Raw genomic sequence first — 140,623 nt, forward strand, 5'->3', positions numbered from 1 at the left:
TATGAAATGTCCTCAGCCAAACCCAAGATTTAGCCCACTTAATTATATAGCCAGGAAGGAAGGAACAAAACCACTAACTGCAAGTCTCCTAAAAGGAGCGAGTCTGGACAAGCAAGGAAGTGGCTTCTGTTCTCCATCCGGAAGCAAACTACCCGGAATTATAGGGAGCATTAGCTCTGATAACAGTGGATATGGGTGGGTGGGGAGAACGCAGAGACACAAAAGGAGAAAAGCGAGTTAAAACGGAGGGGGCAGCTCACCTAGATGGAATCACAGAAACCGTGCCCCCACTTCCTCCCCTCAGCTTAACCAGCAGCGTACACACACACACACACACACACACACACCCCACCCCTTGTTTTTCTAGGCCCCCCGTTTCCCCAAAAGTTGCCAGCAAAGACGACAAAGGAGCCCACGGCATGTGGCTGCAGACCAAAGACTTTATTGCACAAGGAGGGCCACGGCTAGTCTGTACATTCAGTTCAAATCCAGGCAGGAGGCTGGGGTGGGGCAGACAGACGGACAACAAGATTCCCCACCTCCCCTTGCCTCTCTTAACCTTGGTCCAAGGAGGAAGGAAGGAAAAATATGTACAGGACACACAGACACAAAACGGCACAGGGGGAGAAGGGTGCCCCACCTCCTCTTGCTTCTCGAGGTGGGGGGGGCCAAGATCAGGATAGCCAACAAGCTGCCCTCTGGATCTTGCTGGGGCTCTCAGCTCCAACCAGCCTGAGTCAGCATGGCCAATAGTCCGGGAAGGTGTGAGTCCGCCACAACCGGAGGGCGTCATGTTGGCTACCCCTGGCAGAATTGGAGGAGGGGGGAGCAATGGGTAGCACCACTGGAGGCGGTGAGATAAAACAGCAAGCTGGATTGTCTTGCCCCCACCTAGGAAGAATCTGTGATGGGTTACAAGAAGAGGTGGACATGAGGACCACACAGGGCAAGGAGGGAGCAGGGCTTGTGTCACAGCTTTCAAAAACTTCACAGTTAACGGGCATGCGGGCCAAGGCCTCCATCAGGCAGGAAGCCCCCTGTGCAGTCCCAAATCAGTGCTGGGATGGGTTGGGGGGAGGAGGAGGGAGGGAGGGAGGGAATGGAGGCAGTGAGGGAAGGTTTGCTCAATCCTTCTCCCTCCAGCACCACCACTGTACACACCTCTGCCCAGGGCAAATCGTCAACCTGGGCATGTCACACTCTCCCCTTCCTCAAAGGCGATCTGCAGTTATTGCCTGGTGAATTTATTTAATTTTATTTTGTCCGATGGAACCACAAGGGTGGCATTTCCACGGGGGCTGGTGGCAAGAAAAGTCCAGGGTCCAAAATCGTAATTCGGTTTTTTAAAAAATTAAAAAAGATGCTCAACAAGACAACCATTCCCACCCCTAACCCCACCCTGGAGAGGAGGCTTGTATGGCTCCAAACTAAGATTTCAGGCTGGTGCACAAATTAATTGGGGAAGGGGGTGGGGCAGTAGCCCCTGAAAGGAACTGGGTGGCAAGCCTTGGTCGATAGGTGCAACCTGTTTGCTAACAGGCGCCCAAAGAGTTCCACCTCACCCAAGGCGGCCAGTTGAGCCCTGTGTCCTTTGGGCCCCCAAACCTCAGCTTCCACCCAACCACCCCCCATTCTGGGAATATACAACACCCCCCGACCAGTGGTGAGAGCTGTAGCACTAGCCACATCAAAGGCTAGCAGAGGGAGGGCTTAAGTGGGGGGGGGGGGCAAGGAGCACATTGTACTGGAACAGCCTGTCAAAAGTCTCTGTTGTGCTCCAAGTAACGAGTGAGTGAGAGAGAGCACCAGCTACCCCCTCCTAGGCCCCCAAAGGTGTGAGGGAGGTCAGAGGGCCTCAAGGGCAGTGGGGAGGCGTTGGGGGGCCGCCCAGCATCTGTGTGACCTGGCTGAGCTGAGCTGCCGCCGTCTCTGACGCTTCCTTCAAGCGCTGGGTGTTCTCTTGAAGGGTCTGCACTTCCGCCTGCAACGCCGCCTTTTCAGCCTTCTCCTGGAGGACAAACAAGGAAGAAAGGAAACTCAAAAACACATCAGGGGCTCCATCCCATTACGCTGGCTTGGTTCTAATCCATCTAGAGGCCGAGGGGACAAGGCTGCTGTTGCTGCATCAATTAAAGCCTGCATCTGACCATATGAAGCCACACCCTCGCCGAGGTCCTCAAGAGAGACCCTGTCGCATGCCTAGACAGCAGATCCTGCTGCTGTTGGTACTGTGTGTCTTCCGGATGATGCTGACTCACAGCAGGACCTTCTCAGTGGTGGGTCCCAATGTGTGGAACACCCTCCCCAGTGAGGTGCATCTTGTCTTCTGCATCAGTGTAACATTCCGGAGGAATTTTAAACCGTTCCTGCTCACCCAGGCTTTTGATGGCCAAAAGATACTGCTCCCAGCAACCCTGAAATTATTAACTGATTTTTTAAAAAGATGCTCTTAAATGCTTTTTAAATAAATATATATAATTGTATTGCTTCACCATTCTGTTGTTTGCTGCCCAGGGCTCCTTTGGGTGAGGATTCAACAAATAAATAAATAGCACTTGAGGGGGTGGGAAGACAGTGCCCTTTCCTGTTTGCTATGTCTTGTTGGAGGAACACTCAGCCCCCAGGAGTTCTATCAGGCCCCCTTCTCCTTCAGCATTCTGTTCCAGGCTGGAAACATTCCCAACCACAAGGACCCTTTCGAAAAGGGCTTTCAAACAGCCCCACACAAGTGCAAACAATTGGGGCCTCAAAATGCAGTGTCACCTGATGTCACTACGGCGTTAGGTGATAGACAACAAGGTGGCACTACCCCCCTGTCAAATTAGGCCCACCAGAGTGGCGGGGGTGGGGGATAAGGATGGAACCTTTTGGCTAGAAAATGCTTCCTGAATGACAACTGGACTGATCTGTTCCAGCAAGACTGCTCAGGAGTTTCTTCAGCACCTCAGAGATTAATAAATGCATTGTGGCTGGAGGTTTTGTAGGCAATACCCCACAAACTGTTCTAGTGAGGCCTCATTAATTCAGACATTGCTGAGGAGAAAGTTCCACATGGCATGACTAAAAAATAAACAAGGAAACCCACATCTCTACGAAGGGAGGAAAACCAGACAGTCTGCAATGTCTGAGTTAGGGCAGCGAGTCCTGATAATGACACATACCCGGGGGTGAGGGTGTTATAGGTGGATGCCAAGCTATTTTAAGAGGAAGCCGCCTCCTTTCAGAATGATTTTTAAAGGAAAATGGGAAGGGAAGAATTCATGGTTCACATTCATGAACAAATCTGATGGCTTTCTATAGGGCTTGAAGGGGGGGAGATGACGATTATGAGCAGTTCCCTCACTGCAAAGGTTTCATTCTATCTGCATTTATTTATACACAGATAACCCAGGGGCTGAGCAGCCTTTGGGCTTGTGGGACCTACTTGCTTGTTCTACCAGAATCTTGAGGTCTACCAACCAGAATCAGGTGCACAACTGCAGCTCAGGTGGATGGAAGTACACTAAGACTTAAGGGGGAAGGTGCCTTTTGAGCACAAACACAGGCCAGGAATTTGTGCTCAGCATCAGAACAGATGCCAAGTCCACAAGCCCTTTTCCACAAAAACCCAGTTCTGCTTTTCCCCCAAGTTTTCTTTCTCAGCAACCTATTTTTATTTATGGTGGTGGGGTAGTTGTTTTAGTTGTTGCTGTTTTTGGGAATGAAAAACGCTGGCTGATCCCCCATATATCCACCAAGAGATCCTGAACTACCTTGTGCTCGCTTGCCCCTGTGATAACAGATAGAGCTATGGCCAGGTGGGCTTTTTCACAGAACAAGCTGCTGCGGCAGATGTACCCATTCCTCAAGACTGCAGAAGCAGCCAGTGACATGTACCTCAGGTACAATACCTTGTATGATTTAAAACTGGTTCAGGGGAGGAATAAGTCCCATGAGAAAATATTGAACGAACTGGGCATCTTTAGTTTGGAGAAGAAAAGACCGAGGAGAATTCTTCAAATACCCAAAGGGCTGTTGCCTACAGGAGGGCAAAGACTCTGGGGGGGTGGGGTCCAGACTTGGAATTTTGTGGGAGCGATTCAAGTGCACACCAGAACTTGAGATTTGCACAATTAAAGGGGATTAAAGTGCTCTGTTGCCCTAGCACAACAAATCTGCTTTTAAAAAAAAACCAATAATATTTGCAGTTAGGAAAGTGATGGGGAAACGCACCCAAAAATGTGGGATGAACAAATGGTTAACAGTAGGGGTGGGGAACTTTCAGCTCGTATATCCACCCAGTTTGACCCACAAGTCCATTCTGGGCAAACTATGCCCACCTGCCCTACACCTGATGTCAAGTGTGGAGCAGGTAAAAGTGTGGCTTGTCTGAAAGGGATTTTCTTTGTGCAGTACCTCCAAAGTGCCAACAGCCAGCTGAGATCTTGATAACTTGCATCCTTCCCTCCCTCTCAAAAGGGTGGCAGCTGCTCTTTTTTTAAGAGTGCAAAGGAAAATTTAATGTCATTTTTAGTTTGGCTCTAACTTTGGGAGAATGGGGAATACCTTTCAAAAGTAATTTTTGCAAAAACCTTGCTGGTCTGATCCTCTGTGCCTCTTACATTCCTGCTCACAACCTCACCTTCTGAAGATCTTCCTGTAGTTTCTTGAGTGTCGATTCCAAATGCAGGACCTTATCAGCAAGGCTGAGAGGAAACTGGGACCTGAATGAGTTGGAAAAGAAGGGAGAACCAGGGTGGGGAGACACTGATGTTAACTATCCTGGCAAATGATTGTTCTCACATTTTTATGTAACTAGGAAGATGTATATATTTTTGCTGCGCCTTGCAGAATGGAGAGAAGGAATTCAAGGAGCTGACGTATGGATGAGATCTCCCCACCCTACAGTTGAACCTCTCCAGCATGCTCAAATCTCTCTTCCCTGTCCCCTTGTATACACACAGAGAGAACTATTTCTTACTCTTCATTGGGTTGCTGCTGGCTCGTGCCCCTCTGGACGGTGGTGCACAGGGATTCCCTGCTCTCCAGCACATGCTGCCCTATGGATGGAGAAAGAAGCACAGGTAAGAGATTCAGCCAGAGCAAGAGGAAAGCCCTAGTTAGGGGAATGGCCCATAGCTCAGTGGCAGCACTCTGGCTTTGCACACAGAAGGTCCCAGGTTAAGGTCGGACCTGTTCTAAGGCACCTTCCTGTGTTCCTAGGATGCTACCCTACACTAAGTTCCAAGACTTTTGCCGCAGCTAGTGCCAGCCTGTTGGTTTGGCCCCCCACAATCACTCACCTTCCCTGGAAAGGGCCTCCAAGATGCTGTTGCAAGCAGAAGCCAAGTTGGCAATGGACTCCCACTCATCCTCCAGGGACTCTCCAGCTTCAGAGAGGACTGGGGGATAAAGGAGAGGGCAAGGCCTTCAGTCCTCAAGCAAACCCTTGGCCCACCCAGGCGTGGCCACATCAGTGCCTCTGCACCCGGGGAAATGGGGGCAGCGAAGGAGCGCAGGGTAGAGGATCTCTTACTTTTGGTGATGGAGTTCCGCAGGGAAAGTGTCCGTGGCAGGAACTTATCTGTTTCTCTGGACTCCAAGTGTGGAGAGGTCTTTTCCTCGGGAGGCAGAGATTCAGGGCCTTTGGCTACCTGGCCCACAACAGATTCTTTCTTGTTTACAATTGGATCTCCAGGATGGTCCTAGGAAGCAGAGCAGAAAAAAACAGCCCTCTGTGCATTCTGTCATGTGGCACAAGCGACTAAATGTGGCAGACAGTGCAAAATCCAGCTTCCTGAGAAAACTTTGGATTTCTTTTTTCTTTAAGAAACTTTCCAGCCCTCTTAAGACAGCAGCAACAGGATATTCTTACCCAATCCTCATAAACTAGCAAAATTCTACTATTGCTACAAGGGGTAGGAGATGGAGAAGGGGACGTGTATGCTGCATAGACTTAGACAAATGGGGTGCGATTCAGGGCCTAGTGTTGCCTCCACAGTCAGAGGCAGTAATGCTTCTGAATACCAGTTGCTGGAAGACATAGGAAGGGAGAGGGCTCTTGTGCTCAAATCCAGTTTGCAGGTTTCCTACAGGCAAATTGCATCTGCACAGAGGATCATAGCCAGAAATGGCCACCCCTTCATCAGGCAAGGGGCTGGTAGGTGTGGCTTTGCCAAAATGGCCTCATGAGCCATGGGGAGGCCTCATTAGGCCCGTGGGTTGGAGATTCCCTACCAATGAGCTACAGTTTGACGCAGAATGTCCCATGCACAATCACAGCACCCCCAGTTAAAAGGATCAGGAAGGGGAAGAAGGGGAAGACCTTCCTCTGCCTGAGACACATCCCTCCCCCGTTGCCTCCCCTGTGTCTGTTTTGGGACAGTAAGCCCCTTGAGGCAGGAACTCGCCAAACATGCTCCTTGTAAATCACCACGAACATAGATGCCACTATATTATTTAAAGTGGTTGTTGTGACTATTATTAATGTTAAAATCAAAAGGCACATAAACAGAGGTACAAAGAGGGAAGACAAACACTTACTGTGTCCTGATCTGAAGAGGGCTTGGGCGTGGCAGCCAGGATGAGATCTGGAGGGGGATTTGGCAGGACAGGGATGTCCTGAGGTGGCAACCTGCAGAGAACGAGACCCCAGACACTGAGACATGGAGGCAGGAATGGAGAACGTATGCTAAAAGGATGATGTGTTGCTGATACCACATCTGAGGTCCCAGAACCAAGTCACAGCATTTCCTACAAACGCTTTCCAACACATAACAGTCTGATTTAGATCTAAACACATCTTGTAAGAAACCCTGCCTTTTTTTGCAGCCTTGGTTCCTGAATATCACGCATTTTTAAAAAATGGCCAGAGGAAGGGATATGGTTATTCTGTTCTTTGATGCCTAACCTTCTCCCCCTCTTGCTGGAGCTACAAAAACTGATGAAAAGAAAGGAGTTGGCAGCTAGTAGCCCCAGAGCAGAATCTGGTCCACTGACAAATGTTAGCAGCCCTCTTCACCCCTCCAATTACCTGCAACCTTGTTATCATGGGCCTTGAGGAAAAGACATGTTTACAGGTGTACATGCACCCCCCCCACACACTCCCTTTATCCCATGCCTCTCTCTCTACAGGTGCTTCTAGTAGCAGAAAAGAGAGGAAGCTTGGAGCAGCAATGAAAGGCCTTTTGCAGTTTCCTACATCCCTGCAAAAAAAACAGACAAGGGTTGCATGTCTAACCCAAGATAAAACTGGTGGAAGGGCTGTAGCAGAGTGACTGTTTTGCAAGCAAAGATCCCAGGTTCAATCCCCTGCTTCTCCAGTTATAAAGATCAGGTGAAGCTCCGTGTGCCGAAGATCCTTTGCCACTTGAAGCACAGTGGACAATGCCAAGCTAGAAAAACAGATAGCCTGGACTGAATAAAGCAGTCTCTTGTGTTCCTAAGATCCATGGAATGAGGCAGAGGGAAGTTGGCTGGATGTGACAGGGAAGGGGTGAGTGGGTATGAGCCCTGAAAGCAGCTGGAGGTACTAGTGCTACTCACGGGTCTGGAGGCTTGGGCGTTCGGTCACTATGACTCCGCAGAAACTCAGTCCTCTCCTCGGCTAGGCTGTGAGGGGGCCCATCCGGCAGGGACAGCGAGTGGAGCAGCTGGAGCGTGGCAGGTTTGAACCCTGCTTCACTCCCCGGCCTGGTCAACTCCACATCGCTGGCGGGTGGCTCACTCCTCCTCTTCTCTTGTAAAGACTTTAGGTACAGCTCCGAGAAACTTCTGCCAATGCACAGAAAAGGGAACAGGACAAAGGCATCAGAGCACCATCCTGTGGGTTGAGTGGAGGAATAATCTTAAGTGTCGTCCGGCAACAGCTATTCCATTAGGACTAGAGGGCTAGTTTGATACACCTAACGGCAGCCACTCCATCAGGCTGCAGAGCAGGAGGAAAGGGAAGCAAGGCTATTCTATCGGCTCTGCAGAGAGAGCAGCTGCCTTTGGCTCACCCACAACTGTCGTGCAGCAGCATCCATTTCATCACGCTACTTTCCAATCAAGCTAGTCATTTTAAGAAGGATAAAGAGACCTTCTTATTTCTAGAGCAGGGAAGAGACAAAAGGGCACCTGTTTTGCACACAGAATAATTTTATGTATGATTTCATTACAGAGACTTAAATCCTGCTCTTCAAAGTCCTGGGGCAGAATGTAAAATTGGACAACACAATGAAATAAATTAAAAGCATATACAGTTACACCAAAAGAAGGAAAACCTAAAGGATCACGCACAGAGAGAGACACACACAAATACACCAAAAGCTAAGGAAGGGAAACGTAGGGGAACCCAGTTCAAATTAAATTAAAAGGCCGGGGGGGGGGGGGGAATACAGGTCATTAAAATGACACATCAAAGCAGGAGCCAGGCAAGCATCCCTGGGGAGAGCATCTCAAAATCGAGCTGCCACCAATGAGAAAGTTTATTATGGCCAAGACAGCCAGGTCCCAGCGGACTGCTGCTATTATCTCCAGTTCAAGACTCCAGGCACCTTACGCAAAGGGGTTTAATGCCAGGACTAGGCACTGGACAAACCCAAAAGAAATTGGAACTAAAAGCAACACACCACGGAGAGCAAATATGAGAAACTGGGCCTGGGAGTGTTCCACCCCCAAAGTGTACTCACCTCCGGGCCTTTCCGTTCTCGTCTGGGGGTACGACAGTAATGGTGACCTTCTTGGCAGTGCGCAGAAGCTCAGAGGTCTGGGCATGGCTGAGGCTGGGCAAGGGTCTCTCGCAGACACGGACCAGGCGCGCCCCAGGCTGGAGACCAGCCGTCTCAGCAAAGGTGAAGCGCTCCACCTCCGTCACGAAGCCCTCGGGGTCCATCTGGAAGCCCAGCTGGCCAACCCCGTTCCGCAAGAGGGTCAGCTCCCGCGTCTCGCAACCCCGAGTCACCAGCTGGGGAGAGGGGAGATAGTTCAGGTGGCGACTAGATTAAGCCAAGGAGCCTATTTTTATAGCCAGTGTATAGCCTTGGGACACACAGAGTAATAATAAGCACAAGAACCCCTCTAAGCATATGGAGAGTGTATTTTCCCACAGCCAATTAACAGCAGTCACCCCCCCCCACATCTGTAATTCAGGAAGTGGAGCACAAGGGACCCAAATTTAGCACCACAGCACTTTGAATTCAAATAATGCTATGCATCCCACCACCACCCCTGAGTGGGTGAAAACAAATTATTACCTGCAGCCGGTGGACAATGTCACGGATATCAGAGGCCTGACCCTCATCCACACGCATGCAAATGTAATCCCCTGTCTCATAGTAGAGGTCCAAAGTGCAGCTTTCCGAGAAGGTCCAAGCCAGGATGTCCCGGCAGGAACAGTTAAAAACCACCCTCTTCTCACGGGCATCAATGAGGACTAGAAATTCAGCCGAGATGCCCAGCAGGCACCGCAGCTCAGGAGTCTTGCTCTCGGGTCCTCTACTGCCATCCCGTGCCCACACGCCCCACACCAAAGCCCCTGCACTGTGTGCCTCTGCCCCCTTTGGCGCCTTGGACTTCTCGCGCTTCTTTGCAGCCAAAGCGATGAGGGCCAAGCGTGACGAGGAGGCCTCCAATGTGCTGGTGGTGGCGTGGTTGAGGGCCAGATCTCGCAAGTACTCCTGGCGGGTGCGCGTTGCCATGGCGTGGAACTTCCCTGAGCGCTCGGCCGCATTTTCTGCGTTGATCGCCTTGGCGAGCAGGAGGTCTCGGAAAGCTGGGCCCTTGGCAAAGGAGTTCTCGGCCGGGATGAAGGGACCAAAGCGTGGGATGTCCTTGGTGCAGCTGACAGCCACGCTGAATGGAGCAGCCATTCGCAGAGAGAGAGAAGAAGAAGACGGGACACAGGACACTTTTTAAATAAAAAAAATGCAATGGAATCGCTTATTCCTCTGCATCACTGAAATAATTTTGCATTGCTCCCAGGATCCAGCATTCTGGGCACCTGAATTTCCATTTGAATATATTTCTATATATTTTAAAAGCAGCTTTCTAGCCCTTATGACTCCTCTTCTTCCTAGGCCCTAACCCTCAATGGCCCTGCCTCATGCTCTCATTAAATGCTTTTATCTGGCTAGAAATATCCTTGAACATTGATAATGGCCTCTTCCTTGTGAGGATGGAGAGAAGTGTTTGTAGGAACCTCTGACTCTGGGGGTACTTGCCCTACCATATAAAGGTAACAGTCACTTCAATTTCGCAGCCCATTTTCCGGCCCTGCCAAACAATGGCATGTGACCTCTGGGAGGTTGTTGCGGCATGATGGAAACAATTGTGGTGGGGTGGGGGGAGCAGTCTAAACTAAGAGAGTGACCCTGTGCAATCCTAGTTTCCCAAACCTGCTCCTTAAAAACAGCATGCAACTATATTTGGGGGCAGGGATCTATGGACCTCGCTGCAAGCCCACCAAAGCAGAGGGCTGGTACAATTAAGGCAGTCAACCTGCTAACAAACAAATTACTGGGCAATAATAGTAACTGAGTCCAAAAGCAGCTAGGCCTTCCGTACTGAACTGATCAAGGAACTAGGCCCAAAGCCTGAGGCTTTTGAACTTTGCGTTACCCTGACAACCACTCAAGAACAGGCCTCGCAGCTCCCTCTGCTGGTGTGCTGTTTCTTGAAGGGGTACAGTTAGGGTTACCCCAGAAAGCCCTAAAAACTGTTTGTGAATTCCCCCCCCCCCCCCAGTCAGGCCTCGGCGTACGCATTTTAAAAACTGCAATTTCCTCTAAGACAAAAAGCACAAGCTAAGCAGTCCTCTTTGTAACAAAAACGCTGTAACAAACCTAGAGCTGAGAACAGGAAACCTTTCGGTTCCCAGATCTAAGCAACCTTGTCCTGGTACATTGATTTGCAACATACTTCCGGGAACAGAACCAGGGAACGAAAAAAGCAACATTCTATGTAAGAATGTGTGAAGGGGGACAGGGAAAAAGGGGTTTGAAAAAAGGATAAAACCTGCTTGTAAAATGTTTTCGGCGCGGCCTGTCTTTTGTGAACTGAATCACACAGGTGCCTCTGCCCTTCCGGATGGCAGAATAAAACACTCTTTCTCTGGATTAACCCCTTGGTGTCGTTTGGCTCCTTTTGTCTCTGCTCGGGTGCAACAATTATTCCTACCCGTGGATTAAAAAGGCTACATATTTCTGGTGCGTTGGCCGGGAATAACCACGTTCCCCGAGATCGAGGGACAAAGAGGTCCAGGGCGTCACTGCAAGGCGAGCAGCTCAGGATCCTGGGTCAACAGTTCCAGCGCGCATCCTGCCAACTTCGTGGGAGGGACTGGCCACCCGTTCCTGAGTGGACACGCGACAAGTGACGGAGAGAAAGAGCAACGGCCGTGCAGAAAGAAGGTACCTCGAGGAACAAGGTAAGCTCCACAGGGATAGGTGGGAGCAATAAGAGAGTCTGATCAACTCCGCCAGCAGGGTAGAAGAAGTGCCACTGGTTTTGGTATTGCCCAGAAAAGCAGCAAAAAGGGTGCTGCAGGGCGCCGGTCGAAGTCTAAGCGCTGCCGGTTATGGTTGGTTTTGTGCCCAGAAGAAGCAGTAGAGTGCTCTTGGGCCCCGGTCGAAGTCTAAGCGCTGCCGGTTATGGTTCTTTTTGTGTCCAAAAGAAGCAGTAGAGTGCTCTTGGGCCCCGGTCGAAGTCTAAGCGCTGCCGGTTATGGTTCTTTTTGTGTCCAAAAGAAGCAGTAGAGTGCTCTTGGGCCCCGGTCGAAGTCTAAGCGCTGCCGGTTATGGTTCTTTTTGTGTCCAAAAGAAGCAGTAGAGTGCTCTTGGGCCCCGGTCGAAGTCTAAGCGCTGCCGGTTATGGTTCTTTTTGTGTCCAAAAGAAGCAGTAGAGTGCTCTTGGGCCCCGGTCGAAGTCTAAACGCTGCCGGTTGTGGTTATTTTTTGGGGGGGAAAGGGGATTGGGGGAGGTGCATGGGTTCTTTTTTTTTTTTTTCTGAATGTGCGTGTGGGGACACTCCAGTGAATGTTTTGAGTGTGTGAGACGTTGAAAGCAACGTCCGGCCTGTGACTGAGTGAGAGAAAATAACGTTAGGAGGGCTGAGTGTCCCAGTGTCCCAGTGTCCCCAGGATCCCAGAGTCATGGGAAATAAAAGCAGTAAAACAATTCTTGAGACACCACTACAGAGCTTTCTGGAAAACTGGAAAAGTGCCATGAAAGCAGAAGAGTGGGGATGTAAACTCAAAAAAAGCAGACTCCAACATTTATGTGAAGTTGACTGGCCTTCGTATTTACCAGAATGGCCTCCTGGAGGATCCTTTGATCCAAACTTGGTCAACATTTTATGGAGTAACATTTTCAAGGCCCACACAGATCAGATTCCCTATATTTCTATCTGGAAAGCCAATGTGGATCAAAATCCCTCATGGCTTCGGAAAAATAGAATTGTGACTGCCCAAGTCAAACTGTGTTCAGTACAATTATAAGTTTGAAAAAACAGCAGTCTGGCCAGTCCCAGAAGAACAGTCCCAGAAGAAGAGGAGGAAGGAATAATAATTTGCACCCTCCACCCTATGCAGCAACTGCACCAGGGCTAAATGAGGTTCCCCTTACCCAACCCCCTTTTGATGCAAGCAAGGAAGGTGAAGAGGAAGGTTGTGATAATGATGACTTCAGAAGAACTCTAGATAAAGAGATAAGGTGGACTAGTAAGCAGTCTGACAGAGTGTTCCAGTATGTAGAACCGTTTAAAAGAGTGAGCTGGATGTGGCTTCTTGGTTCTAGAAGCAGCACAATGCAAGGATGTGAATTGGCAGACAGAAAGAAACAGAGCAGAAGGCTTTGAGAGTCGCATAGGACAGAACTGTTAAAAAAATAGACAATTAAACCCAAGGGATTGAAAACCCTAGGATTACAATACTGACCATTGAGGAAATCTGCAAGATACATGCCCTCAGGGCAGCGGACAATACTGATGTTGCAATTGAGGCAGCTAAAACTCCACTTTGATGGCCCCACCCCACCGAATGTACGACCCCCTGGAGTCATCCGATGTCCAGGACCACAGACCTCCAAGCACTTTAAATCAGAATCCTTCTTTCGAAGAGGACCCAGCCAAAATAATTAGGGGTTTGTCTTCAAGCAGCCAGAAAGCCAAAAATGCAAGAGGGTGTCCACGGGAGGGAAAGAAGACGCCTAGGGAAGAAACCAGTGCACCATCTGCAGGCAAGAGGGTCATTGGGAAATGGAATGCCCATAGGCCCCACGCCCGACACACCCCACCCCCACAGGCTGGGAACAATAAGATTTCTCAAAAATGATTTCTTCTCATCTCTGTTCTTGCTAAAAGACTGTTGCAGCTAGAAACGAGTGAACTAACTGTTTCTAACATTCATTCATGCAAGTAACAGGACATCAGCTTTTTTTTTTTTTTCCTTGCGCCAGGCGCTTGGAGGTAGCTTCAGAGCGTTATCTCTTGGCTGCTATCCCAAGAGAAAAATGCTGCATTCTCACCAACCAGCTACCCTGAACCTCACACTGTCTGGATTTACGGTTCAGCCACAAAAAACCCAGAAGGCCAAGGGTTACCCACCCCCCTTGCCCCAAGCACTAACCTGGAAAGTGACTTTCTTAAAAGCAAGTGAATGCTTTCTGTGAACTTTGTCAAGTTTTACTTTTTAAGGTGCAATTTTATTCTGAAAAACAAGCTGCAGCATAACATAGGAATTTTGAAACTTTGATATTTTGCCAGAAGCAAGGGAACACATTGGACACTAGCAAACTTGGCAGATGAAAACTGAAATTTGCAACATGGCTTACAGGCCACAAGAGCTCTGAAATTTAGAGCACACGAATGAGACTTTTAAAAAAATCTCAGCTGGCAAAACTAAACCCAAGGAACAGAACTGTTAACCCCTTGCGAAGTTTCCTGCCAAGCATACCCTTTTGAATTAATGTTTGCTAGGCCTATACCTTAGGTGCAAATGCTATCTGTCAATGTACAGTCGTTCTGCCGTGTGTTTCTTTTTCTCTTCTCTTGACAGGTAAACCGGCCAGAGGCTGTCCTGTTTCTCTACAGCTGTTAAAGTCACCAGCATCTGTGACACCTGATCTGCACTGGCCCCTTCGACTCACCCCAGACGCCCAGACATCGCTCCAGCCTTGTTGGAAGAGACCCAAGACGTCCAACGCCTACCAGACGCCCCGATGCCCACCAGCCCTGCTCACGTCACTCCGGAAGCTGACGTTTTTGCACGGCTCAAGAATCCAGCATGGCTTGAAAGAGGACATTTTCACATTTTCTTTTCTTTCCTTTTGCATAACTGAACTTTATTGAAGGTACCTGCACCTGGTTTGCTTTACGCCACCCCTGCAGAGGAGGGTATCTAGTGGGTCTTTTCTTTCAGCGTAATTACACCCCAGCCCACTCTCTAGCACTTACCTAAGCCCCTCCACGTGCATACAATGGCTCAAATACGACTGTGGGTCCCCATGCTGGTATTTCTGCTGCCTTTGATCTTTGATATGCCAATACCACTCACAGTGACCAGACAACTGCTGCAATCATGGGGGGCCCCCCCACACATATAATAAATGGATTCAGGTTGCTGAGATGGTTGCGTTCTCTGCAAATCGGACCAATTGTGCCGTTTGCACTCTGGCCCCTGTAGATGCTCTGGGAGGAATGCCACTCCTCCCTGTGCCTTGGAATGAATCCTTGGTTACAACTCCACTTGTTGCCTTCCAGCCTCTGGGCAACCATTCTTCTTTATGGAATCATTCCGTCCCTTTCCAGGTTCACAGGATCACTGGCTGCCTTTGTGTCAACAAATCAAATGACGCCAGTGACACTCAGACCTATGTGGGCACTTCCCACTGTGATCGTACCTTCCCAGCCCCAACTAACATGCCTGAGTCCAAGACAGGAACTTTTTCTGGTTCCAAATTGACTGCATGCCTGGCCCGCTTGCTGACAGGCACCATATCTGCCCATGGTCAGGATGTTTACTGGGTGTGTGGCAGAAAGGCCTATCATGCCCTCCCAAGAGGATGGTATGGGGTCTGTTTTCCAGCCTACTTAATACCCCCCATGTGGATTCCTGACCAGATACCCTCTGCACCCCCTAGAAGGAGGCGTTCGGCTGACCTGGCAACACTTGCAGGTGGCAGCTCCCAGGATTGGGGCCAAAATCAGTGGCCTCCGGAAAGGATACTGGCCCATTATGCGCCAGCCTCCTGGAATCGGGGAGAGAAAATCTCTCAATCTATAACTTGAACCGCATAATCAGACTCCAGGCAGTGGTAGAGATTGTTGCTAACACGACAGCCACGTCCCTTAGGCTAATTGCCACGCAATTGGATGAGACACGCAATGCGTTTCTCTCAGTCCGATTAGCGTTGGACTTTCTCCTGGCGCAACATGGCGGCTTTTGTGCAGCGTTAAATCTCACAGGTGGGGCCTGTTGCTTTAACATCTCTGATCATGGTGAGGCCATTCGCAATTTGGCAGCAGGACTTGAAACAGTGGCCCATATTCCTACCCAAACCTGGGAGGGATGGGACATGTCATGGCTTGACTGGTTGCCAAAACTAGGATGCGTAAAAGGCCTGTTTTTGCTGCTGCTTGGCCCACTTTTCATTTTGCTAATTTTTTGCTTTTCTGTACCTTGCTTGCTGCAATGCTTGCATACAATGACACGCAATATGATTTCTCGCATGCTTCGCCCCCAGATTATAGCTCTGACCCGAGAATATCAGCCTGTGTCTTCCTGGGACGAGCCTTTTTGAGAAAAAGGCTGTCCAAAATTGAGAGGTATGGAATGAAGGGGTACAGTTAGGGTTACCCCAGAAAGCCCTAAAAACTGTTTGTGAATTCCCCCCCCCCCCAGTCAGGCCTCGGCGTACGCATTTTAAAAACTGCAATTTCCTCTAAGACAAAAAGCACAAGCTAAGCAGTCCTCTTTGTAACAAAAACGCTGTAACAAACCTAGAGCTGAGAACAGGAAACCTTTCGGTTCCCAGATCTAAGCAACCTTGTCCTGGTACATTGATTTGCAACATACTTCCGGGAACAGAACCAGGGAACGAAAAAAGCAACATTCTATGTAAGAATGTGTGAAGGGGGACAGGGAAAAAGGGGTTTGAAAAAAGGATAAAACCTGCTTGTAAAATGTTTTCGGCGCGGCCTGTCTTTTGTGAACTGAATCACACAGGTGCCTCTGCCCTTCCGGATGGCAGAATAAAACACTCTTTCTCTGGATTAACCCCTTGGTGTCGTTTGGCTCCTTTTGTCTCTGCTCGGGTGCAACAATTATTCCTACCCGTGGATTAAAAAGGCTACATTCTGACAGTGGTACAGAAAGAAAAGTTCGGGGTTTGAGAGCTTGAAAAAAAATGGGGATCCCATACCTCCCAATCGCTTGAGGGGGAAAACAGGATGGTCAAATCTTGGCAGCCATTTTTGGTGCCACAATCGCATGCGCTCTCACCCAGGAAAAAAAAGCACTGTTTTGGGGCACCACACGAGATCTTGCCACAGTATAAGGCAGTGGCAATATGCCTGTGAATAACAGTTTCTGAGACTCACAACTGGGGAAAGTTGCTGTTGTGCAGGGTTGCCATATTTCAAAAAAGTAAAATTCCTGACACCTGCAAAGTTGTTTTTAGGAAGACCCCAAAATTGTTGACATTTTAGGGAACAAACCTAAATTGTTGAGCTTTTTAAGGGAAACCTCCCTACCAAAAAATAGTGATTTTAAGCTTTTGGAGCTGTTTCCACTGCCTTTTCCATCACACTGCCATACATCCGGGTTTTCCCTAACATATGGCTGATTCTGCAAACCTCCACACCCCCCGACACCCTTTTTACATCCAAAAACCAGGACGTGTCAGGAATTTTCCTGACATATGGCAAGCCTGCTGTTGTGCACAGGTCCTGCTTTTGGGCTTCCCCCTGGGGTTGGCTTCTGTTTGTAAGTTATCTAGGAATTATTTTTGTATTGGGCAATTGATAAATCAAATAAATTAACAGTCAAATAAATATTAGCTTTCCACAGTTCCAGCACAGCACCTGATGAGGTAGGCTGTTGCCTCTAAAAGCTTATGCCAGTTTAGAATATTTTTTTAACAGGTTGTGGGGGGGAGGTCTTGTTAGGGTCAAAAGGCAGTATAAAAACGATTTAATTAATAAATAAAGTTAAAGGTTACTGAAAAGTTAGTGTCATTTAACACATATCTTATTCTTTAACATGCTAGTCTTAGCATGCCTGGAGAGCTATGTCAACAAATGTGTGTACTATCTGGGGATAGCCACCAGAAATAAGTGACTTTATTACTGATTTTATTTTTGACTAATATTACATTTATTTCAGTTGCCAGATTTAGTCAAATTTGACTTGTACTGTAATGATTCATTATTTTACTCATTAATTTCATGAATCAACGCATTTCTAAAACGGGTATTTTTCCTTCTTGGAAAAAAAAATTCCCCACATCACTTATGGAAAGCTGACATTGTGGCAATGAAAAAAAGGTATTCAGGAAACTGATAATTAAAGATACAGGAGCCTCTCCCAACATCCTTTACTGCTTTGCTCGTCTAACCTGGGCACGCTGGTACTATAATTATACCTTACTGTAAAAAGGGCAAAAATAGTGCAAATCAAGTTTGAAAAAGAAGTTGTACTAGACTGCAATAGTTGGATGCTGCTGTCATCTGGTTTCTCTGGAGAAAGAAAAAATGCACCAAGAATGGCAAATAAAAACAGAAGGGCTACTGTGAACTAACCTCAGCACCAAACTACATGTGACATTAATCTCATGGTTTTCCCTTGAGTGCAGAGGTTTCTCCCGACACAAATAACCAGCCAAGGGCCCCATTCCAGATCTGGATAGCCGGGAGGAGGGATGGCAGGGGCAAAGCCACCTGTACCCTACCATACACACACCATTTAGGGGATTTGTTTTTATAATAATGGAAAACTGGGTGAGGGGACACCCTTGTAGCTGTACTTCTTTTTCAGAGGAAACTGGGGGTCAAATTACTGTACAATGGTTCTTAAAAAAGAAAAAATCCCTTAAAATGTGGCTGTACCTCTGTTTCACCACAAGGGGACACATTTCTAAGATAAAAGAGTACAGTACAAGAATTACAAGTCTCAGCCAGCTGAGTTTCCTGCAGAAAATATTAAAAAAATCTAATTTGTAAAAACCAGTATCAAAACCTGGTCCTGCATTCCATATGCTGTTGGATCTGTGAGGACTGTTAGCATATTATGGCAGAAAATATTGCAAGAGATAAGTAACAAGTTATAAACAGATCAATATTGTTTGCTTGTGCTTGTGAACATTTTTGCAGGCTACCTCTGCTGTGTTCAAGACGAGGTCCTGATTACTCCTCTGATCTTTGTGTCCTAAAACCTTAACCAGTACCTACTTTTTCACTCAGATAAGGGTACAGGAATAAAGGACTGAGAAGCAACTTCATATCTTGGGATTTAATCCAACGTCAGTCCTCCTCAGAGTAGACCCACTGAAATTCATAAATATACATTCATTCTAATGAATCTACTCTGGCTATAACACAGTTGGATACAACCTTTGCTAAAAATCTGGGACAAACGGAGAAATTGGTACATCAGATTAATCTTATTCAGAAGTCTAGTTAGACTTGATGCTTTCTTCCTTGAATGGGGCACGTTCATTGCCTATGTGGAAGTGTGGTTTGAGGCAGTGGCTACAGAGTTGGATTAGCACAAGCTTCCTCAACCTGCGGCCCTCCAGATGTTTTGGCCTACAACTCCCATGATCCCTAGCTAACAGGACCAGTGGCCAGGGGTGATGGGAATTGTAGTCCAAAACATCTGGAGGGCTGAAGGTTGGGGATGCCTGGATTAGTACCAGGGGGCCCTGGTTCAAAAACCCACTCATGCATGAAGCTCAGTGGGTGACCTTGGGTCCAACGCACTCTCTCCCCGATGAGCCTACCACAAAGGACTGCTATGAGGACCATGGGCCACTTTGAGCAACTTGGACGAAGGGTTGGAATAAAATAAGGAAAGAATGGATTTAAAAGTTAACAACGGACAATGATGGCTGCATTCGCACATCATGTTATGCCACAGATTGCTTTAACCATGGTTTGTTCAATGCGGCTCAGAACCTCATATGTCAAGGACAACCCCTCCCCACATGCACTCACCCTGGCCCTGTGATCAGAGGGTGGCAACACGAGAACAAGCCTTTCCTGTGGTTGTGGAAAGCTCTCCCCAGGGAGGCTTGCCCAGTACCATCTTTGTCTAGTCTTAGTTGTCAGGCAAACATGTGTGCTTTTTACCTGGACTTTTGGCCCTTAATTTGAAGGGTTTTAAGTATTTTTGGCCTCTATTAGTGGGGTAAAAATAATTTAATAATAATTTATTATTTCTACCCCAACCATCTGGCTGGGTTTCTCCAGCCCCAGGTAGGAAAAGACCTGCCTTGTATTTATATAGATATGTTTTTAAGGGTTTTTTATTGGTTCTGTGTACAGTAATTGGTCTTCGGGTTTGTATTGTGTTTATACCTCACTTTGGGTTATTTTTACAAGGTAAGCAACTTGTAAATGTAAATAATAATATTGGCACAAGGACTAAAGCATTTGCAACCAAAAAATAAAAATTTTCTTCAAAATCTCTCGCTGTCAAGTCCATCGAGAGGAACAAGTCCAAAGGAGATGTTACAATTGGAAGGTCAGGGAGAGTTTTGCCAGGTTTCCCCGCACTGCCACCTCCCTCTCACCTGTAAGTAGTGTGCTCTGTGCAAGATTCGTGTGCCCTCACCACAATGAACACATGCTGAAAGTGTGAGCGGAACACCTTTGGCGTGAAGGGGAGCGCTCCAGGCTCCTGGAAGACGATGGTCACAATGTCATTCCCAATGTGCCGCTTCCTCAGCAGCTGCAGAAGATTGGGGGTGGGGGAGGAAAGGAAGGTTACCAGAGAAATGGGGAGCTGGAGACTTGGTACAGGCACTCTGTTCAGCCTCTGAATGGAGCGTTAAGAGGATGTGAATAAGTTCTGCTTGATTCTTCTCCAGTATGTGTGTGGTGGCTTCCCCCTCACTTACTTTTTATGGGGAATCTCTTGTTCCCCTGACCTAAGCAAAAATGCCCCCACATACCTGCTGGCGGTTGTTAGGGGTGTAGGGTAGCATGGTAGAGACATGGAACATGATCTCATAGTCCTGATACGTGGTATAGAGCGAGTGGGTCCCCGTGGAATCATCTGCAAAGAAGAGTGGCAGAGAGATTAGAAGCCGTACTTCTCCATTGTCTTCTGAGACAGACAGACACCAACCAACCAATTTTACTTAAAAAATAAATGCATAGCTTTAACAGGAGAAGACAAAAAGAGCTAGGAACTTGACTACTAAGCCCTGCTCAGGCCTGGCATCAACATGCGGCATACAACTACCAGACTTTTATAAGACATCTGAAGGCAGCCCTGTTTAGGGAAGCTTTTAATGTTTAATAGTTTATTGTATTTTAATATTCTGTTGGAAGCCGCCCAGAGTGGCTGGGGAAATCCAGCCAGATGGGTGGGGTATAAGTAATAAATTATTATTATTATGCTGCGGCAAATGCTGTGGGAGAAACAAGGCCCTTTGGGGGGGGGTGGAGGTTGATGCTGTGAACCCTTCCATCGTAGGCTCAGGTTCTATGTATGTGTAAATAAACTATGTCTCATAAAGACACCATGGTCTCTGCTGCGCCTCATTTCCAAAAGGAACCACAAACCCTGGGTAACTGCCTGAAATTTTTCACCGCTCAGAGACTGGGGTGGCATGCCGCTGGGAAATTCAGGTGGTAGATGGGCACTGCATCCAGCTGCCCTCTAAGCAGTTTATATTTTATTAATGTTTACATTGCCTTTTTTTTTAAGTTTTAAGAAGTGGGGGAGAAGGACCAGGAGATCCAGGGTCTACTGCGGAAGACCCCATAGGCCACCCCCTAACCATGACCCTGTAAAACACACATACATTAATCACACTCCCGTTATACTTACTCTTGTTGTCTAGCTGGGCACGGTACTTGCCAAAGCCGAGCAGCCGGATGCGCTCACCCAAGAGGTCCAGGAATTCCTGGAAAGTTGGCCCTGCTTCCTCGTTGTTGTACATGTCTTCCTCGGAGCCCTGCCCTGCCCGGCAGTACAGCACCCCGACTTTCCGCTGGAAGCTGAGCTGCAGGGAGGGGGAAGTCCGGGATGGGTAGATTGAAGGGCAAGACCCAAACGAGAACCAATCAGAGGCTCTTTCAAAGCCTTCACTTTACTGGGTAGGTCTAATCCAGCATCCTGTTGCACACAGAATCACCAATCAGATTCCTCTTGCGATGCCCACAAGCAGGCCACAAAAGTGCTAGCCCTCTCCTGCTGCTGTCGCCCAGAAACTAGTATTCAGAGTATTCAATGAGAGGCGCAACTGCAACAAAAAGCCCATCACGTAGTTGTCCCTGCCGGGTAGCTGGAGTAAAAGATCTTAACATATGTGTCTCGGTAGAAAATCTTAAAAGCCGCGTAGATTGATGTGGGACTTTAAAAGTACCCGAGGTCCCAAGCTGCGTTGGGCTTTAAAAGTCAAAGTCAACACCGTAAATGGAAATGAACCGATAGCCATGCTCATTTGAGACAGCAGAGGAAGATGGGGCTTCCAGATATTGTTGGACTACAACAACTCGCATAATTCTTGGCTGTTAGCTATGCTGGCTGGGGAACATGGGAGCTGGAGTCTAATAACATTGGGTTCCCCAGCCCTGCCTTACAGCTCTGCGGGATGTTCTTTGATGGTTGCCTTCTGATTTTTAAATTATTATTTTTAAATACAAATGATACAAATCTAGCCGCTCAAGGAAGGAACTGATTGTCTAGATCCATTTCAATTGGGGTTTAGGCCCAGAACCTGCCTTGGTCATCCTGTACAATGACCTCAGTGGGGAGAGAAACATGGGTCATGTGTCTCTGTTTATTCTCTTCAACCTCTCAGCGGCTTTCAATACCATCAACCATTGTTTCCTTCTGGAGTTAGGACCGTGTGGCACTGCTCTGAGGTAGTTCCAGTACTACTTGGATTGATGTTTCCAGTGAGCACACCTTCCCATTTTTTCTCGCAAGATCTCGGCAGCCATTTTGGGTGCTGCGACTTCACACGCTCTCGCGTTTTTGGGCACTACACGAGATTTGCCCCCCTCCAAAAAACTGCTTTGGGGGGCAAGAGCGAGAGTCACATGACTTGCCCAGAAGCCATCCCAGAAGATGCATGTCCCAGTTTTGCATCAGAAAAAGTTGGAAGGTCTGAGAGTGTTACTTAGGGAGTGTTCTTCAGCCCATGGAGCCTTCAATGTGAGGTTCCTCAGGATTCGATTTTATTCCTTGGTTGACATCTGATGCCCTTTTAAATGTGTTGTAGGATTATTGGTTTGTTTTTGTTCTTATGTTTACTGTGTATTTTGTGTTTTTTATACACTCGTACCTCGGCCCCTGAACACCTCAGGAGTTGAATGTTCCGACTCCCGAACGATCAAAAACCAGAAGTGAGTGTTCCAGTTTTTGAACGTTCTTTTGGAACCCAAACGTCGGATGGGGCTTCTGTGGCTTCCAGTTGGCTGCAGAAACCGTTCTTTGGAAGTTGAACAGACTTCCGGAACGGATTCTGTTTGACTTCCGAGGTACAACTGTATTGCAATTTTATGTTGTGAACCGTTCTGAGATCTACGGATGAAGGGCAGTATAAAAACAAAAAAACAATTTTTCATGGCAGTAAACGGCCTTGAAGGTAGTTCTAAGACATAACAGGGTGGGGAATATGTGTTTTGAATGAAACAGCCTTACCCCTTGTTCATCCAACTTGAGCAAGGTCTCTGGGACCTTTGGGGAACTAGAGGCCAGGCGGAGACACTGCAGGTTGAGCTCTGGCATGATGTGTTCCAGCAACTTCTTGGGAGGGATGCCCCGTGGGGCAGTGTGGCGGGCCGAAAGGGGTAGAGCATCCTCCAGAATAGATCCCCGCAGAGTCCGGAGCTGGGAGGAAAACAACAGCTGTCAAGGGGACAGGAGGAGGATCACACCAGGGGGACTCCCCTCCACGTAAGGCCATGACACCGCTCAGTGTGGCCTAGTGGCTAGGATGCTGGGGTGGGACCTGAGAAAAGCTAGGGTTAAGTCCCACCTTTGCCACAGACTGTCTTTCAGGCCACATTTATAATGCCACTTCAAACAGTCATGGTTTCCACCAAAGAATTCTGGGAGCTGTAGTTTGTCAAGAGTGCTGAGAGTTGTTAGGAGACTCCTTATTCCCCTCACAGCTCTACAGTTCCCAGAGTGCTTTAAAAATTAACCCGTTCCCAGAGGATTCTGGGAACTGTAGGTCTGTGAGGAGAATAGGGGGTCTCCAAACAACTCTCAACACCTGTAACAAACTACAGTTCCCAGGTTTCCCAGCCATGGCTGTTTAAAGTGGAATCCTAGTGCTTTAAACATCTGGTGCGAATGTGGTGGCTGTCATCTGCTCTGGGCTGGTGTCAGTTCTCCTGGGGCGGTGTCTTTCTCCAAGAAAGAAGAATCTGCATAGACAGAACTACATTATACAAACCATAAATTTAAGAATGGGCAACTGGGCTTCCACTAAACCCTTCCTCCCTCCCCATCTTGTTTTCCTTGTGTGCTGTGTATTTTAGAGCATAAACCTGATAGCAGAGACAGTTGTCATGGCTGATTTTTGGTAAGCTGGCAGTTTGGGATAAAAAAACACATGAACAGCTATTGCGGCATGTCTTGAGAACCCACCTGACTTGTGCGGATTATAAGGCGGTAATTGTACTGGGGTCCAGCGCTGCCCTCTTTCTCCTCACGCCGTAGTGACACAGCCACAGAGCCCAGCTTATCATCCACCCCGAAGTAATTCTGGTGCTCTGTGTGGAGAGATGCGAGGAACCTGCCTTGAGGACAGCTTGCAAACAAAGCCAACCAGAGACTCTGAAAACAAGGAACCTCGCAGCAAAGGCGGCCAGCAGGAGGCCTACACTTGCCCCACACCCAGCGGTCCATTTTTGCCCTCAGCCACCCTGAACACAAAGGGTGAGCAGAAGGTCCATTGGGGTCTAGTGGAAGACCTCTGTATGATTCAGGAGATCAGCAAAGATTTCCGACTCCCAATTATAACAGGGGAAACCATTTTCTCCTTTTGAACAAGGCTGCTGGAATGAGGTACACTAGCCCGGAGTGGGTGATGGTGGGAAACAAGATTGAGCTCTGTTTTCAAGTATTGGACACAAAGTCCTTGGCTTGGAATGTGCTCAGAGGCACCCTCTTCTCAACTACATAATTCTAACTTTCTAATCTTTTGTTCCTGGGTCTGGGCTGGTAGATTGTGGAGTTGATCTGAGAAGGCTGAGGCCAGACCAGGCTTCATCAACCTAGGGAGGCCTCCAATTTTTTTCGGACTAAAACTCCCATCAGCCCCACAGCAGCCGGTTGGTAGAGGCTGCTGTGCACTAGGAAAGGACAAAAAGGTAGCCCATCACTCCCAAACTGGGATTTTGTTTTCTCTCAATCTCTAACTTGCGTCCAGTCACACCTATTCAGGGCAGGTGAAACCACGTTTTAGGAACATGCCTTTGAAGCGGCTCTGCCCTGCCCCTTGCAAGGCACACTAGCTTCCAAAATTTCCCTTTTTTCCAGATGCCTTCACCAGCACTGCAATCCTCTTAAGCTTCAGAGTGAACACACCACTTGCTGTCCATTGTTTTGGTCTCCTTTTTAAGCCATATAAATGCATTTCAACACACCTAAGAGCCACTCAATTTAATGTGCAGGACTGTTGTTGGAATGGATCTAAAGGGGGCTGAATGTTTTCAATAAAGCTATCTCTGTTGGAAAAAGAACGAATGATCTATTGCTGTTTCAGAAACATTAACAAAGAGATTGTATGCATTGAATAATACAAATGCTGCAGACAATTTTGTTGAAATATGGCATCCTTTTATAAAATACTTTACTGATAACCCTGAAGAATGGCAAGTACCAAAATCAGAGATTGGACTTCGGCAAATTTTAACTAGATTGATCTCTCCTGAAGGGGGGAAGAGTTGGGGTTTTGTTTTTGTATTTTGTAACGGTTATATATTGGGAATTAATACAGCTAAAATAATAATAAAAAATAAAGGCAACTCCGACAATGGACCGACGTTTGCATAAACTAATAGAATTTGCGGAATGAACAAGTTTTACGGCCAACTGGAATGAGGAAAAAGTAAGGAGTGGGATTGTTTTGGAGAATATTTAAAAAGAGATGGTATCATGGTTTAACATCCAGGTGGGATGAACTTAGGACCAGCAGTGGACAAGATAAATGAACAGAGATGAAGAAAAAGGATGGAAGTTACTGGGGATGCAGCCATCCAAAGAATATGAACTAGAATGTCAGTGAAGGAAAGAATGGGAAGCCAATACAGACTGGGAACGTAAATCCATGTATATAAATGAGTGCAACTTTAAATTTGAAAATGCATAAATAAAGTTATTTTTAAAAATTAAAATTAAAGCTATGCATCATGCAAAAAGGAAGCAAGAGGAGTCAAAATAATGGTCCAGGAATTGGAATTCTAGTTTTAAGAGAAAGAAAAATGTCTCCCTAGCCAGGTTTTCCATACTGCGCATTCTCCGTATACCCCTCTATTGTGTCCCACACAACCCCCCACTAGCCTTTTTGCTTTTTCCTCACTTCAACCCCTGCTCCATCTCACCCTGCCAGCAGCCGCTCACCCTTGCCGTAGAAATGCTTCCGATAATAGCAGGCTCCGAGGTCGGCGTACTCAATGGCATGGCTCGTCCGGCTGGTCCTCTGCCCGTAGCTCTCCCGGGGCTCCTCCAGCACAGAGACCGCCATGTTGGGGCAGTGAAACCCCGCAAGGGAGCCCCGATGCTGGCCGATCCCCCACTCGGCCTCGCCCCCAGCCTCCATGCGGAAGTTGGGGCAGCTGAGCACCAGGGGCCCGTCCTTGTCCTCGCTCCCCTCTCCCTCAAAGGCGGGCGCCGGGTCCACTTGGCAGCGTTCCCGTTCTGATGCAGCCGATGCCCCGGTGGTGACATTGCCAGGCTTCTCCGCCTCTCGGGTGGCCTCGCCCGGCTCAAAGAGGATGCTCTGGACGTCGTAGTGGGCCAAGTGGCGACCCCACACTGGCACGGGCGCCTCAGAAGGCACAGGGTCCCCGGCCGGCGCACCGTCCGCCTCGGTCTCCCACACTTCGTTGGCCGCCAGTCCTAGCAGAAGCAGGGGGTCACGGAAGCGCCGTGCTGTGGGGCTGCCGGCCCGTGGCTCTTCGTGGCTGTGTGCCCGGGCCCGAGGGGGTGCGGGGCACTTTGTGGATGTGTTGGGGCTGCTGCTGATGCAGCGAAGGCCAACTCCAGCGGCGGGTGGCGCAGTGGGCAAGGGAGAGCCGGGGGCGGCAGGGGCAGGGGCCAGCTCCCCTTCGCTGAGCGTCACGTCGCTGTTGCTGCGATGCATGAGGTAGCTACGCCTCGGGGACCTCAGTGGAGGGCCGCACTGCCCCGCAAGGGGGCCCTCAGCCGCCTGGGGCTTGGGGGCCCGGAAGGTGTCGAAAGAGAGGGATGTGAGAGGCGGTCGGTTCCAGTGGCTTCGGGTCTTGCGGATGAAGAGGTCGTCTGACTGCATTGCCTCCAGGCACTCACAGACCTCTCCCCTCGCGCTGGCCCAGGCACCCAAAGGACCACGGGGGAATCTGGATCCTACCCAACTGGAGAAAGAAAACACAACACCAATCCCGCTTCCCCAGGTGCGTCAGCAAATCAGGTTGTCAGCATGTAACAGGCCGCAGTCTCTTTGGCGGAAGAGGTCAGTGCCCCGCCCATGGGGAGGGGCTTCCAAACACACTTAAAAGGGATCTAGTCCTGCTGGGGAGATCCAAGTTGCTCCTCAGCAAACAGGCTCCATGCAGAGGCGAGGGTCAGCACACAGCAGCCAGGCGGGCAGGGGTGCCAGGAATCACCCGGCTACGGCAAAGCTGTCTAGCCATTTTGAGGGCTGTTTACTGCAATGGAAAAAAAGAGACACAGGAGAGAGGGAAGAAGGCAGGTGAAAAAGATCTGCTTTGAGCCAAACACACCGGGTTTATGGAGCTGGAATTCAAGCCTGATGTGATATCCACATCTCCTGCTTTGGAGACCTTGCCTAACTTTCCCAGGTGGGGTACAAGCATTGGGCCCAGGAGGCCTGAAAGGTTGTACTTCCCTACACAAACCTACCCAGGTGTCAAGATCCTCAGGTGAGCACCTTCTCTCGTTCCTGAAGTTGGTTGGTGGTGACATCAAAGAGAGAGTCTATTCTCTGGCTGCTCCCACATTGTGGGATTTCCTTCCAAGAGAGGCTAGACTGGCTCCCTCTTTGTTATCCTTCTGCAGGCAAGCCCAAACCTTCCTGTTCAGACAGGCCTTTGGAAATTAAGGTGCAGACGATGCTGACAAAATCATAGAAACGCAGGGTTGGAAGGGACCCTAAGGGTCATCAAGTCCAACCCCCTGCATGCTGAAATCTCAGCTGAAGCATCCATGAAACATACCCATCCAGCCTTAAAAACCTCCAAGGAAAGAGAGTCCACAACTTCCCGAGAGAGACCGTTATACAGCTCTTACTGTCAGAAAGTTTTTCCATATGTTTAGTTGGAATCTCCTTTCTGATCTAGGGCTTTCAAGTACCTAGTAACACCTCTGAACCTGACTATAACCACGGCATCTGGGATTCCTGGGGAGGAGAAGCAGCTCCCTGCTTCAAACTTTGCACAGCACCTGGAATAAAGCGGTTCCTCTACCCAAGAGTTCAGCTTCCCAACCCAGCATCAAACGATGCTCTTCGCTCTGCATATACCCAGAAGCACTCTCACCTGTGCACCAGCCCTGCGCTTTTGCCAAGCCCCAGTATTAAAGCAAAAACAGGGCTCCATTTGCTCCACACCCCATGTAGGATAAAATCCCTTCTGTCAAGAGCTGATTAGCCTAGTTGTTTGACAGAGCATCCTCCCCACCCCACCCCCGAGGGCTGTCACTCCCAATCACCATCGGAGGAAGTGGTGCCCAGCTGTCCCTTACCCTGTACAGATGGCGCAGCCCAACAAGCCCTGCACCCAGCCGGGGGCCTGTTTCTTGGAGGAACCGGCCAGCTTGGGGCAGGGATGGAAGATTTGGTGGGAGAAGCTGGAAGGCCGTGGCATCTGAACCCGGGTGCAAAGCAGGTCCCCCTGCCCACTGCCTTGCAGCAGGCCCTGTCCCAGACTCCGAGGAAAGCAAAAATAACAGCATACCCGGCCTTGGTCTTGCATGCGCTTTGCACAATCACTAACCCCGTTTAACTCACTTCCACCTTCACCCCAAAATAAACTACACACTGATTGGAAGCCGGGCCGGGGAAGGGAACAACCTGCCTCTGACCCCGGTGAGGAGGACCGAGTCACGCTGCGGTGACACGTAATGGCAACTCTTAAGCGAGCAGCCAAGAGGCCGGAGGCACACGCTCCGCTTCAGCACCACAAGCAGGAGGAAGTGGAAGAACACCAAACTTCTGCAAACGATCAAAGCACAGGCATGGCTTCTTGTCATCAAGGCGTGAGGAGAAAGATTAGGGGGAAGAGGATGAACTGTGTCTGGTGGACAGAGACAGAAGCAAGCAGCATTCGCCCAGGGAGGGAAATGGGGGGGGGGGAGCTTTTTCAAGCCACATCACCAACACATCTGTGCTCCTGAGTAGGCCTGGGCTATATATCGCCCAGGACCGGTATGAGGAGCAGACTGCAATGTCAGTTTCCCTCAGCAGTATATCGCTGGTGAAACAGCAACCGTTCCTGAGTCCCTCTGCTAGCCATGTCTGCTGGGGGGGGGGGGCGAGGGTCAAGAGTTCCTTCCTCCAGCGGCACAGCTAGCAGACGGACTCAGGAGCAGTGGCAGCTTCACCAGTGATATATCACTGAGTGAAACCGCTATTGCATTCTTTCATTGTATGATGCAGAGGGAGAAACAAGCTGCCCGGACCTGGAGTTGCAGTTTTGCGAAACAATTCGACTGTAACCTATTGCTTAGCAATAAACAACAATGGACTCCTAACTCCTCTTGTCTCTGAGTTCTATTGGCATAAACTCAGAAGATAAGCCATTTTTGGCTCACAACGAAACTGCCATTGCACTCTTCCATCATACGATGCAGAGGGAGAAGCAAGCTGTATCAGTGAGGCGCTGATAGAGTTTGTCCCTCCCTCTGCATCTTTAAACTGCTCAACTGAGGCGTGTGCAGCTGCCCTTACCTCAGCCAAGCAGTTGAAGAAGCCCCCAGCCTAGCACTGGCCCCTGTGAACTGGTGGTGGTGGTAGGGGGGCTCTGTAAAACTGCTCAGCTGAGAGGAACATGGTTGGCACTCTCCACAGCAAGCCGTTAAAGGAGCCCCGATACTCTGCCCATTTGCCGGTGAGCGCTGGGGCTGTCTCAGCTGGGGAGGGGGAATCTTCTGGACCCCCAGCTTTGCTGCGCAAACAAGCTGCGTTGCCCCAGCCCGTGAGTGCCAGGGTGAAACCGCCTCAGTTCCTGAGGTGAGAGCTGGGGCAATTTCACCAGGTGCCTCACAGAGGCCAATGCAGCTTGTTTTTTCAACATTGCGGTATATCGCCAAACCGCAATGTGCGGCTGGCGATACACTGCAATGTTGAAAAGCTGATATCGCCCAGCCCTACTCCTGAGTAGCTCCAAACTCCGCTCTGCTGTCCTTCTCTAGGCAGCACATCTTTTACATGGTTTCCCCCCTTTATCACACACATACAGAGTTATAGGTACATTTGTCCATGCCACACCGTGCCGAAGCGCCACTCACTTCAAAGTGTGATGTAGTGTTTAGAGAGTGCCAGACATGGGCCACGTTCACACCATAAACTTAAAGCACTACGATGCCACTACTAAACAGTCCATAGGAAACCTGGGATCTGTAGTTATCTAAAGGGTGCTGAGAGTTGTTAGGAAAGGCCTGTTCCCCTCACAGAGCCACAATTGTCAAAAGCGGTTTAACAATCGATCCCTCATCACAGGGAACTCTATGGGAACTATGAAGGTAATAGGGGTCTCCTAGCAACTCTCAGCACCCTTAACAAACAACATCTCCCAGAATTCTTTGGGGGAACCCATGAAGTGGTATCACAGGGCTTTAAATGTATGGCAGGAATGTAGCCAAAGACTGGGCAGGCCCAGATTCAAATCCCTAATCGAGTGCAAGGGCTGCTGGGGGTGAGCTGGGACAGTCACTCCCAACCTAATCTACCTCACAGGGTTGTTGCAGTGAGAAGGATGGGATTGGGACTGGTGGGTGGGTGGGGAAGACAACCACCACCATGTACCATCCTGAGCTGCAAAGGTGGGAAAAGAAGATGTTGGGGGACGGGACAGGACGAATTAATAAAATATTTTGAGAACAACACAGCATAACGGATGTGTCTAGGACTGAGGAGTCTTGGGTTCAAATCCTCCCTCAGCCATGAATCTCTCACCGGCCCAGCCTCTTGCTCTCAGACTAGCCTACTTCACAAGGTTGTTGTGAGGATTAAAACAAGGGAAGGAGAACGAAGCTGTCTTGAACTCCTTATTTATAAACAAACAAATACATACATACATTTAAAAAGTGAGAGATATTTCTACTAAGGAGGGTAAGCTGGGGGGCTGAAATGCTGGTCAGGGCCCTGTTATTATTGTTGTTGTTGCTGTTGTTGTTTCCCTACTGGACATTTTTAGAAAGCACAAGAGTTTCTGATAAGACCCAGTCAAGATGAGAAATGTTCTAAAATGGAAATTCTTATGCATGGGGAAATTTCACAGCGGGAGAATACATGCAAAGAGAAAGCGAGAAAACCTGTATCACACCTCAGTGTGGGTGCAAAGGAGAGAACCGATGAAGCGTCAGCAAGCGATTCTAACAAGTCATGCTGATTTTTGCACCCCCCACACCTGTAAACCACATGAAAAAACTACTCTGGGCTCAAACACACATTGATCCCCCCCCCCAAATGTGCTCTTTTTATTCCACATAAACAGAATTCAGCACAGTCACGTCCACATCATACATTTAAATCACATTTATGGCACATCTAACAGTCATGGCTTGCCCAAAGAAACCTGGAAACTGTAGTGTCCCCCCCAAGCTACAATTCCCTGCACCCTTAGAAAATTGAAATTCCCAGGATTCAGAGGAACTCAAAAAATGCAGGACCTGTGAGTTTCCAAGATGTGTGGATTGTTGAGGTGTCAGTTGAGAAATTCAGCATGGAACTGAAGGATGTGTTTATGAAGAGGGAATTAGCCTTGTTCAAGCCGTGAAGAACTTGCAAATTATAGTATCTTGGAAAGGCAAGTAGGATGGGGGGAAATGAGTACCACAATCTTAAAAAATGAAAACACTCCCCTGTTAGTACTACACAGGGATACTTCCAGAGAAAAGAAAAGGAAAGGGGGAAAGATAAGCTTTTCCTTCCCCAGTCTCCAGAAACCTCTTCTCCTCCTCCTCTTCCTCTAGGGCCACCTCTTCCCATATGAACCTACTTGGACCCTGAGATCATCTTCCAAGGCCCATCTTTGTGTGCCTTCTCCACGAGAGGTCTGGAGGGTGGCAACATGAGAATGGGCCTTTTCTGCAGTAGTTCCCCATCTGTGGAACACTCTCCCCAGGGTGGCTTGCCTGGTGCCTTTATTATACATCTTTAGGTGTCAGGTGAAAACTTTCTTCTTTAACCAGGCCTTTGGCTAATTGACATCTGATGCTATTTAAATACACTGTGGAAGTGGGGATTACTGGGGATTTTTTTTTGTTCTTATTCTTATTCTTATTATGTATTTTGTCTTTGTCATATTGGAATTTAACATTGTGAACCGCCCGAGATCTATGAGTATAGGGCAGTATACAAACAATAACAACAACAACAATCTATTAAATGTTCAGGTTCAGGATTTGCAGCACAAAACCTGAGTCCTCTAGCACAATGTAGACATAGGAAGTTGCCTTATGCTAGGCCAGACTATCTAGTCAAGTAATTAACTACTCTTGACTGGCAGCAGTTCTCTAAGGCAGGGATCCCAATTTCATCAACTGCTACCTGCTCTGTGGCCATCTAGATGTTGCAGGGTGACCATTCCCACCATCCCAAACCACCATCCCTACTGACTGCAGCTAATGGGAGCTGGGAGTTCAACATCATCTGGAGGGCCGCGGTTTCCCCATTCCCACCTTAGCAGCTGGAGATGCATGGCAGCATTTTGTTACAGGTTCTGACTGCAGAACAAGGCCCACAAACTTGGGAGGAATGTCTAATACAGGTGCCTGCCCAAAGGCAGGACCCTCCACCCACCCGACATCCAGGTAATGAATTACTGTTTTCCTCTCCCCTTTAGCGCACTTTTCCTGCTTCTGTCTTATTTCCCAGACCTTGGAATCTCTGTAGTTTGTGCTCCCTTTTATCCTAGCAACCAGGATGCCTCTTTCCTGTGGTGGGCTCACCAGAGATCAGGTACTCCCTAGAAGTTACTTTCTGAAAATACTACTAAGTGTGGGAGAATGTTAAACCCACCAACCCCCTCAATGGTAAACACAAAATGTGAGAACTCTGTATGTCTCCTGCCATGCAGGAGCTAAAGACAAGGTAATCACTGGAGAGTTAACTTGCTGTACAACGGTATACATACCTACTCAGAACCGGTGTATGTCTCTTTGTTTTTAGCAGGGCTTTCTGCCAGATAAACGGCCACAGAATTGCAGCCTAGGCTTTTATTTAAGGTTGGTACTGGGGGAAAGCAGGTTTCTTGTGCCTCTGTGTGCTGTATGGCAGTCAAAAATTAAGCAGGTTAAGCTTTTTCTACTATGGAAATACAATTATGGGGGAAGCTTTACCTGTCCACATTCTGTCTGTCAAGCATTTCATTAGGTGTGTGGCCACTGGTTTATTTTTGGGCCCTCCACCCCACCTGCAAAAGAGGGCATCCATTTGTGTATGACACAAAGAATGTACAAATTTTGTGCAAATCCACCCACTTTTGCGAGTGGGTGGGGGTGCGTGTGTGCAACCCACATAGTGTGTACTGGACCCATAAAATCCTGCTGGCCCCACTGCTCACATCCCAGAGACCCCAAACAGAGCATTGCAAGAGGCTTTGGGGGAAAGAATCTGACAAGCAAACTGCCCCAGACGCATTGTGCAAGCAAACCGCAAGACCCGCTGCCAATCAGGATCAGACCCAACCGCAGGAAATTATTCCAGGGCAAACTTAACTGGGTACAAATAAAAAGGTCCGTCCCCTCCCCTGCCGTAATGTTCCCAGCACTTCTCAGGCTCCAGGCAGTTGCCCCACAAACAGAGGTGATGGGAGTTGCCATCTTGGGGCTGCCGAGAGAAGGAAAAGTTTGCTTTCCGCGGAAGGAAGCAGACATGAGGCAGAAGGCTAAAGTCATTCAGCGGCGGCTGACCCGAAGGCAGGCATGGGGTGGGGGGAGAGGCAGGAAAAAGAAGGCTGGAGAGCCATGGAAGGAAAGAGGAAGATGTCGATGACAACAGGAAATAGGCACCCCCACCCCCAACAACATGCCAAGGGACACGATAAAGCATTTGGGAGGAAGGCAAAAGGAAGGGTCCTTGGGCAAAGAGCCCAGTCATTTCGGCGAGGCCTCGTCCATTTCAAATGCACGGAAGCGCCCCCTTTTTACCTCCCCGTTTCCCTCCCCCCATTGCAAAACAACCCCGTCGTGTGCCCTACCCCCCGATCCCTTCCCGAATAATGGTCGCCCCTCACCCTGCCAGAGAACCGGTATCTTTTTTGGAGGGGGGGAGGTAGCGGTCCGCAGTGGCCTGACAGCGCTGGCGCGGTGACTCACTTCCTGTAGCGCAGGAAGTGTGGCGCAAGCAGGAGACCAGACTCTTCCCCCCAAACACACGGCAGCTCGGCTACAGCTGCTTTTGTGTTTCTTCCTCTTCTCTACCCCCCCCCCCCGCCCCCAATCCCTCAAACACACACAGCAACTCTCTCACGTAACTTCCTCAGGAAAGAGCTGGGCCTTAGCTGCAGATCACCCCCCCCCATCACCAAACACACACAAAGTGGTGAGTGCGGGTTCCTCACTAGAAAGTTCCGCACTGGGCCTTAGCACACATCGCAGGCCTGAGTCCCAGTATAAATATAACAAGATTCTGGAGGGTTTCCCTATCCTACCTAAAAGGAAAAACTCGCTATCTTCCTTTCTTGCATCCCATAAAAATGGGATCCATTGTGGATGGGGGAGGGGAGGGGAAATTATGTCCGGGTCCCAACTGTGTGGCCTGGGTTTCTATCAGACCCACGTCCTGCAACTCAGTCTCCTACTCCTCTCTCTCTCTCTCTGGGTCTGCTCCGATAAGGCCAAAGCGTCCCTTTGCAGCTGGATTTCCAGGAGCAATGAATAGGGGGCTTTCTCCTTCTGCCAGGCTGGAGGTGGAGGGGGCAGGGGCAGGGAAAGGCCACAGAGTGCCATTTGGGCTGCGTCAGCCACCAGCCGGCCTGGCAATGTGGACAGGGAGGCATTGAGAAAGCGCTGGCAACGCAAGGGGAGTGGCCTGCCACTTAGGAGGCCCCCTTTTGCGGTGGGAGGGGAAGGCCTCAAGTCCCCACCTCCCTCTCCCCTTTGTCCATCTAGCACTGTTTAGAGGGGAACCTTTTCAGTTGTGCAGGCCAGATCCTTACCAGAGCTCAGCCCCACAGGCCAAATCCCACAAGTGGGTGGGATGTCCACCAGCCAACTGCCTGGCGTCACTATCCCCTCAGGTGATTGGGTACTTTGAAGTCCCAAAGCTGGGACTTCAAAGCTTGATGCCAGGCTTGCGAGAAGCCCTACACAGTGCTTTAAAGCACTGAATGCTTCAGTTTTACTGCCCAACAGCTTTCTGCAAACAAACTTTGAACGGGGAGTTTGCTAGCAAAGCTCTCACTTTGGGTTTTCATTGCCAATACACAATGGGGAGGGCACCTTCCTGGCCGTACTGGCAACCACGTCTCAAACAGCCCCACACCTGAAATTGCATATGATGCAGAGCAGGTGAGCATGGTTTGGGGAAAACAACTTTGCAGGCCAGCCTCAAATCCCTGACCAAATCTGACCCATGGGCTGGTGCCTCCTCACCCCTGATTCCAGCCCAGCCCAGTGTCCTCTGACAGGAAAGTTGGTCTTGGGCACAGAATGGTCTTCCCCATCATTTGCTACCACAACCTTTCATCAGGGGTTGGTCTTAATCCAGGCGTGGAATGGGGATTGAGATTGAGGAATCGGGATGGTTAATTCAGAGGGAGACTCTTTCCGCTGGGCTGCCCATTCCCAAACGGATCAATGCTGCCTGCCTCTATCGCCAGCTGTGATCACCGGGGTTCAACCCACACAGGATGGCAACCCACCAGTCAACACCATAGTGAGGAGACTCTCAGTCCCAGAGCCAGCCCTGGGTCAGGTTATTGCAATCCGTCAGGGATGAGAGGCTGCATGCTGAAAAAGATCACTTGCTTATCTCCACAGGCCTCTGAGCGAGGCTGATCTCACGCTTGGTCTCCCAGCCCTCTCGTGCTTCTCTGTCTGCTGTGCCTTTGCAGAACCTCATTAATCTATACACGCCAGAGGCTGTACAGAGATTTAAAGCCAAAGAAAATAATAAAGCCTTGTAGGGACGGGGAACTTGTGGCCCTCCAGATGTTGCTGAATTACAGCTCTCTTTGTTCCTGGCCATTGGCTGCAGACGTTTGGGGTTGATGCAAGAGAAGATGTTCAGCAATGTCTGGAAACCCTTGTATTAACAACAACAAAGAACAAGAACCCCCCAGTTGTCCTGTGGAACTGAATGCCACAGGATGCCTGGGGTTTAGGACAAATAGGCAAAAGTGCTGGTTGTTAAAACAAGAGCCAGAGGCCTGTCATTAACCCCTAGCAGGTCAGGGGGCCACCGTAGCTCAGTGGCACAGTGCTTGCTTTACATACAGATGGTCCTAGATACAATCCCCACAATATCTGGATTTTTTTACTTGCCTCCGTCTGAGATCCTGGAGAGTGCATGACCAGTCAGAGCAAGCTAGAACTCCCCAATCCGGAGCCCTCCAGATCCTTTGGACCACAAGCCCCATAACCTCTGACCACTGGGCTATACTGCCCAGTGCTGAAGGGAGTTGTAGCCCAAACCATATGGAGGGCATCAGGTGAAGGAAGGCTGGCATAGACAATAGTAGGGCAAAGGGTTGGACCAGTTTCCCATGTACCTAACCCAGCTTGGAATGATCACTTGGAATGATGCAGCTTAAATCCCCGATTCAACTCATTAATTAACTTAAGCAATTTGCTCTGCCTGAGCCTTAGTCCCCATATTTGCAATATGGGAACAGCGCCAACCTACCTTACAAAATTGCTGAAAAGTTATTGTAAGTGAAGCATTTGGATGCTAAATGCCATTGCAGAAGCTGCCACCATCCGGCCCCTCCTTCCCCAAAATGCAGCCAAGGGGGGAATCTGAAGAATCATTTGCCCTGAAGAGAGGGGAGAAGCAGAAACAGAACTTACAAAATGAGATTGTTCCCCCATCCTGCTTTTTTGGGGTGGCTGTTGTAGAATTGTGACTGATGCTTTAAAAAATAATCATCATTTCATGTACGGCGTCCCCTTGAAAAGTATACAAATCCTCTGAATAAATATTTCATTGCTGAGAATAACCCGCAGAAAAGTTAAGCTAAGCCCCCACCTCAAAACTTGCTTTGACCACCAGGAAGTCAGCCCTGAGATTGGTGGCCAGTTAACAGCCAAGATGGGAGACTCTGACCTTTGACCCCCAGCAATCTGAGACGACAGGGCAGAGGCTTTGACCAGAAGAAAGTCTTGCACCTCGGCACTGAGCAGATCCACTCCGTAAATTCTCAGTAGCTTCCTACATGTGGGGGGGGGGGGCGCGGATGAGGAACTAGTTAAAACCACATCCTCCTATGCTAGACTAATTAATTTAGAATTTAAAGCAGGCGCACAGATGCCGGGGCCAGCTGTTGGATTCAGTCATGTCTGCTCCTTGCTTTCGAGGTGTCTCCTCTAAAGCCATGAAGGAACCATTGCACTCGCCAGCCTCTCCCAACTTTAAAGATGCTTTGATCGGGAGGGTGGCTCACATCTGCACTTGCCAGACCTCACCTGGGTCCAGTTTTGGGAGCTGCACTTTAGGAAGGACAGAGACAAACAGGAAAAGGGGATAGGGAGGACCGGTGGGGTGGAAAGACAAAGTCCTAGGTGGGAACACCGGTCTTGAAATACCTACACTGGCTCCCAGTACGTTTCCACGCACAATTCTAAGTGTTAGTGCTGACCTTTAAAGCCCTAAATGGCCTCGGTCCAGTATACCTGAAGGAGCGTCTCCACCCCCATCGTTCTGCCCGGAGACTGAGGTCCAGTGCCGAGGGCCTTCTGGCGGTTCCCTCCCTGTGAGAAGCCAAGTTACAGGGAACCAGGCAGAGGGCCTTCTCGGTAGTGGCACCCGCCCTGTGGAACGCCCTCCCACCAGATGTCCAAGAGAAATACAACTACCAGACTTTTAGAAGACTTCTGAAGGCAGCCCTGTTTAGGGAAGCTTTTAATGCTTAATATATTATTGTATTTTAATATTCTGTTGGAAACCACCAACAGATGGGCAGGGTATAAATAATAAATTATTATTATTACTATTATATAGCGCTAAAGTCTTATTTTTGAAATAATGGACTGAATGGTGATTGATTCTTAGTTAAACATCTGGCTAGTTCAGATGACCACCTTGGGCTAAGTTAAGAACTTCTGAGAACTGAAAGAAAAGTCACTTGATCCAGGGACAGTCCACATATCTATCGGCCTACTCAGAGCTCTTTTTCCTTTATGGTAACTGCTCCTGCTCAGGCTGCACAAAAAAAGCATTTTGGTTCCAGAGAGAGAATTCTACAGGATGGGGTAATTGTGTGCGAAAACAGTCAAGATCCAATTATCGCCAGGCATGCCCCTCCAGATGGTGAAGATGTCAGGAGCCATCATGGCTCTTAGGCATGTTCCCTTAGCCACTTGCCAGTGGTGGGCAGGGCCAGAAGCAAAGTGGGAGGAGCCATGGATGTGACTCTCACATGCCTGTTTTGTCTCTCAACTAGCTGAGAAGTGCAGAACCTTTTTCTGCCCAAGGGCCAAACCCCAGAGGTAAAAGTGGGTGGGGTCCTGGATGAGACTCTTACCTTTGTACAGGAGGCTGCTTTCCAAAATTCATTCATGTGGATGTCAGAAGTTTCTACAGTCGTGCACACACCCCTCCATTGTGGCAAGCAAGAAGCATCACCACAACTGAAGGACACACTCCAGCTGGGTAATGGTACTCAAGGAGGGTGTGGCAATGTCGGGGGGGGGGGATATTTGGCCCCCTGGCCTAAGTCTCCCTGCCCCTGATCTAGCGATTCAAGCCTGATGAAGAGTTAATTCAAAACTTGCACACTATTTTTCAGTATTTCAGTTGGCCTAATCACTTTACGTTTTTCTTATGGGCCGACAAGACCACCTTTGCTTTTCATACGACTTGGAAAACACCAAATTTAGCTGTTCTACAAAAGGATCCTAAACTGCACAAAGAGGTGCTGAGACCACCCTGAAGATGGGACTTCCTTCTCCAAGTGGCCATTCTCTGCAGCTACGAGAGAAAGCAAACCAGTCTGATTTCTGATTTCTTTTTTTAACCGAGACACGATCTAAAATTAATCTCCAAAAGGTCCCTAGTTTCCCCATTTCCCCCACTTGCTAAGGAACGTGCCTGTGCCGTCGAAGGATGGAAATATATCTAGGTAACAACTAGAATTTATTGTTATTTTTTATTTTTATTTTAAAAAGGGAGATCAACCTATTTTATGTGTCTGCTTCCCAGCTCACCTAGGTACAACATGAAACCTGCAAAGCACCTGACAGCACTTGAACATCTCTTTCAGACTTCCAGGTTCCAGACTGTGATTCCATCCATGGTTCCAACATTAGCCAATGCCCCCCCCCCCATTTAATCACCTATTCCAGCCTTTACCAACCTGGTGCCCTCCAGCTGTGTTTGACTACATCTCCTATTTGTCCTAGCCATGCTGTGCTGGCTGGGACAGATGAGAATTGTAGGCCAAAAATAGACCGCTGGTGGACCTCCAAGGAAGGAAAGGATGCTTCAAAGAGAAGCCGCTACAGGTGTAAATGCATCTATAGCTTTGTTTGGGCAATTATTAGCTCCCGTCTCCATCTCTCCTCTGACATCTGCAAGCATCTGTAGGGTGGAGGCCTCTGCACACGTAGTCGTACATGTGCAAGTTCCCCCGAGATCTGAAATTCTGTTGCTGGGGAGACTTTGTGCATTCAACTATATGTGTGAAGGTGCAGAGAGACTTTCACACCTCAGAGGCATAAAACGGGCCCAATTCCTTTGTACAGGATTATTGGCTATTTGTTAATTCAATGTTGGGTGTGTTTTATTGAAGTGAGAACCGAGTGCATGGAATGGTGTGGGCAAGAACTAAGTGATTGTGGATTGTGTGCTTCAATTAGTTGTGAGAGGCGTGAATATGCAAGTGAATACATCCGGCAACTCTTTTACGTTTTTTGGGTAATTATGACTTTTTATGATATAGTGCGATTGTGTTGCATTTTGACATATTTGGAGGTATTTAATTACGTTACTTGAAATGTGGAGTTCTTATTAGTAGCACCATTAGTCTTATTCAGTTTTGAATGTGGAATTTGTATTTCTCATGAAGATTTTTTCCCCCTTGGGATTTGCAAAACCACTTAGCTGCCGAAATATGAAGCGGTATATCTATATCTATATATGGTCTCCTTGCTCCTGCACTGCTGAACTGTGCTGTGTGCTCTTGACACTTAAATTCCCAAGATCGCTTGACATAAGATGATGGCCAAGCGCAAGATCTCCATAAGATGTTCTCAGACAACTGCAAGTAAGGACCATTAATAACTGAAGGGTATCAGGAAGGGACCAGACTCAGAGGCAAAACACCTGTCCGGCATGCAGATGCTCCAAGTTTTCATTCCCTAAAGGTCAGAGGAAACAGGTGAACCTGCAGTGCTTGAGACCCTGGGCAGTCGCCATCTGTCAGGGCAGAGACAATGCTAGGCTCAATGGCCAAATGATCTGACCAGCAATAAGGCAGCTGCCTATATTCTTAAGCATTGCCAAAGGCTGAAGGGTGCGAAGGAGTAGCTGATTTGTACTGGGGGGGCCTCCAAATCTAAACACAGCAGCCAGCAGTGTCCTAGAGACGGCTACGGAGTTCAGGCCACTCGGTCTCCTTCCTAAACAACAGAGGCCTCTAGATATCAGCCTCTTCCAGTGTCCCTGCTGCAGTTCCCATCATTAAGCTGTGCTTCCTAGATTCACTTCCATGGGAACATTTCAGCCCCCAGTTTATATCCCCAGCATGGTGGACAGACTATGACTGCCTTGACTACAACTGGGGAAGATGCAGCTTCACAAAGCTCTCTGGGTGACCTTGGGCCCTTCACTTCCTTTTCAGATCTAACCGACCTCGCAAGGTTGTTGTAGGAATAAAAGGAGCGGGGAGCTCCTTGGGGGAATCAAACGCACAAAGGGAATCCTGCCTGCGAGTGGCTGCCCAACCATGGCCGCCGGCTGGAGCGAGAAGAGCACTCTGCACATGCTCTTGCACCCCTTGCCTCCTGTCTCGACGTATAGCGGCAGGAAGCCCCCTTGCCCCGCCCGAAGCCGAGCTTAGGCACGGGAGAGTTGGGTCTTTTGTCACACAATAGCGGCGGCGGGGAGCCGGGAGCCTGTTCTGCGGGTGAGCGCCTGCGCTGCGCGTGTGCGCGCCGCGTCTGCCTTGCTCTATGTAACAGCCCGGCTCCTGGCGCAGGTTGCGTCCGTGTGCGCGCGTGCCTCGCAAATGCCCTCTTCTCGGTGCTGGGATTTGAGGGCGCAACGAGGCGCAACGTGCAGGGTATTGTGTGAAAACGCCCGCTGCGCGCTTTACGACCGGGGAGTTTGCCTCGCTTGCGTTTCCCGGGGCGGGGAGAGAGAAGGATGTCCTTAAAACGCTTCAATGGAGGCGATCTCTTTCCCAGGCAGCCAATGCATTCAGACCAGCACCCATCCATCTTTCCCCCGCCCCGTTAGAATCGGCAAGCCCTGATTTGGAAAAGCGGCGGAGCCTCTCTCTCTCTGCCCCTTCCAACCCACCTCTACCCACCACGGCTTCTCCCCCCGGGCTCAGTCAGGGCGGAGGTGCCGCCAGCTCCGCTTGCCTCTCCTTCCCCGCCCGCCGCCGCCTGGAGCCCGATCCACGTGCCGGAGCGCATGACGCGCGGCCAGGGCGCACAGGACGGAACTGGCCCGGCCGCCGCCGCCGCCTGCCTACCTCTCCACGCCCGTCCGCGCTCCAGCTCTACAACCCAACCGGACGCTGCTGCTGCCGCCGCCGCTCGCCCCGCGTGTCCCCTCCCGGCCGGGCGCCCGCCCCCGCTCCGCTCCCTGCGGCCCTGGCACCGCCCTCTCCTCCTTCCTCCTCTCAATCGGGGGCGGAGAGACCCAGATTGGGGAGGAAGGAGGGGGCGCTTTGCGGCGTCACACAACGCCAGGGAGGACTCACAAAGCGCGGGGGGGGGGGGGGGAGAAGAGTGGCGGCTAGCAGGAAAGCACGGCTTCTCTCGTTTCCAGGACAAGAGGAGCGAGATTCTGAACATGTGCAGAGTACTTTTGAGTACCGCTCCCTCTCTCGCGGAGACAAGGCCAAGACTTGAGTTAGCGCCCTGATTTTGAGGGTGATAGAGAGCGCCCACCACGACGGGGGAGAGGGCAGCCCTCATTCTCCCCCCTCCCCCAAACAGTTTATAATTAACACCCCCTGTTTTATCCATCTGGAATGTTTTATGTGGCCAACACAGCTACGTTTCCTCCAGGAGGCGAGGGCTTTGAAGTCACCCACCCTGAATACCCCGCCCCCCTGAAAGGGAGCAAATCAGCACCATCATGACACACTAAGGGGGGCTGTTTCGGGAAGATGCTCAAGAGCAGGGGTAGGCAAACTAAGGCGGGGGGGGGGCCGGATGTGGCCCAGTCGCCTTCTCAATCCAGCCTGCGGATGGTCCAGGAATCAGCATGTTTTTACATGAGTAGAATGTGTGCTTTAAAATGCATCTCTGGGTTATTTGTGGGGCCTGCCTGGTGTTTTTACATGAGCAGAATGTGTGCTTTTATTTAAAATGCATCTCTGGGTTATTTGTGGGGCCTGCCTGGTGTTTTTACATGAGCAGAATGTGTGCTTTTATTTAAAATGCATCTCTGGGTTATTTGTGGGGCCTGCCTGGTGTTTTTACATGAGTAGAATGTGTGCTTTTATATAAAATGTATCTTTGGGTTATTTGTGGGGCATAGGAATTCGTTCATTATTTTTTTCCAAAATGTAGTCCGGCCCCCAAAAAGGTCTGAGGGACGGTGGACCGGCCCACGGCTGAAAAAGCTTGCTGACCCCTGCTCAAGAGTGAAGAACAAGTGTAAGGCAAGTTCCCAAAACATACACGAAACTGGGGTTGGTAAGGACTTTAGCACAGAAAACCACCTCCTTCTCTTCTTCACATTGCCAAGGCATAGGTAGGTTCAGGTGCAGTCCTTCTGCCCCCAGCAGGAAGACACTCTCTCCATTCCTAGGCAAACAAGGCCCCCATCTTTGCAACTGGGATTAAATTTAGGGAGGTGTGTGTGGAATCAGTTCTAAAGTTTCCTCTTCCCCCCACTCCTGCCTTGCATTTTCCATTGTAAATGGCGGAGTTCTAAAAAGGTCTCAAGTGTGAGCACCTATGATTTGCCTGTAAGAAGGGCCGACAAATCCAGAACCAGTTTGAAAGAGGCGCAGGGGGGCAGAACCCCACCCGGAAAGAGGAGGAAAGCAGCTGCTCTCTTACTCAAGGAGAGAGGGACCAGTGAAGGAGACGCAGAACCCACAACCCCTCTTCTCTCGCAAATATCTGGTTCCCCGTCACCCACCGCAAGTTACAAAACATGATGCAGAGGTGGATGGCTGTTGTCGGTTTTTTTTCCTGCATTTTTAATTTTTATACCAACCAAAAATCCAGGATCCAGGGATGGGGGTGGGGTGGGCGGTAAAGAGGAAAATAAAAACAAACAAACAAACAAAAATATCCCCAAGGAACAACGGCAGAAAAGAAAAGAAAAAATGTCCTTGAGTGTCACTAGTACAAAGTTAGTGTCCAAGGTGGGTCTCTGTGCAGCGGTTGTGGGAGAGAAAAAGGGGGCAGTGCATGGGGTCCTCCCCCCTCCTCTAACCTTTCGGGTAGACTGAGCCTGTCCCTGCAGGCAAGGAGGGAGGCGAGGCGAGAAATGGGGGCACAGAAGGCTGTAGCAGGGCATGAAAGGAGCAGCCCCCACTCCCCTTATTGCTGTCCATGGTCCTGAATGAGGGAAAGCGGAATCAAGAGTGCATCCCTCCCCCAAAAAAAGGGGGGCGGCAGAATAAGAGTCAAACGGGACCAGCCCGTAATTCTGTAGGAGATGAAGCAGCCCCACCCCACTCAGTACTGGTGTTCTAGGAGGGGCTGCACGGCCGCTGGGCTCTCCTCTTCCTCTCGCTGCCTCTCCCACTCGGCCACAACTGGGGCAGGTTCTGGGGGGCTGCAGTTCCCTCCGGGTGTCGTTGATGGTTCCAGAGGCAAGGGGGGCGTGGAGTCGCTGGTGGCTTCAGGGACTGGTCCTGGGGTAGAGGGCTGAGAGAGAGAGAGAAGAAAGGCATCCACATAAATATCAAATATTTAGAGAAACAGTACTCGATTCGTATTACAAGCCTGCCCAGGACAGATTAAGCCCCTCTGAACTCAGTGGGGACGACCTCTGAGTAGACCTGCATAGGATTTCACTTTTCATCTTAAACATCCTTTGGCATAAAAATTATCCAGTAGGAAAGGAGAACGGCAGGCTTTGGTATTATTCCATTTTTTGGTTAAACTGGGGTGTGTGTTTCTTACCCTTTAATACCTTGCACTGTAAACCAGTACCAAAATTATTATACTTTCTGATTCTTTACGCCGCTGGGGGGATTTGAATGGAAAGAATACCAGAATTCCAACTGGCCTCAGAAAGGGGCCTGAGCTACAAAGAGTTGGGGAGGGGAGAGGATGCGGCTGTGGTTGGAGCTGGGGGGAGGGAGACAAGGGTTAGGACCCAAGGGATTCATCCAGACACCACAATGCACACTGTCTGCTAATGGCTGGCAAATCCTCCTCCTGACCTTCAAAATACACCCCCTCCTTGTTGTTTATGGGGGAGGGGGAGTTGGCCTAATAGCTTTCCATTAGCACTAAGAGGATTGCAGAGCTAAGGATGGCACCACGCTGAGTCCAGCCACCTGGCTGGGGCAGGGAAGGAAGAATATCATTGTTTTCTCTCTCTCTCTCCTCTCATTAGCCATAACCATCATATCTGAAATTAGGTCCTCCCGAACATTCCCCTAAAGCACGAGTGGGGAACCTGCACTGTCCTCCAAGGGTTATTTATTTGTCTTTATGTATGGGCCGCTTCCCAGCATAAATTCATCAATGCAGATGTAACTAAATAAAGCTCTAATCGTTTTAATGTTTTGTCACTTTTATGTGCACAACCCTGAGCTCCTTCAGGAGGAAGGATGGGATATAAATCAATTCGATAAACAATGAGAGCACAAAAGCACGAGCAATAAAATCGTTTTGACAAACTCTAAAGCCAATAAAGCCAGCTTCACAAGTTCTAAAGCAATGAAACAACTTCAGCAAGTATGCCCATAAAGGATTGGACCACACAACAGGGAAAGCTTAAGACAACAATGTCTTCAGCTGGACATCCAAACCGTTGGATTCCAACTCCCAGGAGTCAGTGGTCAGCAACTATGGGGCAGGGAGGGAGCAGATTCCCCACTCTTGAGCCCCACCCACCAGTTAAGATTGGTACTGGCTGGCAGCTCAGAAGAGCACCTTTTCCTAGGCTGGCGATCCGACTTCAGAATGCTGAATTTGACATTTATTAATTGTACTATTTTATTGAAATATTTTTAAACCATCCTTCCTCTTTTAGATATCAGAGCGGTCTACAAATAAAGGCCAGAAACTAAAATACTACACAACTAAAATACTCTTCTTAGCAGAACATTCCACAGGACTAAGCCAATGAGAATAAAGGATTTCTTGCTGTTGTCAAATGAGCCTCACCAATTTGGGAAGCAACCAATGATGCTCCTATAGATGATCTCAGTGATTGAGCTGGGATATCCCTGAATACACAGGTATATAAGCTAGGTGCCAAACAGCTTCTTAAACCAGGGTTACAATTGCCAAAACGGAATGCCTAGTTGCCATTTTTGGGCCAGGCAGCTCGAAAGTCGTATTTTTCTGTACAACTCTTTGGTTCCTGAAATTCATTCAGGATAAAATATAAACGGATAAAATTCGACAGGATGTGTTGCTGGTGTGTGAAAACGGCCAAGACCCAAAGACCAGACCCCATGCACCTCCAGATGGTGGAGATGTCTTCACTTGGTCGCAAGTGGCTGATAGCCAGGTGCAAAATGCGCCTGGCGAATTTTGAATGCTGGACCTAAGTGGTTGGGGGCTTTGTAAATTAATAAAAGGACCTTAAGCCTGGCTCAGCAGCAGATGGGCAACCCGTGCAGATGTTTTAACAATGGTGTGACATGCTGTTGGCCAGCTGTCCCTTTATTGTAACCAAGCGTTTGCCTAATGGTTCCCGAGATCAAGCAGCAGATTCTTATCCATGCTTGGATGAATTGGGTGCCATTTTGGATCAAGATGGCAGACTGACCTTTTGAAATGGCACTGATCTTTCAGTTTCTTAGAATTCCCAAAGAACACTGGATATAAGGCTGCTGGGTAGATGTTTATAGAACAGACAGAAGGGACAATGGCTGAAGACCAATTCCATGTTATTTCAGAAACTCAGAAGAACCGGCTTTCCTGTAGAGGGATCAGACTGGCTATTTCCCACCACTTTATCAATTTGTTTATTACTTAATTTTATATCCTGGCTTTCCGTGCAGCGGGATCCGGGATGGCTCATAGCAATGAAAGAAAACACAAAGTGCCTTAGCAGAGATTCCTGCATTGCAGGGAGTTGGGACTAGATGACCCTTGGGTCCCTTCCAACGCTACGAATCCACGAGGCTATTAAAACATCTGCCCTCTTGTGATATGTCAGGGTACAAAGAGGAAGGGGAATACAGTGGTACCTTGGGTTACATACGCTTCAGGTTACAGACTCCACTAACCCAGAAATATGACCTCGGGTTAAGAACTTTGCTTCAGGATGAGAACAGCGGCAGCAGGAAGCCCCATTAGCTAAAGTGGTGCTTCAGGTTAAGAACAGTTTCAGGTTAAGAACAGACCTCCAGAACGAATTAAGTACTTAACCCGAGGTACTACTATAATTGGGAGGGAGGGAGGCAGCCCACTGAAATTCAGCTGAAGGGCAAAGCTTTCCTGCTGGCTCTCTGCAAGGCTGTAAAAGCAAGGCAAGTCTATTAAAAATGGATGGAGGTGAGCAGATACACACCTGAGGTTTAGGGCTCCCACCAACACCCGGAGTCCCCAGCGCAGCCACAGCGGGAGATGATAGAGCAGCGTTGTCCTTCGTGCGGGGCGAGGGTGTTCCGGGGGGGACGTCGCTCTCGCTCCCGCCCAGCCCGTTCAGTCCCTTGCGGCTGGGCAGGCTCCATTTGCCACAGAGGCCCTCATAGGCAAAGGCGGAGTGGGCCCCGAGCCCCGGGCGGAGAGGCAGAGGGGCACGTCCCGGCCCCTCAGCCACAGAAGCCAAGGAGCTGGCGCAGGAAAGCTGGCTTCCCAAGAAGTGCGGACCAGGGGGCCACGATGCAGCCGGCGTAGGTGGGGGCCGTCCTTCGCCCTGGCTCAGCAAGGGGCCTGCCGGCTGGGGCTGGACCAGCCAGCTTTGGCTCGGAGGAAGAGGAAGGCCGGACTCTGGTTCTGCAGAGATAAGAACAGCAATGTGGCCACCACAGCAATGTGACAGGACAAGCCCCAAGGGATGAGCAGCCCTGAGCACGCACCAAGCCTTCTTATTGAAAGGGCATTGGACAAAATTCAGGGAGGATAAGGCTGTCAATGGCTATACGTTAAGAAATATGCCTGAACATTGAGCGTGTAAGTTTACGTCTGAAATCAATGGATAGAACAAACATCATTACATGTACGTATGGATAAGTGTTTAATGGTTATATGTTTGAAAACCAGTAAAATTTTGTTTTTGTTTTAAAAGGCTGTCAGTGGCTTTTAGCCATGTTGACTATGTTCTTCTTCGATGGTCTAGTGTCTGCAGTGAGAACAAAGAGAGTGCCCTCTCCAGAGTAACTCCCAGCCAACAGACTCCGTAAGGCACAAAGGAGATCAGGAATAACTAATATGGACATAATATTTGATAAAGAAATAAAGGAACAATTGATGGAAATTAAAACCTCACACAGGAAGAAGAAAGGAGAACTTCATTTACGAATTTACAAATTACTATATGTGTGAATGCGAACTGAAGTTAATCATTGTAGCTGTGGTTTAAGGGATTTTACCAAGAAACAAAATTTATATTTGGCTATGTAATTGATTTGTATTGGAATTGGTATTGCTATTTCGTATTAATATAATATGGCACATGTTGGATTTTTGTAATTGAAAATTAATAAAAAATATTTAACAAAGAAGAAGAAGAAGAAGAAGACAATGACGATAGTATCTGCAGGTGCGGGGTGTGTGTGTGTGTGTGAGTGCTGTTACAGGTTTTCCACCCAGCAGGCTCTCCTTCTGCTGGAATTCCAGCCCTCCTCCTGTTTCCAAAACCTTGTCCTCTCTGACTCCCACCCCCACCCGCTGTGTTCACCCCTATTATGACCCATTCTTTCACCAAAAGCCGTCCCATTTGCGGGGGGGGGGGGGGGAGTCCTCCTTACCTGCCTGAGGCTGGGCAGTGGTGATGACCGGTTCGGCGGGGTTTGCAGCCCCTGTGCCCACACTGTGAGCGGTGCTCCCAGGAGCCTGAGACCCGTGCACAGTGGGATTATTGCTGAGGGAGGAAGAGCCACCACCGCAGTCCGAATCCTCAATGTTCCCTCCGCTGTTGCAACCAGCCCCACAGCCTTTCTGCAACCTGTGAAACAGAGGATGAAATTGGGACTGGTCTTGAGCAGGTGGGGGTGCAAGCAAAGGGAATAACTGTGCTGGTTACTGCCCACCCTGTCCTTCTAGTTGCCAAGAACCGCCCCCCAACCTTGAATTTTATTGATTGATTGTATGTATTCCTGCCTTAGCCCTGCTATCTTCGGAAATAGGCTCCACCCTGCACCACAAAGAACTAGTAGGCTTCTTCCTGAGTGCCACATGGTCAGCTCAACAATGGAAGAGCCAGACTGAAATACCCCTAAACATATGGAAAAATAATATGTGGGATACAGCGATGTTTGAGGGTCTCGCCAGACACAGGAGGGCAATTACAGTAAAGGCATAACGAGAAGAGGTACCTTCCAAGAAACGTGGACCCCTTTTTAAACTATGTTAATGGCCAAAATCAAGACTTTATTATACCAACTGCTCCATCTGCGCAGTGGAGAGGTTAAGTAAAGTAATATGTTTGAGCACTGAATGTATAAGCTTATGTCCAAAGTCAATGGATGGAACAAACACCATCAGATGTACTGCTGAATGTTTAAAGGTATTTGCTTAAAAACCAGAAACAAATTTTTAAATTAAAAAAAATATATGCATTTATATTCCACCTTCTCCAAGGAGCTCAAGGTGGCGAACAGGGTTCTCCCGCTCCTCACTTAACCCCAACAACAACCCTGTGAGGTAGGTTAGGCTGAGAAACAGTGACTGGCCCAAGGTCACCCCGTGAGCTTCATGGCTGAGTGGAACCTGCAAACCCCCAGAAGTTGCTGACCTCCAACTCCCATTAGCCCTAGTCACTAGCCATGTTAGCTGGAGACCCGCAGGATTTGAGACGGGCACAGTATCCCCCATCCCAGCTGCAGGAAAACATGGAGCCTCCTGCGACACAAGGGAGAGCCTCACCTCTCCCAGCTTCGTATGAACCAAGCGGAGATATTGTGCAAGCTGATGGGGCCTCCCCACAGCGAGCGCAGCTGCGGGTGGCTGCCGGCGTACGAAGTGGTCAGGGGAGAGACGTAGATGGGGTATCCGATGGGCTGGTCGCAGGAGGAGTTGATCATGTTGCGCAGGGCCTGCTTGGCGTTCTGGATGCTGCCGCGCTCGGGGTTCCGGTTCCGGAGAAACACCAGCTCCTGCTGCTGCCCAGCCCACAGACCCCGCACACATTCCCGGTTCACCTGGAACAGAAGGAGGGAGGAAAGCGTTGCTCCGCAAGAAGCACACAGCGCAGGTTTCCAGCTTTGGGAGCGGGAGCTGGGTGCAGGACGGAGTCAAAGGGGCATCCACCAAAAGCCCAAATTAGTTCCTCAACATTCTCTTCTTTGCACAGTTTCACTTTCTGAACCCGGAATCTCTGCACAAGTCCCAGGAGAACCCATGCCAATAGTAGAAGTTCTGGCCACTGCCTGAGCAATGGTTGTGGGTGTGCTGCAATTGCTTGGCCTTGCTGCCCCTGCTGGTTCAGCCAGTGACACACCCAGCTGCTCTTCTGGTCGGGATCCAGGCAGGTCTGTCTCCCCAGAGATGCCTCTTCCTGCAAAAGGCACCTCTGGGCATGCCAGGCATGCAAGCTCAGGCTGGCACATGCTTGCAGGTAATCCAGACAGAGGCACAAAGATGAGTGGGGATGAGCAACACCAGCTCACTTCCAGGCTCTCTCGCTTGCAAGCCTCCTCACACCGCCCAAAGCAATGTAGGAAAACCCTTTTGAGGTCATTTTAACAGCTATTCTAGGGTGGGTGCGTGGGTACACACACAAGGCTGCACCCCGGCTTGTTCTACTTGCCAACCCCACCCCTAAATATCCCACGGTACGAAGGTACTTTGCTCAAACCTCTGCCATTGTTTAAAACCACAATTTTCTTCTCCCCAACTCAGCTTTACTCTAACTTCTGCTGTTGTTTTTCCCATCAGTGTTCCTCCCTTTTCACTCCCATGCCATGCCCACTAGTGTTGTGCAACTGCCGGCCTTCTTTGTTGCTCGCCTACCAAACCCTGACTTCATGAAAATGCAGTATTGTGATGTGGCGAGGCGCTATAAATCCTCCAATGAGGACTGCGTTGTTAGGATATTTCTGTTCCACCTTAAAAGGGAGCAGGATGTTTGTGTCACAGCCTGCGTATTTCCTGTTCACAGGATGTTTCTGTTGTGTCTATGCTTTCGTTCTCTCTCTGTGCCTGAGACACTGAAGCAGGCAGTCATGTTTTCTCTTTGTTCTGACCAACGCTGAATAAAGTTGTAAATATGCTCTCCTGCGTGCATCTTTCGCTGTGTGAATTCTGCTGATAGAGCGCGCATCAGCTCTGGAATGTGGCAAGCTATTTCTGGAGCTCGTGTCGCTAATTGCTGATACTGTATCTACGGGAGATCGATGGATCGTCCGGAGGCGGCTTGGGGGCCATGATGGACTTTGTCTCCCTGGCAGTATCCCAACATGCGTGACAACAACCTTATATTTTTATGTATACAGATAGACATAGGCAGTTTTGGGTGAGATGTTAACCGAGGCTAGGAAGTTCTTCTGTAAAAAGGTGCAAGGTGGACAGGACAACTATTGCCAGCCAAACTAAAATGCTGGAAGGGGGCTCAACAGAAAGTTTCCACAAGTCAGCAAAACCCTGATGGTGAAAATGATGCAAACTATAAGGACCGACTTCCCCAGCCTGCTGCCCTTAAGATGTTTCGGACCACAACTCCCATCAGCCTCAGCCAGCGTGGTCAGTGGTCAGGGAAGGTGGGAGCTGGAGTCCACCAAGTTGAGGAAGGCTGCTATGAAGTTTATTTTTAGGAGCTGGGGAAACCAGGTGAGTCGGCTGCATGAAGCCAAACGCACTGGTCTGTCTTTGTTTCCCAGTGTGGATGCTTCAGGCTCTGCTTGAACAATGCTGACGTGGGCAATCTTTTCTCGCTACCTGAGTCCCCACACTTCCCTGCCCACAGAGCTCAGCTTCTCACCCACTCCCATGAAAGCGGAAAATCCATCCATCTCCCACAATCTCAGCCTTTTGCCCACCTTGATGACCCGGAATCCGAGGTAGCGCTTGTTGAGCATGATAATCTTGTACTCGTCGCTGGCGTCGTCCATCACATGGCGCAGGGCCAGCAGGGCGGGTGTGTTGGTGAGGATGGCACTGCGCCAAGCGGGGTCGCCCTCGTGCGAGATCACCATCTTCTCCTCGTTCGACCGTATGGCGTCGTACAACACGGCTGGGTCGTCGTACTCGTCCGGGGAGGTGAAATGGTCCTTGAAGAGGAGGAGAGGCAAGGCTGTATTGCAAGGGGCGAGACAGGGAAGGAGCACCCCTGGCTCTGAGCCTTCTTCCCCTGGGGGTTCCCCAGCTGGTTTCTCCCACCACTCCCCTGCCTCCAGCCAGTCCACGACACAACCTGGCTCTGTATGGCAGCTCCCAATGCTCCTACTTAATTATGTGGGTGGGGCAAAGGCACACCTGGTGTAGCTTGAGTGACATGCGCACTCCGGGGGCCACCACGTGATGCAGCAGGTCCATGTCAGCAAAGACCCACTCATCGCGCGGTGATGTGATTCGGAAGTCCCCCTTGAACAGTGCATGCAGGCCGTACAGGAAGGGCTCCAGGCTGCAGAGAAAGAAGGAGGGAGGGAGGAAGGGAGGAATCACGGAATTGCAGAGTTGGAAGGGACTGGGGAAACTCAGTCAGATGGGTGGGGTACAAATAATAAAAAATATTATTATCCAGTCCAACCCCCTGCAATGTACGAATTGTTTTGCCCAATGTGGGGCTCGAACCTACGACCCTAAAATTAAGAGGCTCATGCCATGATTAAGATTAAAAGCCTTAGATTAAGAGACTGAGCTATGTTGTTCAGGCAGGCCACACAAGCAGGAGTCTTTAGCAGTTGTTCCCTATACAGTCTCACCTTGGAAGTCAACCGGAATCCGTTCCGTAAGTCCGTTCGACTTCCAAAACATTTGGAAACCAAAGTGTGGGTTCTGATTGGCTGCAGGAAGCTCCTGCAGCCAATCGGAAGCTGCGGAAGCCTCGTCAGACATTCGGGTTCCAAAGAACGTTCACAAACTGAAACAGTCACTTCCGGGTTTGTGGTGTTCGGGAGCCAAAACGTTCGAGTACCAAGGCGTTTGGGATCTGAGGTACAACTGTATCCTCATCATCACCACCATCACCATCGTCATCATTATACAAACTGATATGCTGCCTCGCTAGGCAAACAATAATATAAACCTGTGTGCCAAAGCATTCCAATCAAACCTACACTTAAGGAGGCATGTCTGGGGCTGGTCTCACCTGGCTGACATGCTGTGGGAGGCAGTGCCCAAGGCCCGGCGCCCCAGGATGCAGAGCCCAAAGCACAGGGTGACCAGAGGGGAGTTCCACTCCCGGTCCACCGGCTGCAAAGAAAGAAAGAAAGAAAAGACACACAGTGGCATGGGAGGCAGGATGGGCCCCACGCACAGAATCTGCATTTGTCAGGGCTGGAGTCAGATGCAGGTCAGCACGAAGAAGCAGAGTCGGGGTTGTCAGTGAAGGTAACTCTTTATTCAAGGAAATGGCATGCAGCTCAGTAACACTTCTTGCCCTTATAGAGCAGCTGCCAAGACTGAAGGTCCCAACCTTCCACCCCTTCGAAGGCTCCTCCTCTCCCAGATGTTTCCCAAGCACACATCTGGCCTCTGTTCTGACCTCCTCATTATGCTGCTCATTCTTGGAAACCAGGGTGGAGAACAGCTTGTTGCAGCAGGAGAGGGAGACTCAGATGGGCGGCATTTAATTATTCCATCTCAGGAAGACTCTGAGCAGCCCACATATATTGGGGGTTTGGGAAGACTTCCAGGAGAACCAGGTGGAACCCCAGGCACCTCCTTTTTCCAGAGAGTGAGCAACCATTTCTCTCCTACAACGGCCCATGACTCACCTTCTCCCTGCGGCTAGCACAGTACTGGATCCAGTCGAGGTAGATGTTGCAGAAGGAAGCCAGGGTGATGCCTGCCATGCGGTGATCGTAATCCTCGTCTATGTTGAGGTTGAAGGTGGGGTCGCTGTCTGCGTAGTTCAGAGAGGTGCAGGGGCGGAGGGCCTCCTGGATCCCCTCGTTGCCCAGCCACTCCTCGAGCTTTGGAGAGCCAGTCACATAGTAGATGATGCTCTGCCAAAGGGAAGGTGGAGGTGATCACAAAGTATGGAAGGGGAGGGATGTCAACATGCCGCAAGACTTCCTGTGACTGTTTCTCTAAACCAGGGTTTCCCACACTTGGGTCTCTCTCCAGCTGTTTTGGGACTACAACTCCCATCATCCGTAGCTAGCAGGACCAGTGGTCAAGGATGATGAGAATTGTAGTCCCAAAACAGATGGAGACCCAAGTCTGGGAAACCCTGCTCCAAACTTCTGTTTTATTTATGAATCAATTCCAATGAAACACCCCAAAGCAGCCAACAATAAAAACATAAACAAAAAACAAGTCCAATATTAGACTGGTAGGAAAACCTCAATTTAAAAGGCTTGCTGGAAAAGGAAGGTCTTCAAGAGGCACCAGAAAGTTAACAGAGGCGGCATCTGCCTAATACAGGGATGGGGGGAAAGTTCCACATTAAAGGCCCCATTCCTAAGACCAAAGTGACTGTATGAAGCTCATGCCTGTTGGCTTGTTAGGCATAGATTTCACTGTTCAAATGCAACCGGAAAAGGGGACCCCAAAATACCAACCAATTCCTTTGGGAATTCTGTCTGGTAAATATTAGATAGGCATTGCTTCCAGGGCTCCCCCCGGAACTCAGTTCCAGCACTTCTCAGGTGGGCGCCATTGCCATTCTAAAAGAATGAGGGAGATGTTCCCGGTGAGTTCCGGCACCTCTTTTTCTAGAAAAACAGCACCGACCATCTCTGTTGTTTTTCTGGTGCCTGCTGAAGGCACCAACCTCTTTCAACCAACCTTTTCATTTTTATAAAAATAAAACTATTGTGACATAACAACCATTACTAACAACCCAGAAGTGCAGTAGTACAGATCTTCCCTCCTGGGCAACGAGGTTCACCTTGACGTAGTAAGTGATGAGGATCTTCCGAAGATCGAAGACCTGGAGCATGGAGGCGGCGTTGTTGTCGCTGATGCTGTAGCCCTCCAGGACGTACTTGGTGGCAGCCACCTCCCAGGCCAGCCAGCGCTGCCCAAAGGCCGCGTTGAAGCTCAGCATGCGCGGCAGGTGGCCCGGCTCGCAGCAGCAGCAGCCCTCATCCTCCTCCACCCCCTCCGTGATGGCTTCCACCTCTCGCTGCTGGCAGTAGGTACCTGGAGAAGAAAGGGCAGCCTGCATGTTGGTCTGTGGCAGCGGGCGCTGACCTCTCTGTGCCCCATGGGCCATAGTCACCCTTGGCCCATCCTGACAGCAGGGGATCTGAGCCCACACTTAAACAAGAACACAATGATCCTTGCAGAGGAGAGGGGCTATTGCCCCCTCTTTGCTCATGAAATAGCCAATCTAATGACTATGGGGGGGAGTCACTGGCGATTTGCATCACAGCACAGAGGGTTCTAAACCTCTCAACAACGGTCTCTTAATTTTGTTTGCCTGCGCCGTTGCCATCAAAATTGATGGGGTTTTGTGCAGGGGAGGGCAGATTCCACCTCTGGGCTGGTGTGTTGCCTACCTCTAGCCTGCAGGCTAGATGCAGTGACAGAGCTCAGTGGCAACTCTGGTTATCTCCACTTAAAAAAGAACCAGAGGGCAGGGGATGGGAAGAAGCCCTTTCTCTGCTGTAGACCCGCTGCTAGTTAGTGACAGTATTTTAACTGTTCTTAATTCTGAGTCTTAGGATTGTTGTAACCCACCCTGGGACCTGCTGGAAGAAGGTGGGTGATAAATTTTAATAATAATAATAGAATCATAGAAACACAGAGTTGGAAGGAACACCAAGGGTCATCTAGTCCAACCCCCCGCAATGCAGGAATCTCAGCTACAGCATCCATGGCAGATGGCATTCAACCTCTTCATAATAACCTCCAAGGAAGGAGAGTCCATAACCTCCTGAAAGTGACCGTTTCACTGTCGAACAACTGCCATAACAACAGCAACAACAACAGCCAGCCTTCCACACCCTAGTTACCTACAGGTGTTTTGGACCTCAACTCCCATTATCCTTGACCACTGGCCAAGCTGGTTGGGGCTGATGGGAGTTGTAGTCCAAAATGTCTGGGTGGCACCAGGTTGCAGTAGGCAATACTGGAAGGCTGAATGGGCAAATCAAGTCTGACTTGATATAAAGATGCTTCCTATGCCCAGATGTCAAAGGCCAAGGGCCAAAATGTCCCAGGTTCAATTCCCAGCATCTCCCGGCAAGGCTGGGAAAAACCATTACTGAAACCTGGGGGTGAGTGACACAATATGGACCAGGGACAGCCCAAGGGTCTCCACCCAGATGTTGGGGGTCCATCTCCCATTAGCTCCAGCCAGTGTAGCCAACCGTCAGGGAAGGTGGAAGCTGTAATCCAGTCTTCTGGGGCCCTCCAAATGTTTTGGATTACATTTCCCATCGGCTCCCACAAACAGACCCAGGAGCAGTCTTCTGTCCCAGGAAGATTCAGCAGGAAGATCATGGGCTTCCCCATTGCTTTGGCCTCCCTGCCGACTTACCGCGGAACTCGAGGCCCCGCAGCTGGAAGGTCACCAAGCCGTTGCCAATCTCGATGAGGTGCACGAGGGCGTTCAGGTAGTCCGAGGCCAGGATGAAACAGTCCCCTGTGGTGTAATTGCCCCAGCGCCCCAAGATCAGGTCCCCGCAGAGCGTGTGCTGCAAGGAGCGTGTCAGGTGCTCGTAGAAGATGGAGTTCAGGTTATTGTCATCGGCGCCTGCGAATCGGGGCAAACCACATGAGCACAAAAACGCAGCAAAAGCACAGGGGAGGCAGAGAGGAGGAGCCTTCCAGAGAATGTTGGATTCCCAACTCTGCCCTCATCATTCGGGACCCAGAAGGGCTTCCCTCCACAACAGGCAGGCTAGTGATTTGGGCAAAGGAGGGGAGGGGTTTTTCTTTGCCTACGTTGCATGATTGCTGCTGGCTTCCATGGCAGCTCAAGTATTGCAGCGCCTGCTTTGCACCCAAGAAACTCCCAGAAAGCTTCTCCATTTAAATGAATCAGCCAATGAGAACTTATCTCTGCCCAAGACCACAAGGAGCCACTGCCAGCCAGTGTCACTGGGCTGACGGTCAAAGACCCTGACTCAGTGTAAGGCAGTCTCCTGCCTTCAGGGATAGGGACTGCAGCTCAGAGATAGAGCCCCTGCTTTGTGGGCAAAGGGCTGCAGGATCAGCCCCTGCCATCTGATACAGCAGGACTAAGGAAGGTTCCCTCTCACACCCTGGAGAGCTGCTGCCAGCCAGAATCAGCAATACTGGGCTAGATAGACAATTAGTCTGACAGGTGTAAGTCAGCTTCCTATGTGCTCTTATGACTACCTTGTGGCATTCACACTCCAAGACCATTTAAGCAGCGCACCGGCTCCTTTATCAACCGTACTGCACTTTAGCCTGGGAAGTGCCTATGTTTATAAGCAGAGGCAGAGACAGCAGGCATAGTGAATAGGTCCTGCTCTTGCAGTAAGGAACTGTAGCCCAGGGACAGGTGACTTGTGGAAAAAGCATCAATCACCTCCCATCATTGTGCCTATCAAATTCAAACTCCCTCTGTGGCTGCACTAAAGTTACATCTAATACTGTATGGCCTTTAGTCTTTCGAGCCCATAAAGTCTGGATACGAAACAGCACTTATTAGTCAGACCCATGGAAGGCTGTGGGATTTCCTTTACAGGAAAGCATGCTTAAGACTGCACAGCAAAATTATTTTAAATGTGCGGGTTTATATAGAAAGGTGGACGGAGAGCTGGAAAACAGCCACAGAACTAAAGCAGAAGATTTACTCTTATGGTACAGTGGCTTTTTTTAGACCAGGTTGACATAAGAAATGGACTAGGAGCTGGAGAAAACAGTTCTGTGCCTCCCCCCGCCCTGCTGCCAGCCTCAAGCTCTCCAGTAGGGGGCCACCCGCGGAAACACACCTGGGTTGCGGTCAAGCTGCGTGGCCAGTCGGGTGTTGGAATGGTCAACTCTCTTGGTGCTGAGAAGGAAAGAGAGAGATTAGATAAGAGGGGGAGCAACCTGTGGTCCTCAGCCTGACTTAGAAATGTCTTTGCAAGTAATCAGTTTGGACCTTCTGAGTTTTCCCACAGCAGCCCCCGGGACAGGGAGGGAGACAAAAGGGGGCAGTTCACCCACTTCTGGCTCTGGCCTGCCCACCCCTGGATCCAGTCCCACCCACAATCAGCAGGAATGTGGTCCTGGCCAAGAGCATGGACCCAGTGATCCAGTGAGGAAGGGCTGTAGCTCAGTGACAGAGGAGTCCCTTTGCAAGCAGGAGGTTCTGGGTTCCATCCCTGGCATCTCCAGGTAGGGCTGGGAATGGTCTCCCACTTGAAACTCTAAACAGACAGAGCCACTGCCAGTTTCCCAAACTTGGGTCTCCAGTGGTTGTTGGGACTACAACTCCCATCATCCTTAGCTAGCAGGACCAGTGGTCAGGGATGATGGGAATTGTAGTCCCCAAACAGCTGGAGACCCAAGTTTGGGAAACCCTGGTGTAGAACAAGAGTGGGGAACCTGTGGCTTTCCAGACGTCACTCCCTTGGGCCCCGGCCAGCATGCCCAATGATGAGGGATGATGGGAATTCCCCACCCCTGGGGTAGACAATGCTGGGCTAGATGGACCAAAGACCTGTCTCCATACAAGGTCAGCCTCCATGGACAGCTGTGAGCCCAAAAAGACTCTGGAGTGAGCTTTCTACAATAGGGACGTAAATGTTGTCTTGTATGGAGGGCCTTCTCGGTAGTGGCGCCTGCCCTGTGGAACACCCTTCCATCAGATGTCAAAGAAATAAACAACTATCTGACTTTTAGAAGACATCTGAACGCAGCCCTGCTTAGAGAAGTTTCCAATATTTTATTAATTATTATTATTATTATTATTATTATTATTATTATTATTATTATTATTATTTTTAGCGGCTAGGTGGCAAGGGAGGTTGGCTCCAGGGTCTCCCTGCAACATGCTCGTCACTCACTTGTAGTCGCGCTCCCAAAACTTGACGGGGCGAGCATAGGACATGATGAAGACGGCGCTGCCCAGCAGCGGGTTGAGAGGGGTGGAGAACAGAGCAGACAGGACAGCCTGGACAAACAGCATTGCAGAGTCTGGACAGGCAGGCAGCAGTCAAGGAAACGTCAGCGTCATGTTCAAAAAGGACAAAGTCAAATACCCGGCTACTCTTGCTGCTGGTTCAATGTGCAATGTCAGCACATCCCAGGTGCTGAAAGTTACAACTAGCCACCTGCTCTCTGTCTTTTGCATTCACCAAAACAGGGTGCTGTAGGACTGAGAGTGATGCACTGGGATCTGGGAGACCAGGGTTCACACCCACACTCAGCCAGGAAGCTCAATGGGCAACCTTGGGCCACTCACTGCCTCTCTCGGCCTAACCTACATCACAGAGCTGCTTTGGGGATCAAACAGAGAGGCGGAGAACCATGCTGAGCTCCTTGAAGGAAAGTTGGGGGTATAGATAACAGGAAACACGTAAAAATGTTGACCGTGGCTGCTCTAATTCAAGCTACTGAGTCACTGACGAATTGAATCTTCCTAGAAGCAGCTTATGCTGCCCACCAGAACATCATGTGGCAGTGAATCCCATTGGTTAAATGTGCAGCCCTGAGTCTGCTGCCACTCCTGTTGGATGACGGGGGTTGTGTTGAGAGCAGAGGACAGAAACGGAGCAGGGGGAATTATTTCCGTTTGCATCACTCATCATTTGTAAAACACTTGAGCGTTCCTCCGCCACGTAAATTTCTTGAAATGAATTGAATATTACTGAGGAAAACTCTGAACGTGCTGCCTTCCACCTCCAGCCCTTGGCTGCCGCAACAGGAAAAGGATACGGGGTACGGCGAACGGCTGAGCGAAGGCGTGGAAAGCAGAGCCCCACGTGATCTGCCAGGGGGCGATGTAGGTGAGCACAAACCGGAGCTTGTATAAGAGGTCCCACAGCTGGAGAGGGGATGGGGTGCGGGAAAAGAAGAACAGAGAAGTTTACCCACATGGTGCTCAGTCCAGCAGTAGAGACTAGTGGATCGGAGTGGAGAGGGAGCAGATTTGCCCCACTCCAGAGACCAGGATGGCTAAGGGGCAGGCCCCACCTGAATTTGATAGTCCTGGGTCACCTTCCCTATTCCCAATGGGTTGGTCCACAATCTGGGGAGTCCCTCCCTGTCTTGCTCCCCTGCCCCTCCTCTTTGACCTGCACCAGGCACTCCTCCTCAAAGACTGCCCTGCATGCCCCTTTCCAAATTCCTTCCTTCCTTTGTGATTTGCTATGCTGCCAGGGATTGGCTCTTTATTGGGTAGAGAAGACAAAAAGCCCTTCCAGATAGCGGGTGACAAGGATTATGTAGTCCTCTGGACAGGGTAACCCAAAACTATTGGGTTCCCTCAAGACACTGAAAAGGAATGAGAGGTACAAATGGTTAAAAACAGCAGCAGAAACCTTGGGTTTCCCTTTGTTTAAACTGTAAGGCGGCTAATGGGTTTACTGCCTTTTTTTTATGTTGCGAACTGCCTTGGGCATGCCAGTTGAAAAGCAGGCCACAAATCTACTGAAAAATAAAAATAAAACCAACCAATCAGTAAACAAACAGAAGGCAATCTAAACTCAGGAGCGCAGGACGCAAATAAGGACTGTGGTGTTAAAATGAGCCAGTTCCTCAGTTGCAAGAATGGAGCCAGCCACTGGATACCAGTGATATCTGCAACAGAAGGTTGCAGTGCAAAGTGCTCCAATTCATGGCTCCAGCCAACCAGCTAGCCGTGCCACCTTGCAGGACACTCCATTCCATTCACCTTTCCCACACCATCCATTCCCCCTCCCCTAACAGTCAGCTAGCATTCCACTGAGCCACACTCAATTCTACTTTGGGCTGTTTGAGGGACCCCTCTTTCCATTTCTTATGCTTCTGCAAACTTTTGAGTTCTCCTGAGCCTGGTGATACTTCCTTGCTGTTACAGTGGAATTTCTTTTGGCTATGTAAAAGCCAGTGTCGTGCAGTGGTTAGAGTGCTAGACTAGGGACTTGGGAGACCAGGGTTCAAATTTGCTCTTTTTGTAAGCGATGGAGCTTACTGGGTCATTACCTTGGGCCATTGGCTGTCTTAGCCTTGCCTACCTTACTGAGTTGTTGTGAGGATAAAATGGGGAGGAGGGGAAACCACATATGCCACCACCTTGAGCTCCAAGGAGAAACAGAAATCAAATAAATGAATGAATGAATGAATGAATAAAATAAAGAATTCACACTCAGAGAAGGAGTTTGATATTAGTTCATAGAAGATCTGCTATCACTTCCCAAATGAATGGCACTGCAATGTATTATCCTAGCCCCTTGGACCCCAAGCAAAGCTGCCTGTTCTGCCAGTCTAAGGACTAGTTAGAGCGCAGTGCTGATAATGCTTAGGTTGCAGGTTCGATCGCCACATGGGAGAGCTACATATTCCTGCATTGCAGGAATGATCCTCAGGGTTCCTTCCAACTCTATGATTCCAGGACTCTCTTCCTGACAGGAGAGGGGGGTTCAGGTCAGCACCTACCTTGCTAAAGAGGATGGACATGACAAAGTAGTCAGTGAGGAAGCCCTCGGAGTACTGCTTGTAGTCAAACTGGAAGAAGAGGACAGTGAAGCCCAGGGCGACGTACTGCTGAGGGGGGCAGCAGAAGGAGCAACGCAGAAGTTTCATGCCTGCAATGGTGATGAGGAGGGCTCGGCAACTGGGATTAGAGGGGAGGCGGGGAGAGGGAAAAGAAGAGAGAATAAGTTACTCGTGCATCTGTCCTCTACCTCCAGCAAAAACAAAAACAAAAAGGGAAACCCAAGGTTCTTAAAAGTTTGTTGCACGAAGTTTATGGCTAGCCAAAGGCATTTGGAGGCCAGTGTTCATGATTTCTGATCACAAAAGGATCGTGCAATGCTTCTACAAAATGTTTTTCTGCAGGCTATACACACCGCTCCTGCTATTTATGAGGAGAACCAAAGAGCCACATGCAGACACAAAAGTTCCCCTCAGTCCTCCACCCTCCCGGTACGCTCCAGCTTCTGAGATTCTGCCAGGCACAGCCCACTGATGTTCAAAGCACAGCTTCATAAATGCAACAGCTAGAAACTCACTTAAACACACACATAAGCACACACTTTCAGTTCAGCGCTAACTCCTCAGCCTGGGCAGTAACAGAAGTACACACACAAAAATCCAGTCCTGGCGCCAATGCTATTAGATCATTCTGCGCAAATGGTGAGCAAGCACAGGATTTCATATTGCAAATTCAGTATGCTTAAGGATATTGGCTTATTAGGCTGATCATTTGCTACCCTTTGCTTGGAAGTTATATGGACATCTCAGAAGTCAAAAAATGGTTGGAAGAGGCACAAGTGGAGTTTCTCAGTACTCATGGCCCAAGTACACACCCACATCCAATCCCTGTAATCAGCAAGCACACAACAAATTCTGAAAATGATGCAGTTACACAAGGGTTTTCTGACAGGCATAATTTAGAGCAGCTTTCCCCAACCTGGTGCCCCCCAGTTACGTTAGGCTACAGCTGCCATCAGCCCCAGCTAGCATGCTGATCGGAATTGTGGTTCAAAACCTCTGAAAGGCACCAGGTGGGAAAAGACCACATTCACAACATAATTTTAAGCACTATACCACTTTAAGCAGTTGTGGTTCCCCCTCATCCAAAATCCCGGGAGCTGTGGCTCGTTAAGTGTGCTGAAGGTTGTTAAGAGACCACTATATTCCCCGCACAGAAAAATACAATTCTCAAGAGTGCTTAAACAATTTATCTCTCTTCACGGGGAAGTCTGGGAATTGCAGCTCCATAAGGAGAATAAGGAGTCTCCTAACAGCTCTCTGCACCCGTAACAAACTACAGCTCCCAGAATTCTTTGGGGAAAGCCATGACTGTTGAAGCTGGTATCATACAGCTTTGAATATATACGGTGCAAATGTAGTCTTGGGTAGTCATGTCCTGGTGCAAACATTTTTGGCACTGGAGAACCCTTAAGACAGCTTTCTACCCTGAAGTGCAGAAGGTGAGAGAGAGAAGGAGAGGAGGGAGGGAGGGAGAGAGAGAGAAAGTCCACCAGAGCAGCCTCTCCCATCCTACAATGAAATTGCAGCCCAGCGTGGGAGTGGGACTTACTAGATGCAGAACTTGTCCTGCCGTGGAGTGCTGACCAAGTGGGCATCGATGGTGAGAGCGTTGAGCACCACAGCTGGGTAGATGAAGTATTTCTCCACACACTGTAGCCAGGCGTAGAGCTTCTCAAACCACATCAGCTGGGCAGCACCTGGAAGATGTTGAGTGGAGGAAGGCAGACAGGAACATAAGATGATGCTCAATCACCTGCTTGGCCCATCTAGCCGAGGACTGTCTTCACTGACCGGCAGCAGCTCTCCAGGGTTAGAGGCAGGGCTGTCTCTCCCAGCCTTACCAAGAAATGGCAGGGATTGAACCTGCTTCGCATGCAGCACCATTGAGCCACAGTGCTTCCCTGGGGGCTCAAGCCTTACTGAACTGCGTCTCAAGCCTATCTAGAAACTCTGCTTTGTGCCATAAGAAGTCCAGGTGCACAAAGGCATCATCCCATGTCTGCACCATCCCAGGGCTGAGCTGAGAGCAATGAGCCCTCCAAAGACAGCCTCTCCCTGCTCAAGAGTTCAGAGGAACATCAAGTTTAGGGACGCCTGCCCGCGTACGTGGACCCGGGGTACTTACTGCGCACTTCGAACTGGCTGTACTCGCGCGGCTTCAGCACCGGCTGCGAGAGGCAGAACCAGGGCAGCTGCTTCCGCAGCTGGGGCAGCAGGTAGTGAGTGACGAAGCCCACCAGGCCGGCCAAAGCATAGAGCACGTAACCTAGAACAGACTGGGAAGGGCAGAACAAGAGGCGGGCAATGCAATAAGGTACACTGCAGGCACATAAAGGGTTGCTGTTACGCTTGTTAGCCCAGAGCACCTGCTCACTCACTGTTTTTCTTCTGTGTGTGCAAGCTTACTAGACTAAGTAATGCCTACCTGCCAAGGGTTATCTAAGTGAACAGCTCAAAGAACTGTTGGACTGCTGGGGGGGGGGGCGGCAGGGGGACACTGTTGCCAACAAGCTGGGCAGAAAATAGCTTAGTCAATATAGCATGAGGCTCTTAAATCAAGATGACCCTGATGGTTCCTTCACACATGGTTCACAGGAGGTTTTCAATTTTCTCTTTAAAATTCTGTGGGGAGGGGTGTTGTCATCCGATCCCCTAACCCAATTCTTTTTCTAGGCCTTCACAGCTACTCCCTGGATAGCTCTGTCGGTTAGAGTGCTGTGCTTATAGCGCCCAGGTTGCAGGTTCAATCCCTGTATGGGACAGCTGAATATTCCTGCATTGCAGGCGGTTCGGCTAGATTATTGCCAGGGTCCCTTCCAATTCTATGAATCTACGATTGCCTTCCTTCCTTCTACCTCTAGTACCACCCCCACCACTGCCACTGGGTCCAATCCACAGACATTTGCAAATCTGTGACATCACCGGACTCCACAGATCTAAAGTTTTTGGCTCTGGAGCGCTGGGCACCTCCTCGGCAACCGCTGACGCTCCCTGCGCAAAGCAGCACCCAAGCTCCTTGGGAGCCTCTGTCTCCCACACCCACCAACCTTTCTTCCCACAGGTACCTCAAGAGCGATGAAGACGGTGCTGGCGCTGATGGCAAATGTCAGGACAGCGATGACGAGGCACATGACCAGGTCTGAGTGAAGGATCTCCCGCTGCGTTGGGGCGAGGAGGAAGAGGAAGTGAAACGCTGGGACTTTCTCTGTGCACAGCACCTTTTGCTTTAGAGGTGACCTGCTGGCTTGCGTCTGAGACACAGACACCTGAGCCCCACACCCTCCAGGGAGCTCCCTTTTCTTCAAAAAGCCCATCACAGCTTTCTCTTATGAATTATTGCTACTATGCCGATATTTTAAGCCAGGCATGTCCAACTTTCAAGAGACTGAGATCTACTCTCGCTATAAAATAAATGGCAGTGATCTACCAAAGTTGTTTAGATTATTTTTTAGGAAATCAAAGTTGCTGAGGTTTTTTTTTGGGGGGGGGGGAGGATCGCGTGATCTACCATGGACACCAGTCAATCTAACAGTAGATAGAAGTCAACCTGTTAGACAGCCCTGTTTTATGCTGATGGACCACTCTGGGACGGCCCATTGCTAGGACACCATTTATCAGTGAAGAAGTAAAACTGCATAGGGCAGACCCCCCTTCTTTTTCCTTTTCCAGGCTGCCCCACCCACCTCACCAGCAGGGATGGACAGAGCAGCCTGAACTCAAACCACATCAATTTTGCACATAACCAACAGATAGCCCCTTTGCAAGCGCAGGTCTTTTTTATTTAATCCACATGAAAGGTGGTTTACAGGCTGTATTTCAACTTCCCCACTCGCCCTACTTTTTAAATTTTACAGCTCATCGCCAGTTGGAGAAGCGAAGAAACACCATCGCTTTAAAATGTGGATGGAAATGCTCCTTGGGGTGATGGCGTGCTACCCTCCCTGTTGCACGGAAAATAAAAATTAAAAAGGCAGCTCTCCTCCTGTTGCCTGGCTCAGTGCAGACTATGCCCAATTTGCAAATGAATTTGGGAGCTGTGCCTCAAGTGAGTGAGCTTTTGAACACCCACCCACCCACCCAAATTCCTCAAGCCTCCTTACTCACCAGGGAGCTGCGTAGTTTCTCAGGCAGCGGATCCTTAATTCCAAGTGGGGGGCTCTCCACATTGCGGTTTTCAAATTCAGGGAAAAGCTTGCTTCGTATCAAAGACCTGTCTCGTCCGGGGGAGACAAACAGGGAAGAGAAGAAGTAGGGTTAGGAAATCCCCAGCAGGCTCATGCCTCTCCCCACATCAAGCCAGTTTGGGGAGTCACAGAATCACAGAATTGTAGTTGGAAGTGGACCCCAAGGGTCATCTAGTCCAACCCCCTGCAAACGCAGGAATCTCAACTAGATTGCACATAACAGATGGCCACCCAACCTCTGCTTCAAAACCTCCAAGAAAGAAGAGTCCACCACCTCCCATAGGAATCTGCTCCACTGTCCCCAGCAATCCTCCCCTCTCTTGTCCTTCCACCTCCCAGCAGCTATTGATTGCAAACCCTGATCTCTCCCCCTCCCCCCGAATTGTCTCCCTGCCACTCAGGAGTCCCAACTCCCTCCTTGCTCTCTGCTGCTGAAGGATACACTCCCCATCCATCCCGGGTGGGATACAGACCAGAGCACAGTCGGGTCACTGCTCTGGCGGCTCAGGTGATACGAGAGTGCCATGAGGAGGCCACAGAAGACGGAGAAGAGGACGGGCACGTGCTGGTCACCCCACGGAGTCTGGGAGAGAGCAAAGAGGAGAGAAACTAAACCAATCAGGCTCAGAGAAACCACAACACCCTCAAAGCCCCCGCCTGAAACCCAAAGCCAGCAATACACAGCCAAAAGCGGACCCCCCAACCTAGACCTGATCTGATGGCACTGTTGCTTCAGTGTGACCACAAAGCAAACCACCTGAACCTGCCCTGGAGCTCAATGCCAACACCCAGCCCCAGCCCATTCCACAAAGGCAAGTCTGGCCCGTTCGCTCCCCACAAAGGTCAGGTACCTTGATGGCCCCAAGGCAGAAACCGTACAGAAGGGCAGCCACGAGGAGGCTGCGCAGGAGAGCAACGAAGGCGGTGAGGGGACTGGTGGCAGCTGTGGGTGGGGAGAGAAAGAGAAGGTAGCACCATAAATTATCATCATTACAGTCGTACCTTGGATCCCGAATGCCCTGGAACTCGGACATTTTGGCTCCTGAATGCCACAGACCCGGAAGCGAACATTCTTTTGAAACCGGAATGTTCGGCGTGGCTTTTGCGGCTGCTGATTGGCTGCAGGACCTTCCTGCAGCCAATCAGAAGCCTCAATTTGGTTTTTGAACGTTTTGGAAGTCGAACGGATTCCGTTCGACTTCCAAGGTACGACTGTATTATTACAATTAATGTATCAATTGCCTTCTAAACCACTGTCTCAAGGCGATTTACACATAATATAAACAGTTAAAAGCACAAAAGCAACAGGTAGGTTTAAAACAAGACTGAAACCCAAACAAACTCATAGGTAAGACACACTTATCTAGCAGGGAGAGCTTGCCGGAACAAAAATGTCTTCAACTGTTTCTGGGCAGTGCAGATTGTGGGTGCCTGGGTGCCATCTCTGGACAGGAACAGTCCACAGAACAGCGGCTACAAGCCCTGCTCCTCTGAGCTACTGCAGAGGCGGCTTCTGAGATCTTAGGAACTTGCAGGAGAAAATTTCCCGCAGAACACAGCAATGTACTGGGTTGTATAAGGTGCTCTCTAAAGCGAACTGGGCCCTGAGCTGAATAGGGCTTTATTTGTCAACGCCAACACCTTGAAACTGGCCCAGTGCTGATCTCACAAGCAGGGCGTTCTACACTGGCTCCCTCTCACCTGCCCCATACCACTCCTGCAGCCACAACCCAAGCACAAGAGCACTCTCGCCTCCTGTGGCTTCCAGCACCACGGCGATCCCTGCACAGTCACGGTTAGGTGTGATTCCTGCGTTGCAGGGGGCTGGACTAAATGACCCTGGGGTCCCTTCCAGGCCCTACAGTTCCAGGACACGAAGTCCTGTGGGCAGAGTGGGGGAGGAGGAGCAGCCCACTCCTCCGTGTACCTCTGACCCTGTTATTTCCACCTGCCTCTGCATCAACAGATCGGGACAGTGGAGGGAGACGAGGGAGAGCTTTTAAAACACTTAAGGGGCTGACAAATGGAGGGTGGAGTCGCAGCTACGAGTGGATGGGCCTCCTGACCCGGTCCCTCAGTTCTGAGCCCCTCCACCTTCCGTAGCGCCTCTTGCAGCCTGCACTATGGGGGTCCCACCTTGGACCCACGGTTTGAAGTGCTGCAGTCCATACCCAGCTCCGCTACGGATGCTCAGCTCAGCAATGCATTGCCCTTTTTTCATGCGAACCGGGGAGGATGAAGAGGAATGTGCTCTGTACCTCCAGCAGAACCCCGAGACCCCCTCAGCCCCACCCACCCCCAGCCCCTCCCCTTTCACCCTTCCCCTCTTCTCTCTGCACCTGTTCCGCCAAAGATGTTCATGTCCACTTGCTCCAGAAGGTACATGAAGCAAGTGTTGACTTGGGGGAGGAGTCCGAAGAGGAAGATGGCCGGGAAGCAGAGGGTGAAAACTGGGTGAGAAAAGAAAAAACAGAATCAAGCCACGGACATTCAAACGACCCCATGAGCCGCCCGGAGATTCTCTCGCCAGCCATGGGCCACCCTGCCAGCCACTCACCGATCGCCACGTCTCGGGCGCAGTAGAAGAAGCCAGCGGAGAAGAGGGTGAGGTCGTAGAAGGAGACGGGTGGGAGGGGCACGGCGTGGGCACAGAGGTCCAGAAACCAAATCAAGAGGCACGCCACGCAGAAGTAAACGGGGCGGCTGTAGGCGATGATCCAGTTGTGCCCCTGCCGGAGGAAGGGAAAGCAGAAAAGCCCCCTTGAGAGCAGGGGCCAGGGATGCTTCCTCTTAGGGACAGCAACTAGCACAAGGCTGCAAGGTTTCTGGGCAGGGACTGCTTCATGTCTGCCTTCCAAGACCCATCTTTCGTGCATGCAGCAGAAGGCAGCAGAGAGCAGGGGGCTGGCTCCACAGGCCAGATCCTTATCAGGCCCCTCCCATTCTTCATTAGCATGCTGGATGATTGCCAGGTCATATGTCTCCATTGGTGGCACCGGGAGGGGGGTAAGCTGGACTCCTCCAGTCAGTAAACATGCTGTCATTTTTCTTTCAGAGATCTTACAACTCATCCACCTAGAAATATACTTTGCCTCTTCTGTGCTACCCCTGTATTTCCCCCCCGCCCCGATGCCACTACCTGGCTGTTAAAATCCATTGTGCAGTGGCTAGCATTATGCCCGGAAATCACCTGGCTGTTGGGCACTTGGGAACCTCCTGTGCCCAAATAAGGTAGGACTGACCTTCCTGCCTACCAGCTGCCTGCAGGGTTTGCTCATGTGAGAAATGCGGAGGTCTCTCATGCACCTGAGCCAGGTAGCACTAAACCCCCTTGCCCATCAGTGGGTGAGTCAATCCTCCTTCAGTAGTAGTAGTAATAATAATAATAATAATAATAATAATAATAATAATAATAATAATAATAAATTTATATGCTGCCCATCTGACTGGATTGCCCCAATCACTCTGGGTGGCATCCAACAAATTAGAAAACCACAATAAAACATCAGATACTTACATCTTCCCTATACAGGGCTGCCTTCAGATGTCTACTGAAAGTCATGTAATTGTTTCTCTCTTTGATACCTGACGGGAGGGCATTCCACAGGCCCTTTGCCTGGTTCCCTGCAACCTCACCTCCCGCAGTGAGGGAACTGCCAGAAGGCTCTTGGAGCTGGACCTCAGTGTCTAGACTGAATGACTGGGATGGAGATGCTCCTTATGGTATGCAGGGAAGAAGCCATTGAGGGCTTTAAAGGTCCATTCCAATGCCCAGTCTATCAGGTGGCATTAGCCACCCATTGAGGTGGCGTCAGCTGATTGACCAGTGGGCATGTTTTCAGGGAGTAAACTACCTTGCGGATCAATCTGGAAACCCTGGTGGAACAAGGTTGGCCCAGAGGCCAGAGGTTCCCACACCTGGCTGAGAGCAATTACCCCATTGCCCACCCCCTGGCGGATGGTACTTCCTGCCCTGTCCTCCCGCTCCCAGCTCTCGGGTGCATGGGTCCCACTAATAAACTGATTCCACACAACATGCACAAAAGTGCATCCAAGGGACCACCCAAAGCCGTATCTGCTATCCTTGTGTGTGCACGCGCACACACTCTCAAGCCTGCTCAAATTCCCAGCTGTTTGATACTCACATGCATCGGCGAAGCAGCATCAGGCTGGACACTCTGAAAAAAAAGATGTCAGGAAAGGGGGCGGGAGGTTAGATACATCACGTCTCCTTGCAGAGAAAATGCACCCTCAGGACATCCAGGGGGAGGGGAGCAGTACTGAAAGTGCACTCATTGAATGGCAAAGCTACACACTCAGCTGCAGACAGGGCTCCACAGACTCACCTTCAGCAGAGAGTATTGGCAGCTGGCGATGACCACGCAGAACTGGAACACCCAAATGTCCCGGAAGAAGCCCTGGAGGAGGAGGAGGTATCCAAGGAAGGCTACCAGGCTCACCAGCACCACCACAAACACGTTCTCTGCCACTCGCCGGTTCCTGGAGGGGCGGAGGAAGAACGGAGCGTCACTGACCATTCACTGCCACCTGGCAGCAATAGGCAGCAGAGGAGGGAAGAGGAGGGAGGCAGGGGCTGCTCCCATCATCGCGAGGCAGCAGGGACTTCTCCTTGAACTGTTCCATCCCAGCTGGTCATTAGAAAAATGCGTAACCTAAGATCTGCTTCCTTATGTTGAATCGGAAAGCCCAATTTTTACCTTTCAGCACACTTAAGCGGCATTCCAGGGACAGGGCAGAGATCAGAAACAGGCAGAGGGTTGCTTTGTTTTCAAAAGGGTTCTGCTATTTTTCTCAAAAGTATTGTCCAAATCCACCCAAGGGCTCGTGAGCAAATCCGTTATCTTGCGACTGCCTGGCAGATGCGACCATTTGGGCTACAGCTTTCCAAAGTTGTGAGGTTGCAAAGAGGCTTCGGAAACCCAAAGATCTGGACAGCTTGTAACCAAGGAGGTGCCAGTCATCCATTCAGCAGTTAGCTGCGAGACTTTGCCAGCCTCATCTTGCACCTTTACGGCTGGTATATGCCCAGAGGCACCTTTTGCAGGAAGAGGCATCACTGGGGAGACAGGACTGCCTGGATCCCGGCAGAACGAGCAGCTGGGTGTGTCACTCACCGGTCCAGCAGAGCCAGCAAGGCCAGGCGGTCGTAGCGCACTCGCATCCAGCGCCCGGGCAGCACCCAGAACTTGTAGTATTGGCGCGGGTGGCATTTGTCCTCAATCATCAGCGTGTTCTCCTGGGATTCGTGCAGCGACTCCTGGTCCAGAAGGTCGAACTGCGGAAAACAGCCAATTAACTGGGCTGGTTCTGCCACTCCACTCAGGACCCATCCCATCACCCCCAAAACTGTTTAAAAGGAAAGAGACTTCGCCTCCTGGCCAGAAACTAAAAGCTGAACCCACAAATAATGTCCCCTTTCTCAAGTCTCTCTTACTTTTCAATCGCTCTGCCCCTGCCTTCTTCAGTTTTTGTCCCAGAAAAATCGAATTTTGCTAAGCCCGTTTTTCACAATTGTAATAAACTGGGAGAGTACAATTATTATTATTAATTTCATTTCTATACCGCTTTGTATTTTAAAGAAAGAAAAATTGGTTTATAACATACGAAAACATCAATCCAGAATTAAACAAACTTCAAGTAAACTATTTCAGATGCTTCTCTAGGTGACATTTTGCTTTCCCCATATTTATTTACCTACTTAATTTATATAGCTGCCCCATAGCAGAAGTACTCTAGGAAGCCAGTGTGGTGCAGTGGTCAGAGTGTTGGACTAGGACTTGGGAGATCAAATAGAGTATGGCTGCATTTTACACACATGTAACTCGCGCAATTCCAACAACATGTGGTTGAAGGCAGGTTGGTTGAAATTGCACAGGTTACATCCAAGCAAGGCAGAGAGATGCAAAGCTCTTTTGTGTCCAATTCCCTTGGAGTTACCCAGCACAGAAAGAGCTTTTAAGCTCTCTGCCTTGCTTAGCGGGGAAGGCCTGCTGTGTGGAACAGCTCTCAGATGCTCTCATGATATCTCGCAGGGCAATCTGAGTTCCTGCAAGATCTCAGGGAAGCACCCCATGTCTTCTGGAGCTGGCATGCCGAGCAGGTCTTATCACCCAAGCAAGGAGGAGAGCTTAAAAGCACCTGTTGGGTCAGGTAACTTATAGCTCTTCTGTCTGAAATGTCCCACATTTGAGGCGCCTTACAAAATTACAAAGCAATGCAAGCCAACCAGGGCTCTTTCCGAGGAAGCCCAAGCGATCTCAGTGTTGCCACCTGGGTCCCAGGGCCTCACCTCAGGGATTTCCAGTGGCACCCGGCGCACTTGCATGCCCTGAAGAACCACGGGGCGTGGCTGCAGCAGCGTAAGGGCAGGCGTCCCTTCTGGCACCTCTGCAGAGTTGAAGCTGGAGGAATGCGAGTGCCTGTCCCTGCCAAAGCAAACAGAGAAGGAGTGTGATGCAGCAGCGATCACCTGAGAGAGGCTGGTGATGGGAGGCAACCAACAGGTCCTATAAGTGGGAGTTTGCTTACATCAGGAAAAGGGAAGCTGCAGGCCTCCAGATGTTGCCGGACTACAACTCCCATCCACCCTGACCACCGGCCATGCTGGCTGGAGGCTGATGGGAGTTGGAGTCCGGCAACATCTGAAGGGCCACAGATTCCCCACACTTTCACCATCAGTTACTTTCGGATAACCAACGCATGATACCCATTCAAGCTATTTCTTTATTAAGTTTACAGTCCCGCTAGTAGCTCCCTGGTTCTTGCCATCACCTACTGTATCCTCACAACAACCCCATGAGTAGGTTAGGCTAAGATCTGGTGACTGGACTGAGATCACACACTGGGTTTCATGGCTGAGCGGGGGATTTGAACCTGGGTCTCCCCAGTCACAATTTGATGCACTAGCATAGGAAGAAGGCAGTAAGATGCCTGAAACTGAGCCAGGCCATTTGTTGGTCTAGCTCAGTACTGTCTTGCACTGACTGGCATCAGGGCTCCAGGGAGCTCTCCCAGCCCTAACTGGCCCCACCAGGAATTGAAGCTGGGGCCTTCTGCATGCAAATGATACACCTTCCACTGAGCTATGGCTCCTGCCTGGCCTAAAACCATTAGACAAGGAACACAGGAAGCGGCCTGATACAGAGTCCAGCCATTTATCTATGCAGCTCAATGTTTGGGAAACCCTGATCTAGATAATGATTGAGTGTCCCCTAATGTCCATTGCTTTCAACAGGTTTAGCCTGACTGTATGTCAAATGAGACAAATAGATACTACTGGGCAATCGTATCTTTAAAAGATTTACAAGTATTTCAACAAAAATCAAATGTTCCAGGAAAGCCTTGAATACAGCATTGTACAAATCACCCAAAAGCGCAATCATAAATGGCCACTGAGAGGTAAGCTTCATTGAGTTCAGTGGGACTTCCTTGCAGTTAAGTGGGTATAGGATTGCAGTGTGTCTTTCTTTAAAGAAAAGATTTGTTTACTAATGATTATTATGAGAAGAAGATATTTGTTTACTAATGATTATTACAAGTGATTACTTCATTATAAACATGCTAACTTAGCCATGAGTTTAGGGCCATGGGAAACTTTTCCAGAATCTCTCTCCCCCCCCCCCCCCCGCCCCCGGCAACTTTCAAAGCTTTCCAGAAAGCCCACATCTGCATGCAACATCAGATGCTCAAGTTTAGAACACAGGAGGCCTCACCAGCCACTGTTGGTTCCGTGCTCTGCACTGACTTGCTGTGCCACAGGATTCTCGTAGCCGCCCCCGGCTAGTCCGAAAGTGTATGAGCGCCGGACACCTGGAGAGAAAGGGGGAAAGGATAGGAATATTGAAGCTGGGGCCTTCTACATGCAAATGCAGAGAGGCAGAGAGAAATGAGGGCGTCCACTTATTCAGGGAGTGGAGCCAAGGTACATTCTGGCATACACCACTTCCTTTATCATCCTGCCCTTATATTTAAGATCTATAGGGGAGGCCCTGCTTGTAATCCTATCACCCAGCAATGTGCATGAGCAGGGCCTTCTCAGTGGTGGCTCCGTATCTTCATAACAACTTCCCCTCTGAGGTGTGTCATGCTTCAACCGTGTTGGCAGGTGAAGATGCACCTCTTTACCAGGTGAATGTGTTTTTATTCTGGTTCTCACTGCTGTGCAGTCATTCTTACTGAGATTTTATGATGGCTTCTGTGTTTCGGTTTCAGCTGATATATTGTTTTCAATGAGATATGTGCAACCACAACCTGGGACCTTTAGACAACGGGTGAGTTGTACATGCCACAAAGAAATAAATACATACAGTCATACCTTGGAAGCCGAACGGAATCCATTCCGGAAGTCCGTTCAACTTCCAAAACATTTGAAAACCAAATCGCGGCTTCTGATTGGCTGCAGGAAGGTCCTGCAGCCAATCAGATGCCACAGAAGCCCCGTCAGATGTTCAGGTTCCAAAAGAACATTCACAAACCATAACGCTCACTTCCGGTTTGTGGCGTTCGGGAGCCAAAACATCTGAGTTCCAGGGCATTCGGGATCCAAGGCATGACTGTATTACACTGAACAAAATCCTCCTGAGCTGAAGGGAATCTAGTCCTGTCCACAAAACACTGGTGAACGACCTTAAAGCAAGACCTGCCCTCCTGAATTACTACTATTATTTAAATTTTATACCACTAATAATAATAATAATTTTAGCAGTAGTAGTAGTATTTCACCTTTCTTATTGCAGGGTAGCAAACATATCAATAACAAAAGATTTTTTAAAAACATTCTATAAACAGTTATCATTAATTTAAAAATTTCTTTAAAAATTACAGTTAAAAACTGTCTGAAAACAGTGATCTCAGGGTAAACAGGAACAATTTCAAATTCCTCCTGAAAGTCCCTGATGAGGAACACAGGTGCACCTCTCTGAGAAGGGCATCTGTCAAGGCTCAGGGAATCCTATCCCTCCCCCGGTAGCAGCCAAAAATGCAGAAAACACGAAGAGTCCTTACCATGTAATTTATTCAGTATTCACAGAGACAAAGGAATGTAGTATCTATGCCATGATGGCATTGCTCCAAGAACAGTCCCACCCCGCTACGTTGTCCCTATTCTACGCCACCCCTGCGCCGCCTAATCTGAGATTTCTGTCTCTGAGCTCTCTACTCTACTATCTGTAATGCACACCTGGTTCGGGGGGGGGGGGTCAGCAATGCTTTCCAAAGACCCTGAGTCTGTCAGCTGTCTCTCCCCCGGTGCTTGTTCTTCTTCTCACCGTTCATCTTCCAATTATTTCCCAGCTTCTGCCCTCTGCAGCCTCTGAACTATGCCCCTCTGCAAACCACTGTTCTAAATCTATACAGTGGTACCTCGGGTTACACACGCTTCAGGTTACAGACTCCGCTAATCCAGAAATAGTACCTCGGGTTAAGAACTTTGCTTCAGGATGAGAACAGAAATTGTGCTCCGGCGGCACGGCAGCAGCAGGAGGCCCCATTAGGTAAAGTGGTGCTTCAGGTTAAGAACAGTTTCAGGTTAAGAACGGACCTCAGAAACAAATTAAGTACTTAACCCGAGGTACCACTGTACTGTCCTCCAGTTCTCGGGAAGGTTCAGAAGAAGGGGGGGGCACCTTTCTTCTTCAGTCCAATCCCACAAGCAGGGAACTGCCACAAAAAAAGCCACTGCCGCTGCTAAGCAGTTTTCAAAGGCTGCTTCTGAGCGGCTTACAAAGTATGACAACACGAACCTTTGAACCCGAACACCAATAAATCAAAATGCAGAATAAAACAACGGGAGGCTCAGGAGAGGCCCCCTGCTCAAGCACCCCCTGCGGCTCTGCCCCCCCTTTTCCCATGCGGTGTCCCCCCCCCCTCGCTCACCGCTCTCGTCGTAGAAGTAGTGCACGGCACCTTCAGACGTGTCGTCGAAGTTGCAGGCTTCGTGGATGGCCCCTCGCGGCAGCAGGAGGGAGCTGGCGAACTGCAGGGCGGAGGGGAGGGTGAGCGCGCGAGAGTGCGAAGAGGCCCGGCCTCGCTGCAGGTCCTGTAAACTGCGGGGAGAGGCAGGAGGGTGAGAAGAGGCAAGATAATAATAAAAAACGGTTAGGATATTTCCGTTCCACCTTAAAAGGGAGCAGGATGTTTGTGTCACAGCCTGCGTATTTCCTGTTCACAGGATGTTTCTGTTGTGTCTATGCTTTCGTTCTCTCTCTGTGCCTGAGACACTGAAGCAGGCAGTCATGTTTTTCTTTGTTCTGATCAACGCAGAAATAAACTTGTAAATAATGCTCTCCTGAGTGCATCTTTCGCTGTGTGCTTTATCTGCTGATAGAGCGTGCATCAGCTATGGAATGTGGCAAGCTATTTCTGGAGCTCGTGTCGCTAATTGCTGATACTGCGTGTCTACGGGAGATCAATGGACGTCCGGAGACGATGTGGAGTCATGATGGACTTTGTCTCCCTGGCAGTATCCCAACAAAAACTACCAACTGAAAAAGGGGAGAGTGCATGCATGTGCCGCGGTGCTTACCTGGGCGGGGACCCCATCACTGAGGACGGGGGGGTGGGGTTGCTGCCTGCGTTATGCCGCCGCCTTATGGCCTGCATGCGCTTGATGCTGCTGGACCGGTCAGGCTTGGGCCCTTCCTCTCCCGTGGCTGCTGCAAGAGAAAAGCCCAGGAGATCCTTTGCTGAAGTTGTCCCCCGCCCTCCCTCCGCTGCCTCCAGACTCTGGCGACAGGCGGCTCCCCACTAGGGCTGGGTGATGTATCAGCAAATGGTCTGAAACTGGTAGGGTGCTCAGGCTGCGATAGCGGTTTCAGGCATTTTGAGCTGGCGATAACATCGCGGTGGCCAGGGTCGCGATGTGTTCCCTGCCCAAGTTGCCTGTAAAGCTGGGCAACTGGCTGCGATGCCGCAGGAAGTGTTTGGGGGCCTTTGGCATGAGCCTTGGAATAGCTGAAATAGAGGGCAGAAGGATCTTGGCTGAAGGCAGGCTGGGAGAGATGCCTTGGGGAACCAAGGGGGAGAGGCGCTGCACTGCTGTGGGGAACCAGCCCCTCCTGAGATGACCAGGCTGAAAGAGCTGTACAGTGGTACCTCGGGTTAAGTACTTAATTCGTTCCAGAGGTCCGTACTTAACCTGAAACTGTTCTTAACCTGAAGCACCACTTTAGCTAAGGGGGCCTCCTGTTGCTGCCGCGCCGCCGGAGCACAATTTCTGTTCTCATCCTGAAGCAAAGTTCTTAACCTGAAGCACTATTTCTGGGTTAGCGGAGTCTGTAACCTGAAGCGTATGTAACCGTAAGCATATGTAATGCGAGGTACCACTGTACTTTCTCTCCATGCAGACTAAAGGTGGATACAGTGTTACCTCAGGTTACATACGCTTCAGGTTACATACGCTTCAAGTTATATCCGCTAACCCAGAAATAGTACCTCGGGTTAAGAACTTTGCTTCAGGATGAGAACAGAAATCGTGCAGCAATGGCGCAGGAGCAATGGGAGGCCCCATTAGCTAAAGTGGTGCTTCAGGTTAAGAACAGTTTCAGGTTAAGAACGGACCTCCGGAACCTTAACCTGAGGTACCACTGTATATACAAATAAACCAAATATCTTAAAGCTACAACAGCCTCCATTGTGTCTTGCTTCTCTAAGGAACACAGACCCTGGGTTGAGTGCCGAGAACCCCCCAGAATCTGGCCATGGCCGGGCAGAGATTGGGAGTGGTGTCCAACTTTTCTAACAACACTGTGAACTCTCCCCTTGGGCAATCAAGCCACACCTGGAATATGTCAGGGACTCACCTCCTCCGACGGCCCCTTCGGCCTGCAGCTCCCCCCTCCAGCCGGGCTGGTTGGCAGACTGGCTCCGCACGGCGCTGCCCATTTCCTGCTCCGCCGTCAGCTTCCCTGCGTGGGACTCCAAATCCGACTTGGAGACCGTGAGGCAGCCCGCCGGCTTCACTTCCATGTGGCTCCCGTCCATGCTGAGGACACGGGCGTGGGTTTTGGCGCTGGCCGTGCTCCCGGAGCGCTGGGCGTAATGGGAATGTTGGGGCGGGAGGGTGGCGCCTTCGGGGGGCAGAGGGGGCGGGGGCTTGGACTCGGCAGAGGGGAGGCACTGCTTGCCGTGCTGAGTGGGCGGGTGGCGCTCGGGAGAGTAGCAGGAAGTGCTGGAGGAGGTGTCAGTGCTGTAGTTGTGCTGGGAGTGCAAGCTGGAAGCCCGGCTCAGGTCGCTGCAGTCGCTCGAGTCCTCGTCGGCAAAAAAGCCCTCGGCGTAAGCCTTACTGTCCAGGAGGGTGCGCATGGGCAGGTACGAGCTGCCGTGCTTGCGGGAGAGGCGTCGGCGGCCCTTGAGGCCTAGCTCCTTCGGCCGGACCACCTGCTCCGGCTCGGGGCACCCCCATAGCTCGCCGTCGCCTTTGACCGTCTCCAGGGAGTTGAGGGTGTTCTGCGTGTCAAAGCTCAGCTCCCCGAGAAGGCCCAGCTCAGGGGAGCGCAGCAGCTCGCTGTCGGAGAGGGCGTCCGTGTCGCTGCCGCCGTCAGGGGGTGGGGATATGCCAGGGCCACCCTCGTCTCCCCGCGCCCCTTCTCCGGGGCCGAGCGAGGGGCTGTCCAAGTGGGTGGAATTGGTCTTCTCGCTGCGGTAGCTGCTCAGAGTGCTGGGGGTCTCTTTGTCGGTGCCGCTGAAGCAGCTGTCCGAAGAGCCGGCCTTGAGGGGCCGCTCCGGGCGGGGTTCCAAGGGCTGGTAGTCTGTTCCGGAGCAGCGCTTTTCGCGGCGGCTGTGACCCCCGGCCTCTGGCAACGCCAGGCTCAGGAAGCTCTGGCTGAGCTCCTCGCTCAAGCTGCTCTTGATTAGAGGGCTCAGCGGCGTGTCCCCCACGCTCTCCGACTCGCTGGCAGTCCAGCGCGGAGGGGCCCGGGACCCTGCCCCAGCAGGGGGAGACTGCTCTGAGGAATCTGTGCTCTGTAGAGAAGTCTGCGCTGGGAGGGAGGGAGGCTGCTTCCTCCCAGCCGGAGGGGGCTCTGACTTGGGAAGAGGCAGCAGGCTTCCGCTTGCACCTTCCACGTCAGCAGACACCATCGTGACATCACTGGCTGTAGAGAGGGCGAGGCAGAGAGGAGGAGGGCATTACACACAAGTGCACATCTCAAGACAGGGACATGGATTACCTGGCTGGGATCTTAGCCACACCCAAGGATGTATGCATATAAAATGGGTCAGTGGCGGGCCTACATCTTCGGGGGCCCTTTGCAACCAGCAGTGAAGTCTAGGTAACCGCTGTTATCTTCTTCAATGGGGTTGTTTACAACTATCTTTACATCATCTGTGCTACTGACTCTCAAACTCTGGGAATGAAAATTTAACCCTCCCCCCCTTTTAAGCAATGTGAACTATTCACTTCTGGGGTCCTCCGGGATCAGGGGCCTTGAAACTTAAGCTTCATTAGTTTCACAGCAGTTCCACCCCTGAAATGGGAGCATGACGGGTAGAGATATGAATCTGGAGGGATGATATCTGAGTCGCTATGGCCAAGCAGAGTCAAAAGATGGAATGTACAGTTGATGGTATGTACACTGATGATAAGAGAAAGCAAAAATAAATAAGCACAACAATATAGATAAAAGTGGAACACAACTTCTCTGCCCAAAATCTCAGGCAAGAGTGAAATCACTCCAGAGTGTCACTTGGGTAACTGGGGGGCTTGAGATTTGACTCTCTGTTAACAAAACATGAGAACGGAAACAGCACTGATTCAAAATGGTACCGCTTCCAAGTGCCTTGGACCACTCTACCGTGGGAAGCAAGTCTTTTTGACACTGCTACAGGCCAAATCGCGTCAAGCTAGCTTTTCTGAGACAGTCTCGAATTGTTTCCTCATGAAGTGCTCTCAATGGAGTGCTATTTCCACTCACACAGCTGCCAACAGCAGGGCAACAAGTTCCTTGTACTGAACAAGAGATATCCAGCTCACTGTCTATTGACGGCAGCACTCAATAGGTCTACTCTTAGAAACAATCCTATGTGTCTGAAAAAGCCTGCAAGCCACACATTAATCTCCAAGCAGGAAGATTACAGACACTCCTCTTTTTGAGAAGCAGCAATAGGAATATAGGAAGTTGCCTGAGACTTCTACCAAGTGAGCTGCCAGAGGGAGGATGGATCACTCCGGCCCTCTTGTGCTGCTGCATTTCAATGCTGATCATGGAGGAAGAGATTTTCCTCCCTCCATGATTAGCACGGAAGAGGAATGAGTGAACCGTCTCTCCTCCATCAGCCCACTCACTCGCTTGCACAGAATTTCTGGTCGCCTATGGCGAGTTGCTTCCCTTTTTGTAGAACATTTGCCGGGGGTGGGGAGCTGTACATATTATATATGAAAAAAGGCTCCCAAGTGACAGGGCTGGGAAAGATCTTGACAAACTGGAACACACCAGAAGAAGGTAGCAAAAAAGATGGTGATGAAGACCATGTCCCATGAGGAACAGATGGATGTGAATATGTAGGTGCGATTGAGAAGCAACATGTAAACCATCTCCAAATATTCAAAAGGACTGTCACACAGATGATGGTGCAAATGTTTTCTGTTGCTCAGAGGACAGGCCCCAAACCAAGTTACAGGAAAGGGGATTTTGACAAAACATTATGAAGAATTTCTGGACAGTGCAAGCTATGCAACAGTGGAACGGTGCTATGCCTTAGAAGGTGGTGCGTTAGAGGATTTTAAGCAAAGGCTGGGTGGCCACCTTGCAGGGGTGTGGCAATCCTAAGGGATTGGACCAGATGGCTGTTGAGAGCCTTTGAAACCCACTGCCAGTCAGAGCAGAGACACTGGGATAGACAGACAAACAGCCCAGCTTCGAAGAAGGCAGCTTTGTAAGTCTATAAAACTACTTCTTCCTGTCTTGTTTAGGGCCTCCCTCCTCGCCCCACCAACCACAGCCAGGGACCTACCACGGTTCTCAGGGGAACAGTGCTGGAGCATGTCCCGGTCAGCTGCCGTGACAATGACGTTGTTGCTGCCTTGCTCACGGACAAGTTCTTTGATGTCTGTAGGATGAAGTGATAGGAGCTTGAGAGACTTTTCCCCACTGCAGACAACCCACCCTCTCACCACCTCTCATTCATGCCTCCAACCTCAGCTATAAAGCCAGGGCTCTTTGCTCTAAGGCAGATGAGGTCTTCTCTGAGGTCCACGTTCCCCTGGGCGTAATCTGCTGGGGGCTGCATACTGGTCACAGGCACTGCAGCCCCCTTCCTCCCCCCTTACATGAAATTAAGCCAAGGGCTGCAAATTGCCCCGCCCCTGCTTCAAGGCACATGGCTGGAGAAACCCACCACCTCCTGCCGAGCTCAGGAGGGTGAGATCATCAGGGCCACTTTCTGCCCCTATTCAGAAACTCATACATTGGAAAGCAACCAGAAAAGGGCAGAGTGCCCGCAGAATTGTAGTGCTAGGAGGATCAGGCGCAAGTCCATTTGCTGCAGAGGCGCCTTGTGCAGAGTGGATTTCTCCCACCCCTCCCCTGCCCCCGATTTATAACTGAAATGAAGCCATGGTGTCATGTTTTGGACAGAATCGACAGAGAGAATAGTCTCACCTCTTACAGGCCTCCCGTCCTCCAAGTGGGGCAGCAGGTCCTAAAAGGCAAAGAGAAAGATCAAACTGCTATTTCACAGAAAGATTACTGAGGGAGGGCAGGAATGAAGGCTGGACCTCCATGCCTTTCAGAGTGGCCAGAGCTCAGTGTGAGCGTAGCACACGCACAAAAATCCCAGGTTCAATCCCTGACATCTCCAGGCATGGCTGGAAGAGAATACTGCCTGAAACCCTGGACAGCTGCTGCCAGTCAGTGTAGGCAATACTCTGACTCAGTATAAGGCAGTTTCCTATGTTCATAACACTCTCTTGACGAAGTCTGAGGTCCAGGTGGAGGGAAGTGGGGGCACCCTTCATGCAAGGATCTCTTGATCCTGTGCTGAAGTGCAGCCCACCCCCTGTGGGGCCAAGCACCCGACCCCTTACCCCACTGCTCCCATGCAGCACTTAATTTCAACCAGAGCATTCAAGGGCTTATCTAGAGTGCCTCCCTGTTGAAGGGTAGGGCTCAGATGCTCTTATCATTGCTGCTGTTCTCGTTTTTATTTATTACACATATTCTGCTTTCACTTGAATGAGTAGCCCCTGGGAGTCCTGGGCTTCTGATCAGGTTTGCACCTGTGCATGCTGAGTTAACCTTAGCTACGTCTTTTACACAAGATAAAGGAAAGGCTACAACATTGGGGGCTTTTGGGGTGGGGTGCGGGGAAGGGAAGCAACTATGGGATAACATGGTCAAGGTCATCCCCTCTCTCACAATGCTATAACCAGGGTCATCCAAGGAAGCCGAGTGGTGGGATATTAAGAGCAGACCAAAGGGAATACATCCTTACAAAGCATGTAAGCTAAATGATGTCATCCACTGCCCATAAGATGCAGTGACGACCACTAGTTTAGAGGCCTGCAAAAGGCAATTAGACAGACCAAGGACAAGGCTGTCCAGGGCTACTAGTCCCATTGGCCGTAATCTGCCTCCAGATTACAGGCAGCCTGACACCGCTGAATGCTAGTCACAAGTGGGAGAGGGCTGGCCGCTGGGGGAAGCAGGACAGGCCACTGATCTGATCCGGCTGAGCTCTTACAAGATTCTGCTATGCACAATCCAAGCAGGCAAGAGCCTGGCATCTGTCCTTCTGTACTCTGCAAATAAATCCTAGACTCGCAGAATGAGAAGACAGCAGACAGTGCAATTCAGACACCTTCCCAGCGTCCTATGCCATCCCGCCCCCCAAAAAAAAGTTTCAAAGGAAGGTGGCATGTCTCAGCAGCTCGTTCTGCGGTGCCAGGTCCAGTGCTGTCCCCTTGATCCTTTCTCTCGCCAAAGGGAATGACTGCGGTCCTGATAACACCACCAGTGCTCTCAGCCCCCATTTCCCAACCCTTAGAGAAGCTTCCTCGCTCTTACCATGACCTGGTTGAAGCCAAACACAGAATGTTGAGAACTGCATCTCACCGGAGGTGTGGAGCTGACCTTCCGAAACACTGTCATCTCCACCCCGCCAGGGTCTCTGCAAGGAGAGAGGAAGAGGAATGGAGCAGGGCCAAGATTAAAATTATAAACAATACTGATTGGTGAGGGGCTAAAGCTCAGCAGTACAGCATCTGCTTTGTATGCCGAAGGTCCCAGGTTCAATCCTCAACAGGGTATCCAGGTATGTCCCCTGCCTGAAACCCTCAAGAGCCACTGCGAGACACTGTAGACAACGCTGACCTAGTTGAACCAACGGTCTGGCTTGGTATTGGGCAGTTTCTTAAGTTCCTATGCTGCTAAATGGGATTCGATAGCTAAATTCTGTCCCCAGCTGACGGAGGCAATATGTTTCTAGATTCTCGCTGCTGGGAATCACAGGTGGGGAGAGTGATGCTACACTCGGATCCCGCTTTTGGGCTTCTTGTGGGCATTTAGCTGTCTGCTTTGAAAATAAAACGCTGGACCTTTGGCCTGATCTAGCAGGGCTCACTTTATGTTTTGAAGCAACACTGTCACATCAAATAAGAATAAAAAATAATAATCTGGCCAGTAAACAAGTAGAGTATGAGGGGGATGAGAAGAGAGGCAGGGCAAAGGCAAGTCGCCCAACCGCAAGAAGCTGAGACGTACCCTCTCACACCCCTGCTCACCTGGCCAAGTTCCCCTCGTCCGCTGCAGCGCCATCGTCAGCTTTGGCGCCCTCCGCGAGTGCAGAGTTCTTCTCCACAATCTCACCCTGATCAAACATGGTGTGCAGGCGGTAATTGATGGTCTTGACTGTGGTGAAGAAGGTGGCAACCACCGCGCAGTAGACACCTGCCACCACGATACTGGGAGGCATCACCTGCCAGGGAAAAAAATGGCTGTGCATAAAAAGGAGTAGATAAAGATACCGCAGGCATTAGCATCCACGTTAAAGAAATCAACAAACCACTTTGAGTGCGCTGTTCTGAAATGCGCAGCTTTTTAGTGCACGTATTAAAAGTAGCCGGAAGGAAAAAGGTCTACATTATTGTAATGAAAAGGAAAGGCATGATCCAACTGGAAGGGAATTGCAGAGTCTTGGGGCTACCACTGAGAAGGTCCCATCTCCTGTGCACACCAGCTTAGTTGATCTGAAGAGCAGGCATTCAAAAAAGATCTTTGAATCAGATATTTAGTGCACAAACACAATAGTATCCAGTCCCAAGCCATTTAGGGTCTGGAAGGTTAAGACAAGCACTTTGAATTGAGCCCAGAAACTTATTGGCAGCCAATGCAATTGGCACAAAAATCGGAGCTATGCATTCAGATTTTCTAGCCTGTCTTTTTCAGGAAGCAGCATTTTACACCAGCTGCAACTTCCAGTATATTTTCAAAGGCAGCCCCGCAGGAAGTGCATTGCAGCAGCCCAATCTGGTGGCAGCCCAATGCACAGCATAGGTTGCATAAAGCACACACACAAACACTAGGCACCTGTTCTTTGCACAACAGAAACCGATTCAGAAGCACACCTGAATATCCGTGCCTTTGTAACTTTCAAACAAGCACAGTTCAAATGGCACAGTATTAGAACCAATTCACGTTCAGAATGACAGAAGTGAGCTTCTAGGCTACACAGAACTCTTTTTCAGGTGCAGGTATTCGAAGCAAAACATTTTTTTAACTGTGAGAATGTAGAAGGCAGTGTTGTAACTTCAAGCTGGTGCACACACCATGAGTGAATGTTTTAATGTTTACGTTCAACTCCCACGCCTGGTGAAAAGAGCTATGTTTAACTAAACAGCTCCACTGAGCCTGACTGAAGCTATCTGCACCAAGAAACTCGTCATCTTTTTCTAAAGAATGCTGAGAACACCAGGATGCTCAATTCCCTCACCAGATGTGGAGAGAGAGCTCTAAGGTTAACGGTCCAGAAAGAGGCATCACAGTTCAGTGGAGGAGCATATACTTTATACCAAGAAGGCCTCATTTTCAATTTCCAGCATCTCCAGTTCAAAGTACACAGGAAGCACTCTTTTCTGCCTAAGAACGGGACAGCCACTGCCAGTCAGAGTTGATGACAACAACACAGTAATAATAGTAATCATAGTAATAACAACTTTTTGCTTATACCCTGCCCATCAGACTGGGTTGCCAGATACCTAGATTCCCAGTTTAGTACAGAGAGTCTTCTGAGCATTATTCAGACTGAGGATTTTGCTTTGCAGACTTGCAGCGGCAAAATCCAAACAGGACACTGGTGAGCAATTTGCTTTCAGCGGTGATGCTTTGCTAACAAGCCTATTTTAGTCCCGAAGCTGGAAAGAATCTACTGGAATGCATCATCTGCGGCACTCTTGATTGGGCCACTGAAATTCCCACACCTGAGCAACCCCATCATGTCTCACCCCAAAGACACTTTGCAGCGGTGACTCAGAGAAACCTGGCCATTATTAAGTGATGCTCTGACAGCTGTATCCCAGAACCCCTGATTTCCCTCCATTCCCAACTGCACAGAATGGGCCTATACCCTATACCCAACTGAGTCTGTAGTGGGAAGGATTGAGATAAGGCCAGAGCCACAAACACAAAGAAGGGGCTGCGGAGGAGCCACAAGTAGAGCCCACACCTTCCAGGTCAACCTGGCTGCAGCCACGCAAAAACATGTACAATAATTCCATGTCGTTTAGGCACCTAATTAGGAGCATGTGAAATTCCTTTTATTTTTAGGAAAACAGTCTTATACCGAGACAAACCATTGGACCATCTACCTTAGTATTGAATTCACGCACTGGTAGTGACTCTCTGGGGTTTCAGATGGGGGTCTCTTCCAGTCCTACTTCAAGGTGCTGGGAACTGAACCTGGGACCATCCTTCTGCATGCAAAGCAGATGTTCTACCACTCATTCCCCATAACTCTGTATAGGCACATAGAAAATTGCCTTATACCAAGTCAGATCAATGTCCAACTAGAATTGTCTACACTGACTGGCAGCAGCTGTCCAGGGTTGTTTCCTGAAAACTGAACAAGTAATTAACACTGACGAAACAGGTTCAGAAGTAGCACTGACTCTCCACCTGTAGTGAAAACATTGCTGGGAGAAGGCATTTCAAGCTTCTCCTAAGCAACATGAACAATCCTTCACGATTCAGCCTTCTGCAGAGATTTGGGGCAGGGGAGTCAAAGTTGTCGGGCACCAGGCAGCACTAGCCATGGACAGATACCCAAGCCACTAGGACCCGCTCCCCCCTCCTCCGCACCAGCCGACCAGCTCCAGTCTCACACAGCATCTTCCCCATTATGATTCTCACATGCTTGGCAAGGAGCAACTGCAAGCAGCGAGGCGAGACTGTGCCTGACACAATAACTAAATTCCCAGGGCTTGGGGTTTGTTTATTTATTTATAATGTGCTTATACCAGTGATCAAAATTCGCCAGGTGCATTTTGCAGCTGGTGCAGGTCCAGCTACAATCATGTAGAGATCTCTGGATGCCAGATTGGCAACTGACCTCTCCATCTGGCTGGCCCTGCCAGCTTTCTTAAGCAGGTAAGCAGAAGAGCTTATTCACTGCGTTTATGTCCCACCTTTTCCTCCAAGGGGTCCATGATTCACCCCCCACTCCTCAGTTAATCCCTACAACAACCCTGTGAGGTAGGTTAAGAGGCTGTGACTGGCCCAAGGTCGCCCGGTGAGCTTCATGACTAAATGGGGATTTGAACCCTGATCTCCCAGGTCCTAGTCCAACACACTAACCACTTCACCACACTGGCTTCCTAGAGATCTTCTGCTATGGGGCAGCTCTCTTTCTCTCTATATATGTTCTCTCTATATACGTGTTAAGTTTTCAATCTTACAATTACATCATTTTCCATTTTTATACAATAGATCTTTTAGACTTCCCACCCAGCATTCCATGGCAGTTCTTTATACATCTTGCATAGCTGCGTATACATTAGTTCCTCGCCTTATTTTCTACATTCTCATAACCTTTATACTGTATTGTCAACTGTTGGTCACAAGGTATCCCCTACCTGGAATTAAGTCAGTAAATAAATATGGGGAAAGCAAAATGCACTTAGAGAAGTACTGTCTCTGAAATGTTTTCCTTGAAGCTTGAGTTTGTTTTAATTTGGATTGTTTTATTTAAGGTTTTAATGTGTTGTAAACTGCTTTGAGATTTTTTTCTTTAAAATATAGAAATGAATTTAATAGTAATAATAATAGTAGTAATAATTAAAAAAATGTCACTGTAAAAAAAAATAAAGATGGCTAGGCATTCCATTGTGGCAACTGTAACCCAGGTTTAGGGTGCCATTTGGCAATTACCTTATATACCTGAGTTTCTAACACTGGTTTACATCACTCATCAACAAAGTCTTCCGGGTGTTTGCAAAATTGAGGAATCAGCAAAGCACAAACATAAAATCAACCCATGCCAAAACATGTATTAAAAATAGTATCAAAGCAACCAGCATCAAACAGAGCACAGCATAAAGTTGTGTTCTCTGGAGGAAAGGTGGGATGCAAATGTAAGGAATTAAATAAAGAAATAATGACCGGCTAGAATGGAAACAGTTCAGGAAGGGCTGGATTGGGCCCTAGTCCTGTTGCTCCCTCCAGTGTTATAAGCGCATTTGGCAACAGGGAATTTCATTAGCGCAAGCAGTTTCTGAGCTCTGGGCGCTGTACTGCACCTAAGATTTCAGATTAAAAGGAAAGGAGGACCTTTTTCTGCCTGCCCACTTCCAGCTACTCTGAAGGCTGGAGAAGAGACCCTCCTAAGAATATTAGGGGGGTGGGCAGGGGAAGGACTAGACCATGTGAAAAATAAACATAATATTTTAGCTTCAATTTGTTCATTTTCAGCTTTGTATTCTGGTTATAAAAAAGTGCACCTAGACATTCTGTTGTTGTGCCCATAACCTAGGTTTAAGGTGCCATTTAGCTCCTAGCTTTTCTATCTCAATTTCTAACACTGGCTCCCTCTGCTGGCTCCTGATGGAATGGTTGGGGGTCACCATGGTAAACAAGATGCAAGTCTGATCCAGCAGGGTTCTTCCTATGTGATAAGCTCCATTAACACACAAACACACACACTTGCTATTTTGCCAATGGCAACTCCCCTCCCAAAGTGCATATCGGTTGGAAGGATTTTTGCCAGAACCAGGAGTGTTCTGTAGTGCAAATAACCGCTTCTACCCACCCCCACCCCCTAAACCTAGTTTTGGTCCTCAGTGTCTCGGCTCATTACACAGCAATATTAAAAGGTAAAGGGACCCCTGACCATTAGCTCCAGTCATGACAGACTCTGGGGTTGTGGCGCTCATCTCGCTTTATTGGCCGAGGGAGCTGGTGTACAGCTTCTGGATCATGTGGCCAGCATGACTAAGCCACTTCTGGCGAACCAGAGCAGCACATGGAAACACCGTTTACCTTCCTGCCGGAACAGGAGCTCACCCCGTCGTGGGGATTCAAACCGCCAACCTTCTGATCGGCAAGTCCTAGGCTCTGTGGTTTAACCCACAGCGCCACAGCAATATTAAGGTAAAGGTAAAGGTACCCCTGCCCGTACGGGCCAGTCTTGACAGACTCTAGGGTTGTGCGCCCATCTCACTCAAGAGGCCGGGGGCCAGCGCTGTCCGGAGACACTTCCGGGTCACGTGGCCAGCGTGACATCGCTTCTCTGGCGAGCCAGAGCCACACACGGAAACGCCGTTTACCTTCCCGCTAGTAAGCGGTCCCTATTTATCTACTTGCACCCGGGGGTGCTTTCGAACTGCTAGGTTGGCAGGCGCTGGGACCGAACAACGGGAGCGCACCCCGCCGCGGGGATTCGAACCGCCGACCTTTCGATCGGCAAGCCCTAGGCACTGAGGCTTTTACCCACAGCGCCACCCGCGTCCCTACAACAGCAATATTACTTATCTGCTAAAACTGCCTGGACTAGACTCTGGCTTTTGGTTTGTACGCTTGCAACTGGGTCGGCAAGGGATTTGTAAATGAAGTTCAATGCGGAACTATTGAGAAAACTGTATATGTTTGGCTTGCAGAAGAGAAAATTAATGGGGGGAGAGATGACAGCATTTTTCAAATATCTGAAGAGCTGTCATGCAGAAGAACATGGAGCAGGCTTGACCCCTGGTGCTCCAGTGGACAGGACTTAAACAAATGGGTAGCAACTGCAGGGAAGCAGATGGATAAACATTAGAAACAACTTCCTAACAGCAAGAGTGAAACTGACTACTTCAGGAGGCAGTGAGTTCTCCTTTGCTAGTGGTATTTAAGCAGAAGCTGGACAGCCATCCATCAATGTAGGCTGTAGTTGAATCCTGCAGCACAGATCCTGCAGGAATAGATGACTTTTGTGAGAGCTAACAGCTCAATTTCTTCCCTGGATGATTCCTGAGAGACAAGTTCTCATATTTCCTCAAACAAGCACCAGGATGGCATTGCTTGGAAGCCATGAGAGCTAGAAGCTGGTCTAAAAAGAGAAAAGGCTGGTGGGGGTGGGGGTGGGAAGAGATATTCCACTCCATGTTTTTAGTTATGTCACATTAGACAATCAGTCAGGCATTGGACTCTTCCATCTTGGTCCTGAAATTCAAGGCATTCCAAGCCACTTGTCCATCCACCCATCTTGAAATTCAATCGGTAATTATTCCTTTCTCTGTTTAAGCTTCTCACTTTGAGCTTCTCACTTTGCAAAGACAACACTATCTTAACTGCAAGATTCAGGCTATGAGAGTAAACGGAGAGTCGCCACTGGGATTAATTGATGCAAGAAGCTGAAATTTCAAGAGCTTCTAACGTTCTTGTCTATACAGTACCTTTGTGCCTTGAAAGACAACAAAGAAATGAGTGAATAAATAAGGAGGGAAAGCTTCTTCAGGTATAAGCAGCAGCAAGGCAGAAGGCTCCTGCTGTACAGCCCTTTGTACCTTGAAAAGTGCTACAGATGTTAATACCAACACTCCACCCCCCCCACCCCCCGCAGCCTACTGAGACCCAGACTCACCATGTACAGCAGGAAAGGGAAGATGAGCAGGAAGATCCAAGTATAGAGGTGGAAGCAGTTGGAGAAGGTGCTCTGGTGCGGGTCAAAGAACCAGCCACCGGTCAGTGAAGCCCAGACGCCCTGGCGTAGGATCTGCAGGACCTGCGACCCCATGTCCACGGTGGGGCCGCCTCTTCCTCTTCTTCTTCCTCCTCCTCCTCAGGGAACACCACTGCCCAGCTGGCACTCACAGATTCCTTCATCAAGGCAGCTTGAGGCCCATGATCCACAAGGCCTGGGGAATCCAGAACCCTCTCGTCCCCACTTTTGGGTCTTACTTCAGCTCTCTCTACAAACCCTTTCCTATAGCAGCAGGGTGGGGAGAGGGGGGCAATTCACCAAAGGCCCATGCTCCCCATTCAGCAAGGCAGGTTCGCCACACCACTATCCCCCCCTCCCGCTCTGGGCAACCATCCCCTCCCCTCCCCAGCCTCCACTGTGGAGAAGCTTCTTTCTCCACTATCTCCACTATGAAGGCTCACTATGGAGACTCATGCCATCTTGGCTTCAAAAGATGGGGCTCTGCCAGGGCACCTTGGTGGATCTTCCCAAGGGCTGCAGTGGGATTCCTGCGCCTCTGGAATGGGGGGAGGAGGGAGGACGACGGCAAAATGCGACCACGCTCGATAAGGCACAAGCTGCTCCAAAATACTAACTAGTGACGGAGGGAACCCCAAAACCAAGCCAGCCTGCACCGGAAGCGGCCCCTGGGGGTGCTAACTGGGGGTGCTGGCCCAGGCGGGAAGAGACAGCCCCGAAATTGCTAGGGGGCCCCTTGGGTAAGTATAGAGCAAAATTAAGCCGGAGAACGGCTGCTCCCCCCTCCAAAAAATATAAAAGGGAGTCAAAGTCCAGTTCACTTCCGGGGTCAAAGGTCAGCCCTACTTGGCCTGAGCAGAGAGGGGCTCCCGGTGCCTCAACCTACTCAGGGGCTGGGGAGGCCGGAAGAGGAGCCCGAGAAGCAGCAGGAGCAGCAGCCACGGCACCGCGCATGCGCCATCCTCTCCTGTTTCCCCCTTGCAGGCAGGAAGTAAAAGGGAAGGGTCAAGAGGGAGAGCATGGATGGGGGTGTCGCTCTTGACGGGATCGCAGATATATGAAAAGTATAGAGAGATACATTTCGGTTTCAGAACGGCAAGTCCACCGCAATTAAAAAAAATCCCAGTACTGTATTTTACTGAAAAGTCCCCTTCGACTATAAAAAAAAAGGAAAACAGATACAAAGATAGGAGTGACTCGCTTTTTCTAGCTCGAGGCTTTCTGCGCGTAGGATTTTTGGTTGTGTTAGTTTTTCAATATCTGTAAATGCTGCGAGTGACGAGGGGGAATTCGCGCTGAATAAAACCCGAGTAAGAAAAAAGCACGAGCTCCTTTTTGCTGCTGCCCTTCGTTCTGCTGCGGGAACTTTGTTCTCCAATCACGGTCACAATCCTAGATTTCTCTAGCTCTAACTTCTGCGACGGGAAGAGGACACTTGAAAGGCTTGTTCAATGGGAACCTGAAAGTGACTTATCCAGAGGAACTGATGGTCCTCTTTAATTTTAGCCTCTATGAGACAAGAAGGTGCCTTACGCACACGTTGACCTTCCTACGCATGCGCACATGTAGAGCGCCCTGTGCCCGTTCAAAGGAAGCAGGGTCCTGCGCACGCGCTTAAAATCTTCAACGGCTGAGAGAGAAAGTGAAAAATACGCATGCGTGTCTGAAACCGGAGCTCGAGGGGGGGAAGAGGGCGGACATTCAGCCAAAGAAGATACCCTAAGGATCAGTGCGCACGCGCGCATTGCTAGGTTCCTGTTTTTGTTGAGCGGGTTGAGAAGGCGGGATTTTAGGTGACGATCTTCTCTTCGATTGGCTCACTCAAAATGAGAAGCAGCCCTATCTCCCACTGAGAAACGAACCTCTATGCCTAGCCCAATCCCTCAAAGCGTAGGAGAGCAGCTGATGGATGGGAATAGCACAAAGGTTCCAGAATCCCTACTCTCCTGCCATCATCCTCTAATTTCAAGACGGGGTGAAAGTGGCTGTCGGGTACATCCAGTCCTGACTTCATATAGTAATTTGCAGCTTGCATATAGATTTTTTCGAAATGTTCTGCTTGCTAAATATATATAATCGAAGCCAACCTTGCAAAATTGTCCGTAATTCTCAGACTGCCCTCCTAAAGCACCACGGAGTAAGTCCCACCGAATACAGTGGGACTTACTTTTGAGAAGACGTGCATAGAATTGCGCTTCAGCATCGTTTTATCAACCCTGTAAAACTGACTGGTCTTATCCTCATATTGCAGAAAGAAGAGGAGGGTGGCAGAGGCTGAAAGATTGAGGATTGATGTGCCAGATTTATGTATAAACTAAACAAGCTATGGCTTAGGGCCCCACTCTGTTGGGGGCCCCCAAAAAAATTAAAGGGGAAAAAACCTGCATGTACATTTCCAAAATATAAGATAAAAAATTAAAAAAAACACAAACCTACATACAGCAACAGTGCTTTGTGTTGTGTAGGCTCCTATGATGTACCAATTTTGTTATGTGCAAATGGCTTTAGATACCTGTCAGGTCCATAAATTACCATATAGCATATATTCAACACAAAAAAGCCACAATTTGTTGTTGACAAAGGACAGCTGGACATATAAAGGGCCCCATTACTTTCAGTAGCTTAGGGCCTCATCAAACCTAAATCCGGCCCTGCCCCTACCACTGCTATAATCTATATCAGCCCTAGAGGTGTTGGTGTGGAGGATAAGAAATAATTCAGACATAAAGGGGATATGGGTGGGCCAACGGAATTATAAATTAAAAGCCTTTGCAGGTGATGTGGTGTTGACAAGTGTACCTAAGTTATCGGAGGAAATAAGGAAGTTGCAGGTCTTGAAACAAATAAAACTAAGGTTTTAGTGAAAAATATGGATGCACAGGCAAAAAAAGATTGGCAGATGGCCAGTGGGCTGACAACTGAGAAAAAGGTGAAGTATCTGGAAATATGGTTAACAGCGAAAAACTCCAATATATTTCAAGATACTTATGGAAAGACATGGAAAGATATAAGAAAAAATATTGAGTTATGGGGAAGAATGAAAAACTCTCTAATGGGAGTAATTTTGGTTATAGAAATGAATATTTTGCCTAAAATGCTGTTTTTATTTCAAACCACTCCCAACAGAAGGCTGAACAAGATGCTTCAAAGAATGGCAAAAATATATTTCTAGGTTTGTCTGGCAAGGGAAGAAACAGATAATTAAATATACAATTTTAATAGATACAAAGAGGTGGATTTTCATTGCCTGACATACGGTTGTATGACAAGGCGGCTTGTCTCCTCTTCTCCCCCAAACTGCGCTGCAGTGAATCAGGCCAGTGTCCAGCTTGCCACCCTGTTTCCCAGGCGCTGCTGCCCGCGTTTTGCCAAGACAAGGAGAGACTCTTCAGTGAAGGCGTCTGGATTTGCCCTGTTTGGAGGGGGGGAATGAACAAGAGACTGGAGGGAACCCAAGCCCCAAAGTCTCTTTCTTGGAGGCCTGAGGCAAGGGGAGGGTGGGCGGAGCATAAGCACTTAAAACATTGTGAGCATAAGCACTTAAAACCCTTTTTTTCACGATGGGAATTTCTTATGAATTAATTTTTTTACTTAATTTCGCTATTTTGCAGCCTACTGTTGATGTGGACTACATGAAGCTGAGGTCCTGTGTGAGCACAACTGCAAAAAAACAAACACCAGTGTGGATATGCCCCCACTCATAAAGAGCTTATCTAGAATACAAGAAGAGCCAGTGGCGGAGGAGGGGGGTGCGGAGGGTACGGACAGCCCCGAGTGTCATCGCTGAGGGGGATAACAAAATGACAAAAATATGAGTTGTTGTTGTTGTTTAAAATGGGCTCACAAAACTTTTTAGTTCAGTCAACAAACATAACGAAACGCGGCTGTCACTGCGGGGGCCAGCACTTCCTCTGCCTATTTGGTAATCCAGGCTGGCCCCTTTGGCTGCAGGAGAGAGAAGAAACATAAGTTGAGGGACGCCTCCTGATGCGCTGCAGCTGTTCCCTACAATGAAATGGAAGGCTCAACATTTGTCAGGAACTTTCGGAAGCTCAGCAGCCCTGTGTGGTTACAACAACCCTGTAAAGTAGGCCAGTGCTATGCACTCCCCAAATTGCAGCTGAATCCCTCACAGATTGGCATCCAACCTCTGCTTAAAAGCCTCCAAGGAAAGAGAGTCCACCACCGCCCAGAGAGTCTTACCATCAGAAAGTTCTTCCTAACGTTTAGTCCGAATCTCCTCTCCTGCCCTCCTCTCTGGAGCAGCAGAAAACAAACTTGCTCCCTCTTGCAGCCCACAGATATTGAAAGATGGCTCTCCTCTCTCCTCTCAGTCTCCTCTTCTCCAGGCTAAACATACTCAGCTGCCTCAACCGTTCCTCATGAGGCTTGTTTTCCAACTGCCTCAACCATTCCTCATCAGGCTTGGTTTCCAGACCCTTCATCATCCTGGTCGCCGTCCTCTGCTCACCTTCCAGCTGCTCAACTAGCCTGCACTGACTGGCAGCAACTCTCCAGGGTTTCGGATGGGGGGGACATTCCCAGCCCCCCCCCCAAGATGCTGCCCAGGACAGAAGACCTGCATGCAAAGCAGATGGTCCAATCCTGCGCTATGGAGACCCCTAGCCTGCCTTGAAGGATGTGGGGATGGTCTCCCTTTGGAAATGGGGCTGCACGAAGGATATGAAATCTGCATGAATCTGCTGAGAGAAAATGCAGCCCAGCTGCAGGCGGAACAGCAGGTGCCTCCACGTTCGGATGGTGGAGCATCACCTCTCAGGAGGGGCCAGGTCCGGGGGGGGGGGGGGTTGCCATGGTGACAAGGACCTGCCCTCCTTTGTGACATATCTTGCTTCTCCCTTAAAAGCCACTGACTTGCAGTTGGCCATTGTGGGTTAGTAGTGAGGCCAGTTGAGTAGGAGAGAGGGAGAGGGAGAGGTGGTTGGAGACAATAAGGAGAGGTGTTCATTTGATTGTAATTTTGATTTTATTTGACTTATTCATTTTTATTTTAACACTTTTATTTTATTTTTTGTTCTTTATTTTCACATTTTTTATTTTACATTTTTATTTTGTGTACATTTGTGCACATTTTGTATATATTTTGTATATATTTATATTGTGCATAGAGGAGTAGTTAGGGTGTAGGGTTAGGGTGGGGATTAGGCTTAGGGTTGAGGTTGGGGTCAGAGTTAGGCTTGGGTGGGCATTTTAGATAGTTAGCTAGTTTAGAGAGGAGAGTGGGAATTTTTAGTGAACAAAATGTACAGACTGTAAGTAGGATTCTTTCCCTTTCTCTTGGTCTCTTGGGTGCGGAGTATGAGTCCTGGGGTCCCCTGCACAGCCATAGCTCTCTGGTAATCGACCCGGCTGGTCTTCTCCGGAGAGCTCAGCTCCTCCACACTCTTTCCCTGCCTTCCCCTTTTCTCTCCCCTCTCATCATTTACATTTACTAGGACATTCATAGCCCACTTTCCTCCCAGGAGCTCAAGGTGGCCTTCATGGTTCTCCCTGCCACCAATTGTTATCTTCACAGCAACCCTGCAAAGTAGGCTAGGCTGGCCCAAGGTCCACCAGGGAGCTTCATGGCCGAGTGAGGATTCGAACCCTGCTCTCCCAGGTCCTCCTTGTCCAGCCCTCCAACTGCTACACCTCTGCCTGGCTCCATTTTGCATCTCTCCAACTGCCCTACGACATCGGACTTCTCCCCCTTCCTGGGGGTCTCTCTGGCTCCATGGAAGATTCCAACACCTTCCTCATGTTCTGCTCCTCTTCTGGGACACCTTGATGCTTGGAGGACCCTCCTAGGGGTCTCCTCCCTCTCCAGGAAGGGCAGGGCTGTCCTAAGACGAGGCAGAGCAGCCCTTTTAACACTTTGCAATGCTTGTCTTTCCATTGGGCTGGAGCTCCTGAACCCATAGCACTTGGGGCCTCCTTTGTCTCTCTGCCAGCGCTTCATGCTCTGGGCTGCCTCTTTCCAGCTCTGGCAATGCCCTTTCAGGTCACTGAACTGCAGAGAGATGGAAAGAATTGGGCCAGACGCCCCCCAAACACCCCCCAAGAATTGGGGCTGCTAAGTTAAGGTGCTTAAGATGCCTGATCAGCCGCAGCAGCAGGGTGGCCCCCCTGCAAGGCCCAGAGCAGCCCATGGCGTCAGGTGAGCAAGTGTCCTTTTTGGGACAGAGGAGGGCAGGAATGGGCTGGGGGGCAGCTAATCAAAAGATACACAGAGCTAGGTGGCTGGACCTGACCCAAGATCCATCTGGGCCAGCATCTGGAAAGCCAACCCCACGCCCCCCCCCCCGTGACCACCCCATTTTGTGGGGTCTGATGGAGGAAGCAGGGGGCTGGGCTGCAGGGCAAGGCAAGGGGGGCGGTTGTCAGCGAGAGGGGCACCTTCCCTGGGGAGCCATGTTGTGCGGGCAGGGGGCCAGGATTGGCCCTCAAGGCCTGGGGTGTCTCCCCCCCTCCCCCGTAGTAGGACTTGGAATCCAGGAGAAAACTCTTGGAATAGCCTTGCCAGGGGCTCAGGGACGAACTCGCCTGTCCCCATGTCCTTCTCTTTGCAGATGTGCTGGGGTTCCACATCTCTTCCCTAGCAGTGAGTATTGGATAAACGAGAGCAGGGAGTGGATCCCTCAGACCTGCCCCCCGCTGCCTGGGCTCTTTGCCCCCCACTCTGCATTCTCAGATGCAGAGGAGCCCTGCAAGAACTGACAGCCTGACTTTTGCATTTCAGGTGCTAAAGGATGATCAGCTATACCTCCTGGAGGTCATCCAGAACTGCCAGGCAGCTCAGCTCAGGGGGCTCCGCACCCTGAAGTGCTCCAAGCAGGAGACGGCCAAAGCCATTATGGTGAGTGATGGGTGGCGTGAGGGACCCCCAAGGGGAGGGACTTTTGCATTTGCTGGAGAGGAGGACCCTTCTGGCTTAGGGCATGGGGTTGCCAATCCCCTGGAAAGATAAGCCTGGCATTTGGGGTTGGGGCTGTCCTCCAGTGACCCCCTGGAAGGAGCTGACTTTCCTCCTCTGCTCTCTTCCAGCACATCTTTGGCCACTTCAGGGATTGCCCCCTGAGCCTGGCCCTGGCCTTGGAGGCCCTCCTCCAGCTGAGGTGAGTGGGGTCCTTGGGGTCCTTGGGGTGGGTGGGGTTGCGGGGCAGGGGGCAGAACTCCAGGGGGAGCGCCAGGTGGGCAAGAGCAGGCAGAAGGGGGCAAGGGAGGAGGCAGCGTCTAACCCCTCTCCTTTCTCTCTCCAGCTTCATGAGACCCCATTTCAGCTGTGATATGGTCAGTGCTATCCTGCATAGGACAATGGAGGCTGTTCTTGGGGGCGCAGAAAAGGAGGAGGACAAAGAGGTATGTCCTCTGCTTTGACTTCCCTTTCCACATCTCTGTCTTCTTCTCACACCCTTGCAAGATTTAACCCAGCACTCAACCTCTCTTCTCTCTTTTCCCGCAGGAACGGAAGAGGCACTTCCTGAGCCTACTGGGGGGGGGTCTCCTTCTGGAGGCCCCCAATGCTGGCACCCTCCTCCAGCTGCTCACTGTAAGTGTCCTGATGGCATCAGGAGTGGGTTTAGGGTTGCCCCCCGTCCCTTGCCCAACAGACTGTCCCATTTCTGGGGCACAGAGTCACCTGTCCTGTTTGGCCCCCAATTTGGCCCAAGACCAAAAGTGGCAACCCTCATGGTTTGGGAGTGCCAGGGACTGTGTGATGGGGGCAACGGAGGGCCGCTTTGGCCCAGACTGCCCCCTGACTCTGAGACGCTCTTTCCTCCCGCAGGACCTCCGATTTTACGCCCTTTGGGGAAGTGAGGCGGAAAGGAAACTAGCGGCCAGCAGCATTTCTCTGCTGCTAGCCTTTTCACGAAGATTCCCCCACCTCAGAGTAAGTATCTTGCCTTCCTGTATACATTTCTTTGGTTGCTTCCATCCCCCCAAGAGACATCCCCCAGCAACCTTTAATGCAGAAGATGCGGTGTGTGTCCCTGGGTGCCAGGATGCGGCCAGAGGGTATTTCTGCCCCCTTTCCTGGTGCTGCCTTTCCACCTCTGCCCAGGAGGCTGCAGGGCCCAGGGAGGTCCAGGGCCGGATTTATGTATAGGCTAAGTATATCAAAGTGCAAGTAGATAAATAGGTACCGCTCCGGCGGGAAGGTAAACAGCGTTTCCGTGCGCTGCTCTGGTTTCCCAGAAGCAGATTAGTCATGCTGGCCACATGACCCAGAAGCTGTACGCTGGCTCCCTTGGCCAATAAAGCGAGATGAGTGCCGCAACCCCAGAGTCGGCCATGACTGGACCTAATGGTCAGGGGTCCCTTTACTCTATAGAACATGCCATGGAAGGGGCAACTGGGCTACCCCCCCCCCCTTCTGACCTACCTCCACAAGTAGAAGGGTGATCTTCTGAAGAGTGGGTGTCCTGTGGTCATGCTGAGTCATGCTGGCCACATGACCTGGAAGCTGTACGCCGGCTCCCTCGGCCAGTAAAGCGAAATGTGTGCCACAACCCCAGAGTCGTCCGCAACTGGACCTAACGGTCAGAGTTCCCTTAACCTTTAAGTAGGCTGAAGCCTAGGGCCTCTAAATCTAGGGGGCCTTGCTAGCCTGCCCACTCCCCAGCACTGCAGTCCCTCCTCTCCCAAAATTGCAAACCCAAGACTTCATGCGAGGGCAGGGCAACTCAGGCCCAGCAACTATGAGATTCAGGGCTAGCCAGTGGGGCCCAATTTGAAGCTCTGGGGCCCAACTTGGAATCTTAGACATATAAATAAAATCTATCTAGATTGTCCTGGTGCGGGGGCTCACTTAGGAGCGGCCCGCGGGGCCCAGTTTGGCCAAATTGCTCCAATTGCCTTAAGGCAGCCCTGATGAGACTGTGCAGGGGTTGGGCTAATAAGCTCTGTCCCTTATAGGTCCCTGGTGTCACTATTCAGAGTACAGACTCAAGGACTTGTTATGGAAATAAAGGGGGGGGCACTTATTGGAAATTAGTTTTGTCACCTCTCAACACCTCTCCTCCCTCAAAACCCCAGGACAATGAGCCTTTGCACTGTTGACTGTCCAGAACTCCCTGTAAAGGCAGGAGGCCAGAATGCAGGTTGGTAACGGGACCTCATCCTGACTTTGACGTTAATGGGAAGGCTCCAAGCTAACAATCTTTTGCAGAAAATGGAAGAACTGGAATTTGTGTTTATGCTGCGTTTTTGGACCTGTGTGCTAGGTAACTTTCACAAGGTCAGCGAAGCCCTTCAAAAATCAGACCTGTTATTGAGTTCTTGTGCAAGTTTGTACAGTTCACTTCTGGATTTTTAAAGGAAAATTAGAGATGATCTTGAAGAGCTTGAGAAACAAGCAAAAGCCACCTTGCCAAATGTCAACTACGAAACAAGGAGACAAATAGTGAGGGAACGGCAAAGAAATGACAGAAGTGCACCTGGTGCCTTAGATGCGCTTTCTTCAAGAGATAAGTTTAGGATACAACCTGTTGATGGAAACATACCCAGAAGATATTGACCTGAAACTTACTGATGAACTTTTGCACTATCACCTGTATGTGAGACAAAGCCCATAGGCTTGCAGCAGAGCACTCTCTGTCTCATAAAGACCTTTATCAAATTATATATAAGGAAAAAACTCAGATGGCCTTTCCTAATGTGGATGTAATCTTGCAGCTATTTCTTAGTCACTAACTACTCAGAGAGATGCCCCCCTATGTCATGGCTGAAGCAGCATTTGAAGGAGAAACTTCCTTAACCCTGTTATTTTAAATCACTTGGCTATACCAGATTGGAAAACAACAGATCTCTGCCTGCAAGGTGCTTACTAAGTAAGTGTGACAAGATTAAGAGATGTGGGGGAGGAATTAGGAAAGCTGTTGTTCAAATCTCTGCTCTACCATGAACAGCCCAAGTTGCATGAAGCAAGGAGCTCAAGTGACATATGTAGCTCTCCTCCTCCCCATTTTATCCTCACAACAACCCTGTGCGGTAGGCTATGCATTCCTGTGCATGCTTGGATACGACATACTCATATTATTTATTTATTGTATGCATTGTAGCTTTATTGTGTATTTATTTCATATTCACATGTATTAATGTGGCTCACACCTTGGGGGGGGGGGCTTTGGGTGGTGTATAAATAAAAAACCATACCATATAATGCCATGTATGTTGCTGTGTTCATAGGATATGTTGCTGCATGTTGCCGTGAATGTTGGCATGGGGTGCTGCTGTGAAGGCTTCTGCACACATTTGTGTTTGTGTGTGTCAGAGAGATGGAAAGGGAAGGAGGAGCTATCAAGACTTCAGCTGATCAGCTGTCTCTCTGGTTTGACTTACTCTGCTCCCTTGCCCTGCAAGGGAAGTTGTTTAGGACCAAAGGACGAGAGGAAAGTGCAGATACATGCAGGCAGGTCGACACCGTACACTTAAAACACATCCAAATCACATTTTAGGCACGTGACACCCCTCCCCACCCCGAGTCCTGGGAATTGCAGTTTGTTAAGGATGCTTTTGAATTATGGTGCTGGAGGAGACTTTTGAGAGTCCCATGGACTGCAAGAAGATCAAACCTCTCCATTCTGAAGGAAATCAGCCCTGAGTGCTCACTGGAAGGACAGATCCTGAAGCTGAGGCTACAATACTTTGGCCACCTCATGAGAAGAGAAGACTTCCTGGAAAAGAAGACAGAGGATGAGATGGTTGGACAGTGTTCTCGAAGCTACGAACATTAGTTTGACCAAGCTGTGGGAGGCAGGAGTGCCTGGCGTTCACTGGTCCATGGGGTCACGAAGAGTCGGACACGATTAAACGACTAAACAACAACAACAACGCTTGGAATTGTAGCTCTGTGAGGGGGAAACTTCAGTTCTCAGGATCCTTTGGGGCAGTAATGTGCTTTAAATGCACTTTTTGTTTTAAATATATGGTGTGGATCTGACATAAAAGTTGTAAAGCAGCACAATATGAGACATGTTTTCTGCTTACACAGTGTAAAAGTTAAGCCAGGCCCCTGAAGTTTTACAATTCCCATGCTTTTTGTTGCATGCATAAATATATGCCATAACTCTTCACTTAAACATAAGGTTTCAACGTTCCTAGAATAACTGATTCCTAATAGTGAGTGCTATCTAAACTTCAGTTGTTGTTTTTTATGTATAATGATTTGTATTCTACCGTCAAGTCTGAGATGAGGAAATAAAGGATGAAAAGTCATGCCTGCCTGCCGATTCCGAATCAGACAGTAATAAATCACAGTAACATGTCAGAGAGGTTCTGTGACTTGAAAACATGGGTTGTGACACCATATTCACTTGTCTGTGTGCCGTAAGATACGAGGTCAGAAAAGTGACACTGGATTTGTAGTTCCAGTTTACTCTGCCAAAGGTTATCCCTTAAAATAATTATTTCTGTTAAAAGATTATTTTAGCAGAAACCCAATGTACAACGTGTTTGCTGCAACTGGCTGTGTGGCTACAAGCCTTACTGGTCTGGAAAGGATCCCCACAACTAAAAGTGTACCGGTACTTTCGCTTTTCGCTCTATGGAGATGCCTGCATATTAAGTGCCTTAGAATGCCATCATCCGTCCTCTCCAAGTCTCAGGCTGGTAGAAACCCAAAATTGTGCTGGGTTTTGTGATGTCCAGCCCCGCTTCAGCTTGGATATATTGAGGATTGACCAGCACAGTTGTAAATACAGTAAATCATAGAACTGTACAGTTGGAAGGGAACTTGAGGATCATCTAGTCCATGGGTAGGCAAACTAAGGCCAGAGGGCCAGATCTGGCCCGGGATTCGCCTTCTAAATCCAGCCCGCAGACGGTCGGGGAATCAGTGTGTTTTTACATGAGTAGAATGTGTGCTTTTATTTAAAATGTATCTCTGGGTTAATTGTGGGGCATAGGTATTCGTTCATTATTTTTTTCTTTTCAAAATATAGTCTGGCCCCCCCACAAGGTCTGAGGGACAGTGGACCGGCCCCCTGCTGAAAAAGTTTGCCGACCCCTGACTAGTCCAACCCCCTGCAATGCAGGAATATACAGCTGTCCCATATAGGGATTGAGCCTGCTCTAACCAACTGAAATGAGTGCTAATAACTTCCCTTCTTTCTAGAAAGGAGAATTAGAGAGAGGTGATTCTCGAACAAAGATGAGCTGAGGGAATGTCTCACACTGGAATAGGACTGACTCCACACAGTCTTGATTTGGCCCGAGGACTGGAGCAGTAAAAGGAAAGGGACAAAGCTTAACCCTGAACTTGCTCAAACCAAAACAGCGCAGCCCAGCCCAGGCATTTGTATACAGGAAATCACTCACATGATCTGCTTCAGCCTTTCCTGTGTTTGAATGAAACCGGAAGAGCAGGGATAATAGCTCGTTTTCCCACAATTCCCTCCTTGATGATTGCCCCATCAATGCCCCAAGGCCACAGGTTCAAGGTCTGCTGTGAGCTCTGTGCTATTTTCCAAAAAGCTATCAGAAAAAAGCTTGAGTCAACGAAGCACAATCCTGCTGGAAACATCAACCCAGAAATTCTGCCCCCAAATGCTTGGGAACCTGGCAAGCAGAGGAGGAGACAGGGAGTTACTGCCTGATCAATTTCAGAGAATGAGAAATGTCAAATCCTAGATGTGTGATCCCTCTCGAGACATCTCCACTATGCTCAGAAGCATTAGAGGTTCCCATAAATTATTTTGGGTTTGGTTTATTTGATTTATTATATCTCTACACCGCTTTCCATTCAAATGAATCCCAAAGCGGCGTACAAACAATAACAATAACATAACACGTAACTGAACATCACAAATACAACATAAATTGTATAAAATAATTAAGAAATCACCAGTGAAACAATACAATTTATAGTCAACTTTATAGTCAGTTTCAGGCTCTAAGACTTGTTCCCACACTTCTCTTAGGCTTAGGGAGTCTAATAATGCTCATGGTTTCTTGCCATTTCTGATACAGTCCACTTATCAGCAAAGGATGCCATTATTTAGAAATAATGCGTATTTATTAATTTCGAGGCTGTTGGGAACCAAACCAGGAGTGGTTAACCTGTGATCTCCAGATGCTGGAGGACTCAACTCCCATCAGCCCCAACTAGCCAGAGTTTTTAGGGAGCTAACCAGGTTGGGATAGCTGGGATAGCAGGCTTCTTAGTTTTTGAATGTCTTATGTAAATTTTTCAATTTCGTTGTTCTGTATGGGACAGTGACAATAAAGATTATCGTATCGTATCAATGATCACCAATCGCTGCAGAGCAATAACACCCAATAACATCCCAAGGGGCACAGGTTGGCCATCCCTGCCGTAATCCATCCCACAGTATTCATTGTGCCCCATGCTCCCCCGATGTCCCTTCTTGTATATATTTTCTTCAGGAGTCAGTTGTGGACCTGGTCTCTCAGAGGAGTTTCAGAGGCTTTAGAAGTCTTCCTTTGATTGGCGTGAGCTGCAGGAGAGCACAGAGTTTCGATTTTCACAGAACGCTGCGCCGGGAGAGAGCAAAAGCCCAAGAGTGCTGTTGGGCTCCAAAGCTTACCCGCGCCCCTTTTTACACCAAACGAAGCTACTCCCCTGGGAAGGGAGACAATGGTTTTATGTATCTCCTCCCACGGATCTGGAAAGCAAGAGCCCCCGCGTTCTGGAGGCCGGAGCTGACCCTTCGCTGGAAAGCACCCTTGCCTTTTGTTCCACCCAGGAGAGAGAGAGAGAGAGAGAGAGAGAGAGAGAGAGAGAGAGAGAGAGAGAGAGAGAGACCCGCCTCCCCCGGGGCAGGCCGAGGAATTCAAACCCCTCCCCTGCCCTGCCTTCCCCGCCTCGCTCCGTCCGGCACTTCTGCCCAGGACCGAACGAAGCGAAGGTACAAAGCCCAGGAAGGCGCGCCATCGGGGCTTCCTCCTCGACGGGACGGGTTCCTTGTGTGACGGGGGTCCTGCCTGCCCTCCACCCGTCCCAGCGCCGGCTTTGAAACGGGGCTAGCGAGCGGGTCCTTTCCGCGGAGCCGGGCGCCGCTTCGCCTGGAAGCTTCGAGGGGAGGGACCGGACGGGACTGGATAAGGAAGCTGATCGCGGCGCAGATCCGCTTGGAGAGCCTCGGACGGAGGGTGCCTTGGGAGAAGAGCAGGCAAGACGCCAGGGTGGGGGACGACGGGGGGACGACCACCATTGCCTACATCGGATCGCGTTGGCGGGTTCGACGGGGGCCCCCCTAGCGAGTTCCCCGCCCGCTTGGGAGGAAACCGGCCGTGGGGAGCGGCCCCCTGTTCTCTGCGAGGGAGACTAGACGGGGCGGTCTTCCTACCCCTAGTGAGGGCGATGGAGAGCCTCTGACCTCGGATTCGTTGAGAGGAGTCTATAAACTCAAAGGGCTGGATCCTGCTTCCTTGACGGGAGGGGGTTTTGGCAGGCAGGAGTGTTCACCCCACTTCCCTGCTGAACGCCCCTGTGGCCCCCTGGATGGTCTCGATCCCGTGGGATGTGGCGAGGAAGGCAATGTTAGTGACCTAGATGTGGGGGGCCTTGGACCAATGAGGCCCAGAGGACCCCAAGGAGCCCCTGGGAAGCATGTTCCGGAAGGCCCCACTAGTGGCCTGGGGGCCAGGTTCGCGGAGCGGGGGCACCACGGCCTACGCCAACCCCGTCTGGACGGCGTTATTTGACTACGAGGCCGCCAGCAGCGACGAGTTGACCCTGCGGAAAGGCGACTTGGTGGAGGTGCTCTCGTGGGATGCCGCCATCTCTGGGGACGAAGGCTGGTGGGCCGGCAAGGTGAACAACCAAGTGGGCATCTTCCCTTCCAATTACGTCTCGCCGAAGACGGGGGGCTACGCGGGCCCCGGGAGCCCCCCTGAGGCCGACTTCCGGGACCTGAGGCTGGAGGAAGTGATTGGGGTTGGTGGCTTCGGGAAGGTGTACCGCGGCAGCTGGAAGGGGGAGCTGGTGGCGGTCAAGGCTGCCCGCCAAGATCCGGACGAGGACATCAGCACCACGTCAGAGAGAGTACGGCAAGAGGCCCGGCTCTTTGCCATGCTGCAGCACCCCAACATCATCGCCCTCAAAGCCGTCTGCCTCCGCGAGCCCAACTTGTGCCTGGTGATGGAATATGCAGCCGGGGGTCCCCTCAGCCGCATGCTTGCTGGACGCAGGATCCCACCCCACATCCTCATCAACTGGGCCGTGCAAATCGCTCACGGGATGCAGTACCTGCACTGCGAAGCCATCGTGCCCGTCATCCATCGCGACCTGAAATCCAATAACAGTGAGTAGGAGGGTTGTGGTTGGTGGTGAGGCATTTGCATTTATTTAGCATATATTTTGCCTAAAGAAATCTAGCTTGTTGGTTAGTTCGTGTAAAAAATGTGCATCCCCGCCTTTCGGCTTGAAATTGCTCGCGTAACGATATCTTAAGATCAAACAGTGGAACGAAACGCGAGAAAATGTAACCGAGCCATAAACTGACAATAATGAAAAGAACAACAACTGAGAAGGGAAAATAAGAATGGAACATGGAAAATTAACTCGGAACATTCTCATTTTTAAATGCCAGCTTAAATATGAACAGGGAGGAGGCCAAGCAGACCTTTCTAGGAGAGAATGTCATCTTCTGGGTGCCACTTTGGAAAAGGCTCTGTATCTCTCCCCTCTTAATCAAACGTTTGCTGTTGTGCAGAAACAAGGAAAGCCTCAGCAGCTTGACAGAGGTGATAGGCAGTTCCCAAGACACCACCCTGCTTGCAGATTTGAGTGCAGTATTTAAGAAAACGAGTGCACTGTAAGCCAGGAACAGGAAGCATCAGGCATGGTGGCCAAATCCGGCCCCCAGGACCTCTCTGTCTGGCCCTTGAACCTCACCCAAGGCCATAGCCCTCACCAGCCCTGCTCTGTGCCATAGCTGAGTTGTTTTGCCTGGTTTGCCTGTCTTCGGACTGTGAGAAGGTGTCTTGCTTGCCAGGGTACAGGATGGAAATATGTGGGGGAAGCGGGAGCCATGCAATTGCCTTTGGCTTTTATGTGCCCAGAATGCAACCTCCTGCACAAAGCTGAGCGTCACATGCATTGCTCTGCCTACTTTTGCATCTGGCCCCTCCCACTCCTGGCACGCAGCAGCACCTAGAGCATTGGCCACGAAGGAATGCGACCTTAATGCGGGGAAGAACTTCCCCATTCCTTCCTTAAGCCTTGATAATAAATGTCAAAACTGCAATTCCAAGTTGCATCAATTTTATGGCCTAAGCTATGTCCTTCCTTGTTTATTTCAGCTTTGGGGTACACAATCTAGCAGGCGGTTTGTGCCATTGTGTAGTTCATTGTGTAGAAATATAACTTCTCGCTAGGGATTGTGCCCCACGGGGGGTGGGGAACCACAGAAAGCCTTCCTTTCAGCAACGGCGCTGAAATTTGAAATGTTGTTAGTGTTTCAAGTGTAAAAGAAAAATTGGGGGGGGGGAATGAAGGCAAGAAAAGGTGACTTCTGGAACAGGTGTACTGGGAGCAAGCAGCACTCTCAAAAGAAGCCATTGATAAGGAATATGCACTGTAAATTTAAAGCACCTGTTCCCCTTAGAGAATCCTGGGTATTGTAATTTAAGGGTTCTGAGAATTGTTGCTCTTTGAGGGGTAAACTACAGTTCCAGGGATTTTATTTGCTTTTAAGGTATGGTGTATATGCAGCAATAGGAACATAGGAAGCTGCTGTATAGCAAGTCAGACCATCGATCTATCTAGCTCAGTATAGTATAGAAACATAGAATTGTAGACTTGGAAGGCCCCCCAGGGGTCATCTAGTCCAACCCCATGAAGCGTTGGAATCTGCACTAGCTGGCAGCTCCTCTCCCAAGATTTCAGCCAGGGGACTCTCCCAGCCTAACAGGAGATATTGAGGGTTTAAACTTGGAACCATCTGTGTACAAAGCGGGCACTTGACCACAGAGCCACATCCCTCCCTGAAGGGGCAAGCTGCCCAGTGGATTGGAAAGTTTTGGAAGGCACAGGAAAGGAGCCTTCCTTTAAGCCAGAATCAGGCCTGGAACCTTCCTTCAGTTCTGGGACATGAGAAACAAGGGTGCCTCTGAGCACATCCAGAGTACTTTCCCCCTCCCCCTCCGCCAATTAAACACATTTTTACCCCTCCCACCTGCCTTAGGTCAAGAGGTGAACTAAGGTGGAGGCAGGCATGAGAACTAGCAAGTCCAGTTTGGAAATGAAGTTCTATCTGCCACCCTCTCACTGTTCTCCTCTCGGAGTTTTGCCATCAGACAGCAAACGAGTGTGACCTCAATGACCCAAAGCTAGAAGGAAGTGACAGCAGCACTCTCTCTCTCCCTCTCCCAGAAACTAACTCTACACTGTCGTTTCCTCTTGTGAGGGCGAGATAAATGTTTTTCTTTCCATGCAAACAAGAGCCTGATGATTTGAAGCCTTTTCCTCTCTCTCTCCAGGCGCTGGGCTTCCTCCAGCTGTAGATTTGGGGAGGGGAACCAGAGACAAGAAGGGGGAATTTTGTCCCATACCATTGCAGCCCTTGCCCTAAGCAACTCTTGCTTTGATCTGTTTGAAAGCAAATCTTCCTGTGGCAGAAGCCCACACCTCCCCATCGCAGATAGGCAGAAAGCCAGAGTCGTCTCTCTTGTGCTGGTTGCAAGGCACTCTGCACATGTTCAGAGGAACATTGTCCTCTAGATGTCACGTCTTTCAGGCAGAAGTGTTCCTGTTTCAAAGCTGATTGGATGATGGCTGTTTTCTTAGCCCCATCCCAACTGCCTGCCTCCGTCGGTCATATGAGAATCACGCCCTGCAGGGTTGTTTTAATTCTGGATTAATGAATTTAACTCTGGGTTAATGAATTTAATTCTGTATTAAAGAATTTAATTCTGGGTTAAATGAGGAGCATCTGTTTGGCTACCATGGGGAACGAGACGCTGGAAGAGGTGAGCCTTTGCTCTTAATCCGGCAGCTCTGCTTCTTACGCTGCGGGAACAGTACCTAGCAATTTGTTCCCTAAATTGTAGTTATTACTGTTTGCAAAATGCCCACCATTATGTCAGGCACGGTGTGAGAGGAGGACAAGCCCGTATATGGCAGGGAATGTTCACTGCAACAGGATTCCTCCAAATATAGGACTAAATGGGAGCTGCCTTTGGATGCAAAGTTGGGAAGGGAGTAGATGGTAAGCACCCATCCTGCACCTGTGTGCAGAGCACTGTCCTCCTCGTTTCCTGGTCACCCGAGTGTGACAGTATGCTGCAAACTGGCATATATGCATATATTTTAGGCCTGCGGATACTCCTGGCTCAGGGGCCTCACCTATCCTAAGAATGATTACTTCCCTCAAAGCAAGGACAAATGCTGCTGTCATCGAATTGTAGAGTCGGAAGGGACCCTGAGGATCGTCTAGTCCAGGGGTGGCCAACTCCCAAGAGACTGCGATCTACTCACAGAGTTAAAAACTGGCAGTGATCTACCCCATTTTAGGGGGTTCAGGTCAAAGTTGTTGAGCTTCCTTAGGAGGAGCCACTGATCTACCAGTGATCTACCACAGAACGTCCACTTATCTACTGGTAGATCATGATCTACCTGTTGGACGTGCCAGCGTGTTTTTATATGAGTAGAATGTGTCCTTTTATTTAAAATGCATCTCTGGGTTATTTGTGGGGCATAGGAATTTGTTCATTATTTCCCCCCGAAATGTATTCCAGCCCCACACAAGGTCTGAGGGACAGTGGACCACCCCCAGGCTGAAAAAGTTTGCTGTCCCCTGGTCTAGTCCAACCCTAGGAATATGCAGCTGTCCCATATGGGGATCAAACCTGCAACCTTGGCGTTATCTGCACCATGCTCTAACCAACTGAGCTATCCCATTAGAGCACAAGATAGGGAATCTTTTCAACCTATGAGGCATGTTCCCTTCTGGGGTCACATGCCCCTTGTAGGCAGGATTAGCAGCAAAAGTGGGCAGAGCAAAAATAATTTCAATTTTACCATTGTATAATCAACTAGTTTCTACACACACTCAACACATCTCAGCGTATCCTCCATCAAGAAGCATGATCAGAGTTCAATGACACATTCCAGCCTGGCACATCCAAGGAGGATGTGGAGCATCTGGAATTTGACAGAAGGGCATCCTGTTCAGAGCATACAGTATGGCCCATAGCTGTCGACTTTCAGATTTGAAAATAAGGGATCAGTAGCCTCGAAAATAAGGGATCAGCAGCCTCACCTGTTCCGGGGATAGTCTACGGGATATCTAACAATCCGAGATAGCAGTGGGAAGCAGCAGGAAACGGCGCTGGAATGAGGGAATTTCCCGCAAAAAAAGGGAAGGTTGACAGCTATGGTATAGCCTCTCCTAACAGGCTCAAAAAACCTTGCCATCTGCCTCTCTATAGAAATATAAGCTACCGTAACAGAACGTAGACCAGAGCTTTCCAAACTTGTCATGGTGGTGACGCACTTTTTAGACATGCATCATTTCGCGACACAGTAATTCAGTTCTACTAGCAAACCAGTAATTCAGCTTTACCAGCAAGCTCTCATTCTAGCCCACACTGCAGCCGGCACGATAACGTGTCGTGACACAGAATTTGGAAAGCTCTGACGTAGACAGTCGTTTTTAAGTCAGTTGGAGGTGGCTTGGGAGAGAGATTTCGCTTCCTGTGATGTACACACACATGCAAACTTCTTTCTTCCTACTGTCACTTCTCATCAAACAAGTTTGGGGGGGGGGTGAATACGGAAAACTTGCCAAACCTGTTTAACACAGGTGAACATGCGAGGGGTAAGTACACCCCCCAAGCAGTGATCCCTCTTTCAAATTCCTTTTGACTCCTCTCAAAGGACAACAATTGCTTGTCTATAGGTTCTCCCTTCTTTATTCCAGGTCTTATGCATATGCGTGTGTGTGTGTGTAAATTTGTCACTCATCTCAGTATTCGGCCATCTGGCAATATCTGAAAGCAGCATGAGAGTCATATTCAAATATCTGAAAGGCTGCCCATCATGCAGAAGACAGAGCAGACTCAGGCCACCTTCACACCATACTATGATACTACTTCATAGTCGTGACTTCTGTGCCAAAAAATCCTGGGAAGTCGCATTTGTTAAGGGTGCTGAGAGCTTTTATTCCTCTATTTCTCTCCCTGGGATACAGTTTTCTGAGTGGTTTAACAGTCAATCTCTTTCCCCAGGTAGCACTAGAAATGGTAGCTTTGGGAAGGAGAGAGGGGTTTCCTAACAACTCTCAGCACCCTTAACAAGCTTCAGCTCCCAGAATTCTTTGGGAAAAGCCATGACTGTTTCAAGCAGAGATAAGCATACTTTTTCAGCAGGGGGCCGGTCCACTGCCCCTCAGATCTTATGGGGGGCCAGACTATATTTGGGGGGGAGGTGAACGAATTCCTATGCCCCATAAATAACCCAGAGATGCATTTTAAATAAAAGGACAGATTGAGAAGGCGATTGGGCCGGATCCATCCCCTCGGCCTTAGTTTGCCTACCCGTGGTTTAAAGTGGTATCATAGTGCTTTAAATGTATGAATGTGGCCTTGCTAACTGTTGTTCTGGAAGTCTAGGTGTAGAGCCCTAGGTCTGGGAACAGCAGGGAAGAAGGTTTTGGCTAAAGATTAAGAGAAAGGTCCTAGTGGCACAAGCTGTCCGACAGAGAACCAGGCTGCCTTGAGAGTCGCAGGTGGGCTCTCCTTTGCAGGGGCTATTACCCAGAGGCTGAGTGGCTGTCAGTCAGGGCTGTGTCACTGTAACATGCTGCACGGAAGATCGTTCGTGGCAGTGGCGTAGCATGGGTTGTCAGCACCCGGGGCAAGGCAAGTAATTTGTGCCCCCTAACCCGTGGATTTGCGCCCCCTAACCCTAACCCCCAGATGTTGCGCCCGGTGCGGCCGGGCCCCCCTGCACTCCCCACGCTACGCCACTGGTTCGTGGAGATCTCGTGCAACCCCTTGCTGCATGAAGGATCTTCAGTAGATCTCAGGGCTTGCCATTAAGCCCAACCAACACAGAGTTTTCATGTATTGATGACTTCATCAATACATGAAAACTATGTGTTGGTTTGGCTTAATGGCAAGCCCTGGGGAGCTGACTGGGGGGGAGGGCAGTTGCTACGGTATGTTGTGAACCGCCCTGTGATCTACGGGTGTGGGGCAGTGTACAAATTTAATAAATAATAATAATAAACACAGTTTGAGCCAAGGCTTGGCCCTCATCCCTGTTTTCAGTGCTCCATTTTGCCGCCAAACATACAAAATGCTAACAGAGAGGAGAGTTTCTTTATACCCAGGGAAAGTGGCACTTGCAGCTTTACACCACAATATTATAGGGGTTGGATGGCAATGCTTCCATTCTTTATTCTCTTTGCAGGAATTCCAACCCCCTTCAGTGAATTCCCAGGGTGTCTTACCGTAAATGCAATTGAAAGAGTTAGAGAAGCACCACCATTTAATGCAGCAGCTGAAAAGCAAGGCCAGGAGATAAAATTATTCTTAAAAGCTGTTGTTGTAGTTTTTAAAAGCACATCTTTGCCCCATGCAGAAGCCAAATCAGAGTAGGCCTCACCCACGCCTCCTTAAGGAGGGTATTTCCCAACCAGGCTGCCACCACAGAGAAGGCCCTTTCCCCGGTCAGCACCCACTGTGCTTGTGATGGCAGAGGACAGCCGCCAACAAGACCTAAAAGCAGGGATGTGGAGCTTGTGGCCCTCGGCCTGGCTTCATGTGGCCCTCAGTCTCTTGTCATGCGGTGCCAGTAGCTTGCGGGGTAGGGGAGGAGAAAAAGTGGGGAGTGGGAGGCAGGAACAGCTGAAGCAGATGCAATGATGGAAGGGGAGAAGGAAAGCCCTATGCAAGAAAGCAGTCCAGACCTCTGGCAAGAGAAATCTGCCCATTCCCTGGCAACCTGCCAGGCAAAGAAAGGTGGAGGTTGTAGAAAGAGAGAGACAGATAGAGAGAGCTGGCAGTGGGAAGGTGGGAAGGGGAGCTTACCCTTCCAATCCTGAGTGTTACTACTTCCCATTAAGGTAGGGAATAGTTGCTGACAGTGTTCGAAATTAGCCAGGGGCCAGGCGCATTTTGCACCTGGGTTTTGACCACTCGCAACCAAGTGAAGGTGCCTGGGCGCCTGACATCTCTACCGTCTGGGGATCATTGGATCTGGACTGTTTTCCCACACTAATACCCCATCCTGTAGAATTCTTATCAGTTACATTTTATCTTCACAATTGGAATGAATTTCAGGAACCAAATTGCTTTATCTGTGCAGCCTGAGCAGGAGCAGTCAGCATTAAGAAAAAGAGGTCGGAATAGGCCGATAGATATGCGGACTGTCCCTGGATCAAGTGACCTGGATCAAGTGGTTAAGAGCGGTAGTCTCGTAATCTGGGGAACCGGGTTCGCGTCTCTGCTCCTCCACATGCAGCTGCTGGGTGTCCTTGGGCCAGTCACACTTCTTTGAAGTCTCTCAGCCCCACTCACCTCACAGAGTGTTTGTTGTGGGGGAGGAAGGGAAAGGAGAATGTTAGCCGCTTTGAGACTCCTTTGGGTAGTGATAAAGCGGGATATCAAATACAAACTCTTCTTCTTCTTCTTCTTCTTTAAGTTCTCAAAAGTTCTTAAGCTAGCTCAAGGTTGTCAGCTGAAGTAGCCGGATGTTTAACTGAGAATCAGTCACAGTGAGTCCATGAAAAAGAAGACTTTAGAGCTGTCTTACCCTAAAATGGCAACTAGACATTCTCTTTTGGAGACTGCAGCCTTGGTTTAAGGAGTCATTTGGCTTATATACTTGAGTTTCTAACACGGCGAGTCTTGGCAGGGTGGCAGAAGCAGGGGACGAGGAAAGCGCTCATCATTTCAACCACACACATAGGCGCACTGTGTTTTCATCTTCAAACCATAGCTAAGTTTAGTCATTGTTGAAAGCGACATGTGAACCAATCCACTGCCAGGGCCCTTTGCAGAAAAAGTGGGATGCAAATATTCCAAATAAGAAATGAAAATATGTGCTGGGACTGGTATCAGCCTGACACAGCCTGCGAGAAGTGGACCCCACCATCTCCACTATGCCTGTGTGAGACCTGAGATCCAACATTTTTTAATTTTATTGCATTGCATTTCCACCTCACCTTTCTCTCTCAGGAGCTCAGGGTGACGTACATGGATCTCCCCTTCCTCATTTAATAACCCTAACAAGCCTGTGAGGTAGGTCCAGTGTCACCCAGGGATCTCCGCGGCCGAGTGGGGATTTGAACCCTGGTCTCCCAGTTCCTAGTCTGACACACTAACCACAACACTGTACTTGCCTGCGCACACCAGTGAGGAGTCTGTGTGGGGGTTCTCGACTTAGGTGTCAACTTTTGAATTGGTGGTGGCAGCTGCTGTCGCTGGTGTGCCTTTAAAGATCTTACCACTCCTCTTGTGGTGCTGGTACAGTTGTTCTGCACTCCACACACACACACACCCGCACCAAGGTGAGGATCTCAGTTCTGCCTGTTCTCTCTCCTGTCCTGGAATTGTGAGCCAGAACTCCCAGACAGTTGGGGAGGCCAGGGAGTTGTGAAATCACGAGCAGAAAACCCCCGCACGCCAATTGTGCAATAATCACCATGGGAACTCTCTCGTATGTAAAGCAGCAGTCCTTGGCAGTAGAATCACAAGTAGGGACCCTGAGGTTGTTTATGTGCATGTGATTGAACGTACGTGTGAGAGGCAAGATGATTTCTGTATAACATATATATCCTCCTTATGTGCCAAGCCTTTGCTCCTCTGTTGCAGACCATCCAGCTAAGGCATAAGTGTTTCTCTGTGTGTGTACTAGTTGAGGAGGGAAGGGCAAGTCACTCTGTAGCTGCCTCAATAGCTCTCCCTGTATTATACTTACTAATAATATTACTTACTAATAATACTACTAATAATATTGTTCAAGGTTGTTTTCCATCTGAGTCTTATTCTGAGTAGACCTATCTGGAGGTTGTGGACTCTGCTTCCTTGGAGGTTTTTAAGCAGAGGTTGGATGGCCATCTCTCATGGATTTTATAGCTGAGATTCCTGCATTGCCGGGGGTTGGACTAGATGACCCTTGGGATTCCTTCCACACTGCAATTCTATGATTCTATGATCCAATGAAATCCATAGCCATAACTAGCTTAGGACCATTTATTCCCATGGGTCTACCCCGAGGAAAACATAGTTGTTGACGACAACCCTAGATATATTTATTACCTGCCCTTCACCATGATGTCCCAGAGTATTAAAATCAGTTAAAACTGATATTGCAGTTCCTTGAGAACCTTGCCTTTTTGAGAGGAGAAGAGACAAATTTCTAGTCCTTTATGTTGCCAAGTAAAAACTCAGTGGGCCGCCCATGAACACAAAGTAGTGTGCTGGTTAATTCATAGGTAGAATTAACCTAGTGGCCTCCCAAACAATATTTACACCGTACATTTAAAGCACTAGAGTATACTCCGGGCAGCTTCCAACTTGTATAAAAACATAATAAAATATTTAAAAACTTCCCTACACAGGGCTCCCTTCAGAAGTCTTCAAAAGGTTGTATAGTTACTTATCTCCTTGGCTTGTGTTTTTTGTTTTTGTTTTTGCATAACTCCATACCTGCCAACATTTCTCTGATGCAAATAGGGGCATCCTAAGAAAAAGCGGGACATCCCGGGGTCAAATCAGAAACCGGGACAGCTTCTGTAAATCTGGGACTGTCCCTGGAAAACAGAGGCACTTGGAAGGTCTGAAGTGTGGGCGCTGCCACGCTAAAAGGTGGATTGCTTACAAATGTGGAATCGGAGTTACGTGGCACCTGAATCGGTGCCAGTTCCACAGACCAAAGCGATTTGGGTGGGTATGTAGGGAGAAGAGGCGACTTAATAAGTTGTGTGTTTTTGTGTGACGGTGCTGGTAAGCAGACCTCCCTCCAGGATCTCTAGGAAGGCTGTGGATGTCGGTGGAGGGTGTGGCGTTGTTTTAAAGAGGGCTTTCGTTGCGTAGGGTGTTCTTTCAAGGCAGAGGAGGGAGGGAGGGAGAGAGAGAGTTGTTCGCCAGCCTCTCTTAAACAATGGCCCAGTGGTTGTGGCAGAGATCTGGTCCCTTCACTTCCTCCCCAGTGGCTTCCTGCTCGCTCTCGCTCAGGCTTCCTCTCTGTCCCGGCTGACTGGGGAAGGGAAAAACGTCTAGGCCTCAGAGCACCAGCAGCAGCTGTTGGGGGCGGGGAGGGTGCCTTCTTGGGGTACTTCTGTCGGGGGAGCCCCTTCCCTACAGCCCAACGGAACAATGGACTGATTCTCCTGGCAGCGCCACACACAATGGGGCGCTCAGTGACGCAGCGTCCCAGGGAAATGCTTGAGTCGCCTACGGGTCATGGGGCCAAAGCCCAGCCAGAACGGCGGGGCTGGGATTGCCTCGCAGCCAGGGCTGCGGAAAGGGCTTGTGGGCCGTAGCTGAGGGCCAGGGCTGAGAAGGATTGATGCTCCCAACTGGTACTAAAGGAACGTGGGGGGCGGGGAGTCCTTTTGGGTCTCTCAGAGGGAGACACCCATAACCATTTCCCAGGATCTGGGAGGTACAAAACGGTAACAGCAGTGCCTCTGATGACGTGCAGAGTGCAGTCTTGGGTCACGGTATCCTGTGCCCGTACAGCTGGATTAAGGAGACAGGCTTGCTTTCTTCTGTTTATTGGGTGGTGGTGTTTGTATTTATAATGCTCTGCAGCATCTGTCAGACATGAGACACTAATCCGCTTATGCGTTAGGTAAGGCAGATAGATCGCAATTCCAAATATGTCAGATCAGAAAGGTATGGCAAGGCAGCTCTGTTTCAAGTAGCATTAGGGATTATTTGGTTTATTCATAACCAAAATACAGTTGTACCTCAGAAGTCGAACACCTTGCAAGGCGAACGTTTTGGCTCCTGAACTCCGCAAACCCAGAAGTGATTGTTCCAGTTTGCGAACGTTCTTTGGAAGCCAAACGTCCGTTGTGGCTTCTGATTGGCTACAGGAGCTTCCTGCAGCCAATCAGAAGCCGTGCCTTGCTTCCCCAATGTTTTGGAAGTCAAATGGACTTCCGGAATGGATTCCATTCGATTTCCGAGGTACGACTGTAGTGAAATGGACTTAAGTCTAGGTGGACATGTACAAAGGGCTTTTGCCTGTATGTATCTGCAAGGAGGAGGGAAGGAAGCGTGTGACAGCTCCTAGGGGCCAAAGTCCCTTCGCCCTCCCCCAATAAAGTATTTGAGGGGGCCAAGCCCCCCAAAGTTGATGGGCATTGCCATTCAAATGGTGTGGGTGAGCCCCAACATGTGATCGATTATGGGGGGAGGCTGGGCTCACCTGCCCTCCCCCAAATACTTTACTCAAGTTGGCACCCCTGGCTCAGTGGGAAGACATCTACTTGGCATACACAAAGTTGCCATTTAAATCCCTGGCATCTCCAGCTAGGGTTTTTGAGAGCATCCTTTTTGAGAGCTGGTCATTTTCTTTATCTCTGTCTGGCAGCCACTCAGAACAGGCAACAGCTTTCTAACAGGCAAGCTGCACATTGTTAAATGCACAATGACATTTAATGTACCTGCTTTAAAAAGGTGGGAGTAAGGAAGCCAAATCGGGACCACATCACAAAGGGAACAGCGTTAACCCTCCTCTCTTGCCATGGTGAACACATACACATGGAAGTTGCTGTAGACGTTTCCCTCCTGGGCAAAGAGCAGCGTTCAGTGCGGTGATATTTATCAGAGTCCAGGCACAGAAGAAGGAAAAGGTTCAACAACCCTCTCCCTACCACATGCCACTGTCTAGATCCCTGACCAACATAGGCCTGATCCCCCCCCCCCCAATGCCTGGCTCTTAATAAAATGAAACAAACCTGCGCACACTCAGTGTGATTATTGGTTCCTAAGATTTGTCGTCTCCTATTCCGTGTGTGCCCCATTATATATTTAACATTGCCCCCAAACTGTTCTGGGGAAACATCCTGATAAGCAAGAGCTGTCTGGAGGCAGAACAGGCAGCCTCGGGAGGTGGTGGGCTCTCCTTCACTGAAAGTGGTTAACTAGAGACTGTCAGGGATGCTGTCACGGGAAGATTCTTGCCCTGGGCAAGGGGTTGGCCTAGATGACCGCTAGGATCCCTTCGAGCTCTAGGATTCCGCTGCCCCTCATATGTTGGGGGAACTTAGATTGATGACTACAAACATCTAGATGCTCCTTCTGGCTCCTGGATCTCAAGTTGTATAGGTCTTTAGGGGGAATCACTACCATCTCAAATAGAGGTTAAAAAAAAAACCAGACCAGGAATTACATGTGCTTTTTCCAGCTCTGGCATGTTGCATTCCTGACAGTCGGGCATTAGTTTCTGATGACTAGTACCAGGGCTCTAGCGTTGATCTTGGAGCATCAAACAGGTGGGATAGAGAGCCTTAAATATGAAGACTAGCAACTTGAAAATAAGGCCCAAAGCCATTGGAATTCAGCGGGAAATTGAAAACACACTTGCAGCGGCAGGAGAGAAGTATGAGTTCAATCTGGAAAATTCACCACTGTGCTGAGCAAAGTTCTTTCATCTCCTCACTTTGAAGAGTAGTGATTGGGGGTGGGTTTCAGCTTTTTGGACCATGAGGGCACGGAGCCAGGACTCCTGGGTTCTTTTGCCTGTGAAGTTCTGAGTTGGGTTTAGTAGGTTAGAGCAGAGGAGCATGACTGCTTTCTGCCTCGCCCTGGCGCAGTTTCCATGCTGTGTGTGTGCCAAGTGCACGGAGGAAGCTTGGCAGCGTGGGCAAAAGCTGCCAGCGCAGGAAGCTCCTTTTGTGCCAGGGAGGTGCTGACGAGGGTGCCTTCCCAGGGACCGATTGCCACATAGTGCAGCAATAAGAATGTCAGGAGAGCTGTGCTGGATCAGGCCCATCTAGCCCTGTTCTCACTGCTGCCAACCAGATGTCTGTGGGAAGTTCACAAGCAGGACCTGGGTGCAGCAGCCGTGATCCCCAGCAACCAGTGTTTGGAGGCATAGTGGCCCCAATAGCATATGTAAAATATCGCCATTGTGGCTAGTAGCCAAATCATAACCCCTTAGCCACCCAAAAGGCAGTACCCTAGAATGGCAACTTAAGCTGACAGAATATGCGCAGCTTTGCAGACTTAACATATAGAACAAGAGAAGGAGAAGAACATACGTTTAAAGAAGATTGGAAAATGTTTATTGAATATATGGGGGGAAACTGTGTACAGCTGAAAGCACTGGAAGCATTCAGATAAATTCAACAGTGTAAATAAGTTTTGATGGATACAGTAATGGAATACTGAATGGTTTAGTTTTTGTAAAATATGCAGGAATTTATGATGTGCAAAATGAACCATGGAAAGAGAAGAATGGAAGTCATTAATATTTTACGGATGTTTAAATGAGTATTTAAAATTGTAAAACAGAAAATTTAATAAAAATTATACACACACAGACACACAGACACAAATAAATAAAACAAAATGGCAGTACTCCAGAGGGCTGTCACAAAAGGTTGTCAGCCTTTGTAATTTAAGCTCCCTTTAAGGTGTTGCTATTATTATATTTGGGACACCGGTGGCGCTGTGGGTTAAACCACAGAGCCTAGGGCTTGCCGATCAGAAGGTTGGCGTGTTCGAATCCCTGCAATGGGGTGATCTCCTGTTGCTCGGTCCCAATGCCCCTGCCAACCTAGCAGTTCAAAAGCACGTCAAATGCAAGTAGATAAATAGGTACCACTCTGGTGGGAAGGTAAACGGCGTTCCCATGTGCTGCTCTGTTTCCCCAGAAGCAGCTTAGTCATGCTGGCCACATGACCCGGAAGCTGTCTGCGGACAAACGCCGGCTCCCTTGGCCAGTAAAGCGAGATGAGCGCCGCAACCCCAGAATTCCTTTACCTATTTTGTTTGTTTGCTTGTGGTCGTCCCAGCCACTCTGGGCTGCTTCCAGCATATACAAAAACACAATAAAACATTAAACATTAAAAACCTTCCTATAAAGGTTGCATGATCCACTCTGCTGAAGTCCATTAACCACCTTTAACATGCTATTTCCCCCTCTCCCAATATTTATTAAGATAATGTGCTAAAACCCAAATAGCCTTGAAAAATAAAAGTGTACCCTTAGCTTTCCATCCCACCAATGCTGGGTCCATGTCCTAACTCAGCATTAGGACAACTTCCTATGGACTAGGACATGGGAGACCAGGGTCAACACAGCCATGAAGCTCAGCAGGTGACTTTGGGCCAGTTGCTCTCGCTCGTCCTGACCCACCTCACAGGGCTGTTGTGAGAGTATAAGATTGAGAGGGGAAGAAATCCATATGCCACCTTGAGCTCTCTGGGGAAACAAAGATGGCGCCATACAAAATTATCATAAGAATGGGGCAATGTTAGATGTTTGTGTTAATGGGAGAAAAACCATTTTGTTAATATTTGTAACCAAAGGACTCTGAGCATATGAAGGCTGTCTTATACTCACTCCTGATTAGCCCCTCAGATGTATATGGGAAATTTTAACGAAAGGCTTCCAGGTTATGAGCAATGAGGGCCAGGGAAGCTTTGGCCTGGTAAGGCCTCTCTAATGTGTTTTCCTGGATGGAGGCCTCCAAGCCTCCTTCACTGGCTTCCCTCAGAATCCCATGTCTGCTTCTTCTCTCCCCTCAGTCCTGCTGGCGGAATACGTGGACGATGGAGATGTGAGTGGGAAGACGCTGAAGATCACCGATTTTGGGCTGGCCCGCGAGTGGCACAAGACGACCAAAATGAGCGCAGCAGGCACCTACGCCTGGATGGCACCGGAGGTCATCAAAAGCTCCACCTTCTCCCGGGGCAGCGATGTCTGGAGGTGAGAGGGTGGGGTGGGCCCCATCTAAGGTTGTGTTTTGGCCTTGGAGCCCAGATGTGCAGGAAAAAGCAAGGACCCTCTTGCCCCGGGACACCTTCCTTGCCAAAGCCGAACACCCTGTTTTGAAAACCCTGTCAGAGTCCCAGTTAACTAACATGCTCTTCACGTTCTTGCTCCAAGGATCTGTGGAAGTTCATAGCAGGTAAAGGAAGCCAAATTCTCCATGTGTGTAAGAAAAGAGCCTCCCCTCTTATACACACACCTTTCAGGCTGGGTTTGGAGCTTTGACAGGGAAGCAGCTCAGACCGAGGGTTTGGCTGGGAGCCCTTTCTGGCTCTCAGCCAGGCCCTGATCCAGGCAGGTGCTGACTTGCACTTCCCCCTCCTCACATGCAGCTAGCCAGGCACTTTGACAGCAACTCTGAAGCTCCTGACTGCCTTGCCATCTCCTGTGGCCCTGAGGGAGACTGGAGGGTCTGAGAGCCAGCCAGTTGGTACGGGGATCCCTAACAGGTCCTTACAATCATTGGTAGTGTGGATATCTGCTCCCCTTGTTCCTCCGCTAAGGACACTCCAGGTCCAGGTCTGGGCAACGCTGAACCCAAGCAGTGTACGTGTTTGTAAGAAAGAGGCAGACAGAAACAGGCCTCATTCACACCATACATTTAAAGTGCTCTGATACCACTTTTAAATTGTTTCCCCCCCCCCCCAAAGAATCCTGGGAAAGTGGGAAGGGTGACGAGCGTTTTTAGGAGACCTCTATTCCAGAGCTACACTTCTTATAATGGTTAACCAGTCAATTCCTCTTTGTGAGGAACTCTGGAAAACTGTAGCTCAAGGAAGGGAATAGGGGCCGCCTAACAACTCTCAGCTCCCAGGATACTTCAAGAAAAGCCATGGCTATTTAAACTGGTAGGTAAAGGTAAAGGGACCCCTGACCATTAGGTCCAGTCGTGGCCAACTCTGGGGTTGCGGTGCTCATCTCGCTTTATTGGCCGAGGGAGCTGGCCATGTGGCCTGCATGACTAAGCCGCTTCTGGCGAACCAGAGCAGCGCACGGAAACGCCGTTTACCTTCCCGCCGGAGCGGTACCTATTTATCTACTTGCACTTTGACGTGCTTTCAAACTGCTAGGTTGGCAGGAGCAGGGATTGAGCAACGGGAGCTCACCCCGCCACGGGGATTCGAACCGCCGACCTTCTGATTGGCAAGTCCTAGGCTCTGTGGTTTAACCCACAGCGCCACCCGCGTCCCTTTTATTTAAACTGGTATTCCAGTGCTTTAAATGTATGTTGTGAATGTGACCACAGTGTGCATACACAGGACAGGACATTGGGTAACGAGTGACTGAAACCATTTTTCATTGCCTGTCATGGGTGTGGTGCAAAAAACCCTTGTGAGCTTGCAACTTGAAGTCTGGATCACAAGCCTCAGTCTCAAGTAAGCGTAAAGAGATGGGCTTCACTTTCCAGGTACATGTTTGCTTGCCGCTAATTAACTGAGGGGAAAGACCCCCGGGTGGCTTACAAATATCAATAATAAAAGAATCTCTGCCCTCAGGCTTACAAGCTAACTTGTTGTTGTTTTATAATTTGTACCCCACCCATCTGGCTGGGTTGCCCCAGCCACTCTGGGCAGCTTCCAACAAATATAAAAGCACAATAAAATATCAAACATTAAAAACTCCCCTAAGAGACAGTGCACAAAAGGAAAATAGATTGGGAAGAAGGAGGATAAAGACATTCGGCACCAGTTCTTGGAGTTCTAGTAAGGACCAGCTGGAATAGGAGATCAACTGGAAGGGGACAAAGTGGAACCCTCTATGGAAGCAGTTTCAAAATGTCTGGATAAGATTCATGAGGAGGGACTTTATAATTCCCACCCCCACCCCTGCAAAGATCAGGAGAGGAGGGAAGCCCAGAGCTCCACCCTTTGGCCTGTTTTGAGAGGACAGCAGAATATCACCCTGCAAGCAGGGATCCCGGGTGGCTCAGCAGCACCCTAGAATTTAGCCCTATATCCCTTGTCCTTTTCCCTGCAGCTATGGGGTACTCCTTTGGGAGCTTCTCACTGGCGAAGTTCCGTACCGGGGCATCGATGGCCTTGCCGTGGCCTATGGGGTTGCTGTGAACAAGCTGACACTTCCTATCCCGTCCACTTGCCCGGAACCCTTTGCACGTCTCATGGCAGGTAAGCAGGAAGCAGTAAAGGAGGCGGGACTTAGGGATTCCATCATGAGATGGGACGCTCTGCAAAGAAGGTGGGAAAGGGTTGTACCCGTTTCTGGCACCAGTTTGAGCTCTGTGTGCATTCTGTCTCCCTCCCGCTTCCCTGTTGGTCCCGCCAGAGTGCTGGGAGCAGGACCCCCACCGGCGCCCCACTTTTGCATCCATCCTGTCCCAACTGACGGTGCTGGAGACCCAAGTCCTCCATGATATGCCCCAGGAGTCCTTCCACTCCATGCAAGATGATTGGAAAGTCGAGATCCAGGACATGTTTGATGAGCTGCGTGCCAAGGAAAAGGTGAGGGAGAGACGAGAGGAGCTGGAACGTTCATTCGGGGGCGGAGCTCGGGCCTAGAATCTTGTCGTTGTACCAGAACACAACACATTTGAAAGCAGCCTTTGTCAACCTGCTGCCCTTCAGATGTTTGGGACGACAATTCCCATCAGCCCAATGGGAGCTGGTCCAAAACATCCAGAGGGCACCAGGTTGGCAAAGACTGCCTGGAGGTATCTGTCAATCCATCACTCATTTTATCATACGGTCACAGGCCTGCTAAAACAAAACAAACAGAGAATAAAAACATGACAATTAAAACATTCACTTATTTAAAACACAACATGATACAAAGGGTAAAGCATACATATTTAAAATACCAATATGATAAAAGGATAATCCATCTACTCCCAGAATGAAGGCACAGGATACCACCCTGAAACTGGGACCTTGTACACGTCCCCGTATTTCTGACGGATAGTGCTTCTGAAGCAAATATAAAGTGTAATTAATGAGTATGAACGGGCTTTGTTCTGTTCTTTTTTTCTAGCTGGGAGGGATGGTTGATGGCTGCCATTTTATTTCTCAGGAAGCCACAGTACGGCGCCACAGCTGGGGCATTCTGGGACAATAAAATGTTGATGTCCAGGAGGAGGCAGCAGTAGACGAAAGAAGGGTGAGGGTGGAGACAAAAACAAATGTGGGTAATTAAATCAGGGGTGGGGAACTTTGCCCTTCAGATATTACTTTACTGTAACTCCCATCATCACTGGCCATTGGCCATGGTTGCTGGTGTGGTTCAGCAGCGTCCAGAGGGCGAAAAGCTCCACATACCTGGATTAAAGGAAGGCGAATTTACTCTCTGAATTGCAAGTCAAGTGAGGGGTTTACTAATGAAAATGGGTTGGAAAGCAATTTCTGTGCACCTCTTTGCCCAGGTCAGTGGAAGGGCCCATGTGCTGGCTGGGACTGATGGGAGTTAGAGTCCTGGAAGGGCCCTGGGGAAGGGTCATACCTCAGCGGCTGAGCACCTGCTTTTGCACACAAAACGTCCCATTGGCCATGCTGGTCAGGGCTGCTGGGAGTTGTAGTTCAGCAACATCTGGAGGGCCAAAAGTTCCCCATACCTGATCTACATAAACCAATGTTCTGACTCAGTATAAGGCCATGTTCACACCATACCTTCAATGCTCTATGGCACTACTTTAGACAGCCTTGCTTCCCCCAAGGAATCCTGGGAGCTGTAGTCTGTAAAGAGTGCTGAGAGTTCCCTGTGGAGAGGGATGGATTGCTAAACCACTCTGGGAATTGTAGCTCTGTGAAGGGAATAGGGGGCTCCTAATGAACCTCAGCACACTTCACTACACTTCCCAGAATTCTTTGGGGGAAGCCATGATTGCTTAAAGTGCTTTTAAAGGTACAGTGTGAATGTGGCCTAGGTCAGGTTCTGGCCCCGATACTTCTCATTGGAGAATGAAAGCTCCGTCACCCGCAGGTTTCCGAAAGCCAAACACTCGCTCTCTCACTCATACGTATACCTCCCCCCCCCCTTCTTCGCAGGAACTGCTGAGCCGCGAGGAGGAGCTGAAGCAGGCAGCCCTGAAGCAGAAGTCCCAGGAGGAGTTCCTGCGTCAGCGGGAGCACGAGCTGGCGCAGTGGGAGCTAGAAGTCTTTGAGCGGGAGCTGAGCCTCCTCATTCAGCAGATGAACCGGGAGCGTCCCTACGTCAAGAAGCGGAAGGGGACCTTCAAGAGGAACAGGCTGAAAGGGAGGGACAGCGAGCACATCAGCATGCCACTTGGTAGGGCCCACAGGGGGTGGGGTGGGGTGGGGGACCAGGCAGAGGGCAAGGATTTCTGTCAGGGATGGCTCCTGATTAGAAGGGGTGACGCAGGTGGCGCTGTGGGTTAAACCACAGAGCCTAGGACTTGCCGATCAGAAGGTCGGCAGTTCGAATCCCCACAACGGGGTGAGCTCTCGTTGTTTGGTCCCTGCTCCTGCCAACCTAGCAGTTCGAAAGCACATCAAAGTGCAAGTAGATAAATAGGTACCGCTCCGGTGGGAAGGTGAACGGCGTTTCCGTGTGCTGCTCTGGTTCGCCAGAAGCAGCTTAGTCATGCAGGCCACATGACCCGGAAGCTGTACGCCGGCTCCCTCGGCCAATAAAGCGAGATGAGCGCCGCAACCCCAGAGTGAGTCGGCCACGACTGGACCTAATGGTCAGGGGTCCCTTTACCTTTATCTTTACCTTGGCAGCAGGCCTTCTAGGAACATAGGGTTGTTGTTTGTTTGTTTGCTTGCTTGCTTGCTTGTGTGTTTATACCCTGCCTTTTTCCCTGACGAGACTCAAGGCAATTGTATCCAGTGCTAGTCCCACTTAGACTAGACCCACTGAAGTTAATAGACATGTCTAACATATTAATTTCAACCAGGGTGGATTTGATTTCAATCAAATTGATTGAAATCACTAGTCAGTAAGACTTTATTTTAAATCATATTTTTTTACAGAAAGATTCATTCTTGTTGGTATCATCTTAATATTTACAACCAGATGAAGGTTTCATTTTTAGAATAATAATAATTTTCAGAGTGGTTTTTACAGTTGTATCAAAAATTACTGATTTGGTTATACATAAACAGATAATTATGAAATTAGCATGAGGTTTAATAAGTTAACTGCTTATATTTGGACAACTTTTCTGATGTACTTGGAAGGAGAAAAACAATCATTTCCTTAATAACAATTTAAACCATTTTTTAAATAAAACAATAACATTATAGCATATGTATCCATGTTTGTTAACTGATGGGGTTAAACAATTTAAAAAAGCACAGCAACATCTGTTGCCAGTCCTAAGTTCAGTGATGGGGGATGAAGAACCGTGAGCTAAAACTTTGGAACGTTGACAGAGCCTGGACTTCTGAGCTGGCCTTTTCTAAATTAAACTCATTTTAAACTATGCATTGTTGCAGATGGTGCTGCTGGGTAATTCATGCCCCACCCCTCCTTATTTCAGATTTTAAGCATCGCATCACAGTAATGGCTTCTCCTGGACTGGACAAAAGGAAGGACTGCCTGGAGATGGGGGCAGGTGGATCTCCTCCCTTCCAACGATTCCGAGCTATCCGATGTAAGTAACATTTATTTGAGGGGGGGGGTGTAGAAGGGGAGCAAGTGGAATCTGGAGTGTTCAGACTTTCCTCTAGATAACCCCAACCAAATCCTGGCTGATTGCCAGCAATTTTGGAGTGAAATGACACCAAGGTCTGCTTCTAGTCAGGTGAGGCACAAAGGGCTGCCAAAATGATCAAGAGATTGGGGCAACTCCCTTATAAGGAAAGGTTACAACATCTGGGGATTTTTAGTTACAAGAAAAGGCAAGTAAGAGGGCAGGGAGACACGTTAGCGGGTGTATAAAATTATGTGAGGTGTAAAGGACGGGGCTACAAAGACGTTTTTTTCTCCCTCCCTTATAATAACTAAAATTTGGGAGCATCAAAAATGAAAATTGAATGTTGAAAAATTCAGGACAAACCAAAGGAAGTATTCCACACACTGCATAGTTAAACCCTGGAACTCACGGCTGCAGGAGGCAGTGAGGGTCAGCAGCTTGGATATCTTTTAAAGGGGATTAGAGAAATTCAGGGAGGATAATAAAAATAAATTTTATTTCTACCCCGCCCTCCCCGGCCAGAGCTGGGCTCAGGGTGGCTAACACCAGTAAAATTACAATTAAAAACATAATAGGAAAAAAAAACACCAATGTAAAATACAGGTTAAAATGCAGCATCATTTTAAAAGTAGCCCATAGATCAAAACCGTAAGGGGAGGGAAACATAAGGGTCAGACTGAGTCCAAACCAAACGCCAGGCGTAATAGCTCTGTCTTGCAGGCTCTGTGGAAAGATGTCAAGTCCCGCAGGGCCCTAGTCTCTTGTGACAGAGCGTTCCACCAAGTCGGGGCCAGTGAGGCCATCAGTCGCTGCTAGGAACAAGGGCTATGTGCTACCTCCAGGATAATCAGTCCTCTGAACACCAGTGGCTGGTAATTACAAGTTGGGAAGTGCACTGTGGCTCTTTGGTCCTCCTTGTGGGTTTCCCAAGGGCATCAGTTTGGTCACCAAGCAAGCAGAATGCTAAATGTGCCTTTGGTCTATCCAGCAAGGCTCTCATGATATTCTTCTTATGCAACAGCTGAGCCTGCTACCTGGATTTTGTGCAACCCAATAAACTGAATCTTAGCCATGACGCAACAGTTCTGTTTCAGAGAGGTGGTATATGACCAGTTCTAGATGGAGCTGCAATCCCCTGAGGGAGTGGCCTTCCCCCAAGGAACTCTGGGAGTTGTAGTTCTTTAGTTTTGAAGGGAGGGCTCCAAATTCTAACTGTACCTAAGAGGAGGAAGCAATTATGGTTTAAACCAGTTAAGGTTTGTATGCAAAAGTGCCATTTAATACATGTACCCCTTTCTTTTTTATTTTATATTCTTTATTGAAAAATAAAAAATGGTGTCCGCAAAGATAAGACACAAAAAAGAAGAAACAAGAAATAGTACCTATGTAGAAAACAGAACACATAAAAAGGATAAAGTGGGAAAAGTTGTTTCTCTTTGCCCTCCCACCCCACCCTTTGCAGTGGAGCCAAGTGAAAATGATCGAAATTGGGGCCGCCAGTCACCGCGTCGAGGGGATGAGATTTGCAACGGCCGTACAAAGAGCTCCAGTTCCCCCAAACCATGTGAGAGCAGTACGCAGAATGGCAGGTAGGGGGCAGCCTTTCCCTCCTCTCCCATTCCCTTGCTTGCTTGTAGAGAATGGGGATGCCTGGGTTAAAAGAAAGAACTGCAGCTCAGTGGCAGAACACCTGCTTGGCATGCAGAAGGCCCCGGGTTCAATCCCCCAGCCTCTCCAGTTAGAAGGATCTAGTTGCAGGTGATGGTAAAGACCCTTCTCTGCCAAGACCCTGGAGAGCGGCTGCCAGTCAAAGCAGACAATGCTGGCCTAGATGGATGAACAGGGCGGCACAGCATAAGGCAGCATCGTAGGTCTTAATGACTGGAGCAGGCTGTACTGTCACGGACTGGCTGGGTGTAGAGGAGCAGTGGGAGGCACCAGCTGGGGAACCCCCAGGCGAAGAAGGCTCACATCCAGGGAGTTGGTGATAGGAGGATGATGAGTGGTCAGAGGAAGAAGAGGGAGCAGATGGGAGGAGGAGGAGGTGTCGGAAGTGGAAGAGGCAACAGGGTTTAGTGAGCAGGAAGAGGCTGTGGCAGAGAGCAGCTCAGAATTGGAGGCAGAAGCAGAGTGGGGTCAAGAGCCAGCAATGAGGCCGGCTGCTGAAGAATCCAGGGAGTCTTCCCCTCCTGCTGTGACCTCCCCCCTGGTCTCCCCAAACACAGAGAGGAATAAAGAGGGCGCAGCAAAGACAGACAAGGCAAAGGAGCCTCAAGTTGCTTGCGGGGGGGGGGGGGGAGGTCTTTGAGAGAGGTAGGAAGGCGGGGACCTTCATTCCTTGCCTCATAGAAGCAAGATGTATTGGGAAGGGTTACTGTGATCACTAGACCTGGGCTGATTTCTTTGACTACAGAGTAAACTTCACTGACACTGGTGTTTTATATTGCTGACTTACTCCTGACTCCGGCTCCTGACATGTACACATCCCCTTAGCAGGTTGCAAACCCTTTCTTGTCCCCCTCGCAGGAGAAGGTCGCGGCTAGAAGAAACAACGTGGTACATGGAGCCAGAGGTGCTGCCCGTTCCTGAACAGACCCAGCCCAGCCCAAATGGTGAGCGCTTTTCAGGGTTTTTCTGCAGTGTTCTGTCTCCTGAATTGTTTCCCCTGAGGAACAGTTAGCCAAGCATTGCCCAACTGCTCTACACCTCAGCATCATGTCTATAGTGTGAGGAAGGAAAAGATGTGTCTGGGCCAAAGGGGAATTGCGGGTGCCGTCCATCAGCTGGTCGACCGTTCGGGGGGGAAACGGGTTGGCTGGTGTCACTGTGGTACCAGCTGATTATGAGGTTGGCAGCCCCACCTACCTGTCAAACGTGGTCTGCATATATGGGCGAGAGAGGTTCCCCATCCCTGCTCTACATGCATTTCCCATTACCTGTTATGTCACTGGCATGTTTATACTGCTCCTGGAATAACCTGGCACCTGGAGTTTCCTCCTTTTATTTGCTGAGCTGAATCTGACACATAGGAGCTGCCCCACAGCTGTTGCATGAGGGCTAAACTGTGGCTCCCAGCTTTCTTGGAGCTATGTGCTTTAAACATAGAATGTGGAGATGACTTCAACAGTTCGCATTCTATGGTATTTTGGGTTCCCCTTACAAATTTTCTAAAGTTTTTTTTTTTTTTATGGAGTACTTCCGCAAGTCCTGAGGTGTGCCCAAACCTGCCAACACTTCCCTCTACTATGTCAGGAGGTGTCAGTTTGACTACATAAGCCATGAGTAGGCAAACTAAGGCCTGGGGGCTGGATTAAGATTAAGATTCGCCCAATCGCCTTCTCAATCCAGCCCGCGGACAATCTGGGAATCAGCGTTTTTTTTACATGAGTAGAATGTGTGCTTTTATTTAAAATGCATCTCTGGGTTATTTGTGGGGCATAGGAATTCGTTCATTCCCCCCCCCCCCAAAAAAAAATATATAGTCCGGCCCCCCACAAGGTCTGAGGCACAGTGGACCGGCCCCCTGCTGAAAAAGTTTGCTGACATAAGCAATAGCACCCACAAGCTTAACAATAGATACAGTGGGAGTGGTGTCAGCATATGCCTGTGAGAAGGGCTGCAGCTCAGTGGTGGCACTACTGCTTTGCATGCAGAAGGCAACAGGCTCTATCCCATGCATTTCCAGGTCAGGTTGGACTGTATGGACTGGCTGGAGGCAGAGGAGTGGTGGGAGGCATCAACTGGGGAACGCCCAAGGGAAGAAGGCTCAAGGCCAGGGAATTGGTGGTGGCATGATGATGAATGGCAAGAAGGAGAAGACGGGGGGGGGGGGGAGTTGAGGTATCAGAAGCTGAAGAGGCAACAGGGAACTTCATTAACGTGTGACCCCAAAATTCCGGATTCCGCCCCCCCCCAAAAAAAATCTGATGCCAAAGTTTACTGCTATTTTTAGTTGTGTTTTGCGCCGCAAACCCTGTGTTCCATGCCACCACCCCCCAAAAAAAATAGTCATTGACAAATCGGGGTCACCCAAACTGGCCGAAAAATCAATTTCAGTGCTCCTCTATGCGGACGACGCAGTTCTCTTATCACGAACTAAAGTAGGCCTCAAAAGGCTACTAAGAGAATTCTCAGCTTACTGCAGGAGAGATCAATTGGTGGTTAATCACCAAAAAACTAAAGTCATGGTCTTCGCTAGGAGACACAGACATCACAGATGGGAGATGGACAATCAGCCAATAGAACAGGTCAAAATTTTCAAATACCTCGGAGTAGTTTTCCAGTCAACAGGGGCCTGGGAGGCCCACCATAAATATGCTAGGGAAAAAGCATCTCAAAGCGTCAAAATACTGTCTCGCTTTTACTTTACGAAGGGGGGCAGACATATCCCAGCAGCTTTGGAGGTCTTTCAAGCAAAACCCTTGGCACAACTACTCTACGGGGCCCAAATCTGGACGGGAAATCATTGCCGCACACTCGAAACGGTCCAGTCTAAATTCCTAAGACAGATTCTAGCCGTTCCATCATGCGTACCAAATGCGGCCCTACGGCTGGAGACCGGCCTCCTCTCCGTCGAGACCCGGACCTGGATAAGAACATTCAACTATTGGCTTCGTTTAAATTTAAACCCATCCGGACTATTACCTCTAGTAGCACGAGACGCTCATAGAAGTCGGTGGTCCAAAGTAGTGCATCAAAAACTACTTACATGTGGCCTACAAGCACAGCATCTCCTGAAAGTGGGTCTCCCCAAGGCAAAAACCATTATCGATCAGCGCTTGAAGGATATTGAGCAGCAGAATAATCTGGCCTATATTAAGAAATTTAGTGCTTGGTACGCTTATCTGCCCCCCTCCCATTTTGATTTTCGGGCACCTTATCTGTCTACCTTAACCATTCCAAAACTTAGGCGGGCCTTTACACTGGCCAGACTAAATATGTTACCGTCAGCTGTTCTCGAAGGTAGATATCAAAAAATTCCATTTGAGAACCGGCTCTGCCCCTGTGGAGCTGGCTATGTAGAGACGGCGTCACACGTTCTCTTGTCTTGCTCCCTATATAAAGATCTCAGGGACGAGACCATCACGCCGCTCCTATCTGCCATCCCCGGCCGCTCTTGCGAAGCCAAATTGTGCTCACTTCTAGCCGACCAGAACAGCTCGACAACAGAGAAGGTTGCCAAATTTATCGAGAGAGCAATGAGACTGAGAGCTGGTATCTGAATGATATCAGTGTGGTCACCCGGATTCCTCGCCTGGGTTTTTATGATTATTATCATCATGTTTTATTACTATTATTTTATTACTTCTGCCAAGTTTTAAGTATTGAGATTATTAATTTACCTAGGGTTTTAATAGGTCACAAGATTTTAACTATATTTGTAATGTACTCCTGTTGGTGTTTGTCCTTTGATGCTATGGCCTGTTGGCTATGCAAATAAAGTTTTATTCATTCATTCAATCGGGGTCACAAGTTAATGCCAACAAATCCAACTTTGTCCAGTTGACTTCAAGCAGGTGCCAAGGTTTAGCGTCGGCATTTTGTGCCATCCTGCAAACTGAGCAATTGACACTCAAACCAGGGTCACTGTTAAATGACCCCAAACCCAACCTTGTCTGATGGACTTCAAACCAATGCCAAGGCAGTCTGATGGTTTGGTGCCGCAAACCCCACATTTTGTGCTGCCCCCCACAAAACTGAGTGGGCTTCAGTGTGCTAAGTGGGGACTTAAGTTAGCTAAGTGGGGACTTAAGTGGGGACTTAAGTTTGTAACACTATGTCAGGTTGTGGTTTGACTTTCCAACTTTCTTACCCTAACAGGCAGTGTCCCAGTCGACTCCCCGGAAACCGAGGACGCAGTCCCAGAACGCCCCAGTGCCCCCCGACTCATCCAGCGAGCCCTGCTTCGGGGAACAGCCTTGCTTGCTTCTCTCGGGTTGGGCCGAGAGCTTCCGTCCGCCCTCCAGGAGCCCCCGCCGCCCTCCCCTCCGCAAGAGTCCACCCCCACCGTCCATGTGGAGCTGTGCAAGGAGGAACCTCCTACGGATCTCCTCGTCGATGTGGCCTCTGGGGGCAACAGGGGGGCCTTGCCTCCTCTCTGGACCCAGATGTCACCCAAGATCCCGAGACTTGTGGAAGGCCGCAGCAACAAAACCCAGAAATGGGGTAAGTCCTGGCAGGAGAATTTAGGAGGCTGCAGAGGGGTGGGGTTGAGCTGGTGCAGATGAGGGCTGCAGCTCAGAGGCTGAGCAGACGCTTTGCTTTGGGTCAGCCCCACTGTCATCTCCAGCTAGGGCTTGGAATTGTCCCCCTGCCTGTGCCCCAGAGAGCTGATACCTGTCCTTGCAGGCAATGCTAGATGGGTCAGTGGACTTGGGCCACATTGGCGCAGTTAAAGTGCTTATTATACCACTTTTAACCATCCCAGCTTCCCCCAGGGAATTATGGGAGCTGAGTATTGTTAGAGGACCCCCTTATTCCCCTCACAGAGCTACCATTCCCAGAGTTCCCTGTGATTCTGTGAGGGGAAATAAGGGTCTCCTAACAACTCTGAGCATCCTTAGCAGACTACAGCTCCCAGGATTCTTTGGGGGGTTTAAAGTGGTATCGTAGCTTCCTGTCTTCGTAGGACGGAGGCCTTAGCCGAATCTCTGGGTGTTAAACCAGCGTAAAAGGTGGCAGCATGGCTGAATACAGTGGTCCCTCAGGTTACAGATGCTTCAGGTTACAGACGCTTCAGGTTACAGACTCCGCTAACCCAGAAATAGTACCACAGCTTAAGAACTTTTCTTCAGGATGAGAAAAGAAAGTTCACTATGGCGGCGCGGCGGCAGCGGGAGGCCCCATTAGCTAAAGTGGTACCTCAGGTTAAGAACAGTTTCAGGTTAAGAACAGACCTCCAGAACGAATTAAGTTCTTAACCTGAGGTACCACTGTATAGTTTTTTGAAGTTTCACAACCGGATTCCAGTTCCCTCCAGGGTTTCTTTCCGCTTGAGGTAGGGGCATCATGGCTAACATGTGCTTATGCTCTCTGTTCCTTACAGATGGTGCTCTCCCTTCTCCCTCCTCCCCCCGCAGCCCCCGCTCACCCCGCCCCTCCCCACACGCCAGCCTCATCTCCAGGCCCCGCCCTTCTCCTGTCCGCAGCCGCATCGACCCCTGGAGCTTTGTGTCTTCTGGGGCCCGCTCTTCCCCAGTCCAGTCCCCTCGCCTGGGGCCGCGCCAGTTCAAGCCACTGGGTCCTGAAAGGACCAACCCTTTTGCGGCTCCTGATCCCTTTGCCTGTGGGGACTTCTCAGCCCCAAGGGAGCCAACAGCGCCAGCCACCCCCGACCCCTTCCTCGTCGCGTCCAGATTGGCTCCACCCGGGCGGCTCAGCCCTTCTCCGTTGCCGCGCCAGACCTCCCGGCCGCTCCCGCCCGAAGAGGATCTGCCGTGGTGGACAGCAGCTGCATCCGCTCAAGGACGGACGGCCCCAAAGTGAAGGGAAAAGCAAAAGAAGGAGGTCCCGCCTTCCCGAAGCACCTTTTCGTTCAGGAAGTTGGCGCCTTGAACTTTGAACCCCACGCTCAACTGTGATTGGACATGAGGCTGCAAATGTAGTCGAAGGCTGGGAGCATGGGCTCGCTGTCAAAAGGGGAGATGGGAATCGCTGTCAAGGGGAGAGGGGGATTTTCCCATGCCGTAGGGGGGAGGTGGGGGGGGGTAGACCCCCACACCCCACACACCCGAGTACCTTCTTCCCTTCCTCCCCACTTTCCATTCACTGAGCGCCTTAACCTCAACAGTGTTGGGAAGACTTTGCTTCTTTCTCAGCCAATTCCTTCAGGGATGTCAAACCACAGGATAGTATTGAGTGCCCCACGAAAGTGATGAAGGGTTGTGTATATTGGGCAGGGGGTGGGGGGTGGGGATGAGGGAGAGCAGAGAGCCCTTTCTCACGCCCCTCCATCTAATGAACACTAACCGGTCAGACCCACGCTGGCAAGTCACTCTCCTCTCCTCCACCTTTGCTGGAATGGCTTGTGGGGCTTCCCCGACCCCCGCACTGGCCAGGCTCGCTCGCTGGCAGCTATTGTCTTCATTGCGTACTTATTCTCCATTCACCATGAGGGGCACAGCTCCCCACCGTCCATGACTAGGCCTTAGTGGCTCTCCCTGCGCTGAATTCAGGGGCAGGAGGTGGAGCAGCTTTGTCCAACCTGAAGCCCTCCAGATATTTTGGACGACAACTCCCATCATCCCATAGCCAGCAAGTGCTGATGGGAGTTGTCGTCCAAAATATCTGGCAGACTCCTAAGTTGGCCAAGGCTGGCATGGAGAGCCTGTGAAGCAAGCAAGACTCCACTCTCCTATCTCTGTATCATTTGTCCCCATGAAGGGCGTTGCTCCTCCCGGTTTATGCAAGGAGGGGAGCGTGCCATGGCTATCTTGACCCAAGCAGGTCCGAGGATGCTCTGCAGCATTCAAGAGCGAGCCACATTGCACAAACATGAGAGGAGATAGCCCAGAGTGGGGGTACACACTGGAGCCAGATTGCCCCACCTGCTTGTGCCCGTCTTTTGACGTGGACGTGTAACAGGAAAGCTAAGAATGTCTTGCAACGAAAAAAAGCAGTGCTTTTTCCTGGTTGGAGCCTGACAGCCACTAGCACTTTGAATGTGCAATTCTACTGTGTCCACCTCTCCCCTCTCCCCACCCTACTTGAAATTCACATGTGAGTGCCAGGCGCCCTTGTGCACCTTCTCCCGCTTCACGAGGGAGCCACCTGTGTCAGGCCCAATCTCAACTTGCGACGGACCAAGCCTGTGAAATGAGACCAAATAAACCTCTGATTGCTGCCTCCATCCCATGTGTCTCCCATGGTCCATAAAGGGGGTCTGCAACACCTCCCTAACAGTGGGTGTGGGTCAAGTGAGAGAGAGCGAGAGTGCAAACTCCTTCCGTGTTTAATCTGGTGACTGGCATCTGCAAGAGTCAAAACAGCAGCCTTGTCTTACAGTGGTACCTCGGGTTACATATGCTTCAGGTTACAGACTCTGCTTACCCAGGAACAGTCTGCTAACCTCGGGTTAAGAACTTTGCTTCAGGATGAGAACAGAAATTGTGCTCTGGCGGTGCGGCGGAAGCAGGAGGCCTCATCTAAAGTGGTGCTTCAGGTTAAGAACAGTTTCAGGTTGAGAACGGACCTCTGGAACGAATTAAGTACTTAATCCGAGGTACCACTGTATTCCATGCCTGCATTTGTGATAACTTGGAACTTCGGCCGCATTCCCATTCAAAGCACTACGACACCACTTTAAACTTTAAAGGTGCTACTGGAAGGAAATTATTATTATTATTATTATTATTATTATTATTATTATTATTATTATTATTTTGTTTTAACTACGGCAGACCAACACGGCTACCTACCTGTAACTAGAACCACTTTAAACAGTCACAGCTTTCTCCCACAAATAATCCTAGGAAGGGTAGTTTGTTTAGGGTTCTGAGAGTTGTTAGGAGACCCCTATTCCCCTCGTGGAATAACAACCAATCCCTCTTCACAGCGCACTGAGTATTGTAACTGAGAATTGGGAGGGGAATAGGGGAGTTCTTTAAAAGCAGAATGTTAGAAACTCGGCTGGAGTGTATGCCACAGGTCAAGAAAGGTTCCAAGAGGGCTGCGTGGTTAAATATTTTGTCGGAGGAGGGGGCGAAGGGACCTAGGAGTTGGCTCCTATGCCCTAAATGACAGCTGATGTACTGAGCCTGGATTTTATCCTGAGTGATGCCCAGGACTGGACACAATATGTATTGTCAGGCCAATTGGGAGCAGTGACAATAATACCATTGGCATCCATCTGTCTTAAGAAACAATGGAGTGTGCTTTTGGGGGTGAAGTCAAACTGCTGCTTTAGCAGCCTTGAAGTGATGACAAGATCCCTGCTCCCGGCCTCATGATGTGGTCCAAAGGAAAGCAGAGCAATGCCAGAAAGCAGAGCTTGCCAGAAGGGGGCGTACAAGGAGCCATCTGACGGTATTTGAGACTCTGAATTTGTTTACTCCTAAGCCTTTTCTTCTCCTGAAGGTATTCCCATAAGGCAGTAGAGGTGTAAGAGCAGAGTTTTCCTTCACCTAGGTGGGCTACCTACCCAGGTTGACGAGCCCCTCTTAATGCTATTAAATATCCATGTAACTGTCCAATTGCCAAGAAAATCCAACACAGCCGTGTTTGATTTGAAAAGAGGAAAGTTCCTCAAAATGAGGAAATTGGTTAAAAAAGGAAGTTGAAGGGCAGAGTCAAGAGGGTAAAATCACTATTAAATGCTTGAAAGTTGTTAAAAACGGAGGGGGTGAGTGTGCTAGCTACCCCACCCAAAAAAAAATCACTGCCAAAGGCAAGAGGGAGAGTGACAATATGGCCTTGTAGACTGCAATACACCAGGAGGCATGTTTTATAACCATGATTTTCAAGGGTTCTGAAATACACAGACACCCCACCTTGACCACAGGACTCCCACTCTTCAGAAGATCACCCTTCTACTTGTGGAGGTAGGTCAGAATGGGGGGTGGGGTGTAGCACAGTTGCCCCTTCCATGGCATGTTCTATATAGTAAAGGTAAAGGGACCCCTGACCATTAGGTCCAGTCATGACTGACTCTAGGGTTGCGGTGCTCATCTCGCTTTATTGGCCGATGGAGCCGGCGTACAGCTTCTGGATCATGTGGCCAGCATGACTAAGCCGCTTCTGGCGAACCAGAGCAGTGCATGGAAACACCGTTTACCTTCCCGCCAGAGTGGTACCTATTTATCTACTTGCACTTTGATGTGCTTTCGAACTGCTAGGTTGGCAGGAGCAGGGACCGAGCAACGGGAGCTCACCCCGTCGCGGGGATTCGAACCGCCGACCTGATCAGCAAGTCCTAGGCTCTGTGGTTTAACCCACAGCGCCACCCGCGTGCCTATGTTCTATATACTAATGCAAAATGCATGAAAAGTACTAATCTGTGAAGCAGCAGCAAAAATGGCCAGTGTGGTTTTGGACTGCATTAATAGAGCACCTCCTTTGTGTGTGGACTCTCCCGGTTCAATCCCTGGCATCTCACAGGTAGGTCTGAAACTGTCAGCCGGCCAGTGTAGACAACAGAGAGAGATGGACCCGTGGATCTTGACTCCTGCTTCCGATGTTCTTTAAGTGACAGGAAGCAAGAGTTCTGCTAGTCAGATCCCATCTAGAACACCGTGTCCAGTTTAAGACACCTGGAGATGCGCGGAAATTGATCCTGAGACTTCCCATATGCAAGGCTCTTTGACTATGCTGGGGAAAACACTAGCTGGCAGCAGCTCTCGTGGTTTGTTTTTTGCCCAGCGGTACCCACAGAAGCCTGGGATTGAGCCGGAGACCTCCCTTCCCCCCGTCCAAAATGGGTCCTTTTTGCTCTTCTTGCGTCCTCTCTGGGCATAGAAGTGCACTCTCGCTGAGGATGGGTGCCTTGAGTTGTGCAAAGTTAGACGGCGCGCCCGGGCAGCCGAGCTGCGAGGGTTAAAGCAGCTGTGCGTCACGGGGAGAAGGAACCGGTTGCCGCGCCCTAGGCTGAGGCCAGCTCACCTGGGACAGGTGAGAAGAGGCTGCTGGCTCGCTTGCTGGGAGAGGGAAGGGCCGGGCCGTCGAGGATGGCGCTGTGTCCGGCCGTGCCCCCGTCGTGGCGCTACGGGTTGCTGCTGGGCGCCTACGGGCTCTTCCTGCTGGTGGGCGCCGCCGTCTTCGCCGGCCTGGAGGGGCCTCCCGAGCGAGCCCTGCTGGCCGCCCTGCACGACGCCCGCGCCCGACTGCTGGCCGAGCACCGCGCGTGCCTGTCGGAGGAGAGGCTGGCCGGCCTCCTGGAGCGCCTCATCGACGCCGGCAGCTACGGCGTCTCCGGCCTGGGCAACGTCTCCGGAGACGAGAACTGGGAGTTCACCTCGGCGCTCTTCTTCACCGCCAGCGTCCTCACCACCACAGGTAGGTCGTCGAGCTCAGCCGGGGGGGGGGGCATCCCTTTCCTTTTGGAGCGGCGCAGGCAGAAAACCAACCGGGAGAGACTCCCGCTGCCCAAGCACGCAGCTCCCTGATCCAGCCTCAGGCTGCGAGCAGCAAGGATGGAGGACCCTCCTGTCTGCCCGGCTGTTGGGAGGGGAGCCACTGTGGTGCAGCTGTTACAGGGTCGGACTAGGACCTGAGAGACCAGGGTTCAAATCCACACTTGGCCAAGAAGCTCGCTGGGTGACCATGGGCCAGTCACTGCCTCTCAGTCTGGTTGTTGTGGGCATTAAATGGAAAGGAGAACCATGTACAGTGGTACCTCGGGATACATACGCTTCAGGTTACACACTCCGCTAACCCAGAAATAGTACCACAGCTTAAGAACTTTGCTTCAGGATGAGAACAGAAATTGTGCTCCGGCGGCGCGGCTGCAGCAGGAGGCCCCATTAACTAAAGTGGTGCTTCAGGTTAAGAACAGTTTCAGGTTAAGAACGGAAACAAATTAAGTACTTAACCCGAGGTACCAGTGTACACCCCTTTGAGCTCCTTGGAGGAAAAGATGGGACAAAAAGGCAAAATTGATGCTGATGCTGCTGCTGCAGGAGAGCCACCTGCCCCATACCTGGCAGTGGCTGGCTAAAGTCCCCTGCAAACAAAGGTCTTTGGCTCTCGCCTGCTCCCTGATCCTTTGAGCTGGCGATACTGGGGATTGAACCTGCATCTTTCTGTATGCCATGCCAGGCACTCTGCTCACTGAGGTTCCTTCTGCATGGCAAGCTTTGCACAGAGAAACATCCCTTTTATTTATTTACCTAATGGTAATTTGAAGGCATGTTGGCCATTTATGAGATATGTTGTTATAGTCTTACAACACCTTACAATGTCATACAAGCAAGCAAAAAAAAAAAAAATTAAAAAAATAAAACACCCCAATCTAAACCAGAAGATGAAGTTAAGGTAATGCATCAGAAATCCCTGATAAACATTCGTGCAGAGGGCAATATATAGTTTATGCTAATCAAAAAGCCTGGCCGCTAATAAAATATAACTTCTTAGGGGGTTAAGCTGTTGGTTAGGGTTAGAGCAATGCCAGCACTGGGCATTGACAGGTATTTTGCATAGTAATTGCTTTTATTTCAACAAATACTTCCTCCCAGAACTGAGCCACATGTGCATGTCCACCACATACATTGACTCAAGCCTTTATAAACAAAACAAAAGTATTATCAGTCATTTATATCTTGCCAGGACTTTGCAATCAGTGTAAACATAACGTGGGTATAAAATGTGCCAGCATTAAAACTGAAGAGCAAATACAAATGCCAGTAAAAACCAAGACCATAAATAAAAACAGCTGAGTGGAGAAGGGTTTCCTCCACTGGATAGCTCAGCTGGCTAGAGCATAGTGTTGATAACACCACAGTTGTGGGTTCGATTCATGTATGGGACAGCAGCACATTCCTGCATTGCAGGTGGTTGGACTAGATGATCCTCAGGGTCCCTTCCAACTCTACAATTCCAGACCCTCCAAGTGTCCCTATTTTCCAGGGACGTCCCTGATTTAGAGAAGCCATCCCGGTTTGATTTGATCCTGGAATGTCCCACTTTTCCTGAGGATGTCCCTATTTTCACTGGATAAATATTGGAGGATTTGGAGTTATACGACGACTGAGCCGTCTGAAAGCAGTCCTGTATAGGGAAGTTTTTAAATGTTAAATGTTTTATGTTTTTAAAATATGTTGGAAGCCGCTCAGGGTAGCTGGGGCAACCCAGGAACATGTGTGGGGTATAAATAGTAAAATTAAAATTATGGAATGGGACGTCCCTATTTTCATCGGAGAAATGTTGAAGGGTATGCAGTTCTATGATTCTGTTATTCTATTCCATTTGAGTTGTGGTAAAGGGACGCGGGTGGCACTGTGGGTAAAACCTCAGCGCCTAGGACTTGCCGATCGTCAGGTCGGTGGTTCGAATCCCTGCGGCGGGGTACGCTCCCGTTGTTCGGTCCCAGCGCCTGCCAACCTAGCAGTTCGAAAGCACCCCCGGGTGCAAGTAGATAAATAGGGACCGCTTACTAGCGGGAAGGTAAACGGCGTTCTGTGTGCTGCGCTGGCTCACCAGATGCAGCTTGTCACGCTGGCTATGTGACCCGGAAGTGTCTTCGGACAGCGCTGGCTCCCGGCCTATAGAGTGAGATGAGCGCACAACCCTAGAGTCTGGCAAGACTGGCCCGTACGGGCAGGGGTACCTTTACCTTTAATGGTGGGCTCACTCCTGCTTATCTCTGCTTGAGGAAGACAAAAATTAATCCCCCAAGTAGAGGGTTCCCAAACCCTATATCCAAAGTCAGAAGGCCGCATCCAAGGTTAGGCCCCATCCTCAGAGTAAACCCATTGATATGTAGGGGCCTAAACTAGTAATTCCAATGCGTTCAGTGGGTCTGCTCTAAGAATAACTAAGATTACAACCCCAGGGTCTCTTCCAACTCTATTATTCTAACCCAAAGAGTTTTTAAAGGGGGAAAGTATCCTGGAAGTCATCTAGGCCCAACCCCTTGCTCAGGGCATGAAACTTGCAAGGAGAGCATCAGCTGAAACACCAAGGCCACCACCTCCCAAGGCAACATCTTGGCCTGACAGCCTCTGTTTAAGCACCGCCAGCAACTTCAGAGCCCCCATCTGCCAAGGCAGACTGTTCCACTGTCAGACAGCTCATTCTGCTAGGCAGTTTCTCCCATTGTTTAGCCAAAATCTGCTTCTGTGCCATTCCCACTCCTTGGCTCTGCACCTGCCCCCCTGGCGCAGCAGAGAGCAAGTCTGCTCGCTCTATCTTCTGTGAAGAAGCCCTTCAGATATCTGAAGATGGCTATCGTGCCTCCCCTTCATCTTCTCTTCCACAGACTAAACATAACCAGCTCTCTTCCACACAATAATTCGTTTCCAGACCCCCTAACTTGCCTGGCTGCCCTCCTCTGGACGTGCTCCAGTTTGTCAACACCCTTCACAAAATGTGGTGCCCAGAACAGCACTCGCGATGCAGCATGACCCAGCACAGAATAGGGTGCCACACTTAATTCTCGTGATCCTGCCTAACCATGTGTATCGAGGAACATGGCCTGATTGCAACTCTTAAAGGCAGTGAACCATCAGGTCGCCATGGGCTAATAGTCATGAGGCACGTTAGATTCTCAGTGTCAGGATAATGCAGAACAATAGCACACTGCATTACTGTTCCACAAAACAAATTAGAATGGAGGTTGCTCTTTCCTGGCTAACACACACCCATTTCATGTTCTTTTTCAAACTGGATACATCCATGGATGAGGTTTGTTCGGACATGTTATTCCGCCTTTCCAGAAAACATGAGCAAATACATTCTTTGCAAATTATGAGCAGAGTTCCCAAATTGTTAACAGTCCATAGGAGCAGTGGTCTGGGATGGCACCTTAACCACGTGCAGAGGTCAGGGAATAGTATTTTTCCTTTGCCATAATGCAACTTGAGCCTGGATAGCTCAGTTGGTTAGACCATGGTGCTGATAACACCAAGGTTGCAGGTATGGACCAGCTGCATATTCCTGCATTGCAGGGGGTTGGACTAGATGATCCTCAGGGTCCCTTCCAACTCTACAGTTCTATGATTCTATGATTCTATAATTTCTTCTGCAAGTGCTGATCCTTAGATAGCCAAAAACTGTATCACACTCCTACAGAAGGATGGGAATTGTGGTGCAAAGCAGCTAGAATACCCCTGGTTGGGGAAGGCGA

The 140,623-nt window shown here is 49.7% G+C and overlaps 5 protein-coding genes across 14 annotated transcripts in view; 3 read left to right on the forward strand and 2 right to left on the reverse strand.

Moving 5' to 3' along the window:
- Positions 1 to 422: 422 nt before the first annotated feature.
- On the reverse strand, positions 423 to 41,545 carry SIPA1 (signal-induced proliferation-associated 1). 6 transcript variants are annotated; one of them, XM_083417289.1, is made up of 17 exons: positions 41,441 to 41,545; positions 36,430 to 36,559; positions 25,764 to 27,049; positions 23,787 to 23,911; positions 22,833 to 23,021; positions 21,012 to 21,186; positions 20,128 to 20,231; positions 19,747 to 19,904; positions 9,216 to 9,813; positions 8,652 to 8,926; positions 7,525 to 7,752; positions 6,523 to 6,613; positions 5,516 to 5,684; positions 5,283 to 5,381; positions 4,961 to 5,039; positions 4,622 to 4,703; positions 423 to 2,008 (listed from the first exon to the last, which is right to left on the reverse strand). In XM_083417289.1, the coding sequence occupies exons 3-17, from the start codon at positions 26,671 to 26,673 to the stop codon at positions 1,856 to 1,858; spliced, it is 3,435 nt and encodes a 1,144-aa protein (XP_083273415.1). In that variant the 5' UTR covers positions 26,674 to 27,049; positions 36,430 to 36,559; positions 41,441 to 41,545; the 3' UTR covers positions 423 to 1,855. The 6 variants fall into 6 exon arrangements, with proteins under 6 accessions (XP_083273415.1, XP_083273418.1, XP_083273414.1 ...); XM_083417292.1 differs by lacking the exons at positions 36,430 to 36,559; positions 41,441 to 41,545 and adding an exon at positions 33,818 to 33,987; XM_083417288.1 differs by lacking the exons at positions 36,430 to 36,559; positions 41,441 to 41,545 and adding an exon at positions 29,868 to 30,087.
- Positions 41,546 to 43,102: 1,557 nt separating this feature from the next.
- PCNX3 (pecanex 3) lies at positions 43,103 to 90,302 on the reverse strand. 2 transcript variants are annotated; one of them, XR_014505919.1, is made up of 35 exons: positions 89,240 to 90,302; positions 82,911 to 83,104; positions 82,195 to 82,297; positions 80,791 to 80,830; positions 80,144 to 80,239; positions 76,993 to 78,285; positions 75,717 to 75,846; positions 75,068 to 75,237; positions 72,907 to 73,003; positions 71,484 to 71,619; positions 70,309 to 70,469; positions 69,520 to 69,673; positions 69,319 to 69,351; positions 67,731 to 67,902; positions 67,513 to 67,623; positions 66,025 to 66,116; positions 65,647 to 65,756; positions 65,094 to 65,199; positions 64,055 to 64,147; positions 63,115 to 63,265; positions 62,539 to 62,686; positions 60,930 to 61,107; positions 59,229 to 59,337; positions 58,358 to 58,487; positions 57,299 to 57,357; positions 55,876 to 56,091; positions 54,280 to 54,533; positions 53,162 to 53,392; positions 52,534 to 52,637; positions 51,699 to 51,846; positions 50,684 to 51,493; positions 49,152 to 50,304; positions 48,035 to 48,231; positions 46,633 to 47,060; positions 43,103 to 43,802 (listed from the first exon to the last, which is right to left on the reverse strand). XR_014505919.1 is itself a non-coding variant. In XM_083417253.1 (35 exons), exons 1-35 carry the CDS (start codon positions 89,390 to 89,392, stop codon positions 43,611 to 43,613), a joined length of 6,495 nt encoding a protein of 2,164 aa, XP_083273379.1. In that variant the 5' UTR covers positions 89,393 to 90,300; the 3' UTR covers positions 43,103 to 43,610. The 2 variants fall into 2 exon arrangements, 1 of the variants encoding a protein (XP_083273379.1); XM_083417253.1 differs by having other exon boundaries at positions 49,152 to 49,426; positions 51,263 to 51,493; positions 89,240 to 90,300.
- A 5,138-nt stretch (positions 90,303 to 95,440) lies between these two features.
- Positions 95,441 to 103,249, forward strand: LOC310666495 (uncharacterized protein; the record flags this gene model as incomplete). 3 transcript variants are annotated; one of them, XM_083417418.1, is made up of 6 exons in its annotated part: positions 95,441 to 95,474; positions 95,887 to 95,918; positions 96,057 to 96,173; positions 96,780 to 96,866; positions 97,104 to 97,208; positions 102,704 to 103,249. In XM_083417418.1, exons 1-6 carry the CDS (start codon positions 95,465 to 95,467, stop codon positions 103,247 to 103,249), a joined length of 897 nt encoding a protein of 298 aa, XP_083273544.1. In that variant the 5' UTR covers positions 95,441 to 95,464. The 3 variants fall into 3 exon arrangements, 2 of the variants coding, with proteins under 2 accessions (XP_083273544.1, XP_083273543.1); XM_083417417.1 differs by lacking the exons at positions 95,441 to 95,474; positions 95,887 to 95,918 and having other exon boundaries at positions 95,972 to 96,173; XR_014505930.1 differs by lacking the exons at positions 95,441 to 95,474; positions 95,887 to 95,918; positions 96,057 to 96,173; positions 102,704 to 103,249 and adding an exon at positions 96,311 to 96,432 and having other exon boundaries at positions 96,577 to 96,866; positions 97,104 to 97,346.
- On the forward strand, positions 102,017 to 133,696 carry MAP3K11 (mitogen-activated protein kinase kinase kinase 11). Its single transcript, XM_083417314.1, has 10 exons — positions 102,017 to 104,583; positions 118,997 to 119,177; positions 121,218 to 121,366; positions 121,524 to 121,699; positions 123,236 to 123,476; positions 124,693 to 124,806; positions 126,311 to 126,437; positions 127,375 to 127,460; positions 130,669 to 131,013; positions 131,894 to 133,696. Exons 1-10 carry the CDS (start codon positions 103,890 to 103,892, stop codon positions 132,331 to 132,333), a joined length of 2,553 nt encoding a protein of 850 aa, XP_083273440.1. The 5' UTR covers positions 102,017 to 103,889; the 3' UTR covers positions 132,334 to 133,696.
- Positions 133,697 to 136,431: 2,735 nt separating this feature from the next.
- Positions 136,432 to 140,623, forward strand: part of KCNK7 (potassium two pore domain channel subfamily K member 7) — an 11,309-nt gene continuing 7,117 nt past the window's right edge. For both annotated transcript variants that reach the window (XR_014505929.1, XM_083417413.1), the window contains exon 1: positions 136,432 to 136,836. Coding sequence is in view for 1 of the 2 variants with exons in the window: in XM_083417413.1 (XP_083273539.1) it covers positions 136,509 to 136,836 (328 nt within the window). In the remaining variant the exon portion in view is untranslated. The remainder of the gene's footprint in view (positions 136,837 to 140,623) is intronic.

This window comes from Podarcis tiliguerta (assembly GCF_965153285.1).
Source record: "Podarcis tiliguerta genome assembly, chromosome: 16".
Taxonomy (NCBI): domain Eukaryota; kingdom Metazoa; phylum Chordata; class Lepidosauria; order Squamata; family Lacertidae; genus Podarcis; species Podarcis tiliguerta.

Coding starts and splice junctions, on each gene's coding strand:
- SIPA1 (XM_083417289.1), bottom strand. CDS start 26,673: ATGCAGTCAGACGACCTCTTCATCCGCAAGACCCGAAGCCACTGGAAC. Junction 9,814..19,746: donor ACAGAGCACACTACTTACAG/GTGAGAGGGAGG, acceptor TGCTCCATTCAG/CGTGGCTGTCAGCTGCACCA. Junction 5,382..5,515: donor GCGGAACTCCATCACCAAAA/GTAAGAGATCCT, acceptor TTTATCCCCCAG/TCCTCTCTGAAGCTGGAGAG.
- PCNX3 (XM_083417253.1), bottom strand. CDS start 89,392: ATGGGGTCGCAGGTCCTGCAGATCCTACGCCAGGGCGTCTGGGCTTCA. Junction 75,847..76,992: donor CGAAGGGGCCGTCGGAGGAG/GTGAGTCCCTGA, acceptor TTTCTCTTGCAG/CAGCCACGGGAGAGGAAGGG. Junction 73,004..75,067: donor CTACTTCTACGACGAGAGCG/GTGAGCGAGGGG, acceptor CTTTCTCTCCAG/GTGTCCGGCGCTCATACACT.
- MAP3K11 (XM_083417314.1), top strand. CDS start 103,890: ATGTTCCGGAAGGCCCCACTAGTGGCCTGGGGGCCAGGTTCGCGGAGC. Junction 119,178..121,217: donor CGGGGCAGCGATGTCTGGAG/GTGAGAGGGTGG, acceptor TTTTCCCTGCAG/CTATGGGGTACTCCTTTGGG. Junction 127,461..130,668: donor GACCCAGCCCAGCCCAAATG/GTGAGCGCTTTT, acceptor TTACCCTAACAG/GCAGTGTCCCAGTCGACTCC.